The sequence below is a fragment of the Pongo pygmaeus genome, chromosome X (assembly GCF_028885625.2).
Source record: "Pongo pygmaeus isolate AG05252 chromosome X, NHGRI_mPonPyg2-v2.0_pri, whole genome shotgun sequence".
Classification (NCBI taxonomy): domain Eukaryota; kingdom Metazoa; phylum Chordata; class Mammalia; order Primates; family Hominidae; genus Pongo; species Pongo pygmaeus.
In genome coordinates, this window is record NC_072396.2 from 74,689,755 (window position 1) to 74,831,995 (window position 142,241).

At 44.3% G+C, this 142,241-nt stretch overlaps 4 protein-coding genes and 1 pseudogene across 15 annotated transcripts in view; 2 read left to right on the forward strand and 3 right to left on the reverse strand.

The window, feature by feature from the left end:
• Window positions 1-8,572: 8,572 nt before the first annotated feature.
• Window positions 8,573-13,687, reverse strand: LOC129024118 (suppressor of cytokine signaling 6-like; annotated as a pseudogene).
• Window positions 13,688-13,802: 115 nt separating this feature from the next.
• Window positions 13,803-56,909, forward strand: OGT (O-linked N-acetylglucosamine (GlcNAc) transferase). Of its 4 annotated transcripts, none has more exons than XM_054470805.2 (22): window positions 13,803-14,104; window positions 16,925-17,105; window positions 18,572-18,815; window positions 25,283-25,351; window positions 28,628-28,744; window positions 35,248-35,327; window positions 35,896-36,091; window positions 36,657-36,797; window positions 37,383-37,483; window positions 37,655-37,808; window positions 37,898-37,999; window positions 38,197-38,376; window positions 39,976-40,134; window positions 40,297-40,386; window positions 42,468-42,593; window positions 43,540-43,710; window positions 43,822-43,938; window positions 44,022-44,192; window positions 45,302-45,454; window positions 48,218-48,470; window positions 48,711-48,834; window positions 54,626-56,909. In XM_054470805.2, exons 1-22 carry the CDS (start codon window positions 14,068-14,070, stop codon window positions 54,798-54,800), a joined length of 3,141 nt encoding a protein of 1,046 aa, XP_054326780.1. In that variant the 5' UTR covers window positions 13,803-14,067; the 3' UTR covers window positions 54,801-56,909. The 4 variants fall into 4 exon arrangements, with proteins under 4 accessions (XP_054326780.1, XP_063516623.1, XP_063516624.1 ...); XM_054470806.2 differs by having other exon boundaries at window positions 13,844-14,104; window positions 16,955-17,105; XM_063660553.1 differs by lacking the exon at window positions 42,468-42,593.
• A 2,135-nt stretch (window positions 56,910-59,044) lies between these two features.
• Window positions 59,045-94,400, forward strand: GCNA (germ cell nuclear acidic peptidase). Of its 6 annotated transcripts, none has more exons than XM_054470808.2 (13): window positions 59,045-59,538; window positions 61,988-62,048; window positions 73,280-73,326; window positions 73,702-73,735; window positions 75,497-75,543; window positions 75,918-75,951; window positions 79,136-79,224; window positions 84,739-85,659; window positions 86,668-86,734; window positions 89,974-90,118; window positions 91,682-91,820; window positions 93,171-93,375; window positions 93,678-94,400. In XM_054470808.2, exons 2-13 carry the CDS (start codon window positions 61,990-61,992, stop codon window positions 93,796-93,798), a joined length of 1,908 nt encoding a protein of 635 aa, XP_054326783.1. In that variant the 5' UTR covers window positions 59,045-59,538; window positions 61,988-61,989; the 3' UTR covers window positions 93,799-94,400. The 6 variants fall into 6 exon arrangements, with proteins under 6 accessions (XP_054326783.1, XP_054326784.1, XP_054326786.1 ...); XM_054470809.2 differs by having other exon boundaries at window positions 59,051-59,361; XM_054470807.2 differs by lacking the exon at window positions 59,045-59,538 and adding an exon at window positions 60,991-61,165.
• A 2,243-nt stretch (window positions 94,401-96,643) lies between these two features.
• CXCR3 (C-X-C motif chemokine receptor 3) lies at window positions 96,644-100,046 on the reverse strand. Of its 3 annotated transcripts, XM_054470814.1 has the most exons (3): window positions 99,880-100,046; window positions 99,253-99,336; window positions 96,644-98,278 (listed from the first exon to the last, which is right to left on the reverse strand). In XM_054470814.1, exons 2-3 carry the CDS (start codon window positions 99,262-99,264, stop codon window positions 97,184-97,186), a joined length of 1,107 nt encoding a protein of 368 aa, XP_054326789.1. In that variant the 5' UTR covers window positions 99,265-99,336; window positions 99,880-100,046; the 3' UTR covers window positions 96,644-97,183. The 3 variants fall into 3 exon arrangements, with proteins under 3 accessions (XP_054326789.1, XP_054326788.1, XP_054326790.1); XM_054470813.1 differs by lacking the exon at window positions 99,880-100,046 and having other exon boundaries at window positions 99,253-99,853; XM_054470815.1 differs by lacking the exons at window positions 99,253-99,336; window positions 99,880-100,046 and having other exon boundaries at window positions 96,644-97,326; window positions 97,664-98,631.
• Window positions 100,047-142,008: 41,962 nt separating this feature from the next.
• The window catches only part of LOC129023912 (uncharacterized protein CXorf49-like), a 4,470-nt gene continuing 4,237 nt past the window's right edge, over window positions 142,009-142,241 (reverse strand). The window contains exon 6 of one of the 2 annotated variants that reach the window (XM_054470816.1): window positions 142,009-142,189. The gene's annotated coding sequence lies outside the window, so the exon portion shown is untranslated. The remainder of the gene's footprint in view (window positions 142,190-142,241) is intronic. The other variant, XR_008496971.1, reaches the window with a different exon arrangement.

Consider the following 142,241-nt stretch of genomic DNA (forward strand, 5'->3'; position numbering starts at 1 on the left):
AACAAGACAAGGAATATGTGTGGCTTCTAACAGTTGAGAGCACCCACCACCCCAACTGCCAGCAAGAATATGGGAACTTCAGTCCTACAGCCACAAGGAACTAAATTCTGCCACAACTACATGAGTCTGGAAGAGGACCTTTAGCCTCAGATGAGTTTGAAGACTGGCCAACACCTTGACCCTGAGCAGAGGACCCAGTTAACCTGTGCCTGGATTCTTGATCCATGGAAAGTGTAAGAAAATAAATGTGTGTGTGTGGGGGGGAGGGTTTATTGTTTTTTAAATGAATTTTTATTTAGAGATAAAGTATTGCTACATTGCCCAGGCTGGAGTGCAGTGGCTGTTCATAGGTGTGATGATATCGCATTACAGCTCCAAACTCCTGGGCTCAAGCAATCCTCCTTCCTGAGGCTCCCAAGTACCTGGTACCACAAGTGCACACTACTGTACCCTTAAATAAAAATTAAAAAAAAAATTAAGACTGGGCACAGTAGTCCCAGCACTTTGGGAGGCTGAGGCAGGCAGATTGCTTGAGCCCAGAGTTCCAGACCAACCTGGGCAACATGGTGAAACTCCCATCTCCATTTAAAAAATGTATATATATAGACTATATCTAGAAACAGATACATAAATTCTTATACAATTAATTTCCAGAAGTGTACAAGAAATCACTTTGTTTTTGAGACAGAGTCTTGCTCTATTGCCCAGGCTGGAGTGCAGTGGCATGAACTTGGCTCACTGCAACCTCTGCCTTCTGGGCTCAAGCCTCTCCCGCCTCAGCCTCCCAAGTAGCTGGGATTACAGACGAGTGCCACCATGCCCAGCTAATTTTTTTGTACCTTAGTAGAGACGGGGTTTCACCATGTCGCCCAGGGTGGTTTCCAACTCCTGAGGCTCAGGCAATCTGCCCACCTCAGCCTCCCAAAGTGTTGGGATTACAGGAGTCAGCCACCGTGCCAGGCCAAGAAATCACTTTGTTTACAAAACCAAAACATGTTGAAATCAATGGAATTGGGATAATTTTGTGGGATTCTAAATACAAATGGTACACACCTGATTTGAAACAGAGAAAAGGTGTTAATTACAGAAGTCTGATTGCAAGTGTTAATTTCATAACACTCCAACATGACTATAAAATTTCTTTAATCCAATGTATACTTATTACAAAATTCTTTTCTTTTCTTTTTTTTTTTTTTTTTTGAGATGGAGTCTGGCTCTGTCACCTGGGCTGGAGTGCAGTGGCGCAATCTCAGCTCATTGCAACCTTCGCCTCCCGGGTTCAAACAATTCTCCTGCCTCAGTCTCCCGAGTAGCTGGGACTACAGGCGTGTGCCACCATGCCCGGATAATTTTTTGTATTTTAGTAGAGACGGGATTTCACCATGTTGGTCAGGCTGGTCTCGAACTCCTGACCTCGTGATCTGCCCGCCTCAGCCTCCCAAAATGCTGGGATTAAAGACGTGAGCCACTGAACCCGGCTACTTATTATAAAATTCTGTAAGAATTTTTCATTACTCTGGCCGGGTGCGGTGGCTCACGCCTGTAATCCCAGCACTTTGGGAGGCCGAGGTGGATGGATCACGAGGTCAGGAGATCGAGACCATCCTGGCTAGCACGGTGAAACCCCGTCACTACTAAAAATACAAAAAATTAGTTGGGCGTGGTGGCGGGCGCCTGTGGTCCCATCTGCTTGGGAGGCTGAGGAAGGAGAATGGCGTGAATCCGGGAGGCGGAGGTTGCAGTGAGCCGGCCATCAAGCCACTGCACTCTAGCCTGGGCAACAGAGCGAGACTCCATCTCAAAAAAAAAAATAATAATAATAATTTTTCATTACTCCTAAATGTAGAGTTTGGAACACTCTCTTCAGAAACAGCAACTACATATTTTGCCATGTTATAATTGATTAATAAAAAGGATGTTTATCTTGGCTAACATGGTGAAACCCCGTCTCTAATAAAAATACAAAAAATTAGCTGGGCATGGTGGCGGGTGCCTGTAGTCCCAGCTACTCCGGAGGCTGAGGCAGGAGAATGGCGTGAACCCAGGAGGCGGAGCCTGCAGTGAGCCGAGATCGCGCCACTGCACTCCAGCCTGGGCGACAGAGCGAGGCTCCATCTCAAAAAATAAAAAATAAATAAATAAAAAGGATGTTTATAAAAAGGTTAAAAAGTATTATAAAAAACTAAATTTGTGATTGCTAGTGTACCAATACTTTATTTTAGAAATTTATTTATGGAACTGGCAATTGTTCCTTGTTTATTTATTGTTTGTTTGTTTGTTTTTGAGCTAGAGTCTAGCTCTGTCACCCAGGCCGGAGTGCAGTGGCTCGATCTAGGCTCACTACAGCCTCTACCACCCGGGCTCAAGCGATTTTCCTGCCTCAGCCTCCAGAGTAGCTGGGATTACAGGTGCCCACCACCATGCCTGGCTAATTTTTTTGTTGTTGTATTTTTAGTAGAGATGGGGTTTCGCCATGTTGGTCAGGCTGGTCTTGCACTCCTGACCTTAAGTGATCCGCCCACCTTGGCCTCCCAAAGTGTTGGGATTACAGGCGTGAGCCACCGCCCCTGGCCTGAAGGTATTTTATTGATTGATTGATTGATTGATTGATTGAGACGGAGTCTCGCTCTGTCGCCCAGGCTGGAGTGCAGTGGTGTGATCTCGGCTCACTGCAAGCTCTGCTTCCCGGGTTCACGCCATTCTCCTGCCTCAGCCTCCCCAGTAGCTGGAACTACAGGTGCCTGCCACCACGCCCGGCTAATTTTTTGTAACTGAAGGCATTTTAAAGAAAATATTGAGATGTAGCATTAACGGAGAGATTGCTCATAACCCATTTAAGATTTTAGTAACTGGCCGGGCACGGTGGCTCACGCCTGTAATCCCAGCACTTTAGGAGGCCGAGGCGGGCTGATCACTAGGTCAGGAGTTCAAGACCAGCCTGGCCAACATCATGAAACCCCCGTCTCTACTAAAAATACAAAAATTACCTGGGCGTTCGGGGCGGGGGGCACCTGTAATCCCAGCTACTCGGGAGGCTGGGGAGGCAGGAGAATTGCCTGAACCTGGGAGGCAGAGGCTGCAGTGAGCTGAGATTTTGAGACAGAGTGAGACTCAGTCTCAAAAAAAAAAAAGATTTTAGTAACTTTTATCCTGTTTTAATAATACTGACTCAGAAACTATAATGTATACTTTATAATTTACTTCCTAGATGACACTTGATTTTCTTCAAGAGCAAGATAGTTGCCCTGTGCAGTTGGTCTCCTTGAAAACTATTTTATTTCTATCATAATTTCCTGTGATAAATATTTTGACCTTCTAAAATTTCAGAATATTGCACCAAGTAGAAAGAAAATAGGTTTTTTCTCTTTTCTTCTTCTTCTTTTTTTTTTTTTCTGAGAAAGAGGGAATGAGAACTTTAGTGTTCTTTCAATAGCGTTCTTATTTGTAGAAATGTATAATAGTGTCCTAGTAAGACTTGACAATAACTCAGGTCTTCATCATATTTTGTGATAAAACTTTTGATTTAAAAAAACCTCTGATCTATTTATCATGGCAAATGGATAGAGCTTTCCTGCCTGTTTTCTTTCTTTTCTTTTTTCTTTCTTTCCTTTTTTTTCCTTTGAGCTTAGATTTTTAGAAGCACATATTTAAAAATCAGGTATAAGACTGGATGCAGTGGCTCATGCCTGTAATCCCAGCACTTTGGGAGGCCGAGGCAAGCAGATCACCTGAGCTCAGGCGTTCAAGACCAGCCTGGGCAACATAGCGAAGCACTGTCTCTACAAAATATACAAAAATTAGCTGGGCATGGTGATGTGCGCCTGTAGTCCCAACTACTCAGGAGGCTGAGGCAGGAGAATCGCTTGAGCCCGGGAGGCGGAGGTTTCAGTGAGCCGAGATCGCACCACTGCACTCCAGCCTGGAGACAGAGCAAGACTCCCTCTCAAATAAAAAAAAAATCGGTTATAGGTTGTGTCCATATGTCATCTCAGTTACCATCCAAAACTATGATCAAAATGTATTTAGACCAAACTACAGAATGAAGTTTTATTTCTTCTTTTCCCTTCCATTTTTAACCAGACTGTTTTAGTATCATATAAAGTTAATATTTCACATAATGTTGTGCTACCTATGTCAAATGACTATCTTGCCATACAAAAGCAGAAAATATTGCAATACTCCTTTCTTTCTGTTTGTAAATTCAGTTAATTTCTTGGCAAACACTTTTATTTTCATTAATATGCAATCAAAACTTAACAATTTCAAATTGTATTATGAGAGGGTATATTTCTTTAAATATATTATGGCTATACAAAAGCACATCAAATATTTACTTTATGACAGAGAACAGTATTTACATTTGTTCTCCAAAACAACATAAAATACAACTTTAAAAACATTTAGATGAAAATTTGAATAATCTTGACACTAAACAGCTAGATCTTAAACACATAGTATCATAAGGAAAACTCAGGGGACAAGCTATGTTCACATGATACAATGGGATTCAGGGCAATTCAAAGATCTCTGTGCACCATGATTTCACAAATAGCACAAGTAAGTGCTTCTCGAAACAAGAAGAAGCCATTTCAACATTTACTATTAACATACAGTGGCTCTCTGACAATACCTGCCATCCTAATGTAGATGCACAGGAACTTTTAACTCACCCTAGATATATTTTAAATTGTTTACATATAAACAGTTTTGCCAAAAAAGTAGTTTAAATGTCTGCACGAATTTGATAACAAGTTCAAAACTGTAATAGTTCTTTTTTTTTTTTTTTTTTTTTTTTTAGAGATTCTTGCTCTGTCACCCAGGCCGGAGTGCAGTGGCACAAACACGGCTCAGTGTAGCCTCGACCTCCCAGGCTCAAGCAATCCTCCCACCTCAGCCTCCCGAGTAGCTGGGACTACCAGAGCATGCCACCACACCCAGCTGATTTTTGTATTTTTAATTTTTTTTTGTAGAGACAGGGTTTTGCCATGTTGCCCAGGCTGGTCTTGAACTCTTGAGCTCAGGCAATCTGCCCATCTTGGCCTCCCAAAGTGCTGGGATTACAGATGTGAGCCACCTCATCCAGTCTGTAATAGTTCTTACAGTGTTATAGTGAACACATATTACAACACATTCCATATCGTGTCATATTAGGTGAAAATATATCAGAAAATGAGTCTTCATTAACAAGGTACAACCAACGTTTATCCAAAATTAAGTACCTTTTCCCCTTTAAGTCAAAATAGCATAATACCATGATATTATGGCTTTGTGTCTTTTCTGATGATATCTCAGTCTGATTTCAAAAAACAGAGAAAAAGCTGGGTGTGGTGGTGCACACATGTAGTCCCAGCTACTTGGGAGGCTGAGGTGGGAGGGTGCCAGAGCAAGATCCTGTTTCTAAAAAAAAAAAAAAAAAAAAAAGGCCAGGTGTGGTGGCTCACGCCTGTAATCCCAGCACTTTGGGAGGCCAAGGAGGGTGGATCACGAGGTCAGGAATTCGAGACCAGCCTGGCCAACATGGTGAAACCCCATCTCTACCAAAAATACAAAAATTAGTCGGGCGCAGTGGCGGTTGCCTGTAATCCCAACTACTCCGGAGGCTGAGGCAGGTGAATCACTTGAACCCAGGAGGCAGAGTTTGCAGTGAGCTGAGATCGCACCACTGCACTCTAGCCTAGGCGACAGAGTGAGACTCTGTCTCAAAAAAAAAAAAAAAAAAGGAAAATTAATAAGAAAAGAAAAGAAGTGGGGATACAGATATGTTTGAATGACAAAGCCATTAAGTTTGACTTAAGACCTTTACCTCTGTGTTTATTTATTTATTTATTTTTGAGACAGAGTTTCACTCTTGTTGCCCAGGCTGGAGTGCAGTGGTGTGATCTTGGCTCACTGCAACCTCCACCTCCCAGGTTCAAGCAATTCTCCTGCCTCAGCCTCCAGAGTAGCTGGGATTACAGGCACCCGCCACCACACCCGGCTAATTTTTATATTTTTAGTAAAGAGGGGGTTTCACCATGTTGGCCTGGCTGATCTCGAACCCCTGACCTCAGGTGACCCGCCTGCCTTGGCCTCCCAAAGTGCTGGGATTACAGGCGTGAGCCACCACCTCCAGCCCTACCTCTGTGTTTAAATGAGGGTAGAGATAGGAAAACTGTAAAAGACAAAGGAAGAAACACCTTGAATTACATGTTTTATGTGAGATGAAAACATTTTCCTTTAAAGCTGTGTAACTGGAAACATCTTCTGGACAAGGCAATACAAAAACACTACATTACAGCATTGTGCAATGAATACACACACTGCATTTCACAATAACTGAAAACTATTGGGGATAACCACCTCCAATGACTACTGATTCAGAGAATAAAAAGATTAATGGTTCCAAATTACTTGAGACTTAGGTAAAATAAAAATAAACAAACAAAAAACTGTTTTTTTTTTTTTGAGACAGGGTCTTGCTTGGTCGCTCAGGCTGGAATGCAGTGGTGTGATCTTGGCTCACTGCAACCTCCACCTCCCTGGGCTCAGGTGATTCTCCCATTTCAGCCTCCTGAGTAGCTGCGCCCACAGGCAAGCGCCACCACACCCAGCTAATTTTTGTATTTTTTTTTTGTAGAGATGGGGTTTCACCATATTGTCCAGGCTGATGTCAAACTCCTAGGCTCAAGCGATCCTCCCGCTTTGGCCTCCCAAAGTGCCAGGATTACAGGTGTGAGCCACTGTGCTTCCCCCCAAAATAACTATTTTTTAAATGGCAGTATATATGGTATGCAATAAGACTCCCATAAATCTGGCAGAGTCTTTTTTTTGTGCGAAGTGGGGAGGGCAGTGGTCAAATGTAGCATATTTAATAGTGACTACATTAAAGAAAAATATAAATCCAACTTCAATGCTTTTTCTTTTTTAAACAATGTTTTCTTTTTATTCAAACCAATTCAAACTTTATAAAAATTTTAATGTTGCAAGATAATACAATCACTTACGAAGACCAATTGTACAATCAAGTTCTAACCAAGATAATGTTTACTAATCTAACAAGATCAAGATAAAACATTTGCCAAAGGAAAATATAGATAACACAAAAAATACTGTCATAGGAATCTAAGATCATCTAATACTTAAAAAAATAATAGTTCTAGTTGTCTTTATATGTTATGACAATTTATAGCAGAGTTTAATAACAGAAAAAGCAACAATGTCTATATTGGTAGGATAAATTTAAGATTTTTATGTGCAAGGCCACTTAAAAAGAGGACAAACCACAGATGAAAATGAAGGCAACAGAAAAATTCAACTTTTCACAACCAAAAAATTAGTGCAACCTTAAAATAATTTGGAAAAGGATGTTCTAAAAGATATGTTGCAGATCTGTGTTCTATTGTCTAAGATTATATCAATGTATAATTCTAAATCTTTCTAAAGTGTAAGATTAAAAATATGTAATCTAATGTACAAGGTATATGTAAATTCTGTGTTTTATCACATAGGTATGTCTCTTCAACACTAGCTTTTGAAAATGGGCCATTTGAAGAGACAACAATTTTTAGGCCAGTAATTACAGGCATCCATCATGCCTGTAACCTCCAGCACTTTGAGAGGCCAAGGCAGGAGGATCACGTAAGGCCAGGAGTTCAAGACCAGCCTGGGCAACATAGTGAAACCCAGTCTCTAAAAAAAAAAAAAAAAAAAAATTAGCTGGGTGTGGTGGCTCGTGGTGGGAGGATCACTTGAGCCCAGGATCCTCCCACTGTGATCCTCCTACCACACACCACCATGCCCTGTGATCGTGCTACTGCACTCCAGCCTGGGTGACAGGGTAAGACCCTGTCTCGAAAATAAAGACAACAATTTTCATTCGAAAAATTTCATTCAGGCAGGGTGAGGTGGCTCACACCTGTAATCCCAGCACTTTGGGAGGCTGAGGCAGGCAGATCACCTGAGGTTAGGAGTTTGAGACCAGCTTGGCCAACACAGCAAAACCCCATCCCTACTAAAAATACAAAAATTAGCTGGGTGTGGTGGCACGTGCCTGTAATCCCAGCTACTCGGGAGGCTGAGGCAGGAGAATTGCTTGAACCTGGGAGGCGGAGGTTGCAGCGAGGTGAGATCGTGCCACTGCACTCCAACCTGGGCAACAGGAGCCAAACTCCATCTCAAAAAATAAAAAAGAAAAGAAAAATTTCATTCAACTTTACTTGGGACTGAATACATATGAAATGTGCTTTCAATACATAAAAATCATAGTGGACAGCAGCAAAGGAGTGAGGGTAGCAGTGGAGGAGGAGTTGCGGCAGATTAAGGAGACTCTGAGAATTCCTATTGTAATTATTTTGGAAATTGATAAAGATAATTCACATTTCTAAGAACTCAAGACTTTACTTTTTAAAGGACCAAAATAAACTCAAGACACCTTGCCAACACTTCCCCACCTCTCAACAAATTGATTACTCTTTTACACATAAAACTGAAACAGTTATGGCATCAAAATTGATAGCAACGAAAGTTTGTAAAACTGTATTTCAGTCTCTTTTTCTTGATTCCAAAGTGCAAGATGCAGGGTTTTCATAATCCTTTAGCAATGCTTCTCCTGCAAATAAGCCTTCGTTTTGTTTGGCAAAGGCAGTTTTTGAAATAAGTCTATTCTGGTATGCTGACATGAAACAAATGACATGGGTGCTGCAAAGAACAAACCTGTATGAATTGTAATATTGGATTGGTCAGTCTTACAGGGTAAATTGCAGATCCAGGTAACTGAGACCTTGAATAACAAAAAACTCTATTTTCCAGAGTCCCTGGTTGTATGTTCAATTAGATCAACTAATTGTCCTTTCACATCTGGTTGTTCATAAAAGCAAAACCTACCATTTGAGTGTTCAATTCTAGTGTGAAGTGTTTTACCATGGGAGCAAAAGCTCGAGCTTGAACGATAACGGTCATTATGGCTATCTGGGACAAGAAAAAAACCATCTAGCACATTTGCTCACTTTTCTTCTGCCTGTCAGTGTATGATTGGCCCCAGCACCATCCTTATTTTGCAAGTTTTTTCAGCTCCTCTGTAAGGCTTGTCACAACCATAGTGTCACTACTTTGGACAGAATCATCAACTCTTGCAACCCCAGGACAGTCAGAATCAGAATTCAAATGACAGTGGATACTTTCAGACACATAGACAACTGCACCTGTGAGTCCACGGAAGTTCCTTTAGATTTGATTGTTCTGTATTGGAGGTAGTAATGATGAAAGTGTCTTCAGGAATGTCTTCATGGCTTGCTCTTGGGCTCTGCATTGTAACTCCTACAGGTACCAATGAACAAGCCATTCAGAGATGGATCCACAAAGATCTCTGGGGCAACGACCAGGTCCTGCTCTACCTGATTCTCAGCTTTGGGGACAGAATTCCCAGAAACATCTGTGTCCGGAGTTGGTTCCTTCCAGTGGGTTCTTGGTCTTGCTGACTTCAAGAATGAAGCCGTGGACCTTCACGATGAGTGTTACAGCTCTTAAAGGTGGCACAGACCCAAAGAGTGAGCGGCAGCAAGATTTATCATGAAGAGCAAAAGAACAAAGCTTCCACAGCGTGAAAGGGGATCCAAGCAGGTTGCCACTGGGGCTGGGGGTGGCCAGCATTTATTCCCTTATTTGTCCCCGCCCACATCCTGCTGATTGGTCCATTTTACAGAGTGCTGATTGGTCCATTTTACAGAGTGCTCATTGGTGTGTTTACAATTCTTTAGCTAGACACAGAGCGCTAATTGGTGCATTTTACAGAGTGCTGATTGGTGCATTTACAATCCTTTAGCTAGAAACAGAGCGCTGATTGGTGTGTTCTGTTTTTGTTTTTGTTTTTTTTTGAGACGAAGTCTCGCTCTGTCACCCAGGCTGGAGTGCAGTGGCGCAATCTCGGCTCACTGCAACCTCCGCCTCCTGGGTTCATGCCCTTCTTCTGCCTCAGCCTCCTGAGTGCCCGCCACCATGCCTGGCTAATTTTTTGTATTTTTAGTAGAGATGGGGTTTCACCATGTTAGCCAGGATGGTCTCGATCTCCTGACCTCGTGATCTGCCTGCTTCGGCCTCCCAAAGTGCTGGGATTACAGGCGTGAGCCACTGCGCCCAGCTGGTGCGTGTTTACAGAGTGGTGATTGGTGCATTTACAATCCTTTAGCTAGACACAGAGTGCTGATTGGTGCATTTTACAATCCTCTTGTAAGACACAAAAGTTCTCCAAGTCCCCACCCAACCCAGAAGTCTGGCTTCACCTCTCACTTCCATGGGAGAACTGTCCAGACAACAGCATGACACCCTTGCAAAGGATACAGCCTTTCATCTAAAGGCATAGAATACTGAATATAGTCTTGAGGCATAAGTCCAATAAGTACAGGCACATGTTCCTCGAAGTGAAGATGCACGTCTCCATTCTGAAATTCTGAACTCTTTATTTTGTTCTTTGTATGCAGCTTCAGGCCGAAGATAGTGAAAATCCGTGCCAGACTTGGATTGGAAGAATGAACCAAGGCTTTGAGTCTCATCGTCTCATCTCCGTTTTGATACGCGTCTCCTTAAGTTTGTAAGCCAAGGAGAGGACTACAGTGAGGATTGTGGAGGGAAGTGGACCTTATTGGTCTTTGAGCTCTCACATCTTTAAAGACTGTTGGTGCTGAGAGAAAAAGTATCCTCATCTGGCAGAACTCCCACAGGGTGTGCTCCCCTTGCTATTCTGCTTTTGTTTTGCAGAAAGCTGCCTTTTTCAATGTACTCATTAGGCTTTCATTGTTTGTTCCTTTTTTACCTTTTTCATCTTTCACTGTTGATATCACAGGTGGCCATATCTTTACCAGTGCAGCTGCCAAATAAGAAATCATCTTTTCCACATTCACTAGCTAGTGATGGTTGTTGTACTACCATGAAATCAGTTTCTTCTTTACTTTTATTCAGGTTACAAGATTTCTGGAAGGTTTTAAGATCAATTTTAATTAGTCTTTGTGACTGGTTACTTCATCCAGGGGACCAATTTCTCTCTGGAATATTAGCCCCACACCCCTGGAGAGCCTGTGCGGCTGCATCTCCCTCTGGAGGTGGTTCTGGAGTTGGTTCCTTTCGGTGGGTTCCTGGTCTCGCTCACTTCAAGAATGAAGCCACGGACCTTCACAGTGAGTGTTACAGCTCTTAAAGGTGGCACAGACCCAAAGAGTGAGCAGCAGCAAGATTCATTGTGAAGAGGGAAAGAATACAGCTTCCACACTGTGGAAAGAGACCCGAGAGGGTTGCTGCTACTGGCCTGGTGGGTGTGGGGGCAGTGGGGGCGCGGGGTACTAGCCTGGTGGGTGTGGGGGCAGCGGGGGGGGGGGGGGAATGTGGCCAGCTTTTATTCCCTTATTTGTCCCCACCCATGTCCTGCTGATTGGTCCATTTTACAGAGTGCTGATTGGTCCATTTTACAAGGTGCTAATTGGTCCATTTTACAGAGCGCTGATTGGTCCATTTTACAAACCTCTAGCTAGCCACAGAGCACTGATTGGTGTATTTTTACAGAGCACTGATTGGCACATTTTACAAACCTCTAGCTAGCCACAGAGCACTGATTGGTGCGTTTTACAATCCTAGCTACAGAGTGCTAATTGGTGCATTTTACAATCCTCTTGTAAGGCAGAAAATTTCTTTAAGTCCCCACCCGACCCAGGAAATCCAGCTGGCTTCTCCTCTCACATCTGTGTATTTCTTTGGCTTCATTTAACCTTTGGAGCCACTTTTTTTCAGCAGCAGTGCAACAGCAGCCACCAGCCGGGGTCTCATCCAGCGCTGGTGCTACTGCTGTGAAATGTGTGTTGTTTTGTGCAGCTGTATTTTTGATACTTTGTTACACAGCAGCAAAAAAGTAATGTAGTATCAGTGGTGTTATTGGGTGACAAAGTTTGGGATTGGGGTTGAAGACCCAGCTGATTTAATTATAATTGGTTCTAAATTTAAAATTGCACATAAAAAAACCCAGAAACCAATGTGAACAACAATAAAAAACACACAAAAGCACTTCCTTCAATGTCCAGATCAAGGCTTCTTTGTCACCCCCTCCAACCTTACCTGTCTCCTCTCTAGATATTCATATAGAGTAATATATTTTATCATCTAAATAGTCTTCTGTATTGCTCTCTAGTAGCTTTTTGTGTCTACCTAACTAGGCTTCAGGTTCCTTGAAGGCGAAGATTTGTTTTGTTCATTTTTGTGCCCCCCACAGTGCCTTGCACATAGAGACTCTAGTAAATGTTACTTATTGGCTGAAGAATTAGGAACATGACCTGCATTTAACAACAAAAAGAGTTTTTGTTAATTAGCTAGCACCCGCTCATCAGCAAGGCCTAAACATCTGCCAGTGGAATCTGAGAAGTCTCTTCTAAAAGTTGAAAAGCTGAGTTTATTCATCACAGATGGGGAACTTGTAGTAGGTGTGTGTGTGAGGGGGGAGGTTTATACCAGTTAAATCAAATTACAAGAGTTTGGTGCCCAATTTTCAGGATAGTTTGTGTAGTGATCTTTGTCTTTTTCACTGCATGATGTGACTCTTGATTATGGGATGGAAGAAATTAGCATTATGAATTTTCTTTGTGCCATTTCCATAATTAATTGTTTGTTGACTGTTTTGAAGAAATTTAAGCAGAATTTGAGGATTTAGTTTTTTTAAAAATGTAGTGAAGGGGCTAGGTAGCAAAAAGTTTTTGAAGAAATTCATTGACCTGCTTTCTTAGATCAAGGACTTTTTGAAATAAAAAGGCTCTCAGAGATCCAACTTGTAGCCTCCAGTGGCTTGTAATAATTTCTTGCTGATGTGGCAAGCTACCTTAAATCGTTTCTAGAACAAGAGGTGAGGTATAAATGCCAATGTGACAAAATGTCTGAACAGTAGACTTGAAACTGCAAGAAGATCGTAACAACCAATTTGTTCAAGGAAGTGGAGGCAATTCATGACTCAATCTAGACGTGTGGTTTAGGCGGATGGCAAGTGAATTCATTTATCACTGTCGATCTGCTTTGAGCTCAGTGGAATCGCCGACTGTGACAATGTGCAGAGCTAGTTGGTTGAAATGAAGTCACAATTCGGAGGAGAGTCATGGATTTTGACGAACGTGAATCACCTTTAACATTTTTATGGCTGCCTCCAGAGTGCAAACGCCCGGCATGTCCCTGAGTTATTAAGCATTTGCCCTATCACCGTGGGCAGGAGTATTCTGAATACCAAAACGATTTTGAAATTTCAGGTTATACGGCCAACATTGGAGGTGTCTGCATTCAACTGGCCCTGTGAAAGCTTCAGTCTTTTTCATCGAAGTGCTGAAATCGATGGCCGAGTCACAATGAAGACGGGCTCAAATCAGAACCCTCTCCCTCCTCGTTTTGAGCAGCTGTCTTTGAGAGGCAATCTTCTGAATTGACTGGCTCAGAATTGAGCCGTGAGAGTCGTAACCATCCGTTTTTGTACGAATACAGTTGATAAACTTTTTTAGACGCCTTTGGCATTTATGTTTAAAATGACACCACCTGCTAAGTAACAAACACTCTTCTTAATCGCCGTGGCAAAAACGTAGCCGTCCCGTGTGTGTGTTTGTTTTTACCCTTCCGCTACACTCTTAAGAAACCTGGCCGCTTCCGCCCCAGAGAGTGTCCTAACCGCGAGTCGGGTTGACAGGGCTACTCGCATGCGCGGTCTCCACCGTGGTGTTTGTCGCAATGGGCGCTGCGCGGAAGACTACATGGAATCTCACTTTGCAGCTTGAAGTCATTTTGTTGGCGGGGCTGGTTACCGGCTACCTCCGCGCGGGCACTTGATTGTAACAGAAAGTAGTTCCGGCTCATGTTGTTTCGGCCGAGGAGCCGTCGCCGCCATTTCAAGACCGTACTAGGTAGATGGCCAACTAGAGTTCCCAGGGTTCGAAGCCTGTAACTGCTGCCGCCGCTCAAGCCCTCCAGAGCATTGCTACGGCTGCTGCCCTTGTACTACTACCTCCAAATACGTTCTTGCCGGTAGTGGCGGCAGCAGGACCAATTACCTCTTTTTTGCTCTCCCTCGAGAAGCTCCAGATGGCGTCTTCCGTGGGCAACGTGGCCGACAGCACAGGTACCGGTGTCCCGTTCTACCTTGGCAGATGCCCCCTTGGGGTCTCGCGCCGTCCTCTACCTTGTATCACTCCTTCCCTCGAACCATCCCCATTACATCAGTGACATTGCTGAGCTTTTCGTGGTCTACTGGCATCTGATCACATCGGGTTTTCCGCTGTCGTCCGCTTCCCGAACATTTCCTCCTCCTCCCTTGCTTGCTTTTTGCTGCCTTTCTTGCTTTGTTTTTATTTCGTAAATGTTCTAGCATTCCACTGTCTCCGGGCGCTTCTATCACACGTGCGCGCTTGGAATGTCGTGGAATGGACTGCATTGGAATCCCTGCCCTTTCACTCCTTTGCAGCGGTTTTCTCCCCTAATTCCAGCTCATCGCCTCTCCTTTTTCCCCTCCATCTCCCCCTTCATCTCCCCCCTCCAGTCTTTTCCCCTTGGCCAGATTTGGTCCTTCTCTGCCAATCTAGGGCGGGGGTGCCGTTCCGATGTAATCATATCCTCACTTTGCATCACCCGAGGACGAGCAAAAGCTCGTCGATGGTGCCACAAGTCACCTGGAGAAGAGGGGACATTGAGCAGCACCCCGCTGGGTAGTGCCTTTCTGGTGTTCTTTCGGTTGAGCGGTCCCGGTTTAGATTGGAAATTTCCAGGGGTTTCCTTTGCCATCGCCCAATTCCACCGCTGCCCTCAGCCTGGATTTCCCACCCTGTCCGCGGGGAACCACACCCTTCCCTTCGCGAGGTTGCCAGCCCTGTTCACTTCCTATCCTTGGGGGAGAAACCACCCCGATGCTGCTGCTTTGGCGTTGACCACCTTGCCCGCCCAATTCTCGCTTTGTGTTACTTTCTCGATGTATTCCTCCGCCGCCGCCTCTAGGTCTGCCATCCCCATTCTTCAGCCCAGTATCTCTTTATTCACAGGGTGTAATATTTTTTTAAGTTTCCATCCCTGCTTGAAGAGTTTGTAAAGCAACTGGAGTGTAGCTGCACAAGTACAAGGCAGTTGCCCTTTTAGACACTTCAGTCGCGAGCATTTGGTACTAAAAATACGAAAACAACCAAATTGTAGGAGTGTCCTTCAGCTGCCTTTCCATATTGAGGCGATTTGGGCGGAAGGGGGTGGGGAATTGGGCTGCGCTTCTGAGGTTTCCCGCGAGGTTATTTTTTGGTTGTTTCTCAGCTGAGCTGTGTGGAGAGTTTTAGTTACTGTTTCTGGAAGTTGTGCTGTAAGTAGTAGGTGAATCGTCAATAGTATGTTGTCCCTAATTGTAGGGAGTGGGATTAATAATTAGTCCGTGCTCCTCTCCCCACGTCTCCACCGTGATTTTCAAAGGTTTAAGATTCTGTACTGGATTCTGTACTAGCTTGCCCTTTTTAATGTGTTATTTATTTGAGGAAGCTGTCGTTTCAAGTATTAAAATAGCAGATAAGCAGCATTGAAAAGTGACAAAGTAATGTGTGAAAACAAGGAGCTAGGAAGTTCTAGAGACTTAGCTAAAATGTAGTTTTAGTTTCTATTAAAGATATAACCTCTCCCAGATGTGGATGCAAGTCTCAATGCTCTTTGTGTTGGTGGTCAGCTGTGCATTCTGTCAGGAAATTTACTTTGCTTTCCTCAGTATCCGGAACACTCATCAGCTCTAATGATTGGGGAGCTGGGCTCAAATTTGAACTAGTCACCTTAACCTTGGTAGAATTAAATAATTTGTCCATGGTTTCCCATTTCAACCAGCTGGTGAAGTGCTACGGTCGAATTCCCAGTTTAAGTATTTACAGTTGTGACAAGCAGTTTTTTTTCCCCTCTCTGGGCTTTAGCTATATCCTTTAAAGATCTTTATGTATCTGGATTAAGTCACTTGCAGCGAAGTGCTTTTATTTATTCATTATGTTGCGCTTTATCAAATATATTTTAGCGTCCATCCTCCCTCCCTCCCAAAGTTTTGACCATTGCAGTTGGAGGTAACTGCCTGGTTTATATAGGCTTGTTTGCAGTCTCTTAATCCTTTAGTCAATACCGGAGCTGTTTGGAAAATATTAGTGCTAAACCAACGTGGGTGGGATTTAGCCAATTTAGTCTCCTTGTGAGTTTGGGATGGTAGAGAAGCAGTGTAATCTTGGGTCTTTATTTAAAATGTTTGATGACCCCTTTAACTATTTTGGCTGTTGTGAAATGACAAACATCTTGTTTATCAGCTGTTTTAAAAATAGCACTTTGACTTTTTGGTTTTTCCCTTAGGCTCGTTTCTACTTGTCCTTTTAAAGAATTAAATTCTGAAATATACAAACATTGATATAATTTAAAGAGTTAACACATCTGGTGTCCTCACTGAGGTTAAGATTGATAGTTACCAGTACTCCACCTCAAAAAATCCAACCTGAAATATGGCACAAAATATTAAGCTTCCCAATATGTTATTCTGATATTATTAAATCTTTGTGACCTTGCAAATCACACATTTAATATTTTGTTTCTGTATGTTAACTAAGGTATAAGGAATAATGTTCAGTGAATCCTTAGATGCTACCTATGATTTATAATTTAAAAGTACAAAGTATTTTTGGTCATAAAATGTAATCTCATATGGAAGTAAATATTCCTTTCTAGTTTGGGAAAGAAAGTATTAATGGGTGAATTCTAAAAATGCCAATTCTGCACTTGATGTTAACTTGGAGATATAAATAACGTGCAGAACACTCTAGTGCTTTACATAGTTTCAAGCATTTCCATTTTTAAGTTAAATATACCATATTTTTACATTTTTTTGGTTTACATTTCTAACTTTTTGTTTTCCCCCCTCCTTCCCTCAAATGTTTTGATGATTCTCCAGAACCAACGAAACGTATGCTTTCCTTCCAAGGGTTAGCTGAGTTGGCACATCGAGAATATCAGGCAGGAGATTTTGAGGCAGCTGAGAGACACTGCATGCAGCTCTGGAGACAAGAGCCAGACAATACTGGTGTGCTTTTATTACTTTCATCTATACACTTCCAGTGTCGAAGGCTGGACAGGTAGGAGATGTTGGGGTACCTGCTCGTGATTGCTGCCTCTGGGTGCTGAGCTTGAAAAATGATACTTAAATATTTGAACTTGAAATTTTTCCAGTACCGGGTTTCAACTGAGCCGCCAACACACATCTGCTCTCTTGCCCACTTGTGACATGCCCAGCTGCCAGTTTTTCTCCTTCCTTTTGTGGTGGTGGTTATATTATCAGTATGACTAGGGACCTTTTCTAGATTTTTCTATCTGGGTCTGCTGCTTTCTAGACTCTGTTCAGGTAATAAATTATTATCAATGTATATCTGAGCATCCAGTCTCCCTTTCATGAGACCTGTCAGTTTGAGGGACTGAAATGCTCAGAAATGATGGTTATGTATGCTGTGGCAGGAGATGCATACCTGAAGTTTCATTAAGTTGTTATGGTATGTTGCTTTTAGTTAATCAGTTGAATTAATCAAAAGGGAAGAATTTGTGTTCCTGTCCTTTTAATAATTGTCATTCTGGCATATTTAGACACTTAAAGGTGTGCATCATTAAATCTTAAATGGAAAATGAGACTCGTGCACATAGCTTTTCATTTTTCATCTTAATGATCATGATTTCCAATGTGGTGGGTTTTTTTTTTTTTTTTGAGACGGAGTTTCGCTCTTGTTGCCTAGGCTGGAGTACAGCAGCGCCATTTCGGCTCACCGCAACTCTGCCTCCTGGGTTCAAGCGATTCTTCTGCCTCAGCCTCCTGAGTAGCTGGGATTACAGGCATGTGCCACCACGCCCAGCTAATTTTTGTATTTTTAGTGGAAACGGGGTTTCTCCATGTTGGTCAGGCTGGTCTTGAACTCCCGACCTCAGGTGATCTGCTCGCATTGGCCTCCCAAAGTGCTGGGATTACAGACATGAGCCACCGCGCCTGGCCAATGTGGTAGTTTTGTAACAAGACTCTAGTTAGAATTTTTTTTTTTTTTTTTTGAGATGGAGTTTTGCTTTTGTCACCCAGGCTGGAGTGCAGTGGCGCAATCTCAGCTCACTGCAACCTCCGCCTCCCAGGTTCAAGCGATTCTTCTGCCTCAGCCTCCCAAGTAGCTGAGATTACAGGCGCCTGCCATCATGTGTGGCTAATTTTTTGTATTTTTAGTAGAGACGGGGTTTCACCATATTGGCCAGGCTGGTCTCGAACTCCTGACCTCAGGTGATCCTCCCGCCTCAGCCTCCCAAAGTGCTGGGATTTACAGGCGTGAGCCACTGCGCCTGGCCAATAATTTTATTTAATAAGAAAAAGCTTTTCATTTTGAAATCTAGAATACCTCCACTTTTGAAAATCTTTGATTTCCCAAATTTTTCTTGCTATGCACTAGTTAAAAGATAAGGTATTATATAATGAGCAATAGCACAGATCTCAAACTGTTTGAGTTGCATATGGGCCATACCTTCTTTTCTGTAACGTGCATACCCATGCATTAACACTTGTCGCCTTTTCCAGATCTGCTCACTTTAGCACTCTGGCAATTAAACAGAACCCCCTTCTGGCAGAAGCTTATTCGAATTTGGGGAATGTATACAAGGAAAGAGGGCAGTTGCAGGAGGCAATTGAGCATTATCGACATGCATTGCGTCTCAAACCTGATTTCATCGATGGTTATATTAACCTGGCAGCCGCCTTGGTAGCAGCGGGTGACATGGAAGGGGCAGTACAAGCTTACGTCTCTGCTCTTCAGTACAATCCTGTGAGTAAAATTTTAATGGTTACTTTCCCTTCCTAGAAACCCAGAAAGAAACATAGTGTGATATTTCAGACACTAAAGTAGGTTTTCACATGGAATAAAGTCAAAAGTTTAGAAATGCATATGTCCTTAAAATGGTGAAATTGCTTTTAGCTGGTCTGCGTTATGCTAAAATATTTGTTTTATTTAGCAAGTTATATTAAAAAGCATAAAAATTCTTATTGCAAGAAACTACATCAATTTTAAGATAACACCTATAAAGTACAGGGCACATGACTTTTTTTCTGTTGTGATTAACTTTGGATAAATTCTGATAAGTGTTTGCAAGTTAATTGATTTTCAAGGAATGGTGGATAATGGGTCTTAATCTGTAAAATCTGTAATATAAAATAGTTTAAAACAAGATGCCACTATATGGAATGATGTGAAAACTAGGCTACAAAATTTCTTCCTCAATATCCTATTCTCTTTTCTTTCAATGTAATTAGAAGTCATAGAATTTAGATGACACTACTTACACTGGGCTTTTGATTAGTTTAAAAATTTTTTTTGTCTAAGTTGCAGATGTGTTCTGGGAACAAGTAAGGCTCAGCTGGCAGACCTTAAATTCATACTGTGTTTAGGGTCTCCGAAAGATACAAAAACATAAGACTTTCCCTCAGAACTTATGTTGTAGTTAGAGAAAGTAGATGTAAACTTAAGAGGTAAGTGATAGTGGGGTTATAGAAATCTAGAAAAAGTTCCCAAGTTACACTGTCAACATTCAGTTTTGTAACCAACCTGGAAATGGCTAATAGTTTATTTTAGCTACCATTTACTGAAAGTCTGTGTGGTCAGACACTCTACTGACAGCTTCAAATGATTGGTCTTAGTTAATCCTCACAATAATTCTTCAAAATAGATGATATTATTTCTGATTTTTATCAATTAAAAAAAAAAACCATGGACTCAGGGTTATGTGGCTTTCTTGGGGACAAAGCTAGTAGTGAAGTATTAATAGACATTAAAACCTGAGTCTGAATATCGTCAAAGCAAATGTTGAAGTGAGAAGAAATAAAAGTGGGATGATGTGCCCAGAGGGCACTCACCCATCAAAGCAGCTCTTGAGTACAGTTAAAAAACCATTGATCATATCCTGCTGTCCCTTATTTTTTGGTTAGGAAACTGAAACTAAATTTAGTAGTTTGCTCAAAGATCCGAAGTCACTTCTCATGATGACATCTATTAACAATTTTTGTAGTTAATTTTGAGAGTTTAAACGTGTCCTTTTTAAAAAATCCATTGCTTTAAAAAAATTTTTTTTAAGAGATGGAGTCTTGCTATGTTGCCCAGGCTGTCCTCATACTCCTGGGCTCAAGCAATCCTCCTGCCTCAGCCTCCAGAGTATGGGACTATAGGTGTGTGCCACCACACCCAGCTTCTAAATTTATTGGTTTTTGAATGGATACAGTGCATACCTCCAGTTAGCACTCTTGGAGGTAGCAAATGAAACTAATTTCTTGTCTATCTTTTCTGAGAGACTCAGTGTATATATATGTACATTTGAGTGACTTTTTGTAAGTTTTATTGCAATACTAATTTAGCTAGTTACCCACATAAAGTTTTAGGGAGCCCGGTATGTGCTGCCACTGGGCCTTGGACCCCATTTTTCCCGGGGCTCAGGGCTCACCTCTGTACCCAGTTGTCACAGCAAGTTCTTTCCCTTTGTTAATCAGGTCTATCCTACTCTTGTTGATAGTGTACCCTCTTACACAGCTGTGGTTCTTGCCATCTTTAATGCCCTTGGCTCAGATTTCCAGTTGCCTATGTGTATAGCAGAGCAGTCATTGCTACTGATAGTGTACCCAAGCAGTAGGACTATGCTGAGAAGGAAAACTAAAGTGAGAGATAGAACCATGCTATTTAATATCTAACCTGCTGTTAGCAGGAAGGCTATTGTTGTACCCTACCAAGGAAGTGAGATAGTACTAAAATAAATGATGGGATTACCTCTTGAATGCATTGAATGACCATGTGTTGTCATCTGGTTCTGTTTCTTCTAGTGGACGGTGCTGCTTTACTTATTTATTACTGTTTTTACCAATAAGAATGAAAATGGGATTGTGCAAATTCCCTTGATTTCAACTAAACATGCCATAGTGATCATATTTTAATTTATTTCAGGATATCTAAAGTCTTAACTAGATTTCAACTTCCTGTCAAATGCCTGTTGTCAGTTCAGTACTGGTAGAATCTTGCGTCTGTTCCTTATGTTCTTGTTGACAGTGCTTGAATACATCATTAGTACATTGTGTGCCTGAATCATAGATGTAGTTGGCATTCTATGAAAACTGGTTAAAGAAACTCAGGTTATTTTGGTTTTGCAGCAGTGAAAGAGTAGAATGTTAAGGTAGTATCTTTGGTAACCTTGGTAACTTTTTTCAACAGTGTTTATCTTTTTAAGTTAATAGATATGTCAATTTAGAAGTTCTCTGTGACTTGATTATAGAAATTATCTTTGAGACAGCTATCTCATTTTTTTCATTCTGAATTATCTTCTATAATGTTGGGTGTTTTCATAATTTTGGTAAGATTTTAGTCTGTCGTATTTTTTTTTTTTTTTGGAGACGGAGTTTTGCCCTCGTCACCCAGGCTGGAGTGCAGTGGCGCGATCTTGGCTCACTGCAACCTCTGCCTCCTGGGTTCAAACAATTCTTCTGCGTCAGCCTCTGAAGTAGCTGGGATCACAGGTGCCCACCACCATGCCTGGCTAATTTTTTGTATTTTTAGTAGAGACAGGCTTTCACCATGTTGGCCGGGCTCGTCTTGAACTCCTGACCTCAGGTGATCCGCCCGCTTCAGCCTTCCAAAGTACTGGGATTACAGGCGTGAACCACTGTGCCTGGCCAGTCTGTTGTATTTGAAGGTGTTATTGCAGATAGCACCTTGCAGTGACAGCACATGTTCTTTTACATGATGACTCACTAGAGTTGCCTATACCTGGCAATTCCTTTTACAAATTATGTATAAAATTGTCCTTTCTGTAACGGCTATAACCCTGAGTTGTTTTAAACAGGTCTGTTTCTGAATCTATAGGTTGTTGAATTGTTGCTTGTGCTTTGATTGTGGATGCACAGAACGGAGAGCTGCTGGCATCCTGGCCATCATGTGTGTTCCTGTCATGTTATTTGTTACTTGTTACTGCTGAGCCTCTCTTATACAGCTGCACTGTAGAAAACCATACATTTCGATTCTTCTCTGTTCTGCTTTTTGTTAAGGTTGCTGTGCAAATGTCACATTTAAATATGTGAGTGCTTATTGTGCATACAATGCTTTGTTAGGAAATGGGGAGATGTGTTGTGGGGGAAGTTGCGGGTTATAATATAAGACAGGACCTGACCCATAAAGGAAAAAATGGTATGAGTTCTTTGGATGATAATTGTTGGAGAGTATTAATCAGAAGATTTCCTCGAGTGGGTGCTTATGACCTAAGCATTCTGTAGGAAGGTAAATAGCAAGTAGACTTCCTTGGCTGAAGTGGTGAGTCAAGTAGTAACAAGAAGTGAATGTAGTAGAGGAGAGTCAATTGGAAAATTTATAAAGAATAGAGAGGCTGAGGAGTTTGAATTTAATTTGAGAGGCAATTGAGAATTACTGTAGGTTTTTATCGACCTGATTTTACTTCATATGTATGTACGTGTCTAGATGTTGTGGCTGGTGGGGGTGGGAGGCTCTAGGAGGAAAGGCAGGAAACTGATGCAATCTTAGGAGAAATAGTTCTACAGGAAAATCTTGCTCATTTCCATCTCCTTTTATTCTCACGATTTTCCCTTGTATACAGTGCCCTCCTCCTTTGTCTATTAAAACCCTACTCATCCTTCAAGGCCCAGCTTAAACTTCTCTTATGAGCTCATCATCTAGTTCTCTTAAAATTCTTTACTATTGAGTGGGCATTTAGTGTGTGCCTTGTCTTTTCACGTAGATTGTAAGCCCCTTGATGATAAGGATTCTATATCTTTTCCCTACAGTTCCAGGCATGTTATTGAATTGAGTAACAGTTTGCCTGAAATGTATTAACCTGGGATGGATAAAATGGGCTAGTTTTGAGAAATATAATTGTCAAAAACATTTTGATTTGACAGATGAAGCAGAAGTGATGTCTTGGGTTTTGAACTTTTGGGAGAATGGTGGTGCCCTTGCGTTTTCTAGAAACTAGCTGTTCATGCACATAGGTTTGGATCCCCAAACAGGAGAATTGGATTTCACCGTTACATTTAATATGATGTTTTAGCTTTTCCTGAAACTGCCTTATTGATTATCTTACAGTAATCTTGAAGATAATGTATTTTTAACTATGAGCATTGTGTTAACTTGATTTAGTATACTGTAATGGATCTAGATGATAACAAAATATAGATACGCTGTCAGGACTTAAGTGGCATCCATCCAAGAGTTCATAGAAACTAGAGGGTAATAAAATTACGCAACAGTTGGCTACTATGTATGGCCATTACAGTCATTGTTGGAGAATTATTGCAAGACTTTTGATTATTATGACTTAGAAAAGGCATAGGAATTGGTAAAAGTCCAACATGTGTAACCACAATTATCAAGTAGTAGAAGGAGCTTGTATGCATGGATTGGATTATGCAGTCATGGTCTGCCAAAACAGGGGTAAACCCTTTCAGTTTAGAAAAAAACATAACCATACAAAGTAGATAGCAAGATTATATAATTCATTACTTCTGAGAGTATAGTGTTAAAAAGTGCTTAGGCTAGTTAGAGGAGAAGTCAAATAAGATTAATGGTACCTTTGATGTTTTGAAGATTAGTATAGCCTTTTGTGCTTGAAGTGATGGGAGACAACCTTACTCTCTAGAACATCAGTCATTGCTTGAAGGACAGTATTGAGTCAGGGAGATCATGGAACTGACCCAGTATGGCTGAACGTAAGATTGTTGTGTGGCAGCCTGTACTTTATTGGCAGACTTTTTGGTTCACCTGATGGATGATACTATACAACCACAAAAGCTGTTTATCAGTAGAATTAAGTGATTTTGGAAACCATAATATAGTTCCAGAGCAAATCATATATATGATGATTTTTCGGCACAGTTGACAAAATTTCACTTTCTGGGACTTAAGTCTCTTTCACCCATGGAACAGTTTGGAATAATAAGCATACTTCCTGTTGTCATTGTTTCTGCCTGTCGACTGGTAGATGTGACTGACAATGGCAAAATAGGGCAAATAAAAATTTAAGCTCACTGTTGTGATGAGTGTCTCATCCAGATGAACGGACTGATGAGTCAGATGACTAGCAGCACAATTGAGCTGCTAATAAAAAGCAGAGTCAACTGCTTTTCATTATTCACCCACTCAACTCTAATGGCACTTAATTTAATACTAATGAGTAATCTAGTGGCAGGTGCCAGGATTGAGGCTTTGGTTGGATAATTCTTCTGCCCAATAGTGAAATGAAGTCAGAGTTTCTAAATATGCCTGACAGCCTAAGGGTAGGTTTGCTCATAGGTAGTCATTTGCTAAATATGTTTTTTTCCACTCTGGAAAATTTTCGGTCCTTGATACAGAAGTGATTCATCATAACCTTGAGTAATATAGTTGGACAAATATTTGAGATATGTGTGTATGTGTGTGTGTGTATGTGTGTATGTGTGTGTGTGTGTGTATATATATATATATATATATATTTCCTTTTTTTTTTTTTTTTTGAGACAAGAGTCTCTGTCGCCCAGGCTGGAGTGCAGTGGCACGATCTCGGCTAACTGCAGTCACTGCCTCCTGGGTTCAACCGATTCTCCTGCTTAAGCCTCCCAAATAGCTGGGATTACAGGCACACGCCACCATGCCCGGCTAATTTCATATTTTTAGTTGAGATGGGGTTTCACCATGTTGGCCAGGTTGGTCTCTAACTCCTGACCTCAGGTGATCCTCCCACCTCGCCCTCCCAAAATACTGGGATTACAGGCATGAGCCACCACGCCCAGCCTGATATGTATATTTTTAATGTGGCTGACATTTGAAGAGGAGAGAAAGAAGCTCTAGTAAGGTCCCATAGTATTTTATGTGAAGCTAATAGGGCCAAATGCATTTCAACATTCAGAATTTTTAGGATATTAGAAAGATAATACCATATATAAAACACCCAGAAAAGTCTGGAGCAGCACCTTTTAGTAAAACACATTTATATTTCTGAAGCAAAAGATAGTATTCATACTAAGTGAGATAACTAAATTCTATAAATAGTTTCATGTCACCTCAAGTCAGGTTTAACCCTCAAATGAGTTTTTGGAACTTTTTGGGATTTGGAATCGTGGATGAGGGGTTGTGGTCCTGCACTGAAGTTTGTCAGGCAGTATCTTTAGTTGATAGAATAAAATGGCAGGGAGCTAGATGCTTAAAAGTGATTTCAAGATATTTTTAATTGACAAAGCAGAGTATAATTAATGACAGCGTCTCTGGGTTTCTAGGATTTGTACTGTGTTCGCAGTGACCTGGGGAACCTGCTCAAAGCCCTGGGTCGCTTGGAAGAAGCCAAGGTAGGTGTTTGATAGAACACATTTAAACATCAGTATTATGAAAACTTGTACTTTTTGCCAAGTCTTCAACTCTTCATTGAGCTATCTTCACAAAACAGTCCTTTGAAACTGAGGAAAACTGACGGCATGAATCGCCTCAGAATAGAGCAGGGCCAGGCTTTGGCATATCTGTTCTAAATCTGGGGGTAAAGCAAGAACCTGAACATTTTGGAGCCTTTCTGCTGAGCTAGACCATCTTTATAACACTGGGCTCTGTCATGATCTTATGTGGGAATAAATAACATTCCTTCAAATCTGAGGCTTGCCTGCTGGTGACAAGCAGAGCGCCTGTGATTTGGCTCAAGACTCCTATATGATGCAGGTGCCATTGAAAATGCTGCTCTTCTAAGTCCTTTGTGGCTTGTAAGTGGAGAAGAATTTCATCCAAATGTTACCCTGTAATACTGGCATTTAAAATTCTTATTTAACCTTCCTCCCTTCATCTTCCTCACCCTTTTTACAGTGGAAGAAAGGCTGTTAAAATGATTACAAATTAATAATTGGAACATCCTGTCCCTTCTTGTCCCCACTCCCTTCCCAAGTTCCTTTTTCCTCTTTTCCAATCCTAGTTGTCTACCTTCTTTTCTTCCTCATTTCCTTCTTTTATTCCTCCCCACCCCAACCCCTTAAAAAAAAAGGTCAGAAGGACAAAGCTGGTTTGTTTGGGAAATGGACTGATCGAAAGAAAACTTGCCAAAGTGGAAAGGTGGCTTTTAGCATTCTGTGTTTCCAAATAATGAATTTGAACACCAGGTTGGGTTAATTAAAGCTTTTGGTATAATTTAAAATTAAATTTATAAATGCAGTTGTCTTGTTACAAGCCACCTTACGCAACCGCGCTGCAGGGGTGAGGAGTGGGGAGAAACCAGAATGCTTCTGAAACTCCCACCTGTTGCTCTGAGCCCCACGCGCATGCTAATGCGTGGAGTGTATGCGCAGCGTAGCTGTCTGTTTGACTGCTTCATCCAGGGAGGGAGAAGGCTTTTCAGCACCATCTAATGTTAAAAGGCACTAGTTTTAAGTGCACAGCTCATAAATTCTGCTGACATTTTGGATTAACCTTATGTAGGTTGCCAGCTAATGAATTGTAATTGATTTCAATCTTAGCTGATAAATCTAATTGGTAATTTATAGAACAAATATTTGATAAGCTCCTATTAATTGTCACCCCACCAAGCGGACAGCTAACATGAATTGCACTTCACTGCAGCTTTAGAGATCGGTTTAGGCTGAGACATTGCGCCTGCCTTAGGTTGCTGACTTCTTTATTTCAGAGCTCTGGAGACACCTAGTTTGAAAAATGTTATTCTGTTTTTTTGTGAGAACTTAGTAAACAAGAAAATACTCTTGAGTGAAATGCAATGTATTTCTTTTGTAATCAGTGCATTTGAAAATTCAAGCCAGCATATTCCTAGTAGTTGGAAGCAAAATTAAGTTGTCTTTGTAGAAAATGAAGAGCCTTTCTTCCAGCAAAAATCCCTGCTGTATGCAATAGCCCTGATTAACCCTCTCCCTTCTGCATGTTTCCCATATTACAGACTTGAGACTGTCCTCATTCCCATATGTAATAGACATCCAAAGAATTTCAATTGCTTTGTTGAACTTTTACTAATGATCTTGTTTTTATTTTCTCTCTTGTTTTTGGTTTTTCACCATTGATATTGTATTTAGAAGGTTTCAGGTGGGTGAAACCTCCTATTCCATGCGTAAGGTGCCTCGCTGAAGGGAGCTCGAGGCCTGGATCTAGGGCAGACACACAACCTCCTCCTCCTCTTCCAGCAAGGAACGCACCGAAAAGTCACATGATGAGAAATATGGTAACGGGTTTGTAACTGCCACAGCAAAACAATTTGCCTCCATGCCTGAATCTTCTGTCTTGTGGCTTCAGAAACAGCTTAAAATAATTTTATTTACAAGCAAGTTATGTAAGAGAATGTTTTATACTATAGCCACAATTCTGTCAAAGATAAGTAAAAGTTAATTGATATTAAAAATTATTAGAGATAATTTACTTAGTAAAAGCTTCTAACTCTTCTTGTTGTTCATTTTTTTTCCTTTTTTCTTCTTTGTTTGGATTGCAGCATTCTGCTCTTCTGATGATGCGCTGTGACCCTGCAGTAGCGCAAAGGCTGCGCAGCGTTAATGCGCATTGCGTGCGAATGAACCCCTGTGAACGGTTGACTAGATGAGTAATCTGATTGACTGGCTCCCTCAGTCCTATTCTGTAGCCTTTTTGGATAAAATTGGGTTTTAACATACCTCGAGTCCAACTAATCTCATTAAATGAATATTCTCTATGGGCCTGTCTAGTAGATTAATGGATCTGGTTGGCCGTTTGCTGCGTCTAGGGGTGTTCTATGTAGCGCAGCAGTTCGCAGCGATTGCGCAGTGCGATGCTGTTAGGTTGCGCAAGCGATGTTTGCGCTTGCATTACAGGGACCTCAACCTAGGTGCAATCCTGTCATGTGAGGTTTCAGCTTCAGTCCTCCTTGGGAGACAGGGGCATTGTGAGAATGTAACTTAAAGCCTGGCTTTATGATATCCTACTTGGCAGGAAGACATTTTTCTCCTCAGTAGCATAGTTTTGGTGTTAGTGAGGAACATTGTTGAAGAGCAGCATTTCCCAAAATGTGTTTCATAGTATTCTAATAAAATGCCCAATGAAAGAAGAGTTCCATGGTCAACTAAGTTCAGGAAACCCTGTTATACTATTAAAGGCTTAGGGAAGTCCAGTAAAGAAACCTATTTTCCGAATTTATTTGATCATGAACTCCTTTTTTTTTTCAGCCATACCTCTTAACACCTCATAGAACACACTTTGGGAAACAGTGGAGGTAGGAAAACTCGGCCTCAAGTTGCGCCCTCTAGATAGCACTTGAAAACATGACAAGGGCCCGTAGTTGTTTGGATAAGAGAACTCCAGCATAGAGCCTTATAGCAACTGACTTCCCAGTTAAGTCCCCAGTGTAAGGGTTGGTCTTTGGTTGGCAGAACTGAACATGGTGGTTTGCACTTGGGTTCTGGTGGCGCAGGCGCAGGAGCAGCCAGCTGTGGCAGCGCATTAGTTTTGGCGCAAGCGAGCCTATGCTGCAGGGTCACTTTTGGCTGGTCAGAGAAGGAATAATGATATCACCTTCTTCCCCCCCTCCCCCCAATCTTTTTTTTTTCCCTTTACAAATTTTCCCCTTTCCCTTTACCTCCTTTCCCTCCCATCTTCTTTCATTAACCCCTCCTAAGGCATGTTATTTGAAAGCAATTGAGACGCAACCGAACTTTGCAGTAGCTTGGAGTAATCTTGGCTGTGTTTTCAATGCACAAGGGGAAATTTGGCTTGCAATTCATCACTTTGAAAAGGTTAGTCATTAAATTAATAATTGGTATTTTTGAAGTGCTTACGCATGTAGTGTTTTTACTAGAACTAAATAATAGGTCTTAACCAGTGACATTATATCTTTGTTTCTCTGGCAGTATAGGCAGTACGTGACTTACAGAAAACAATGATTTGACTTAAATATTTTTTCAACTTGACAATGGTGCAAAAGAGATACACATTCAATAGAAATCATACTTCGAGTACCCATGTAGCCATTCTGGTTTTCCCTTTCAGTATAAGATTCAGTAAATTACATGAGATGCCCAACACACTATTATAAAATAAGAAGGAGGCTGAGGCAGGAGGATCACTTGAGCCCAGGAGTTTGAGGCTGCAGTGAGCTATGACCATGCCACTGTACTTAGCCTGAGTGACAGAGTGAGACCCTGTCTCTAAGATTAAAAAATAAAAAGGTACCATAAAGACACATGCATGCATATGTTCATCACTTCACAATAGCAAAGACATGGAATCAACCTAGATGCCCATCAACCGTGGGCTAAAGAAAATGTGGTACATATATGCCATGGAATACCATGTAGCCATCAAAAATGAAATCATGTCCTTTGCAGCAACATGGATGCAGCTGGAGGTTATTATCCTAAGTGAATTAATGCAGGAACAGAAAAGCAAATACTGCATGTTCTCACTTACAAGTGGGAGCTAAGCATTGGGTACACATGGACACAAAGGGGAACAATAGACAGTGGGGCTTACTTGAGGGTGGAGGGTGAGAGGAGTGTGAGGGTACAAAAACTACTTACCAGGTACTATGTACACTACCTGAGTGACAAAATCATTTGTATACCAAATTGCTGTGACACAATTTACCCATGTAACAAACCTGCATGTGTACCCCAAACCTAAAATAAATGTTGGAATTAAAATAAAACTCATATTAAAGTTTTAAAAAAGGGCTTTGTATTAGATAATTTTACCTAACTGTAGGCTAATGTGTTCTGAGCATGTTTAAAATGAGGCTAGGCGGGCCAGGTGCGGTAGCTCACATCTGTGATCTCAGTGCTTTGGGAGGCCGAGGTGGGCAGATTGCTTGAGCTTAGGAGTTGAAGACCAGCCTGGACAACATAACGAGACCCTGTCTCTACAAAAATCAACTGGGTGTGGTGGTGTGCTCCTGTAGTCCCTGCCATTTGTAGGGCTGAGGTGGGAGGATTGCTTGGGCCTGAGAGCTGGAGGTTGCAGTGAGCCAGATTGCACCACTGCACTCCAGCCTGGGCGACAAAGTGAGGCCCTGTCTCAAAAAAAAAAAAAAAAAAAAAATTAGGCTAAGCTAGGATGTTCACTAAGTGTTATAAATGCATTTTGACTTAAGATATTTTCAACTTATGATGGGTGTATCGGGATATAACCCCATCCTAAGTTGAGAAACATCTTTATTGCAGCGTTTGCTGGATAGTACATGGTATGGCAGTTTCCAGTTTTGTGTTGAAAATGTACTTTAGGCTGCGTGCAGTGGCTCACACCTGTAATCCAGCACTTTGCAAGGCTGAGGTGGGAGGATTGCTTGAGCCTAGTAGTTTGAGAGCAGCCTGGGCAACATAGTAAGACCCTGTCTCTACAAAAAATACAAAAAGTAGCCATGCGTGGTGGTGCACGCCTGTAGTCACAGCTACTGGGGAGGCTGAGATGGGAGGATTACCTGAGCTTGGGAGTTTGAGTCTGCAGTGAGCTGTGATCATGCCACTGCACTCCAGCCTGGGCGATGGTGTGAGACCCTGTCTCAAAAAAAAATGTACTTTAGTAATTAAAAATGATTTTTATAAATGGGCTTTAAAGAAGCAGGGCTTCTTGGTGAAAAGGCAGATTCCAGGTCTGGGGCAGGAATTTAAAAAAAATTTTTGGAATGTCTTGTCATACCAGAAAGCAAGGAAGCTTTGACATATTACTTTGCCTCAAAAGGACTCAGGAAGCAACTTGAGGAGGCTCCCACTGGCTGAAGATGCAGACTTGAGCATCAATAGGAATAATAACTGAAATATACTAAAACTTATCAAATATGTTTAAATCTATGAGCTCATAATTATGCTGAAAAATTCATTGGTCATCTTTGGAAGACTTATAAGGAACAATTAATTTGGAAAACTGGTTAAAAAGAGAAGAATAAAGTTTTTGAGGAACCTCTATACTAGTTCCCAAAATGGCTGTACCAATTTATGCTTCCCCCATCAGTTACAAGGCTTCCCTTTCTTTACATCGTCACTAACACTTATTATTCGTCCTTTTGATGATAGCTGTACTAACAAGTGTGAGATGCTAACTCATGGTTTTATTTTGCATTTCGTTGATGATTAGTGATGTTGAGCATATTTTTTATATATCTGCTTGCCATTTGTTTTTTTTGTTTTGTTTTGTTTTGTTTTTTTGAGATGAGGTCCTGCTCTGTTGCCCAGGCTGGAGTGCAGTGGCGCCATAATAGCTCACTGCAACCTCGAACTCCTGGCCTCAAGTGATCCTCCCACCTCGGCCTCCCAAAGTGATGGGATTACAGACATGAGCCACTGTGTCTGGCCTGTACCTCTTCTTTTGAGAAATGTCTGTTTAGATCCTTTGCCCGTATTTTAATGGGCGTATTTGCTACTGAGTTGAGTTCCTCATCCCTTTATCAGATGTATAGTTTGCAAATGCTTTCTTTTAACCCGGGGTTGCCTATTCACTCTGTGTAATTGTTTCCTTTACTGTGCAGAAGCTTTTTAGTTTGATGCAATCTCATTGCGTATTTTTGCTTTCGTTATCTGTGCTTTATGCTAAGTGAAATAAACCGGGCACAGAAAGTAGATACTGTATTATGTCACCTATTTGTGGAATCTAAAAAAGTTGATTTCATAGAAACAGAGAGTAGAAGGGTGGTGAGGCTTGGGGGGTGGAGGAGGGATGAGGAAAAGGGAGATATTGATCAAAGTACACAAAGTTTCAGTTAGACTGGAGGAATAAGTTTTAGTGATCTATAGTACTGCATGGTGACCACAGTTGTTAATAATGTATATTTCAAAATTGCAAAAAGAATAGGTTTTTAATGTCCTCAACCACAAAAAAATAAGTTAGTGAGGTGATGGATATGTTAATTAGCTTGGTTGACTCTTTCTAAAATGTATACATGGATCAAACCATCACATTGTATGCCATAAATATACACAATTATATATCAACTTTAAATTTAAAAATTAAAAGAATAAAGCATTTGTCTTCCCTCTCCTGTATGAACTGGACCATAGAGTAACCCAATAGTTGATGGGGGAAGCTTTTCTTTATAAAAGCGTTCTAGCTAATAAGTGAAGAAGGAATGATAGAGTATCACCATTAATAGTGAAAGCATTTAGGCCGGGCGTGGTGGCTCACGCCTGTAATCCCAGCACTTTGGGAGGCCATGGCAGGTGGATCACCTGAGGTCAGGAGTTCGAGACCAGCCTGGCCAACATGGCGAAACCCCATCTCTACTAAAAATACAAAAATTAGCCAGGCATGGTAGCAGGAGCCTGTAATCCCAGCTACTCAGGAGGCGGAGGCAGGAGAATCTCTTGAACCTGGGAGGCGGAGGTTGCAGTGAGCTGAGATTGCGCCATTGCATTCCAGCCTGGGTGACAGAGCAAGACTCCATCTCAAAAAAAAAAAAAAAAAAGTTAAAGCATTTATCAGTGAGAAAAACGAGATACAATCAGGTGTTAAGTACCTTGTGGTAAACAATTTCACCAGTGAAGTAGTCTTGCACAAAGAGAAAAGAACACAAACCTAATTAAGCTTCTGGTTCTACCTACCAATTTACAGGAGATATGCGGGACAGGAAACATGTTAAAGGACACCATAGGGATGCAGTCAGCAAAATTCAAACTTTGGGAAGCTGACCTTCTTACTTCAACAAATTGTAATAAAAATGGAGATTTAAATTAAACTTTTAGGCTGGGTGCGGTAGCTCACCCCTGTAATCTCAGCACTTTGGGAGGCTGAGGTGAGTGGATCACTTGAGGTCAGGAGTTCCAGACCAGCCTGGCCAACATGGTGCAACCCCATCTCTACTCAAAATACAAAAGAAAAAAAAAACAGCCGGGTGCGGTGGCGTGTGCCTGTAATCCCAGCTACTTAGGAGGCTGAGGCAGGAGAATTGCCTGAACCCAGGAGGAGGAGGAGGTTGCAGTGAGCCAAGATCGTGCCACTGCACTCCAGCCTGGGCGACAGAATGAGTGACACTCCGTCTCCAAAAATAAATAATGAGTGACACTCCGTCTCCAAAAATAAACAAACACACAAACTTTTAAAGGATTAAAAGAAACTCAGAGAGGCACATTGACAAATTATATCTGTCTTATTTGGATCCTGACTCAGTTAATGAGAAATTGGAGCACTGAATGGATTTTTTTTTTTTTTTTTTTTTGAGACAGGGTCTCACTCGATCGCCCAGGCTGAAGTGCAGTGGTGTGATCTTGGCTCACTGCAACCTTCACCTCCCGGGCTCAAGGGATTCACTTGCCTCAGCCTCCAGAGTAGGTGGGACTACAGGCGTGCGCCATCACGCCCGGCTAACTTTTTGTATTTTTAGTAGAGACAGGGCTTTGCCATGTTCCCAGGTCTTGAACTCCTGAGCTCAGGCAGTCTGCCTGCCTCGGCCTCCCAAAGTGCTAGGATTACAGGCATGAGCCACCACACCCAGCTGATATTTAATATGAAGGAATTGCTGTCTTTTTTTTTTTTCTGTTAGGTATGATAATGGTATTGTGGTTAGGTTGGGAGGAAAAAGCATGCTTGTGTTGTCCCTGAGATACATATTGAAGTATTTTCTAATGGAATATATCTGGGCTTTGCTTCAAAATGATGTGCGAAGAGGGGGAGTAAGTTGGAGTATAGATTAAATAAGATCAAACATGATATATGAATTGTTGAAAATGGATAATGGAGACTTGGACGTGATGTTCCTCTGCTTTTGTATATGTTTAAACATTTCTATTATAAAGTTTAAAAGTTCTTGAGGTGGACGTCTATCACTATAGACAGTCTAAATTAAATGCATCATGCCGTGTTTACTACAGAGTTGTCATCAAGTGAAGATGAAGTGTTCTTTCTTTCTTTTTTTTGAGACAGAGTCTCGCTCTGTCGCCCAGGCTGGAGTGCAGTGGCACGATCTCAGCTCACTGCAGCTTCCGCCTCCCAGGTTCAAGCAATTCTCCTGCCTCAGCCTCCTGAGTAGCTGGAATTACAGGCGTGAGCCACCATGCTCGGCTAATTTTTTGTATTTTTTAGTAGAGACGGGGTTTCGCCATGTTGGCCAGGGTGGTCTTGAACTCCGGGCCTCAAGTGATCTGCCCGCCTTGGCCTCCCAAAGTGCTGGGATTATAGGCATGAGCCACCGCGCCCAGCAGATAAAGTGTTCTTTATCAGTCTTTTATAAACATACAATTACTCAGTGTCTTAATCAAATACCTTTTCGGTGTGTGTGTTTTTTTTGTGTTTTTTTATGTTTTTGGAGACACAGTCTTGCTCTGTTGCCCAGGCTGGAGTGCAGTGGCGCAATCTTGGCTCACTGTAACCTCTGCCTCTCGGGTTCAAGCCATTCTCATGCCTCAGACTCTCGAGTAGCTGGGACTACAGTTGCACATCACCATGCCCAGGTAATTTTTGTATTTTTAGTAGAGATGGGGTTTCACCATGTTGGCCAGGCTGGTCTTGAACTCCTGACCTCAAGTGGTCCGACCTGGGCCTCCCAAAGTACTGGGATTACACGTGTGAGCCACTGCACCCGGCCGGTGTTTTGATTGAAGTTTGCATTTACCATACTGTAGCAGTATCTTTCTTGATCAGTGTTTCTCTTCCTTGGTTACGCATGAGGAGCTTATAAAAGATCTGGATATCCTGACCCTATCTTCAGAGGGTCTGATTTAATTGGCCTGTGATAGAGCCTAGGTACCTTTTCTAGGAGGTAAATTCTTAATATACTGCCAGGGTTGAGAATCACTGCTCTAGACAACATGACAGCTATTTGGATGACACCGTTTAATGGTTAGTATTTCCTTGAAGTATTGTATCTTACTGTGTATACAGCTGTAATTGCATGTCTTCATAAGGTCTTGCTGAGCATGTAGTTTGTATGCATACAACGGAGGTATATATTTACCTTTTCAGTAAGAGTTTGCTGCCTCTTTTGCCACTATTTTTCAGAAGAGTTAGACTGGTTAATTGTGAATAAAATAGGGCCAATCATTAGAAGTATTCAGTTTAATGAAATTGGAGCAGGCCCAATTTTTAATTTTTCTCTTCAGGACCCATTTTGCTCATGAGAACATGAGGCATGAGAAGTTATTTTGATAATGTTGAGGTTTGTAAAAATAATGAGAAGCCACTAAATAAATAATTGGTTTATTAAAATGAAATGTAATTGAAAGTCTGCAAGGACCTTGGAGTAAAAATTTGTAATTGGGAAGTTGATCTGGTGAAATCCTAACTTGCTCTGAGTAACTAACTGTCTTGAAATTTTTAGGCTGTCACCCTTGACCCAAACTTTCTGGATGCTTATATCAATTTAGGAAATGTCTTGAAAGAGGCACGCATTTTTGACAGGTGAGACAATGTTCTGTTTAATAAATTTTCTTGAATCTTTGTTGTATTGACACTTGACAGTTTGGACCGAAATGATGACAGTAGTCCATTGAAACATATTTGCCTTTTCTAGTACGTTGTTCTCTGCCCATGTCCTGTGTTGCCTTTTATTTATGGATGTTGTTTGTTGCCTGACTTTCTGTTGTTGGCTTTCCTCAAAGCCGTTATCCTTCTTATTGGGAGTTTAGTTGAAATTTTTTTATTGTTAAAATGGTTGAAATGGTTCTTTCTTAGACTAAATTATTCCTTTGACCTGATTTAGAAAGCAAAGTAAATCCTGACTTTTAAATTTTTTGTTGTTGTCAAAGGAAAGTCTATTTTTTATGTGGGAGTAGAAAATTTCCCAGTGTAAAGACACATTTTATAAAGGTGTGATTTTGGTTTGAGGCTAAAATATAATACAGCATGAATTATGTAATTAATTACAATGACTTGATGTGTTTTGATATAGTACAGCTTGAATGAGTTGTAACAAACCATCCATTAAGAATGAGTTACATTTTGTGTGTGTGTGTGTGTTTATTTACAGAGCTGTGGCAGCTTATCTTCGTGCCTTAAGTTTGAGTCCAAATCACGCAGTGGTGCACGGCAACCTGGCTTGTGTATACTATGAGCAAGGCCTGATAGATCTGGCAATAGACACCTACAGGCGGGCTATCGAACTACAACCACATTTCCCTGATGCTTACTGCAACCTAGCCAATGCTCTCAAAGAGAAGGGCAGTGTAAGGATTTTTACTCATTCTATTTGTTATCTGGTAGGATTAAGAGTCTTTTCTGGCCAGGTGTGGTGGCTCACCCTTGTAATGCCAGCACTTCGGGAGGCCGAGATGGGAGGATTGCTTGAGCCTAGGGTTTCGAGACCAGCCTAGGCAACATGACGAAACCCTGTCTCTACAAGAAATACAAAAATTAGCCGGGCATGGTGGTGCACACCTGTAGTCCCAGCTCCTTGGGAGGCCGAGGTGGGAGGATCGATTGAGTCCTGGGAGGTTGAGGCTGCAGTGGGCCATGGTTGTGCCACAGCACTCCAGCCTGGGCAACAGAGCGAGACTCTGTCTCAAAAAATCACAAAAACCAAAAAACAGCAAAAAAGGAAAGTCTTTTGTACAAGTATTGAGATGGTATATTGGTTTACTTTAGAGTTTTGGTTGAGGGTAAGAATACCAAAAAATATCAATTTTCTGTAGCATTACCAGCCATTAGGCTTAATTAAGCAATTATTAGAACAGTATCAGTGGAGGCTTTATGATTCTCTACAGTTTTTGAAGACTTTGTTTTGTTTTCTAGGTTGCTGAAGCAGAAGATTGTTATAATACAGCTCTCCGTCTGTGTCCCACCCATGCAGACTCTCTGAATAACCTAGCCAATATCAAACGAGAACAGGGAAACATTGAAGAGGCAGTTCGCTTGTATCGTAAAGCATTAGAAGTATGTGAGGGTGGTGTAGCTGGGCATTTAGCGTGATAGTAGAGGGAAAGCAGTTAAGTTTACCATCATCCACCTCTTTTGTAAAAATAGTGGTTGAATCATTTACAAGAGGATTATTCATTGAAATAATAATTGAGTACCTAAGGTATGATGTGAGGCCCTATGTGACATTCCAGAAAATCCCTGCATTCAGAATTCATTATTCTGTGGATAAGATCTGTACAAAAAAATTAAACATTAACCCACAGTTCGAGAGAAGTTACTTATAAGTATATAATCTTAGTGCCTGATGGCTGTATGGTAGTGGTTAGTAGATGTGGTAGGAGTTTAGCAGAGAGAGATTTCAGTGGTGTTGGAGTGGTCAGGATAAACTAAGAGGAGAAGACGTGTACCTCATTATGTTTGAAACAAGAAGAGGTATGAAATAGAGGAAGAGGTAGAATTTGAGAATGAATAGACTTGGAAAAGATAGAGACAAGTTTAGGGGTTTAAACATACTTGAGCAAAGTTCTTAAGGTTGTGGTGAGTTATTACTGCTGCTTTAGCAATTTTTTTAACCTCAGTTATGATCTTGACTCTTTATAGGTCTTCCCAGAGTTTGCTGCTGCCCATTCAAATTTAGCAAGTGTACTGCAGCAGCAGGGAAAACTGCAGGAAGCTCTGATGCATTATAAGGAGGCTATTCGGTAAGAGACACTAACAGCCTTATTTTTAAAATTATTTTTAATTTTAAAATGTTTGACATTCGGCACGTTGCAGATGCTAAAATGGCTTTAAATAACAACAGAATAAGTTAGCATTACAGTGGGTTAAAGATTTTTGTATTGGAGGAATAAAACCTTTGGCTTCTCTTTTAGAATCAGTCCTACCTTTGCTGATGCCTACTCTAATATGGGAAACACTCTAAAGGAGATGCAGGATGTTCAGGGAGCCTTGCAGTGTTATACGCGTGCCATCCAAATTAATCCTGCATTTGCAGATGCGCATAGCAATCTGGCTTCCATTCATAAGGTACTACTGTTTATTATAATATGTGCAGTTTAACACCTAAAATTTAATTTTTGGAAACTTTTTACCATCCTGCTTTATTTATTTTCCAGGATTCAGGGAATATTCCAGAAGCTATAGCTTCTTACCGCACAGCTCTGAAACTTAAGCCTGATTTTCCTGATGCTTATTGTAACTTGGCTCATTGCCTGCAGGTAAAGAATAACAGGCCAGTAATTGGCTCTCAGTGTTGTAATAGCTTTTTAATTGTTGTATGCCATAAAGAATCCAAGCCTGACTGGAAATAGTATTTTTAATAGGCTATCTGACATTACTTTAGGCCAAAGACATATCAAATATTAAATCCTGGGATAGGGCTTTCTGGATAATAACTTCTTTTTGCTTTCTCTAGATTGTCTGTGATTGGACAGACTATGATGAGCGAATGAAGAAGTTGGTCAGTATTGTGGCTGACCAGTTAGAGAAGAATAGGTTGCCTTCTGTGCATCCTCATCATAGTATGCTATATCCTCTTTCTCATGGCTTCAGGAAGGCTATTGCTGAGAGGCACGGCAACCTGTGCTTAGATAAGGTGTGATTCTTTTGTTTTAATCTTTTTGTTGTAAACTAAAACACAAATACAGAAAACTGTGCAAATCAAATCTGTGGCTTAATGAACGATTATAAAGTGAACACCACCCAAGTTGAGAAATAAAACTTTTGTGAGCCACTTCAGAACCCCTTCCATTGTGTCCTGAGTATAACCCCCTGCACTTCATAAGATGGAATCCTTAATTCCTTCACTTAAACACTAATGATAGACTGATGGTACTTTTCTTTAAGTTGAAAGCCATAATTTTTTTTTTTCTTTTATCTTTTATCTTTTTTTTCCTTTTTTTTTTTTTGAGACGGGGTCTTGCTCTGTCACCCAGGCTGGAGTGCAGCGGTGTGATCATGGCTCACTGCAGCCTCGACCTCCCCGGGCTTAGGTGATCCTCCCACCTCAGCCTGCCAAGTAGCTGGGACTACAGGCGCATGCCACCGCACCTAATTTTGTATTTTTTGTAGAGATGGGGTTTTGCTATGTTGCCCAAGATGGTCTGCAACCTCTGGGCTCAAGTGATCTGCCCACCTCGCCCTGCCAAAGTGCTGGGATTACGGGTGTGAGCCACTGTGCCTGGCCAGCCATCATGTTTAATGGAGTGCTTGGTATTTTGTATTCACCTTTGAGAATTAGAGCAGTACTTGATCAAGGATTGGATCAAAGGTCGAATAATAGATTGGAGTGCTAGGTGTACTTTTTTTTTTTTTTTTTTTGAGACAGAGTGTCTCTGTCACCCAGACTGCAGTGCAGTGGTGCCATCTCAGCTCACTGCAACCTCTGTCTCCCAGGTTAAAGTGATGCTCGTGCCTCAGCTTCCTGAGTAGCTAGGATTACAGGCATGTGCCACCACGCCCGGCTAATTTTTGTATTTTTAGTAGAGATGGGGCTTTGCCATGCTAGGCTGGTCTCGAAATCCTGACCTCAGGTGATCCGCCTGCCTCAGCCTCCCAAAGTGCTGGGATTACAGGCATGAGCCACTGCCCCCGGCCATAATTTTGTTTTTAGAAAATGTTTCCCTATAGGATTTTCTAAAATGCGGGAGGAAACCATACTCTGTCCATACTGCTTCATACCTACAAGTTTTAGATTTGCTTGCACTTTTTTTTTGAGACAGGGTCTTGCTCTGTTGCCCAGGCTGCAGTGCAGTGGCACAACCTTGGCTTACTGCAACCTCCACCTCCCAGGTTTGGGCGATTCTCCCACCTCAGCCTCCTAGGTAGCTGGGACTACAAGCACACGCCACCACGCCCAGCTAATTTTTTTTTTTTTTTTTTTTTTTTTTTAGTAGTGATTGGATTTCACCGTGTTGGCCAGGCTGGTCTCAAACTCCTGACCTCAAGCGATCCGCCTCCTTGGCTTCCCAGAGTGCTGGGATTTGCTCATGCTTTATAGATCTCAGGAGCAGGTCAAAATATGAAGCATATTACATAAAGTGCTGAGGTTGCATCTCTCTGGCAATATTAAGTAAATGCTCTGGGCAGACCTTTTTCAACAGGTGCCAGGTATAGGTTTGATGTGTTTTTCGTCAGTTTTCCTAGATGAAAATTTATGTAGATTTTACTAACAAGCATTGGATTCTGTTGATAGATTAATGTTCTTCATAAACCACCATATGAACATCCAAAAGACTTGAAGCTCAGTGATGGTCGGCTGCGTGTAGGATATGTGAGTTCCGACTTTGGGAATCATCCTACTTCTCACCTTATGCAGTCTATTCCAGGCATGCACAATCCTGATAAATTTGAGGTAAGACTGGTGTTTCTCTAGAATCACTATTTGTTTAAAAAAGAAAAAACCCACAATGTTGGCTTGTCACCATGAGGCATGCAAACCCAGTGTCTTTTGGAAAGATTTGAGCCAGAAAGATTTGAGCCAATGTTATTAAATATGCCATATGCTGCCTTTCAGGTGTTCTGTTATGCCCTGAGCCCAGATGATGGCACAAACTTCCGAGTGAAGGTGATGGCAGAAGCCAATCATTTCATTGATCTTTCTCAGGTAGATGAAACTCTCGTACTTTAACTTTTTATTTTGAACAAGTTTAAATAAAACTATTAGCATATAGTTTATTTTTGATGATAAGTATTAAATGCTATAGTACCACATATAGGCAATTGTGTTGATCTTATTTCCTTGGTCATTTATGTTAATCAGCATGGCTTTTTCCAAGGTTGCAAATGAAACAGAAATGTGTTATGCTTGTGCTTGGACATACAACTTTTCTGGAGATTGAGCCAGCACTTGTGACAGAAGATACTTAATAAATATTGACAAAATGGTGACTTGGGAGAAGAATAAATAGGTCTTTTAAAGAAAATAGGACCAGGTGTGGTGACTCACGCCTGTAATCCCAGCACTTTGGGAGGTCGAGGCGGGCAGATCATGAGGTCAGGAGATGAGACCATCTTGGCTAACATGATGAAACCCCGTCTCTACTAAAATACAAAAAATTAGCTCGGTGTGGTGGTGCATTCCTGTAATCCCCGCTACTTGGGAGGCTGAGGCAGGGGAATCGCTTGAACCCGGGAGGCGGAGGTTGCAGTGAGCTGAGATCGCACCACTGCACTCCAGCCTGGCAACAGAGCAAGACTCCGTCTCAAAAAAAAAAAAAAAAAAAAGAAAAAATAGATGAACTGTGGTTCATCAGTTTCCATGGGCCTTTGCCTTTGGTTATCTTTATTTCTGTACTTGTTCTATTGTTGTATCCTCTAGGAGCGTAAGTTTTATGATAAATTAAGATTGAAACCTGTGGGGGAATTAATTTGCTGAGTATGTAGGCTACAGTGTTTTCTTTGTAGACTCTATTAGCCACTTTGACTAATAGAGATAATATACTCTTTATATAGTGTGTGTGTGTACACACATGTATGTATGTACATACACATGCAGGTATGGTATGTATGCATAGAGATAAAAATATACATGTGTATATGTGTATATATATGAATCACTGAAGTCCTCGCAGAAAGGTTTTGAGACTTCTCATTTAATAAATAGTATGTACTAACAAATTTTGCAATATAGCTGTTGCTTCAAAAGTATGCCTGGCCATTTTTGATACACAGTTGGACTCTTTGTGACCAAGAAGCATACCTCTTTCTACCTCTGAGACCTTTAGGGACTCACTGCTGATTGATTGCAGTCTAAACTCTTCAGCATAGCTTTTGTAACCTTTCTCTGTTTGCCACAACTTTGTCAATACTTTAACTCACCATTCAACATCTTGTATACCCTATACTAGATAGAAGTGAATTACTCACCCCCTTTATTTTTTTTTTTTTGAGACAGAGTTTTGCTCTTGTTGCCCAGGCTGGAATGCAGTGGCACGATCTCGGCTCACTGCAATCTCTGCCTCCCAGGTTCAAGCGATTCTCTTGCCTCAGCCTCCCAAGTAGCTGGGATTACAGGCGCCTGTCACCACACCCGGCTAATTTTTGTAGTTTTAGTAGAGATGGGGTCTCACCACATTGGCCAGACTGGTCTCGAACTCCTGACATCAGGTGATCCACCCTCCTTGGCCTCCCAAAGGACTGGGATTACAGGTGTGAGCCACCATGCCCGGCCTACTCACCATTTTCTAAACTCCCTCACACTTTACTCTAGTTCTTCATTCATACTGTTCTCTACTGAGATTGTATTCTGTTGAACTTCAAACTCCTATTCGTCTTTGAAGACCTATTTTCAAATACCAATTCTAGGCTGGGTGCAGTGGCTCACGTGTATAATCCTTTGGGAAGCTGAGGTGGAAGGATTGCTTGAGGCCATCATGGGCAACATAGTGAGACCCCGTCCCTACCAAAAAAAAAAAAAAAAGATTACAAATTTCAAATACCAATTTCTCTATGAAATGTTGTTACTCATACATTCAATCCAGAAGTGAACTCTCCTTCCTTTGTATTCTGTTTCTCTAATGCTTTGGGCCCATTTTAATGGCACTCAACCATATTTGTGCCCGAATTAATGTAGTTAATTTGTGTTCTTACCTCTTTTCCATCTGGGAATCTGAATTATGTTAAATGCCATTAAAACTAATGGAATTGATCTGAGATTATACATAGTTCTTATTTTGTATTCTGTAGATTCCATGCAATGGAAAAGCAGCTGATCGCATCCATCAGGATGGAATTCATATCCTTGTAAATATGAATGGCTATACTAAGGGTGCTCGAAATGAGCTTTTTGCTCTCAGGCCAGCTCCTATTCAGGTAAACAAATTAACAGTCATCACTTATAACATGTATTTGGCTAAGAAGACAGTGATGTGCTGCTTTTCCTCCCTCTGGTTAACTGATATTTGAAACTGTAGGGCAGACACACTTTTAATTTTTTTAAGTTGTTGAAATGCACAGAACAAAAAGAGTGTAGAGCACAATGCTTATAGGTACATGTATATAGAGACATGCAATTCATGGTTGGCTATGAACCGTTACTCTGTCTTGCAGATTTGAAGAACATTTTAGCATTTTGAAAGTTAATCTAAAATACAGGCTGAGTATGGTGGCTCACGCCTGTAATCCCAGCACTTTGGGATGCTTAGGCAGAAGGATCTCTTGAAACCAGGAGTTTGAGACCTGCCTGGGCAACAAAACAAAACACCCTGTCTCTACAAAAAATTAAAAAATTAGTCGGAGTGGTGGTGTGCCTCTGTGATCCCAGCTATTCGGGAGGCTAAGGTGGAAGGATTGCTTAAGCCTAGGAGTTTGAGGCTGCAGTGAACTATCACTGTGCCACTGCACTCCAGCCCGGGTGACAGAGTGAGAGTCTCTCTTATAGAACTACTTCATTGCTTTCGGCTAAAGAAGTCAGCCTTGCTGTGCATGTGGCAAGTGCCTGTAATCCTGGCTTCTCTGGAGGCTGAGGCAGAAGGATTGCTCGAGCCCAGGAGTTTGAGGCTGTAGTAATCTACGATTGCACCACTGTATTCTAGCCTAGGGAACAGAGTGAGACCCTGTCTCTAAAAAAGAGTTAGACCTCCTTGTTTATTTACTTATTTAATTTTGGCACCTTTAGGTTCTTTTTTAAAAAACCACTTTATTGAGGTACAGTTGACATACAAAAAGTTGTACATATTTAATGTATATGACTTGATGAATTTAGAGATAAGTGTACTGATTAAAGTTCTTAATCAGTTTTTGATCTGATTTTTTTAAGGCAATGTGGCTGGGATACCCTGGGACAAGTGGTGCGCTTTTCATGGATTATATTATCACTGATCAGGAAACTTCGCCAGCTGAAGTTGCCGAGCAGTATTCTGAGAAATTGGCTTATATGCCCCACACTTTTTTTATTGGTGATCATGCTAATATGTTCCCTCACCTGAAGGTAGGTATGAAACAGTGCTATGGAGGAATTTCAAAGAACTGTAGCTTTTTATTTCCTTGCTGTTGTCTATGTAAATCCTAAAAGACATGTCTGAAACTATTTTTCCATTAGAAAAAAGCAGTCATCGATTTTAAGTCCAATGGGCACATTTATGACAATCGGATAGTTCTGAATGGCATCGACCTCAAAGCATTTCTTGATAGTCTACCAGATGTGAAAATTGTCAAGGTCAGAACCTAGTCAGTATTGTCATTGAAATAAAGTTAACTGCATTCACAATCTTTTCCCTAATGATGCATTTTTTTTTTTAGATGAAGTGTCCTGATGGAGGAGACAATGCAGATAGCAGTAACACAGCTCTTAATATGCCTGTTATTCCTATGAATACTATTGCAGAAGCAGTTATAGAAATGATTAACAGAGGACAGATTCAAATAACAATTAATGGATTCAGTATTAGCAATGGACTGGCAACTACTCAGGTGAGAAGATAATAATACACCATTATATGTCCCGCCAAGTATGCGTTTATTTCCCTTAACCTCATGATAACTCTAGGAGTCAAGTATCATTATCACCATTTTATGGATGAGGAAATGAGTTTAGTGGAAACGTGCATCTTATATAGGTGTGTCTGATTTTAAAAGTCTCCTGGATTCAGCCAGCAGATTTTTACTTACTGAGAAACTGCTGTGTTAATATCTTGTTATTCCCTGCCTGTGGCTTTACTCTCTTATATGATGAACTATGTGTAGATACCATACAGTTTCTTGCTTCTGTAAACCCATCCTTTCCCTAGCTAAATCCTACCCAAACGTTCAGTTCAGACAGCTCTTCCAGGAATCCATTTCCGTACTTACCGCTAACGTCTCCATCCCTACTTCATTAGTACCTGTCTTTTATATCTCTGTAATGTTTGGAATATATCATTACATACAGCACAACAGATGATAATTCCCTGTGTTTGTATCCTCTACTGAATTGAATTACTGAGCCCATGTCTTAATCACAGTAATGTAGTATGTATTCAATAAATAATATATTGCATGCTTAAATAAGTAGCTCTGTCAAGAGAGTGTAAGGCAAAGATCTCTGACCTCTAGAGGTTGTAGATGTCCTTGCACACCTAGAATAGTTATATAACAATGTAAGGCAGTACTCAAATGTGTGAGAATTACAAGATGAAACTAATTAAACTAATTATGTATGTAGACGCTCAGAAACGGTGATGATCAATGTGAAGAGAGACACTCTTGGGAGAAGAGACCATTTGGAGGAGTAATTTAGCCTTGAAGAGTAGATGTGATTTAGAAAAGGACATTTCATTCATGAAGAAAAGAGTGATCAAAAGCTGTTGGATTGTTAATAGGATTTTGAGACCTTTTTTGGTTAGAGCAAGAAGTTTCATAGTGCAGTCTCCCCCAAATTAAGATAATGCTGCAACGGTTTGCCTTTTCTTAAACTTCATATACCATGAATATTTTCTCATGGTTCAGTGACTTTTAATGGTTATACCATTTTGGATCTTATGGATTGAAATATTGGACTCCTTTTGCCTTTAAATATAACTATCATCTTTTTCTTGTTCTAGATCAACAATAAGGCTGCAACTGGAGAGGAGGTTCCCCGTACCATTATTGTAACCACCCGTTCTCAGTACGGGTTACCAGAAGATGCCATTGTATACTGTAACTTTAATCAGTTGTATAAAATTGACCCTTCTACTTTGCAGATGTGGGCAAACGTGAGTATGCATGGACTCATTGTTACCGTGTTAGAGACTAATAAAGATTTTGTATCTAGAGCCTCTTGCCGAAGATGGTACTTTCCACTCCCATTTAGGAGCTGTTTTGCTCATTTCTTTTTAAATTTTTTTTGGCTGGGTGCAGTGGCTCACGCCTGTAATCCCAGCACTTTGGGAGGCTGATGCGGGTGGATCACCTGAGGTCAGGAGCTTGAGACCAGCCTGACCAACATTGTGAAACCCCGTCTCTATTAAAAATACCAAAAAATTAGCCGGACATGGTGGTAGGTGCCTGTAATCCCAGCTACTCAGGAGGCTGAGACAGGAAAATCCCTTGAACCCGGGAGGTGGAGGTTGCAGTGAGCCGAGATCGTGCCATTGTACTCCAGACTGGGCAACAAGAGCAAACCTCCGTCTCAAAAAAATTTTTTAAAAAAATACTTAAAAAAAAATTTATTTATTTACATGTGATTCAACTGGGTTATGCCATTTTTTTTTAAAAAACAGAATCTCACTCTGTTGTTCAGGCTGCAGTGCAGTGGTGTGATCTTGGCTCATGGCAATCTTTGCATCCCAGGTTCGAGTGATTCTTGTGTCTCAGCCTTCCAAGTAGCTGGGATTACAGGCATGTGCCACCATGTCTGGGTAATTTTTTTTTGTATTTTTAGTAGACGGGGTTTTACCATGTTGGCCAGGCTGGCCTCCAACTCCTGGCCTCAAGAGATCTGCCCGCCTTGGCCTCCCAAAGTGCTAGGATTACATGTATGAGCCACCGCGCCTGGCCTTGTGCTCATTTATAATCTTCAAGAGATGTAGATTTTTCAGGCATTTTTGGTTTCTCTTTCCAGTGTCTAAATATGACATTGTGAACCTTTTAAATTTACATATTCAAAGCATTCTTCTGTCTAAAGGGTCAGCAAACTTTTTCTTAAAGGGCCAGATGGTAAATATTTTCAGTTTTGTAGTCCATGCTGTTTCACATCTACTCAGCTTTGCTGTTGTAGCACAAAAATAACCATAGGCATTTTGTAAATGATGAGTGTGGCTGTGTTCCAATAAAATTTTATTTATACGAACTGGCAGTATGCCAGATTTGGCTCACAGGCTGTGTAGTTCGCCAACCCCTGGTCTAAACTGATAGCGTATACTGTCATGTACATCCACCCATTTTTAACATTCTTGTAGTATTGTAGTTATAACCAAGAAGGAGTCGATCTGTACATACGATTATCTCTCAGTTCATCAGACAAGTTTGCATAAGTAGGATATTGGATAGCTGTAACTGGCTCTTAATCCATAGAACTAAAATAAAATGGCATGTTTTACCTTTAGGTAATCTGGAGATTATTCCTTGGTTAATTTTTTCCCCGATATCTGTTTTGTTTTATGTTTAGAGGAGAGGGGAGGATAGAAGAGAAGAGGAAGCAGATGAGTACAGGTCTACTGTCCTTAATCCTTACTTCCTGATGTTCACAAAAACTCTGAAAATCAAAAGCTTTTTCATAAGTGTGTGGCAAATTTGTTTGGCAGCAAAACTACCTGAACTAACATTAGGGTATGTATTAGTCCGTTCTTATGCTGCTATAAAGGACTGCCCGAGACTGGGTAATTTATAAAGGAAAGAGGTTTAATTGACTCACAGTTCCGTGTGGCTATGGAGGCCTCAGGAAACTTACAGTTATGGCGGAAAAGGGAGCAAACATGTCCTTCTTCGCGTGATGGCAGGAAGAAGTGCTGAGCCAAAGCGGGGAAAGCCCCTTATAAAACCAACCGATCTTGTGAGAACTCACTCTCTAGCACGAGAACAGCAGCATTGGGAATAACTGCGCCCATGATTCAGTTTCCTACCACTGGGTCCCTCCCATGACACATGGGGCTTATGGGAACTACAGTTCAAGAAGAGAGATTTGGGTGGGGACATAGTCAAACTATGTCAGGTTATTTGTAGTCTTTTATTTATTCCATTTAGTATGACTATTCCTGCATCTCAGTGCAGAGGTACTAATACGTTTATAGGAAGTTGCTGCTGAGGGTGTTATGTAATACACACACACACACACACAGAGTACTACTTTTTTAAAATCTGAAATATTCTGAATTTGGAAATTCATCTGTTCTCATAGCTTTCAGAGAAAGGGATTTTGAACTTACATGGTACATAGAGTAGATGTAAATCTAAATCAGGAGTTGGCAAACTATGACCTGTGGGTCAAATCCAGCCCACTGCTTGTTTTTATAAATAAAACTTGACGGACATATAGCCATGCCTACTTGTTTACACGTTGTCTGTGGCTGCTTTCAAGCTACAACAGAAGAACTGAGCGGCTATGACAGTCTGTGTGGCCACAGAGCCAAAAATATTTGCTATCTGGCCCTTTACAGAAAAGACTGATTTATATTAGGCAAATAAAGTTAGGCAAGTGTGAGGTAACTTTCTTGGTTGTATCATAGTGGGGGATTTGAAATTTGGAATGCAAAATTCCTCTCTCTTAACAAAACCCACTGCCTGTGTCAATTCCCACAGGAGGTAGCTGCCTCAGATTTTGCCTGTCTTTCTTTGAACTCACTTTGAGGACAGCTAAGCAGAAGAGGGATAATTCAATTGATCTCATTCATCTCTGTGAAGGAAAGACTTAAGTTCACAGCAGGCTTCTATCTGGATGGAAAGAATAGCATGTGATAGAATTATTAGAGACCTCTGGGAGTCTTTGTTGAAAAAGGCAGATCTGCTATTAATAATTATTCTTATTTTCCCTATTTTAGATTCTGAAGCGTGTTCCCAATAGTGTACTCTGGCTGTTGCGTTTTCCAGCAGTAGGAGAACCTAATATTCAACAGTATGCACAAAACATGGGCCTGCCCCAGAACCGTATCATTTTTTCACCTGTTGCTCCTAAAGAGGAACACGTCAGGAGAGGCCAGCTGGCTGATGTCTGCTTGGACACTCCACTCTGTAATGGGCACACCACAGGGATGGATGTCCTCTGGGCAGGGACCCCCATGGTGACTATGCCAGGTAAGTTGCTGATAAATCAGTGGAATCTTCATTGTTCTTTTGAAAATCTCCGTTTGGGGGAGAAACTTCCAGGTGAAATTATATGTACTAGGAGCAACATTAAAGGAAAGGTGATAGAAAGTGAGACTTGTTCTCACTTCATTCTCTTCATCTGCGTTGTGTGGAGGCTTAACATAAATAACATTAACTCTGTGCTGTTTTACGTTCTCAGATGTGCAGTTGTTACCTTTTGTATTACAGGAGAGACTCTTGCTTCTCGAGTTGCAGCTTCCCAGCTCACTTGCTTAGGTTGTCTTGAGCTTATTGCTAAAAACAGACAAGAATATGAAGACATAGCTGTGAAGCTGGGAACTGATCTAGAATAGTAAGTAAACTTTTCCTTGAACAAATTATTTGGTAAAGTAGAGAGAATATAGCTGTTATAAAATGAAACCATAAAATAAGTGTAATATAAAATAGGTGAACTAGTTGTATGCCCTCTGGATGGGAGAAGTACTTCTAAACTCTTAGAAATGAAGTGATCAATAGGTTTTACTATGTAAAAAGTAAATGGCTGAATAAAGTATATTCAAGAAAATTAAAAGGCAAACGAGGGGAAAAAAATCTTTTGTCTCAGATAACAAAGTATTAATTACCTGGCAATGTAAAGACTGCAGAACATTTAAATTTTATAATCCCCTAATAGGAAAGTAAAAATGGAAATGACCAGACACCTCAATGAAGTGGAAATACAAAAGGTTAACAAGAAAGTGTTTCAGGCTCTGTAGTAGAAATGCCAATTAAAATTGAACTGAGGCTGGATGTGGTGGCTTATGCCTGTAATCCCAGCACTTTGGGAGGCTTAGGCGGGTGTATCACTTGAGATCAGGAGTTCGAGACCAGCCTGGCCAACATGGTGAAACCCTGTCTCTACTAAAAATACAAAAATTAGTTGGGTGTGGTGGCATGTGCCTGTAGTCCCAGCTACTCAGGAGGCTGAGGCAGGAGAATCGCTTGAACCCGGGAGGCAGAGGTTGCAGTGAGCCGAGATCGCACCATTGCACTCCAGCCTGGGTGACAGAGAGAGTGAGACTCTATCTCAAAAAAAAAAAAAAAAAAAAAAAAGAACCTGAGGTATATCCATTATTTGCCTATACAATAAAAAGATTTTTTGTATCAGTGAGGTAGCATTGAGAAGTAGCCTTTTCATGCATTGGTGAATAAATTGGTACAGCCCTTCCTCAGAGTTTTTAGAGCCTTAAAAGTTAGATCTTTGGGCCAGGCGCGGTGGCTCACGCCTGTAATCCCAGCACTTTGGGAGGGCAAGGCGGGCAGATCACGAGGTCAGGAATGGAGACCATCCTGGCTAACACTGTGAAACCCCGTCCCTACTAAAAATACAAAAAATTAGCCAGGCATGGTGGTGGGCGTCTGTAGTCCCAGCTGCTCGGGAGGCTGAGGCAGGAGAATGGCATGAGCCCAGGATACGGAGCTTGCAGTGAGCTGAGATTGCACCAGTGCACTCCAGCCTGGGCAACAGAGCGAGACTCTGTCTCAAAAAAAAAGTTAGATCTTTGACCCTAATACTGTCACTTCTTCACTGCAGTCGGTGTAAGAAATAAAAAAAGCATAACTTAAATGCCTGAAAATGAGTAGGAATTAGAGGGGTGATGCTTAGATGAGTGAGGATTTATCCATACAATAAACTAGTATTTCCTTCATTCTTTTATTTTTGTCGAGACAGGATTTTACTCTGTTGCCTAGGCTGGAATGCAGTGGTGTGATCTTGGCTCACTGCAGCCTCCACGTCCTGGGCGCAGGCAATCATCCCACCTCAGCCACCTGAGTAGCAGCGACTATAGGACTATAGGTACATGCCACCGTGCCCCATGCCTGGCTAATTTTTAAATTTTTTTGTAGAGATTAAGTTTCAGTATGTTGCCCAGGCTGGGTATTTCTTTTTTCTTTTCCTTTTTTTTTTTTCTAGATGGAGTCTCGCTCTGTTGCCCAGGCTAGAGTGCAGTGGCACGATCTCGGCTCACTGCAACCTCCGCCTCCCGGGTTCAAGCAATTCTCCTGCCTCAGCCTCCCGAGTAGCTGGGACTACAGGTGTACGCCACCACACCCAGCTAATTTTTTGTATTTTTAGTAGAGACGGGGTTTCACCATGTCGGCCAGGCTGGTCTTGAACTCCTGACCTTGTGATCCAGCCACCTTGGCCTCCCGAAGTGCTGCGATTACAGGAGTGAGCCACTGTGCCTGGCGTTTTTTTTTGTTTGTTTGTTTTGTTTTGTTTTGAGACAGCCTCGCACTGTTGCCCGGGCTGAAATGCAATGGCACAATCTCGGCTCACTGCAACCTCTGCCTCCCGGGTTCAAGCAATTCTCCTGTCTCGGTCTCCTAAGTAGCTGGGATTACAGGCGCCTGCCACCACACCCAGCTAATTTTTTGTATTTTTAGCAGAGGTGGGGTTTCACTATGTTGGTCAGGTTGGTCTCGAATTCCTGACCTCGTGATCCACCCACCTAGGCCTCCCAAAGGCTGGGATTATAGGCGTGAGCCACTGCGCCCAGCTGTTTTTTTTTTTTTTTTTTTTTTTTTTTTTTGAGACAGAGTCTCGCACTGTTGCCTGGGCTGGAGTGCAATGGCACAATCTCGGCTCACTGCATCCTCTGCCTCCCGGGTTCAAGCGATTCTCCTGCCTCAGCCTCCTGAGTAGCTGGGATTACAGGCATCCACCACCACACCCAGCTAATTTTTGTATTTTTAGTAGAGGCTGGATTTCACTATGTTGGCCAGGCTGGTCTCGAACTCCTGACCTCGTGATCCACCCACCTCGGCCTCCCAAAGTGCTGGGATTACAGGCATAAGCCACCGTGCCCGGTGGGTATTTCTTAAATGAGGTTTTTCTTTCGGTATAATGGGTGATGTTTTTTCTTTGTGTTTTTCTGAGAAGTAGTATATTACATAATAATTAAAGAAACATACTTTTTGAGTCAGACTACCTGAGTGAACCCCAAGCTCTCTTACTTATGAGCTTTGAGACTTTGGGCAAGTAAATCTCTGTGTTATGCCTTGGTTTCTTCTTCTGCAAAATGGAGCATAATGCTAGTACCTACTTTGCAGAGATGATGTGAGGATTAAAAAAGGCATTCCATGTAAAGTACTTAGAATAGTTGTTGGTATCTGGTAAACATTCAGCAGATGTTAGCTACTTATTATTTTCAGAATTTCCTCCATAGAACATCACATATGTCTAAGAAAAGTGAGAAATTTGAGCCCAGGCATTAAAAAAAAAATAAGATTCATGTCCATTAGCCCAGAGATAACTATAGTAAAAAATGTAGTGCATTTTATTTTCAGACAGGGTCTCGCTCTGTTACTCAGGCTGGAGTGCAGTGGCATGATCACGGCTCACTGCAACCTCTGCCTCCTGGGATCGAGTGATCCTCCCACCTTAGCCTTCCAGTAGCTGGGACTACAGGCACATGCCACCATGCCTGGCTTTTTTTTTTTTTTTTTTTTTTTTTAAATATTTTGTGGAGACAGGGTCTCACCAATATTGCCCAGGCTGGTAACTCCTGGGCCCAAGCAGTCCACCCACCTCGGCCTCCCAAAGTGGTGGGATTACAGGCGCGTGAGACACTGCACCCAGCCTATGGTGCATTTTAAAATTTTTATTAGACTCTTTGGTACTTAGTTTGGTTCATACAATGCTTTTGCCCAACATTTTTGTTCTCAAGATTTTTAATTTTATAATAAACACATCCATACCTACTGCTTAGAATCTACCATTAGCATTTTACTATTCTTGCTTTATTACATATCTATTCATCCATTTATTCCCTTTATTCATCTGCCAATCCATCTTATTGGACACATTTTGAAATAAATTGCAGACATCAGTACACTTCTCCTTAAATACTTCAGAATGGCTGTCATTAACTGGAGTTCAGTATACATATATTTTTTTGAGATAGGGTCTCCCTCTGTTGCCCAGGCTGGAGTACAGTGATACGATCTCCGCTCACTGCAACCTCCGCCTCCTGGGCTCAAGCAATCTTCCCCTCAACCTCCTGAGTAGCTGGAACTACAGGCGTGAGCCACCACACCTAGCTAATTTTTGTATTTTTAGTAGAGGCAGGGTTTCGGCAGGTTGCCCAGGCTGGTCTCAAACTCCTGACCTCAAGTGATCCACCTGCCTTGGCCTCCCGAAGTGTTGGGATTACAGGCGTGAGCCACTGCGCCTGGCCATTTTTTTCTTTTGAGGCAGAAGGTTATATACAGTGATATACACAAATATTCAGTGAGTTTTGAGAAATAACCCTTTTTTTTTTTTTATTTTGAAACGGAGTCTTGCTCTGTTGCCCAAGTTGGAGTGCAGTGGTGCGATCTTGGCTCACTGCAACCTCTGCCTCCTGGGTTCAAGCGATTCTCCTGCCTCAGCCTCTTGAGTAGCTGGGAGTACAGGCATGTGCCACCACACCCGGGTAATTTTTCGTATTTTTAATAGAGACGAGGTTTCACCATGTTAGCCAGGATGGTCTTGATCTCCTGACCTTGTGATCCACCTGCCTCGGCCTCCCAAAGTGCTGGGATTACAGGTATGAGCCACAGTGCCCAACCGAGAAATACCTTTGTAACCCAAACTCCTATGAAGACAAAAAACATTATCACTCCAGAGAGTTTCTTCATGCTCCTTTTCAGTCAGTCTTTTTCACCAACCCCCAGAGACAGCCACTGTTCTGGAGGGTTTTTTTCCCTTCCATAAATTAGTTTTGCTTTTCTAGAATTTTATCCAAATGGAACTATGTCAATATGCACTCTAAAGGCTTCTTTCATCAAGTTTATTTCTTTTGCTGAGTAGTATTTCACTGTATGTATGTACTACAGTTTATTTTCCTATTGGCATAGAATTTTAAAAAAATAGAGTGCACAGGTCTTTCTCTTTGGAGCGTAGCATTAATATGGACATGGTTGTATTGAGACCAACAGATATGCACAACCATTTTACTACTTCTGTCACAACAAACATTAAAACAGAGTTGGGCGTGGTGGCTCATGCGTATAATCCCAGTGCTTTGAGAGGCTGAGGGAGGAGGATTGCTTGAGCCCAGGAGTTCAAGACCAGCCTGGACAACATGGCGAGACCCATCTCTACAAAAAATACCAAAATAGCGGAGTGTGGTGATGCGTGCCTGTAGTCTCAGCTTCCTGGGAGGCTGGGGCAGGAGGATTGCTTGAGCTAAGGAGGTTCAGTCTGCAGTGAGTCATCATCGTTCCATTGCACTCCAGCCTGGGCAACAGAGTGAGACTCTATTTCAAAAATTAAAAGAAAATAAATAAAAATTATTACTTTTAAAAATGCACAGAAATGTTCTGGCTTCTGGTTCTAAAGTATCCCTTCATCTAAGAATAATCTCATGAAAAATAATATATTCAAAAGGGAAGTAGAAATCTTTTCCCCTGTGTTTCCTGAAGAATCAATTACTTTTTTATTTTTCTGAACAGAACCATACTCTTGGTGATATTAGCAATTTTTAAAAATCTGAACAACTCATTTCAGGTACAAGTGGAAAATTACAAGAGTAGACTTATTGTATTTCTTTTCCCCTTGAGTGGTTTTCTGTTTCATTAAAATGACCATAAATCGAATACTTCATCTTATGTTTATGCTTTAACTTTTGTAAATGATGCTTCAATGAATATCTTTGCATGGTCCTGTATGTTTTTGCATCTGATTATTTCTTTTTAATAGATTTAAAAATGTTACTGTTAGGCCAGAGGGTTATGAACATTTAAGATTAATACATACATTGCTAAATTGCTTACCAAAAAGGTAAGCAACAGTACATAGGAATAGTCATGTGCCGTTGTCAATTCTTGTTATTTTAAAGGTAGAAATAAGACGAAATGGAGAACTTGTGGTATCCCTTGGATATACTTGTCTAGGAAAGAACTAAGTTTTTTCAGAGTATATGGTGTTGAGCTCGTTTCAGTGTTAGCATTATGTAAGATGTGACCCTTCCCTTTTTAACAGGAAGCCAATCAATAAATGAGATAGTGTAGAGTTTGGTCATGCATTTTTTGCCACAAAGGTGACTAGGTATTTATAGGGTGTGTTTCTGAGTTTCTGCTCTGATTTGTGAACTGGGTTCTCGTTTTTTATTACCCAGCCTGAAGAAAATTCGTGGCAAAGTCTGGAAGCAAAGAATATCTAGCCCTCTGTTCAACACCAAACAATACACAATGGAACTAGAGCGGCTCTATCTACAGATGTGGGAGCATTATGCAGCTGGCAACAAACCTGACCACATGATTAAGCCTGTTGAAGTCACTGAGTCAGCGTAAATAAAGACTGCACAGGAGAATTACCCCTATACCTGAGCCTCAACCTTCTGGGGGAAAGGGAACTAGATAACATACTTCTTACTTGTCTGTACAGGACCTTGTTGCAGATGGGTGATATATAATGGTAATAGAATAGCACAGCCAGACTTGCTTCCTGCATGGTAGGGAGAGACACAAGAGATGGGAAACTGCTGTTCCACAAGGAATCTCTGTAGAATTTTGCGGCGACCAGATGGTGCATAGGTCTGGAAGGTCTGATCTCCCTTGGTCTTCCATGGGATGGTTAGTGTGGAGGGGAGATATAGATTGTCCGGCCGCTTTGTGATTCCGTGGATTGATTCAGTCTTCTGGATTAACTTTTTTCTTTCTATTTTGGGTACTGGAGCTTTTAAAAATGTTTGGTTTCAGGTATTTTTATTCATGTGAAGTGTATATGATTCTCTTGAGATAAGGTTTTAAGCTAAAATGTTACTCCCTGTTTTAGTTTCTGAACTCTGACAAATCGACAGGGACTTTGCTGGTGTAGTCTTTTTATAGGTTTTATAAACCACTTGAGCCTATATCAGTCGTTTTAGTGTCTGACCTGATATTTGGAGCTATCAGTGCTTTGTTGATTTAGATGATGACTCAAGATTTTTTCTGGTCCATTTCCCATTTCCTTCTCTTCCTTGACCCCCATACCCCCACCCTTAAAATTCTCCTGTAACTCAACTAACAAAATCAAGCCTGATTCAAAACATCCTAGGGTGTTGCTCTTAAACACACCATCTGGTGCCAAATGAAGATTTTTAGGAGTGATTACTAATTATCAAGGGCACAGTTGTGGTACTGTCATTGATAATAATATAGTTTTTTTTCCCCTAATTTTGACCTGTTTCACCAGTGTTTTACCCTTGACTGCCCCTTCTATGCTGCTTCCAAAAGTGATAGTGTGTGTAAGATTTTTACCTTCCTTTCTAAAGTTTTTTTTTTTTTTTTTTTTAAGTGAGTCCTGTTCTTCCTATTTCTTTCAGCAGAAATGAAATCCCAGGTAAGTATAAGTATTCAAGTATTTGATCAGTAAGTCACAGTTATCTCCAGTGCATTAAATAACCTTCATCAAGAAATAGGTTATAGGTAAAATCTCTGAAGGATCATCTATGTATTCAAGTAATTATTTTTTAGATAATAACTGTCTTCTGGACTTGGTCTTGAAGTCTGTATGGATTCAGCCTCAGTAGTAGCGAACTGCACTGCTGTTTGGTTTGGAGTACAAATTAGACTTATAGTCCTCCTGGAACTTGAGTTATTAAAATCATAGGAATAAAATTATGGGATCTCAACAAAGGGTTGAGGGTTTGAGGCTTAAACAAGCCAACATATGAATATATGTTTTGTCTCGCTATACTGCACTTAATGCTATCCAGTTGCAGGTAATTTTTTGTCTGCTAGTAGTGTTCTAGATGATGTCTTTCCAAAGCGCTGAGGCTGTGCACCTATTCTGTAGTTGCAGCTGATGCCTGAATGTATCCTAGCTGACAAATTATTGATTAATAAGAACTTGAATTTCTGAAAGATTCTTACTGTTAACCAAATTTTGAGCAAGGAGTCTCAAAGGTAATTCTGAACCAGAATTACATGTTAATGAACAGTGTACCTTTTAACAGTGTAAATCACGGAATATCCGTGAAGGGATTTCTTAATTTATTTTTTACCGGTTGATTGAAATATCAGTTAAAGGTTGCCAGCATGGTTGCAGATAAACTGATGTTTGAAATTCGCCGAACTACTTAATGTGGAATAGGATAATATACTTCCAATGCCCTCAAGGCTGTGACCTTACAGCCATTTTACATAGCACATCATTCCTCCTATAGGGATGAACTTTTTCCTGGCACGAAAAGTAGCCGCTCTGGTTGAAGCTTTGCTTATTGTAACAGGCTTTTATTTCCAGGTAACATGTCTGTGGAAGACTTAATTCTGATTAGAGATATAGATATTACTGGAAACTAATTGTTTTTTTTCTATTGTACTCTGCTTTATCAAAGAAGTAAAACATTTAAATCGTGCTACAGAAATTAAGATGTTGTCTTGCGATCCTTAAACAATAAATGAATGATTTCCCCTTAATACGGCTGATGTATTTTGTATCCTGTTATATTGAGTGTTGGACTGAAGAATAGGGTCATCCAATGATGAAACCTGTATTTAAACACCTCCAAACAGCATGAAAGGACCAAATTTCCCTACTGTAGCTATGATATTAGGAATTGTTTTCTCAGCCAGGTCTAGTAGAGAGTGGGGTTAGTTTATGATCCATTAAGAAGGCAAAGTGGCTGGGTGTGGTGGCTCACGCCTGTAACCCCAGCACTTTGGGAGGCGGAGGCAGGTGGATCACTTGAGGTCAGGAGTTCAAGACCAGCCTGGCTAACATGGTGAAACCCTGTCTCTACTAAAAATACAAAAAAAGCTAGCCGGGAGTGGTGGCACACGCTTGTAATCCCAACTACATGCGAGGCTGAGACAGGAGAATCACTTGAACCTGGGAGGCAGAGGTTGCAGTGAGCTAAGATCGTGCCATTGCACTCCAGCCTGGACGACAGAGTGAGATGTCATCTCAAAAAAAGACAAAGCCTGTGATCCCCAACACACCCATTCATGCTTGCTCCTCTTTGTTTGTGACCTCTCTGCTTTCATTTACCCTTGTAGTCTCAGTCTTCATGTGGACCATTCTTTTCTTGGCTCTTGGGGGCAAAATTATTTTCCTTCCTGCTCTGTATAGTGGTCGAACTCTGCCACAAGCATCAGGGAGGAAGATATCAATTCATGATATCAATAATGAATTGATATCATGGCAAATGCTGTTTGCCAGTTTTCTCAGAGATATAAATGAGAGGGAAGATTTTTTTCAGTAAAATTTTGCATAATTTACTTCCCAACGTCTTAAAGCCCTCATGTGGATTGGTGTTTGTTTCCTAAAAGATTATTATGGGAAGAAAGCCTACTCAAAAGTTTTTACTCCCATTCGCTTCTGTTGAAAAAATCTACATTATTTCCAGTCTACTTCAGCTCCTCCTGCCTTCAATCTAAAGGAGTTGCTTGCACACCTTGAGTAAATGTGTGTAATTTCTTAACTGCCCATTTTAAGATATGATTCCAAACCTATGCCATTCTTTTACTTGAAGCATATGCCTCTCAATTATAGCTAACATTTTGGTTCTTTGCCCAAACCTCTGAGGCACAGTTATGTAATCTGCATTCTTATAAAGAGGCTTGTAGAGGTTAATTTGCAACTTCATTGTACAGAGAGAGAGTAATCAGCCCCCTTTATCCAATTTTTTTATCAACTGAGAAAGTATCTGTATTTAGGTAGGCAATCTGGTGCTTAAGAGCAGGTTTTGGAACTAGAGTTGGTGTTTGAATCTCAGCTCTGTCACTTTTTTTTTTTTTTTTTTTTGAGACGGAGTCTCGCCCTGTCCCCATGCTGGAGTGTAATGGCACGATCTCGGCTCACTGCAACCTCCACCTCCCAGGTTCGAGCGATTCTCCTGCCTCAGCCTCCCGAGTAGCTGGGATTACAGGCGCGGGCCACCACACCCGGCTATTTTTTTTTTAATCTTTAGTAGAGACGGGGTTTCACCATGTTGACCAGGCTGGTCTCCAGCTCCTGACTTCCTGATCCACCCGCCTCAGCCTCCCAAAGTGCTGGGGTTACAGGCGTGAGCCACTGTGCCCGGCCAGCTCTGCCACTTTCTAGCTGTGTGATCTTTAAAATGAGAGTGCTAACAGTTGCCTACTTTTTAAAGTGTTGTATGAATTAAGTCGTAAGACACTTGGAATAATGCTTAGCACAAAATAATATCAAACGCAGGGACATTTTATTTGTGTTCTGTTACCCAAAGGCATACATTACGAAATATATAGATGCTTGCTGGAGAAACTGGCACAATCTAGAAAGCGCTGTTTTCCCCGTTTGTTTTTCTTGGTGTATATGGAGTGAGTGCCAAAAAGCCTCAAGTAACTTTTTTTTATCTCCAGGGTTTGGAGGGTTCTGGAAGTAAACATCATAGTTCGACGTTGCCAGGCGCTGTTGAGTTGCTGCCTTGCTCTTATCTAGGGGTCTAGATGGCCTTCCCTGCAACCCCCGCCCCCCTGCGCTCCCGCCTCCCCCCGCGCCCCGCCCTCCCCTCCGTGTTCCCGTCCACGCCCCTACTCCCGCGCCCTCGCCCCAGTTCCCGTGCCGCCACCCCTCCCCCCGCGCCTTTCCCAGTGGTTGCAATAACGGACTTAGAGGTCTGGACAGTTCAAGTAGGGAACAAGTCTCGGTTCTCCAAGTTCTCGCAGGATAAAAGTTTGTTAGGAAGGATTTCACATGGTTTCTCTTTATCAGAAAGTTATTAGGGACTTTTAATCACAGAATTGGCCTCGGGTGCCCACGCTCTAGTATTGAAATGGCGCTTTTGGGACAAATAAGCAACATCCGTGGGAGTGGAAAGCGATAGACCTGATTCCGGAAGCGTTACAGCTAGGCGCCAAGTTCACAGGCGCGAAGTTCAAATTTGCCTTGTGACCGCTGTGATAGGTGGGTACAGGGGAGCGCGGGCGAGCACACGTGAATTCCTACCGCCCCCTAGGTCTGGGCGCTATAAAGGGGCCTGCGCCTGGCGTTGTTCGTCGCAGTTGCTCGGAATCTTTGCACGCACTCCACAGGCAGTTGGAGGTGAGCTGCTGCCGGCCACGCTAGAGGCTGCAACACCAGGTAGGTGACCGGCTGGTCGGACTGAGATGGGTGCTGAAGTGGTCCAGAGGTTAATCCTAATCGAGTGACTTAATGAAAATCAGGACCACCGTATACCTTGGACTCTGGTTGCCCGTGTAGGCCTGAGGTGGGAGTAGAGGAAGTGGCAGTGTGAGGAGAAGTGGAGGCGCCAGTGGTAGCGTTGGGGGAGGTGGGGCCGCCTGTGGTGGTGTAGGACCATGTGGTGGTGCTAGGAGAAGTGGACCGCCAGTGGTGGCATTGGGAGAGGTGGGGGCGCTGGTGGCGGCGTAGGAGCAAGTGGTAGTGCCGGTGGTGGCGTGGGGAGAAGGGGCGCTGGTGGCGTCATTGCAGATAGTGGGGGGCCTGGTGGTGGCGTAGAAGGAGGTGTTGGTGCCAGTGGCGGGTGGAGAGAAGTAGGAGCACCAGTGGCGGCGTTGGGGGAAGTGGGGGTGCCTGTGGTGGCGTCGGGGGAAGTGGGGGTGCTGGTGGTGTAGGAGCATGTGGTAGCCCCAGTGGCGGCGTGGGGAGAAGTAGGGGCACCATTGGAGGCCTTGGGGGAAGTGGGAGCGCTGGTGGCGGCATAGGAGCATGTGGTGGCGCCAGTGGCTACGTAGGAATACGTGGCACCAGTGGCGGCGTGGGGAGAAGTGAGGGCGCTGCTTGCGCCACTGGGGGCAGGTGGGGGCCCCAGTGGTGGTGTAGGAACAGGTGGTATCCCTAGTGGCGGGTGGGGAGAAGTAGGGGTGCCAGTGGCAGCGTTGGGGGAGGTGGGGGCGCCAATGGCGGCCTAGGAGTACTTGGTGGCGTTGGTGGTGGCATAGGAGCACATAGCGCTGGTGGTGTGGGGAGAAGTGGAGGCGCTGGTGGCCGCATTGAAGGTGGAGGTGCCAATGGGGGCGTTGGGGGAAGTGGGGGTTCTGGTGGCAGCGTAGGAGCACTTGGTGGTGGCGGAAGTGGCCTAAGAGCACGTGGTGGTGCTGGTGGGCGTGGGGAGAAGTGGGGAAGCTGATGGCGGCATTAGAGGTGGGGGTGCCAGTGGTGGTGTAGGAGCAGGTGGGGGTGCCAGTGGCAGCATGGGGAGAAGTGGGGACGCCCATGGCAGCGTTGGGGGAGGTGGGGGCACCAGTGGCAGCACCAGTGGCGGCGTAGGACTAGATGGGGGTGCCAGTGGCTGTGGGGAGAAGTGGGGAGAAGTGGGGGTGCCCGTTGCAGCATTGGGGGGAGGTGGGAGCTAGTGGTTGTGGGTAGGGGTGTGCGTGTGGGGGTCGAGGTATCTTTGGCTGAGGACTGAGTGGTGGTGGGAGACAGGAGTGGGGTAGGGCAGAAGTTGGATAGAGGTGTGGGGGAGCGGAAGCCTGCTTGGAAAACCGGTTGGAAGCAGTTGAAGGTGGCTGGAGGTGGTTGGATGTGCGAGTGTGGGGGAGGGGTGGTGGGGTTGAGGCCTGATTGGTGGAAGACTGAGGTGAGAATGGTGAGGGTAGGGTCCATACCTGATAGGAGGAAGGAGTTGGGGAGGGGTCAAGGCCTGTTTGGTCGAAGATTGGCTAGAGGCTGGAGGCAGGAATAGGGAGCGGGGAGGGGGTGGCCGGATTCGTATAAGACCAGTGAGAAGACAGAGTGGCGAGGGGTAAGGGGGCAGTGGAGGTTGGACAGAAGGAAGAAGGTGATGAGGGGGCGGTGGTAGCCTATTCTGGGTAAGATTGACAGAGTGGGGAGTAAGGAGGTAGGGGAAGGGGGAGAGGTTGACACCCGGTAGGTGGGAGACTTCCTTGGGGCAGGAGTAGGGGGACTGAAGGTGTAGGGAGGTGGAGGGCCAGTGGGATGTGGGGGTGGTCGAGCCCTGATACGTGGAAGACTGGCAAATTGAGGTGGAAGTGGAGGGAGTGGGAAGTGGGGGCGGGGCGGGTGCAGGGTGGGAAGGGATTGGGGTGGTAGAGGCCTGAGTGGGAAAAGTTTGCAACAAAACAAATTTAAATCCTTTTCATTTTGCAGAGCAAAGTTTCGGCTTTAAGGTGGGGAAGATACCCAAAGATAAATGCAGAATGTAAATGTAGAGATGTCTCTGGTTTTGAGTTCTGGCTTTCTTTTTTTTTCTTTTTCTTTTCTTTTTTTTTTTTTTTTTTGAGATGGAGTCTAGCTCTGTCGCCCAGGCTGGAGTGCAGTGGCACAATCTCGGCTCACTGCAAGCTCTGCCTCCCGGGTTCACGCCATTCGCCTGCCTCAGCCTCTCGAGTAGCTGAGACTACAGGCGCCTGCCACCACGCCTGGCTAATTTTTTGTATTTTTAGTAGAGACACGGTTTCACCGTGTTAGCCAGGATGGTCTCAATCTCATGACCTCGTGATCTGCCCGCCTCGGCCTCCCAAAGTGCTGGGATTATAGGCGTGAGCCACTGCGCCCGGCCGAGTTCTGGCTTTCTTAAGAAAGTGTATCTTTGTCTTCACTACAGACATGGATGGGCACAAAGAAGAACCGCCCCGCTTGCAAGAGCCGGAGGAGGACGAGGATTGGTGAGATTTGGAAAGTTCTGTTTTCTTTTAGTTTAGTGTTACCGTATTGGCAAAACAGCTTTCTCGAGAAGTATGTTCATTTCCTTTAGTATCTGTAGAGCGTATAACTTGGTTTGTTATAAAATGAGAATTGTAAAGAAGGATTTTACAAACTAGGAGTCCAGCCTCCTATGAAATTCTTGAATCCGCTATATAATTTCTCTGTTAGTGGCCAGGAAATGACGACATTTGAGGCAACAGTGCATCGTTGAATATATGTGGTTTCTAGAAAGTTCTTCATTCTGATGCAATTAGAACCTGTTGTTCCATGCCAGTATCGATAGTGCTGCCTCTAGAGGTACACAAGTATTTTTCTTCTCCATGATAACACAAGGTGTTTTTGTTTTAAAATTTTTTATGGAGATGCACCCTGAACCAATAAAGGTTCAGAGAGCTTCCAACATGAGGTATTTTGTGTGTGTGAGAGACAGGGTCTGCTCTGTCGCCCAGGTTGGAGTGCAGTGATGTGATCAGGAGCTATTTTTAAGATAGCTGCCTGTCTCTAAGTTTTTTCTCTTCTGGAACACTACCCTATTTTCTTCCCTCACAGATATGCATGTAAGGGTATGATATGGGGAAAGGTACAAACCAACAGAAAGTCTGGAAATAGACCTAAGAACATAAGAAAATTTACTAAACAAGAAAAATGACATTTCAACATTTCAAATCAATGGGGAAAAATATGGATTAGTCAACAAACCATTTGAGGATAACTGGCTAACCATTTGGAAAAAAATGAGACTTGGGTTTTTACCTTATTATTGCTTATGCCAAAATAAATTACACATGGATCAAATATTTTAAAATAAAAAATGAAACCATTAAAATGTTAGAAAACAATAGATGGATTTTGTTTCCAATAGTTTTTGGAGTAGAAAGGTCTAAGTTTGATATCAAACAAAACATAAATATGGTAAATAAACTGGAAAAATATTTGTATTACAAATATAAAGGGCTATTTTCCTTAACAAAAAGCTTTTTATAAATCAGTAATTTAGAAAAAGGTGAACAAACGCATGGAACATGACTAAGAATATTAGAAGGTAGCTCTCTGGGAAAAAAAAAAATACAAACAGACCTCAGACATTAAAATTTTCAGCTTTGGCCGGGCACACTTTGGGAGGCAGAGGTGGGCAGATCGCTTGAGTCCTGAGACCAGCCTGGGCAAGATGATGAAACTCCGCCTCTACAAAAAATAAAAAAATTATCTGGGCATGGCGGCTGCACCTGTAGTCCCAGCTACTCGGGAGGTTCAGGTGGGAGAATCACCTGAGCCCGGGAAGTCGAGGCAGCGGTGAGCCAAGATTGCACCACTGCACTCCAGCCTCTGCAACCCGAGACCCTGTCTCCAAAAAAAAAAAAAAAAAAAAATCAGCTTTTAATTATATTGCTTCTCATTAAATAAGTGATAAATTTTAATTATATTGCTTCTCATTAAAGGAATGATAAATCTTATTCATTTATTTTTTTTCTCCCGCTTGGAAAAGTAAAGAAATGATAAATTTTAAAATGAGATATCATTTTTTATATATTTGCAAAAAGTTTGATGATACCCAGTGTTGCCAATTTATAGGAAAACAGAAAATCTCCTACATTCTTTGTGGGAGTATATATTTGGTACAACCTTTTTGGAGGGCAGTCTGGCAGTATCACATTTTAAATGCCCATGTCCTTTGAAGTAGCAGTTCCACTACTGAGACTTTTTCTTTTAAAATCATTTAATTTCTTTATACTTGTACTCCCATATACATGAGTGCATAAATGTGATTATATCATACATGTAATTCAGTAATTGTAATTCAGTCTTATTTTTTCTTGACTTTTTTTTCCCCCTTCTCCCATGGCCTTTCTCCCTGTAACCCATGCTAAATATTTATGTAGCTAGCCTTCCATACTTTTCTCTATGTTCATGTAATCATATATAGACATTTACAGATTATTTTGGTTTTTGTTCACTTTTGTGGAAGAAGGATATATGATTTAATTACCAGTACATAGAGAAATATGTACAAGAACATTCATTGCAGCACTGTTTGTAATAGCACAAATTTGAAAAGAGCTGAAAGGTCCTAAGGGTCTACTTGAATAAATAGGGTTCATTGCAAAAATGTGGTGAGAGCTAAGTGTACTGATAATGAAAAGACTGCTAAGAAATATAAAGTGAAAAATGCAAGCTGCAGAACAATGCATATAGCATAATATTATTTGTAAAAAAAAAAAAAAAAAAAGAAAATGGTGTGTGTACTTGTTCTGATGTGTGCTTACACTTAACTTTCTAGAAGGATAAATAAGATACATTGTCTCTGGGAAGAGCAAGGACAGAGTGTCACTCACTGCTGTTTTCAGAGTTCTTTATCAGTTAGAAAAAAAAACGACCTGGTAAACATTATTTTGCCATAGTCATTAAAAATGTGGGTAGGGGGTGGGGTGGCTCACGCCTATAATCCTAACACTTTGGGAGGTTGAGGCGGGAGGAATGCTGGAACTTACGAGTTTGAGACCAGCCTGGGCAACATAGCAAGACCTCATCTCTATTTTTTTGTTTAAAAAAGCGGGGGGTGTGGAGGGGATTAGCAAAAGAATGACGCCAACATTGGAAAATATACGTCTTAACAAGTAATAAAAAGGAATGCTAATTTAAAAATCATTTACCTATTAGCAAATTTTAAATATTTAATCATATTATAGTAATGCTGCTGACATCATAAACTGACACAACCCTTTGGAAATGATTAAGCAGATGTACCAAGAGCTATAAAATTGGACATACTATTAGATTCTTTTTTTTTTTTTGAGACAGAGCCTTGCTCTGTTGTCAAGGCTGGAGTGCAGTGGCACAATCTTGGCTCACTGCAGCCTCTGCCTCCTGGGTTCAAGCAATTTTCGTGCCTGAGCCTCCTGAGTAGCTGGGATTACAGGCGCATGCCACCACACCCGCCTAATTTTTTTTTTTTTTTTGTATTTTTAGTAGAGATGGGATCACCATGTTGGCCAGGCTGGTCTTGAACTCCTGGCCTCAAGTGATCCATCCGCCTTGGCCTCCCAAAATGCTGGGATTATAGGCATGTGCCACCACTCCTGGCTAATTTTTTTTTTTTTTTTTTTTTTGTATTTTTAGTAGAGATGGGGTTTCACCATGTTGGCCAGGCTGGTCTCAAACTCCTGGCCTCAAGTGATCCACCCGCCTGGGCCTCCCAAAATGCTGGGATTACAGGTGTGAGCCACTGTGCGCAGCTGGACATACTTTTGATTGAGTAATTTGATTTTTGGCAACCAAGCATAGGAAAATCCACTTTATGAAGCCAATTAAATGCCCAAAGGTGCTTTTCGTAGTATTTAATTTTTTTTGTTGTTTGTTTGAGACGGTATTACTCTGTCACCCAGGCTGGAGTGCAGTGGCATGATCATGACTCACTGCAACCTCTGCCTTCTGGTCTCAAGCGATCCTCCCACCTCAGCCTTCAGAGTAGCTGGGACTACAGATGCACCACCATGCCCAGCTAATTTTTGTATGTTATTGTAGAGACGTGGTTTTGCCGCCAAGTTGCCCAGGCTAGTCTCGAACTCCTGGGCTCAAGTGATCTGCCTGCTTTAGCCTCCCAAAGTGCTGGGATTACAGGCGTGACTGCTGCACCCGGCCTCATAGCATTTAATTTAAAAATTAAATTAATAGTCAGGCGCGGTGGCTCACGCCTGTAATCCCAGCACTTTGGGAGGCCGAGGCGGGCAGATCACGAGGTCAGGAGATTGAGACCATCCTGGCTAACACGGTGAAACCCCATCTCTAGTAAAAATACAAAAACAAATTTAGCCGGGTGTGGCGGCAGGCACCTGTAGTCCCAGCTACTGGGGAGGCTGAGGCGGGAGAATGGCGTGAACCTGGGAGGCAGAGCTTGCAGTGGGCTGAGATCGCACCACTGCACTCCAGCCTGGGCGACAGAGCGAGACTCCATATCAAAAAAAAAAAAAGAAGAAAAATGATTGGTGTTAATTCTTCGTTAAATTTTTGGTAGAATTCACCAGTGAATCAATATGATCCTGGGCTTTTCTTTGTTGGGAGGTTTTTTATTATTGATTCAGTCTCCTAAATCGTGTGTGATCAAAAATGCAAAAGGTGGCTGAGCCCAGTGGCTCACACCTGTAATCCTGGCACTTTGGGAGGCTGAGGTAGGCGGATGGCTTGAGTCCAGGAGTTTGAGACCAGCCTGGCCAACATGGTGAAACCCTGTCTCTACAAAAAAAAATACAAAAATTAGCCAGGCACAATGGCACACACCTGTAGTCTCAGCTACTTGGGGGGCTAAGGCGGGAGAATTGCTTGAGCCCGGCAGGTGGAGGTTGCAGTGAGTTGAGATCGTGCCATTGCACTTCTGCCTGGGCGATGGGAGTGAAACCCTGTCTCAAAAAAAAAAAAAAAAAAAAAAAAGCAAAAGGTCAAATTGCAGCTCCATGACCCTCAGTCACTTGCCCTCAAATAGGGAGTGCCTGGGGTGGATCGTTAGTCTCAGTTGTCCTGAGAGGTAAATGGGTTATGTGTTATTATTAGCCCCTTGTGAATTTGGTTGACAGGAGTCATGCCTTTAGCATTTAATGAAGAATTGATAAATCTGAGTTTCTGAAGCTACAGGTCCAAAAAGCAGATCTTGGGCTTCTGGTTGGAGATAGCCCTTGAGGCCAGACACCAACCTGCCAGTCTCTAACCCATCTTAGCTCCAAAGTGGGACTGCTGCTTCCCTTGATCTGGGCATTGTATTTTCATTAACGAAGATAAGATTGTTAGCTTTTTTGTTTTTTACTTTGGGCTGACTCTTTACCTCGAACCTTCACATAGATGGGCATATATGTGTAATTACATTTTTACACACAGAAAATTATTACTTAGTGAGATCTAGTAGGCAGAATTCTTTCACAACTTGAGGTTTTTTTAGGGGGTGGAAAATAACAGAAGGGATCTTTGGAATCACTCTTTGAGATTCATTCATACATTCATTCATTTAAAAAATACTTATTGAATCCTGACTTTGTATGGAACAATGTGAAACGAATACACTTCCAAGTCTTTGCATAGCTTACTGTCTGGGGTGGGGGTTAGAAACATGTAAACAGGTAGTTACAGTAGAGTGTGATAAACGCTGCGATGGGGCAGATGTGCATGATGCCATAGGAGTACAGAGGAGGGCAGATAGGATCTTGTTTACTTTCCACAGTAGCCCTATGAAATAAAATTTTTTTTTTTCAACTGAGGCCCAAGAACTTGGTATTATGAAAGTCTAGAAGTGATGGTGGCTTAGAGTAGGGTGCTACTAGTGGAGTTGGAGAGATTTGGATGAATATGTAATATATTGTAGTTCATAAATTCGCAGATGTCTTTTCACATTTTTGCATTTCTGAAATTGGCATGTATCATACATTTGATGGCAGGTTGTAGTTTGGTAGTGTTTTTTTCTTTCATGGAGGAGGTATATATAATAATGTGTCTTAGATGAAATATATTAGAGAAGTGGAGCCAACAGGTCTTGCAGATGGGTTGGATATGGGAGGTGAGGGAAAGAAAGAAATCAAGGATGACTCCTCAGTTATTTGGCATTACTGGGTAGATGGTGGTGCCATTGACTGAGATGGGTAGGGCTGGGATAGGAACAGGATTGAGGGAGAAAATAGAGTTCTGTGTTGTTGGCCGTGTTACTTTCTTTTCTTTTTTTTTTTTTGAGACTGAGTTTTGCTCTCGTTGCCCAGGCTTGAGTGCAGTGGTGTGATCTCAGCTCACTGCAACCTCCGCCTCCTGGGTTCAAGTGATTTTCCAGCCTCAGCCTCCCAAGTAGCTGGGATTACAGGCACCTGCCACCACACCTGGCTAATTTTTGTATTTTTAGTAGAGATGGGGTTTCACCATGTTGGCTAGGCTGATCTTGAACTCCTGACCTCAGGTGATCCGCCTGCCTCAGCCTCCCAAAATGCTGGGATTACAGGTGTGAGCCACTGCGCCTGGCCCATGTTACCTTTTAAATACTTAATAAATATCCAAGGTGTCAAGCAGACAGTTGGAGTTCAGTGAAGAGCTCAAGGCTATTAATGTAAAGTTGGGGACATGGAGTCTAGCGCTAGTAGCATGAATGATTCAGGAGAGAGGGGAGAATGATGCAGCACAGAGTGCCGGAACTACCGGAGTACAATCCTTGAGAAGGCTAGAGGAGACAGGTCCTAAGTACAAGGGAGGGATTGGTCTTTGATAGTGGTAGGGACACTGTGTTCCGTTGTTAGTGATAGAGAAGGCGGAGAGTCTAGTATGGTTGCAGTTAGTTCTGGAGATTTCTTGGTGGGAGGATGAGTGAGTTCCTAGCTGATTGCTTCCATTATCCTAGTGTCTTATGACACAAGGTCATTAACACAGTGAAGGGGGTGGGGAAGGAGGGATTGGCACTTAAAAGGCAGAAGTTGTACCGAAATGCATAATGCAAGAGGTGGGGGTCTGGTTTTCATTGATAAGCCTAATTAGTACTCTCTGATGCCCACCGACTAGTCTTTTTTAGCCCAAGCAAGATTCTTTGTTTTGTCAATACTATTACAAGATAGCCTTGATGATATGCAGAAATATTATATTTTAAAAATTATCCTGTTAGGCTGAATTTAAAATAATCAGAAAAGCAAATGGGTCACCTAGTGGGTTGGCTATGTTTTAAATTTATTGACAATGCCAAAGTTACTTAATTAGCATTCTATTGATATTTTCAATTCCTGATTTCAAGGAAAAGAAGGCTGTCACACTTAACTGGTGTTCCTGGAAGTGTGGTCTGCCAGCTTCCTGGATCAGAATTGCCTGGGGGTGCTTGTTAAAAATGTAGTTTCTTGGATTTTTTTTTTTTTTTTTAACAGTCTTGCTCTGTCGCCCAGGCTGGAGTGCAGTGGCACAATCTCAGCTCACTGCAAACTCACTGCAACCTCTGTCTCCTGGGTTCAAGTGATTCTTGTTCCTCAGCCTCCCCAGTAGCTGGGGTTACAGGTGTGCGCCACCATGCCTGGCTATTAAAATTTTTGTATTTTCAGTAGAGATGGGATTTCGCCATGTTGGCCAGGCTGGTCTAGAGCTCCTGGGTTCAAGGGATCCACCCACCTTGGCTTCGTAAATTGCTGGGATTACAGGTGTGAGCCACTGCATCCGGCCAAAAATGCAGTTTCTGATTCCTGTTGTTCTAGAGTAAGGCTCATGAATATTGTCTATTTGTTTTTTTGTCTTTGCCACTAGACTGTGAGATCCCTAGAAGTCATTCTTTTTTTCTTTTTTGTAGCCCCAGTACCAAGTATATAGCAGATGCTTGATAAATGTCTAATTAGTGAATGAATGAACCACAGATATCCTAATCATATTATAACATATTTATTGAGTTGTAAAAATTACTAAGGGAATATAGGTCTGTGGTGAAAATGAACAGTACGGAAGCATATAAAGTAAAAAGTGAAAGTGCCTTTACATGCATGCATCCTCCCATTCTTCTGAGGTAATAATTTTGAATAATTTGGCAGTATTTCTTCTAGAGATTTTTCTGTAGTCATATAAAAGCATACATAATCTTTATGATTTATAGTCTTTTAAAGTTTTAAAGGAGAGATCTGACCAGGCGTGGTGGCTCACGTCTGTAATCCCAGTACTTTGGGAGGCCAAGGCGGGCAGATCACCTGAGGTCAGGAGTTCAAGACCAGCCTGGCCAACATGGTGAAACCCCGTCTCTACTAAAAATACAAAAATGAGCTGGGCGTGGTGACACACGCCTGTAATCCCAGCTACTCCACAGGCTGAGGCAGGAGAATCACTTGAACCCAGGAGGTGGAGGTTGCAGTGAGCCAAGATCGCGCCACTGCACTGCAACCTGGGTGACAAAGTGAGACTCTGTCTCATAAATAAATTAAAAAAATAAAATAAAATAAAATAGATCTTTTTTGGATCTTTTATAACTTTTTTTTTTAAGTTGTTTTTTTTTTTTTGTCAGCCAGGTGGGAGTGCAGTGATGCCATCATAGCTCACTGCAGCCTCGAACTCTTGGGCTCAAGGGATCCTCCTGAGTAGCTGGGAGGATCCCACATCTAGCTAATTTAAAAATATTTTTTGTAAAGACAAAGAGTCTCGCTCTGGTGCCCACACTAGTCTTGAACTCCTGCTCCCAAGTGATCCTCCGGCCTCGACCTCCCAAAGTGTTGGGATTATAGGCATGAGCCACTGCTCCCAGCTCTTCTATAGTTTTTGAGGTTTTTTTTTTTTTTTTTTTTTTTTTTTTTAAATGTATCTTTAAAGCCTTCCAATGTTATTTCTTAGTCCTTTCATGATAGAGTTCTGGTTCTTCTTCCTTCAATGTATATATTCTTTTTTTTAACGAGGTATGGTCGGAGGGTTCTCGCTGTATTTCCCAGGCCAGAGTACAGTGGCTATTCACAGGTGTGATCATGGTGCACTGAGGCCTCCAACTCCAGGGCTCATGCAGTCCTCTCCTACCCCCTGCATAGCTGGGACTGCAGCATACCTGGCCTGCATATATTTCCTTTTTTTTTTTTTTTTTGAGACAGAGTCTCGCTCTGTCACCCAGGCTGGAGTGCGGTGGTGCAATCTTGGCTCACTGCAACCTCTGCCTCCGGGTTTCAAGTGATTCTCCTGCCTCAGCCTCCGAAGAACTTGGACTACAGGCATGTGCTACCACACCCAGCTAAGTTTTGTATTTTTTAGTAGAGACGGGATTTTGCTATGTTGGCCCAGCTGGTCTCAAACTCCTGACGTCAGGTGATCACCTACCTCGGCCTCCCAAAGTGCTGGGATTATAGACGTGAGCCACTGCACCCAGCCTCCTTTTTTCCTTTTCCTCAATTCTTAACATGTCAGCTAGCCTGCATATATTTTCTTTTTTTTTTTTAAGACAGGGTCTCACTCCTGTCACCCAGGTGGGAACTGCAGTGGCGCTATCATGGCTCACTGCGGCCCTGACCTCTCGGGCTGAAGCAACCCTCCAGCCTCGTTTTCTGATTTTTTTTTTTTTTTTGTAGAGACAGTTTCACCATATTGCCCAGGCTGGTCTTGAACTCCTGGGCTCAAGTAATCCTCCCGCCTTAGCCTCCCAAAGTGCTGATTACAAGCGTGAGCCACTGCATTCAGCCACCTGCGTATATTTTCTAATAATAGTAACATGAGCCTTGAAATACATTCTAGGGACTTGTTCCCTGGTGGTGAATATTACTTGGAAAAGATACCAAACAAAATCTGCCTTCTTTTTGACCATGTATTTCTTCCTTAGTGCTTTCCTTGGACTACCTCACTTGTTGGTTACTATCCCACCTGGAATTTGATATTTTGCCATTAGGGATTTGGGTGGGGTTCTCTGTCATGTAACTTTTTGCCTCATGTTGATCCTTTGTTCCTGTTGCCTGACCTTTCAAAAAAATAGGTGTGTTTGTAACACAAAAGTATGTAAAAAGATGGATGAAGTCTGAATCAGCTGTTAGTTTATATAATATATAGTGCTGTTTACTGACAACTAACATCACATATTGACCCATGCATGGGAAACCGTACACCCAGCAAAAGATTTCTTTCCTGATTAAAGAAAAAAACTTGAAGTCTACTACTGAGTAAGTCCAATGTACAGTGGTTGAGAAATGCATAGGAAGTTTAATCAAGGAGTTGAGCCATCCTGTATTTTGAAAGACTGGAAAAGTATACAGGCAGCACAGTATCAGCCTCTAGGCCAAATGAAAAGCCCTAAAGAAGTGGCTAAGTCTAATTTTTTTTTTTGACGGGGTCTTGCTCTGTGGCCCAGGCTGGAGTGCAGTGGCGTGGATCTTGGCTCACTGCAACCTCTGCCTCCTGGGTTCAAGTGATGCTCCTGCCTCAACCTCCCGAGCAGCTGGGATTGCAGGCGCCAGCCAACAGGCCTGGCTAATTTTTGTATTTTCAGTAGAGATGGGGTTTCACCATGTTGGTCAGGCTGATCTTGAGCTCCTGACCTCAAGCAATGCAACTGCCTCGGCCTCCCAAAGTGCTGGGATTACAAGCGTGAGCCACCGCGCCCAGCTGAAGTCTAACTTTTAATATGTAGAGCCTGGACTTCCTTATAGCTATTATGTCCCCCTCCTTTAGCATTTTGATATCCTCTGTAGACTATGTGTCACAATAACTAGTAACAACATGACCTATGATGTGGCCAGGCGCCACATTGGAAGAGTGGCAGTGGCAGTGAAGTGATGCTCACTGTGGTGTGACTCCTCTGGGCTGCAGTTTGGATCTGGCTGACAGTGGATGTCCAGCCGGCTGCTGTCTGGTGAGCTGAAGCGTTCCGAGCAGGAAGTGCTTGGCTTCACCTCAGGGGGTGCTGCATAACCCTCTGGTAAGTGATAGCAAGAGGCAAAATAGCCTGCCACAGAGCAGCGGAGAGAGAGTGCTGGGGCCCCTGGCAGATGAGACAGAGAAGCAAGAGTCCCCAGCATCGTGGTTCACTGCAGGAGCAGTGGCAGCTTTGAAACCATCCATTCATTGGCTCTGCATGAAACGGAGTTCAGTAGTTGTCCATTTACTTAGATATCAATCCCAAACAGTAGGCTGTCTCCAAGAAGTACACCCTTAACGGGGACCTCCTTGCCCTTTTGCCCTTTAATTTTTGACTGCAATCTCTTCATCCTCAAGTCCTTTCCCCCGAAGCCCTTTTCTCAAGACTCATTTTCATGTCTTTATTTTTTATTTTACTTTTTTTTAGAGACAGGGTCTTGCTGTGTCACCCACACTGCAGTGCAGTGGCACCATCATAGCTCACTGCAACCTTGAATTCCTGGGCTCAAGCGATCCTCCCTGCTCAGCCTTCCGAGTTGGTGGGATTACAGGCGTGAGCCTCCATGCCTGGTGTTGCTTTTATACCTTTAAATGGAAATAAATTACTTGGCAGAAAACAGGCTTTTCACTGATAGCTAGTGATAACTCAGCTAACATTCTTCACGTGTTTTTGATTCAGCAGTAAGGACTGAGCAGCTCATTGCTTCCAATTTTTGTTCACTTGTGCTGTTGTGATCCTAATTTCCTAAGGGCTTAAAGCCCATAAAACCTTTTTGCATTTCAGGAATTCTGATTGGTTGTTTTCTTCACTTATTTGGGATTTTTGATATGTGGTTGCTTAAGGTGTCGATAGCCCTCCTTTTATAAAGTATCTCTTTTATTTTTGCAGTTACATCCTTAATGTTCAGTCAAGCAGTGGTGACACCAATGGGTCTTGTAAGTAGAGTCCACTCAAAGCAGGAACATTTTGAAGTGTCTTTGTAGAGATGACTCAACTGTGATTTGGGATGTCTGGCCTAAGTTGGTTCTAAGTTCGTCACCTCTAGGGCTCTCTTTAGGTTGGTGAAATGAAATTTCCCTACTGTCAGGAGTGGAGGAGGTTCTCTGCTTCTTTTCCAACTTACTTCCTTTCCTCCTTTTTTTTTTTTGACTCTGGTTTTCCTTACTTTTATTTCCTTTCTATCCTTCATGGGAGATGTAAATTTTAAGCAGCTCTAATTTATAGACTTTGGTTTTAGGGAGTTAAAGACATAGGCAACCAGATTTTTTCATGCTTCAGATGTTTTCTAATGCCCTCTTTCTCTGATTTAGCTGTGGCCAGAGGAGCTCTGAGGAGACAGACGAGGTGAGTAGAATTAATGAAACTTTACTTTTTTTAAATTTATTTAAATTAAGAGGGGAAAAACCCCATGCTCTGTCTAAGGAAATTTAAGAGTGAACTTCACATTTCCTCTGTGGACACTCTGTGGTTCTCAGCAGGATCATGATGGCTGTTTGACATCACAACCAGGTTGAAAACATTAAATTCCTTATCCCTGACCCATTATCTAACTGGTCAGTTTCTTCTTTGAGGTATCTCTTTGAACTATGCCTTAACATCCAGGCTCTACTAGTGTAAGCCCTTATCAGTCTTTACTCCCTTTTAGTTTTATTTTTAGTTTACTTTAGTTTTTATTTGTATTTTTATTTTTTTTGAGACCGAGTCTTGCTCTGTTGGAATGCAGTGACACGATCTCACCTCACTGCAATCTCCACCTCCCGGGTTCAAGTGATTCTTCTGCCTCAGCCTCCAGAGTAGCTGGGATTATAGGCACACGCTACCATGCCTAGCTAATTTTTGTATTTTTAGTAGAGACGGGGTTTCACCATGTTGGTCAGGCTGGTCTTGAACTCCTGACCTCAAGTGATCCACCCGCCTTGGCCTCCCAAAGTGCTGGGATTACAGGTGTGAACCACTGCGCCTGGCCTAAGTCTAACTTTTAGTATGTAGAGCCTGGACTTCCTTATAGCTATTACATCACCCTCCTTTAGCATTTTGATAACCACTGTGGACTATGTGTCACAATAACTAATAACAAGATGACCTATGATGTAGCCAAGCGCCACATTGGAGGAGTGGCAGTGGCGGTGAAGTGATGCTCACTGTGGTGTGACTCCTCTGGGCTGCAGTTTGGATCTGGCTGACAGTGGATGTCCAGCCGGCTGCTGTCTGGCGAGCTGAAGGGTTCCAAGCAGGAAGTGCTTGGCTTCACCTCAGGGGGTGCTGCATAACTCTCTGGTAAGTGATAGCAAGAGGTAAAGTAGCCTGTCTCAGAGCAGCGGAGACAGAGTGCTGGGACCCCTGGCAGATGAGACAGAGAAGCAAGAGGCCCCAGCATCGTGGCTCACTGCAGGGAGCAGGAGCAGCTTTGAAACCATCCATTCATTGGCTCTGCATGAAACGGAGTTCAGTAGTTGTCCATTTACCTAGATATCAATCCCAAACAGTAGGCTGTCTCCAAGAAGTACACCCTTAACGGGGACCTCCTTGCCCTTTTGCCCTTTAATTTTTGACTGCAATCTCTTCATCCTCAAGTCCTTTCCCCCGAAGCCCTTTTCTCAAGACTCATTTTCATGTCTTTATTTTTTATTTTACTTTTTTTTAGAGACAGGGTCTTGCTGTGTCACCCACACTGCAGTGCAGTGGCACCATCATAGCTCACTGCAACCTTGAATTCCTGGGCTCAAGCGATCCTCCCTGCTCAGCCTCCCGAGTTGGTGGGATTACAGGCGTGAGCCTCCATGCCTGGCGTCTCTTTCATACTTTTAAATAGAAATAAATTACTTGGCAGAAAACAGGCTTTTCACTGATAGCTAATGATACTCAGCTAACATTCTTCCCCTCTCTTTGATTCAGCAGTAAAGACTGAGCAGCTCATTGTTTCCAATTTTTGTTCACTTGTGCTGTTGTGATCCTAATTTCCTAAGGGCTTAAAGCCCATAAAACCTTTTTGCATTTCAGGAATTCTGATTGGTTGTTTTCTTCACTTATTTGGGATTTTTGATATGTGGTTGCTTAAGGTGTCGATAGCCCTCCTTTTATAAAGTATCTCTTTTATTTTTGCAGTTGCATCCTTAATGTCCGGTCACGGAGTGGTGGCACCAGTGGGTCTTGTAAGTAGAGTCCACTCAAAGCAGGAACATTTTGAAGTGTCTTTGTAGAGATGACTCAACTGTGATTTGGGATGTCTGGCCTAAGTTGGTTCTAAGTTCGTCACCTCTAGGGCTCTCTTTAGGTTGGTGAAATGAAATTTCCCTACTGTCAGGAGTGGAGGAGGTTCTCTGCTTCTTTTCCAACTTACTTCCTTTCCTCCTTTTTTTTTTTGACTCTGGGTTTCCTTACTTTTATTTCCTTTCTATCCTTCATGGGAGATGTAAATTTTAAGCAGCTCTAATTTATAGACTTTGGTTTTAGGGAGTTAAAGACATAGGCAACCAGATTTTTTCATGCTTCAGATGTTTTCTAATGCCCTCTTTCTCTGATTTAGCTGTGGCCAGAAGAGCTCCGAAGAGACAGGCGAGGTGAGTAGGAGAATTAATGAAACTTTACTTTTTTTTTTTCTTTTTTTCAATTAATTGGGGAAAACTCCATGCTCTGTCTAAGGAAATTTAAGAGTGAACTTCACATTTCCTCTGTGGACACTCTGTGGTTCTCAGCAGGATCATGATGGCTGTTTGACATCACAACCAGGTTGAAAACATTAAATTCCTTATCCCTGACCCATTATCTAACTGGTCAGTTTCTTCTTTGAGGTATCTCTGTGAACTATGCCTTAACATCCAGGCTCTACGAGTCTAAGCCCTTATCGGTGTTTGCTCCTTTTTATTTTTGTTTTTAGATTAGTTTAGTTTAGTTTTTTGTTTTGTTTTGTTTTGTTTTGAGACTGAGTCTTGCTCAACCAGGTTCGAGTGCAGTGGTACAATCTCGGCTCACTGCAGCCTCCGCCTCCTGAGTTCTGGTGATTCTTCTCCTCAGCCTCTCAAGTAGCTGGTATTACAGGCACATGCCACCACGCCCGGCTAATTTTTGTGTTTTTAGTAGAGACGGGGTTTCACCATGTTGTTCAGGCTTGTCTTGAACTCCTGACCTCAAGTGATCCACCTGCTTTGACCTCCCAAAGTTCTGAGATTACAGGTGTGAGCCACCGTGCCCAGCTTGTTTCTTCTTTTTAAGTGGCTTCCTCACCTTGATCTCTTACTTCTGATCCAGTCGGTGTACCACTTGCAGCTGGATCTCCTGAGGCACTGCTTTGATCATATCAATCCCCAATTCAAATAGCTCATAATAGAAAAATCAAGCTGTTTACCCCAATATTTAACGCCTTCTGTGATCTGGCCATAATCTCTCTTTCAGCCTCACCTGCTACTGTTTCTATTAATGAATCCTCTGCTCTAGCCAGAGCTTGATGGAGGGGTGTTTCCCAGGTGCCAAACTGTAGGGGGTGCTGAAAAAAATTGCTGGAGTAAATATGAAGTATGGTGCTACATAACTGTTTTCCACATTGACTCCTTGAATTACTGTACAAATGCAAATTGGTCATTTTTGTTACCCCCATCAAGCCAGATAGTGCTGTGAAGTGGGAAAATTTTTGTTCTGGCTATCTCTGATTTATCTGTATTGAGTATTTTTATAACATGTAAAGCCACCAACTCCTCACACCAATGTGTGAAATGTCATTTAAAATCTGCAGTTGCAGGCCGGGCACAGGCACTTTGAGAGGCCAAGGTGGGCGGATCACTTGAGGTCAGGAGTTTGAGACCAGCCTGGGCAACATGGCGAAATCCCATCTTTAATAAAAATACAAAAATTAGCGGGGTGTGGTGGCATGTGCCTCTAATTCCAGCTACTTAGGAGGCTGAGGCATGAGAATCACTGGAACCTGGGAGGCGGAGGTTGCAGTGAGCCAAGATTGCGCCACTGCATCCCAGCCTGGGTGAGAGTGAGACTCTCTCAATAAATAAATAAATAAATAAATAAAGTCAGCAGTTGCAATCAGCTGAAATTCTAGAGCCAAATAATGTATTGTATAAAGCTATTAATCGTTGATGATCAGTTTCGTTAATTGTATTTCTAAAGTCTGGTTTATTGAGGTATCATTTACATATGGCAAAATTCACCCTTTTTAGGTGTACAGTTTGATGGATTTTGACAAGCATATATGGTAGTGTAAGCATCACCACTATCAAGATGCAGAATATTTCCATTGCTGTTATTTATATTTTAAGTGTTCTATTATGGCTCCTAAAAAGTATTCCAGTATATAATATTATACATAATGAAGTCCTTATTTGATAATTAAAATGTATCTGAGTTTTAAATAGAAAAAATAGTTTCTTCCAGCCTCTGCTAGATAGACGGTGAACAAATGTTTAAAGAAAATCAGTTTTAAGGGACCTGCAAGGAATGCCCACAGGTCTTGGTCCAGTCCCGGGTGCCATCTACATATGGGATACCATAGGAAGAGTAGATTTGGGAGGAAGGTGATGAGTTTGGTTTTGGGCATGCTAGAATCAAGGAGCCTGTAGGCAGGGCTGATAATCAAAATTTTCTAACAACCAGCAGAGCACAGGCAGGAATTAGTCAGGATGATTGCCTGCTGGTCAGGACAGACACCATCAATAAACAAATCGGTAAGGCCGTACCTCTGCATACTGACTAAATATCAGCCCTGCTCACAGGATATCCAGGTAGGAAGTTGGAACTGTGGAGCTAGAAGTCAGAAGAGAAGTTGGGCTCAATATAATGAATTGGGCTGGTGTAATTAATAATTGATTGTATTGGCATGAGAGGGCTGGGGATAAGTCCTGGGACTGAGTCGAGGAAGATGAGTGAGGAGGAGTGAACGGAAAGGTGAGACAAGAACCAAAAGACGACTTTGTCCCAGAAATCAAGAAAAGAGTTTTAAGGATGGAGTAGTCAATAGGATAGCAAAGGCACATCAACTTGGCAGTGTCAAAGTGGTAAACATAGTAGAAGCAGATGAACATGTGTGTCTGTAGCAGGTGCAGACATGTCCTGAAAGAGTGTATTAAGTATTTTTCTTTCATTATGAAAGTATATTATACTTAGTATACACTGTTTGGAGACAGGAAGGTGGCCAATTTCATCCTGCTGGAACTTCTGAGCCAAATACCAGGATCAGCCGAGGATGAGGACCCCAGGGGGTTCTTACCACTGGCACCCTGGGTGGTGCAGGTGCACTGCTGAGTTTGACACCTACCAGAGCAGTCCGTCAGTTCAAGAGGGTGGTGCTGGTTTGGGGCTGCAGAGAGTAGCACTGCAGAGAAACTCCCTACTCTGAGGCTGCCTCTCTCCATCTGTGGCCCTCTACCCTTCTCAGACAACTGGATCTCAAACTTGATAAAGAAAGATGACAACTCCCTGATCAATTTTACCACTGTGCCAAAACTATCTGAATACATAAAATCTGACAGAGCTCATATCACTCTCAGTATGTGACAGACTCCTCCTTTTAGAAGGATGTGAGACAGATGGAAAGATGTAGTAGGAAGATAGAAAAAGAGAAAAAGATAGAAAATCAGGTAGAATGGAAGGATTGAGTAGTTCCAAAGGAGGGGAACAGAGTTACTGTGGGAAACAAAAAATTGACAAGTGGTCAAGATCAGAAAAGGTGAGAAATGCCATGAAAAAGAAGACTGTTGCATTCATACTTCTCTCTTGTTTTTCTCCTGTTTCATCACTCAGCTCCGTGGTAGTGATTGACTCTGATTCTGATGAGGAATGTCACACCCATGAGGAGAAGAAAGCTAAGTTATTGGAAATAAACAGCGACGGCAAGTATATATTACTTTGTTAGATAAGTAGCTGAGCTCCGAAGCCTCATCACATGTGGTAGTTTCAGGATCAGAGTCCGCAGACTTTCTATTTAGAATCCCTCAGTAGTGAGTGCCACCGTTTCTTTCCTCGTATTTGCTGGCTGTGGATATGGCCGGGTTCCCTATACCCCCTGGTCAATTTCCCAGCAGCAGCAACTGTTGTTGCTGCCTCAGACCTTGGGAGCCCCCTCAGTAGAGTTCTTACCTGCCTAGAGCTATATCAGTGAAGCGGGGTAGGGGTGGTGGGTCAAGAACTGAGGCTGGTAAGTATGGAGGCTGCTCTCTGACTCCCTCTTCCTCTCTTCCCCCCTCTATGTGTGGGAATGACGAGGAAGAGGAAAGGAGTAAGAGGCCTGGCTCATTCTTCCTTCCAGCTTGAAGGGTGGTGGTTATGGGCCAGCTGGCAGTGTCGTGTTGAGAAAATTCTTTTTCCATTGAGCTGCTGGTCTTTGCTGTTTGCCGGTCCTTCTGTATTTTCTAGAGATTTTTGTGTTTCTTTAGAGCGTGTGTTCCCATGGCAGATCCTTACCTCTTTGGATCAGAAGCCCCTTTAACCTTCTGGGTGGCTTGGAGCTTAACTCAATTCAGAACCTACCTGCTCAGTGGGGGATGAAACACAGGAAGACTAGAAACTTTTTAAGCATTAGGGACAGTATTTCACTGACCTTTGTTCTGTCAGTACAGGTATAGGGCATGATACGTGGGGCACTTAGTTAATGTTTGCTGAGCTGAACTCAACTGAAAATGGGACACCCTTAAAGCACCAACTACTACTTTTTTTTTTTTTGGAGACAGAGTCTCGGTCTGTTGCCCAGGCTGGAGTGCAGTGGTGTGATCTCTCAGCTCTCTGCAACCTCTGCCTCCTGGGCTCAAGTGATTCTCCTGCCTCAGCCTCCTGAATAGCTGGGATTACAGGCGCCCGCCACCATGCCCAGCTAATTTTTTTTTTTAGTAGAGATGGGGTTTCACCATGTTGGCCAGGCTGGTCTTGAACTCCTGGCCTCAAGCAATCTACTTGCCTTGGCCTCCCAAAGTGCTAGGATACAGGTGTGAGCCACTGGGCCTGACCAGCACCAGCTACTTCTTAGATAACTACCCAAGAGCTATTGTTGGTCAGAGTTGCTTAGCTAACCTGGGGATATCAGAGCAGGGAAGGGAGAGGTGGTTTGAAATGCTAGTCTCCTATTGTTCTACCACCCATCCTTTTGGATTTCTTTCCCTGCTTCCTCTCTCTAGCTCTGGGTGGCTGTGCCTGAGCAGGGCAGTGGTCTGGGTGCAGAGTAGAGGGTCTGACATGACAAGCTGTTCAAATGTGAAAGGAACTCCAAGGAGGCAGCTTGAGGGCAGGCAGGAGTAACAGAGCCAGAAACTAGTTCGCAACAGGAGGCCACCAGGTGCTTGACTCCTTAAATCAGAAGAGAGATTCTTTTGAGGGTGAACTTTTAGCTAAGGCTGCTCTTACCTTGCTGGCCTGTGGACTGTAACTTTGGGCATCCATCGCAGCGATGGAGGGATGAAGAATGCTCCTATAGGACTGGCTTTGTACGTTTCTTTGCTGTTCTCTACGTGGCATTTCTTTTTGTTATAATGAATTTAGGCAATTCTACAGAAAACAAGGCCCAGTGAACTCTAAAACATACCTCCAACCTTTGTCGCTGTACATAGTCATTTTTAAATATATTGTAAGCAGTGTGTCCCTACTTTTTCTAATTTTTAATTTCAACTGCAGGTGGCAAATCTTTTAAGTTTTCTAGGAAGGAGGCAGGGCTTTTTACCATAGGAACATCTACTCCTTTTCTCTTCCCTTACTGCATATTTGAAGTTTTTTCATAATTAATTCAAATAACAGATAAGACTCTCAAAATATCTCAAATCTGCAGTTTTAGGATAAAGAGTTTTTGCACCATAAATATATCTTTCACATCTTGCCTATGCCATGGTTTAGATTTTTAGATTTTTGTTTACATCCAGAATCACAGAAAGCTAGAACTTGAGCTCCAAACAGACTTCAAAGAGTGTGTGGCGTCAGACACATTGGCCTTCATTTCAGTGCAGGCAGTGATGTTCCAAATGTTCCTGAGGCCTCTCAGAGAGTGCTGACATCAGGACCTACTCCTGACTCATATCAGTGGTTCTGAGAGCTTTGCACTTATGAACTAATTTAAAGAATGAAATTTTGGTGACCAACACAGAGTTGTCAATTTTTAATTTGTCTAATGAAGGAAATTAAAAAAAAAAAAACTTCAGCTACCATTTACTATCTTTGTAATTTTGTAAAGAACACCAAAAGTTTAACCAAGACATAATCACAAAATAAAGGACAGTCCTTTAAATTATAGAAATTTAACTTGATGGGAGAAAAATACCACTTTATTATTCTAATTTGTCTTATTTTGCTGTGGACCAGTGAAAATATACAAGTCTGCAGACCTGTGTTTGGGAAGCCCGAAGCAACTACTATATCTTGCTACTTAGAGACTATGATTTGAAAATTGCCACGAGTTTGGTTGCTATTTGATCTGTCACTGCTCTCAGTGAAATAAAAAATAGGGGAAAAACAATCTAAAATAACTTTCTTTTTTAAAAAATAATTTTTCATTTTTGTGAGTAGATAGTAGGTGTATATATTTATGGGGTACATGAGATGTTTTGATACAAGCATGCAATATGTAATAATCACATCATAGAGAATGCAGTATCTGTCTCCTCAAGCATTTATCCTTTGTATTACAAGCAATCCAGTTATACTCTTAATTATTTTAAAATGTACAGTTAAGTTATTGACTTACAGTCTTCCTGTTGCGCTATTAAATAGTAGATCTTATTCTTTCTATTTTTTTGTACCCGTTAACCATCCCCACCTTTCCACACCCCTCCACTATCCTTCCGTGCCTCTGATAACCATTTTTCTATTCTCTATCTCCATTAGTTCAATTGTTTTCATTTTTAGACCCCACATATAAATGAGAACATGCGTGTGGTGGCTCACGCCTGTAATCCCAGCACTTTGGCAGTTCGAGGCAGGCGGATCACGAGGTCAAGAGATCGAGACCATCCTGGCCAACATGGTGAAACCCCGTCTCAACTAAAAATACAAAAATTAGCTGGGTGTGCTGGTGCATGCCTGTAGTCCCCGCTACTTGGGAGGCTGAGGCAGCATTGCTGGAACCCGGGAGGCGGAGGTTGCAGTGAGCTGAGATTGCGCCACTGCATTCCAGCCTGGTGGCAGAGCAAGACTCCGTCTCAAACAACAACAACAACGAAAAAAAACGTGAAATTTGTCTTTCTGTGCCTGGCTTATTTCCCTTAACATAATGACCTCCAGTTCCATCCATGTTGTTGCAAATGACAGGATCTCATTCTTTTTTATGGTTGAGCAGTACTCCATTGCTCCATTGTGCATACGTACCACATTTTCTTTATGCATTCATCTGTTTTTTTTTTTTTTTGTGATGGAGTCTTGCTCTGCTGCCCAGGCTGGAGTGCAGTGGCGCGTGCAATCTCGGCTCACTGCAGCCTCTGCCTACTGGGTTCAAGCGATTCTCCTTCTTCAGCCTCCTGAGTAGCTGGGACTACAGGCACCCTCCACCATGCCTGGCTAATTTTTGTAGTTTTAGTAGAGATAGGGTTTCACCATTTTGGCCAGGCTGGTCTCAAACTCCTGGCCTCAAGTGATCCATGTGCCCTGGCCTCCCAATGTGCTGGGATTACAGGCGCGAGCCACCGTGCCCGACCTCCATTCATCTGTTGATGGACACATAGGTTGCTTCAAATCTTGGCTATTGTGAACAGTGCTACAACAAACATAGGAGTGCAGATATCTGTTTGATATACTGATTTTCTTTCTTTTGGGTATATATGCAGCGGTGGGTTTGCTGAATTGTATGGTAGGTCTGTTTTTAGTTTTTTGAGGAACCACCAAACTGTTCTCCAGGGTGGTTGTACTAATTTACATTCCTACCAGCAGTGTACAAGGGTTCCCTTTTCTCCTCATTCTCACCAGCATTTATTATTGCCTGTCTTTTGGCTAAAAGCCATTTTAACTGGGGTGAGATGATACCTCATTGTAGGTTTTGTTTTTTGTTTTGTTTGAGACAGTCTCACTCTCACCCAGGCTGGAGTACAGTGGTGTGATCTTGGCTCAGTATAACCCCCACCTCCCAGGTTCAAGCGATTCTCCTGCCTCAGCCTCCCAAGTAGCTGGGACCACAGGCACACACCACCATACCTGGCTAATATTTGTATTTTTAGTAGAGATGGGGTTTCGCCATGTTGGCCAGGCTAGTCTCAAACTCCTTACCTCAGATAATCCACCCGCCTTGGCCTCCCAAACTGCTGGGGTTACAGGTGTGAGCCACTGTGTCCGGTCATTCATTGTAGTTTTGATTTGCATTTCTCTGATGATCAATGATGTTGAACATCTTTTCATATGCCTGTTTGCCATTTGTATGTCTTCTTTTTGAGAAATGTTTATTCAGATCTTTCTTCCCATTTTTTCATTGGATTATTAGATTTTTTTTTTCCTATAGAGTTGTTTGACCTCCGTATATACTCTAGTTATTAATCCCTTGTCAGATGGGTAGTTTGCAGATATTTTGTCCCATTCTGTGGGTTGTCTCTTCACTTTGTTGATTGTTTCCTTTGCTGTGCAGAAGCTTTTTAACTTAATGTGATCCCATTTGTCCATTTTTGCTTTGGTTGCCAGTGCTCGTGGGGTATTGCTCAAGAAATTTTTGCCCAGACTGATGTCCTGGAGATTTTCCTCAATGTTTTCTTGTAGTAGTTTCATAGTTTGAGGTCTTAGATTTATGTCTTTAATCCATTTTGATTTGATTTTTGTATAGCAAGAGATAGGAGTCTAGATTCATTCTTTTGCATATGGATATCCAGGTTTCCCAGCACCATTTATTGAGGAGACTTCCTTTTCGCCAGTGTATGTTCTTGGCACCTTTTTCTAAAATGAGTTTGCTGTAGGTGTGTGGATTTGTTTCTGGGTTCTCTATTCTATTCCATTGGCCTATGTTGTCTGTTTTTATGCCAGTACCATGCTGTCTTGGTTACTATAGCTCTGTAGTGTAATTTGAAGTCAGGTTATGTGATTCCTCCACTTTGTTCTTTTTGCTCAGGATAACTTTGGCTATTCTGGGCCTTTCATGGTTCCATATAAATTTTAGGATAGTTTTTTCTAGTTCTGTGAAGAATGTCATTGGTATTTTGATAGGGATTGCATTGAATCTGTACATTTCTTTAGGCAATATGGACATTTTAACAATATTGATTCTTCCAATCCATGAACATGGAATCTTTCCATTTGTTGGTGTCTCCTTTAAAATAACCGATTCTTAACTGCTATTGAAAATGTCACAGTTCCTGTCTTGTTTAATTTGTGCTAAATAATCTGCTGAAATTTAGACTATAAAGGAGGTGGTGGAGGGAGTATATTTACATATGATTGTGTCTCTTGAATTTCAGATGAGAGTCTGGAGTGTTGTCATGTGAAGCCTGCCATCCAGGAACCTCCAATAGTTATTAGTGATGATGACAATGACGACGACAACGGTAATGATTTGGAAGTTCCCGATGACAACCGTGATGATTCAGAAGCTCCCGACGACAACAGTGATGATTCGGAAGCTCCCGGCGACAACGGCGATGATTCGGAAGCTCCCGACGACAACGGCGATGATTCGGAAGCTCCCGACGACAACGGCGATGATTCGGAAGCTCCCGACGACAGCAGTGATGATTCAGATGTTCCTGACGACAACAGTGATGATTCGGATGTTTCCGAAGACAACAGTGATGATTCGGATGTTTCCGAAGACAACAGTGATGATTCGGATGTTCCCGACGACAAGAGTGATGATTCGGATGTTCCCGACGACAACAGTGATGATTCGGAAGCTCCCGACGACAACAGTGATGATTCGGAAGCTCCCGACGACAACAGTGATGATTCGGATGTTCCCGACGACAACAGTGATGATTTGGAAGTTCCTGTGCCGGCAGAAGATTTGTGTAATGAAGGCCAAATTGCCTCAGATGAAGAAGAGCTGGATGAGGCTGCTGCTGCTGCCTCCCAGCACGATTCATCTGATGATGCTGGTGAGCAGGATCTTGGTGAGAATCTCAGCGAACCACCAAGTGATCCTGAGGCTAACCTTGAAGTTTCAGAGAGAAAGCTGCCAACTGAGGAAGAGCCTGCACCTGTGGTGGAACAATCAGGGAAAAGGAAGTCAAAAACCAAAACTATTGTGGAGCCGCTAAAACAACAGAAGGCAAAAACCAAAACTATTGTGGAGCCACTGAGGAAAAGGCAGACAAAGACCGAAAATATAGTGGAGCCACTGAGGAAGAGGAAGGCAAAAACCAGAAATGTATCTGTGACACTTGGTAAGCCAGTCATGCCAAGTATGCCTGTCCCACTGAATGTGCCTTGCCTGCCAAATGTGCCTGTGTTATCCAGTCTGCCTGTCCTCCCTTTCAACCCTGTGCCATTTCAGCAACTTCCCTGTGGCCCAAGGAGGCATCCATCCCAGTGCAAGGATGGTTCTGGGAACAGGGGAGGAATGCCCACATCTTTCTCATGCTCCTGTATCTTAGTATTTGCTGTTCAGTAGCCTAGAGTGCTGTCTCCCTGAACCTTCTGTTCTGAGGATATCTTATTTTTCTTAGGAAATTATCCCTTTCTCTATGAAGCCGTGAGTCAGGGTGGCTCCTGTCTCCTGGGTTACCAAAATTCTAGAGCCCATCTCTACCAAAGCACTAGTCACATTGTTAGAATACGTTCCTGAGTCTGTCCCCTTCCCTACCCCGTCCCGGTAGACTGTGAGCCTCTTCGTGGGAGGACTCGTCCTCATCTTTTAGTCTCTCTCAGGATTTGGCCTGGTGCTTGGCACGTGATAGAGGTTCAATAAATTTTTTAGATATATGAATGACACTGACTATTGATACATAAGCCTTTAGCTAGAGCAGCTGGCAGGATGGGTCCTAGGCCAAGGCACAAAGATCTGCCTTGCCCTGCACACTGAGTGAAGGTGCTGCCTAGAATATGAGCCACTCATCGGAGCAGGTGTGTGAGCTGTACCATACCACCCCTTCAACTGTGCACGCTTCAGTTGCCCACACCACCTAGCTTCTAAGGGCACACTCCTGGACCCTCATAGTCCTTGGTGCCTGTGACAGAATCCTGCCCAGCTCATGCTGCTGGCAGCTCTGTGATTCACGTGGGTGAGATCGTTGGTGATGAAGGCAGCAGTATGCCACTTCAGACAGTTTTGTTTAGAGATGTTGCACTGGGCTTGGCTGTGAGGGCTCCTTTTGGGTTTACCTTTCTGTTGGTCTCTTGATGGTACCAATTGTCGGGGTACAAGTAACCTATTATTTTTTCATCTGGTAAAGGACATAAGAAGCGTGGGCCTTCAAAGAAGAAACCTGGTGCGGCAAAAGTTGAAAAACGCAAGACTAGGTATGTACTGCTCGCGTTCAGTTGAACAGGAATCTATTGCACAGCTGTCACACTGGGCAGTCCACTGGGCACTTGGGTGGGGGTGGTCTGCAAGGGGATGGAGTCTGGCTGGGATGGGACTGGGGGACAAGGTTTCTGTCCTTGAGGAGGAGGGCCCAAGCAAGGGAGAATACCACCCACTGGCTCCTTCCTCCCTTCTTTCCCCACTCTCTCAGGCTGGGCATGGGCTCTCCGCCAAGGTGCCTGCAGTTACCTGGGTGGAGGGGGCCTTTCTGCACCCACAGCAGCTCTGGCCTCTGAGATTGCCTATGTCCTTCAACTCAGATCAAAGAACAATGTGTAGCCAAACAAGACACTTTTTTTCAGGCTGGATACAGCCTCATGGCCACCAGTTTGCGCTAAACCAAGGCAAAGGCACTGGAAGTGGTGAGAAGGTGGAAGCAACACATTGATCTGTTGGAATTGGAGGGAGAGTGGTCAAGATTGTCTTCCAGGTTTTTCTAGTGCTTTGGCTGAACCCAGTTACTCTTACTACTATGTATATCTGTATGAATTTTTAAGCTTAAATGTTAGGATGAAATGGATTGCTTATCATTCCTTTATTTTTATTAAGCTATATATAGTTGATACTGAAAACAACCACTGATCCTGTAGACCAAAGACATGTTAATACTTAAGGCAAAAAATTAATATATTTTCTTATTTAGATTCCAGGAATGGGTTAGTTCTTCCCTTAAAAATTTGATATAGTAAGCATAATTTTCTTTGTTTTTACTTTCATTGAAGAGTAATGTATACTCACATCTGAATTGTCTCACAAGACAAGGAATGTATTTGAAGGACTATATGTTATTTTTTAACGAGTATTTGGGGACAATAAGTATATCTTAAGGGAGGGGAAAAAGACTGATGTGTCAGGCATAGGGGCACCAGGTTACCCCGGACCTGAGCAGAAGGGCTCTCTGTTTCTGCACTGGCTGAGGCAGCCGGTAGCAGCTTGCCAAGTGCTCTATTAGCTGGATCCCCTTTCAGCAAGGTTTCTGCTCCAGACTCGTAACTACATATTTAAGCTGCTTTGCCTCCAGGGACGTGTGTCTTGGGTAACTCCCAGGTTGCTTTGCTACAGCGTGACAAAAGAAGGGAAAAGCTGTCCCTTGGTGTCATTGTCAGTCTGCATTATCCAAAGGAGGCTAGCCTGTTTGGCCTCTTAACTGTTGTTTAGCACTTCCTGTGTCAGTCTGGAGGCTTCCTGTTATGCTTAGCATTGTTCCTGTGTAGGCTGCTTGCTGGTCATGGTGTCTGATGTACCCAGTTTGGGGTCTTGTCGGTTCCTCTGATGTGAAGGTGCTCAGCCTGCAGTAAAGAGCCACAGGCCTTGAGGTGAAAGTATGCTAAGCCACAAGGCCAGCGTTCTGTGAGCACAAACACACAGGGGTCCGGGCTCTGCCAAAGTCTGCAGAGGGTTCAGGTTTGCATCTGCCACCTTAAATACTGATGTAAATTTTCTTTCAGACCTAAGTAACTGGAGGCAGAAATGTTTGAGTCCGCCATTTCAGGCTTGGGATGAAGAACCTTCTGTAACCTCTGTCTTGTCTGGTACATCCCCCCTCTGCAGTCCAACTTCCTCACGTAGGGTTTAGTTTGTGACTTAAGGGTTAATAAGTGTTCTGGCAAAATCTTAGTCTTAGGAGTTCTATTAAGTCAGAAACTTGCTGCATTTGCTCCCATTTTGTCTTTCCAGCTCTTTGGGCTCATCTCTGGACTTAGTGGACTGTTCCAGCTAAGATAAAAATGCTTCTGTTTAAATGGTAGTTATTACGGCGTGAGTCCTTTATGTGTTCAGCATTATTCTTTGTGCCATTTGAATTAGGCCTTGAAAGATGGAGTAGCGATTGTGGTTTAATCAAAAGACCATGAGATTTGGATCAGGAGAGTCACTGTCTCTGTGACCTTTGGGCAGGTCACTTTACCCCTGAGCCCAGTGGAGATCGTAAAAATAGTAACAGCTTCTTTGAAGGGCGGTTGTGAGGATTAAATATGACAATGCAAAAAGAAGTTCTTTGCAAATGATAAAGTGCTACACAGAAAGTTATTCTCAGTAGAGGTGGAGATGTAGTCCTTGTAAGCCATGGGAAAATAGACTGTACCAAGGCACAAATGCGGGAAATTGCAATTTGTGTCCAGGGAACATTTAAATTGCCCACTTTGGCTAGAGTGGCAGTGGTAGCTGGGAATAGAGCTTTCAACAGGGTTGACCCTGGCCATGAATGTCAGGCCAGGCAGTCAGTGAAAAACCAGAGGGGGACATTAATTGGAGCATGGCCTGTGAAAATGAATCTGGAGGGGTGTGTGTGACTGGATGAGAAGAGAAAAGAGCCTGGAGGTAAGGAACACTGGAGTGTTCTCATATCTAGGCATAAAGGGTAGGACAAGAACTTGAACTAAAGTAGGAACCAGGGGGATGGAAAGGAGAGGCTGGCTGGAAGAGACAGTGTGAAGAAGATAGTCTGTCTCTGTGCCCAATAAAGAGAGAAAAGGAATTTTATTTTATTTTTTAAGATGGAGTCTTGCACTGTCGCCAAGGCTGGAGTGCAGTGGCGCGATCTCGGCTCACTGCAAGCTCCGCCTGCTGGATTCACACCGTTCTCCTGCCTCAGCCTCCCGAGTAGCTGGGACTACAGGCACCCACCATCACGCCCAGCTAATTTTTTGTATTTTTAATAGAGACGGGGTTTCACCGTGTTAGCCAGGATGGTCTCGATCTCCTGACCTTGTGATCCGCCTGCCTCGGCCTCCCAAAGTGCCAGGATTACAGGAGTGAGCCACCGCACCCAGCCAAGAAGAGGAATTTTAAAATGTCTTTGAGGTTTTTCAGCCAATTGTAACACAAGTTTGATAACTGAACACACGTTTAGCTGGAGATACATTCATGTTAATCAGTTGGAAGTTTGCACTGGGCAATTGTAAATTCAGAACTAGGTCTCAGGAGAGAGCTCCAGAGTGCAGATACAGATGTGGGGATAAGTCTCGTTGAGGTTGAAACCATGGGCTTTACACCTCTGAGGGTTGCAAAGAGAGAAGAGAAAAGGCTACAAATGAAGGCTTGGGAAATGCCCTCATCTAAGGAGCTGGATGGAAGAGGGAGCGACAGGTTTTCAGGGTCTCTTGACAAGATGCTTACGTGTGCATTCCTTCTCTCTCTTTAGCTACATAAACCTCAGTTGAATTTATCTTTGCAGGACTCCTAAGTGCAAAGTCCCTGGATGTTTCTTGCAAGACCTTGAAAAGTCAAAGAAATACTCTGGAAAAAATTTACAGCGAAATAAGGATGAATTGGTTCAGAGAATCTACGACCTGTTTAACAGATCCGTCTGTGATAAAAAGGTAGGATCAATGAATGAGCACTGATTGAGCACCTGCTATACACCAGTACTCTTGGTGCTGTGAGGTGTGCTAACCATGTATGCTTCCTGCCCTTGAGCAGAGGCAGTTGAGGTCGGGAGATGAGCCCTGGTACAGGTGAAAGCAATAGAGAATGTGTATGAGTTATAATGTACAGGACAGATGGCTGTTACCACAGGAAATCAGCAGAGGGAGAAATCACTGAGAGCCTCAACAGCCAGGAAGTAAGATTACCTGGAGGAAGTGAGACTCTGCTTCTTAAAGGATGGTAAGTGGCAAACAGGATGGGGGAGAGGGAGAGTTGAGGCTCGACAATCAGGAAGAGAGGATTCTTGTGGAAGGATAATGGAAAAGAGCTGTATGACCTTGAACAAGTTACTTGACTTCAGTTTGCCTCAGTTTCTTCATCTGTAAAATGGGGACAACACGGTACGTATTACCTCATAGGATTATTGTTACGCTTACATAAGTTAATACACATGCAGTGCCTAGAACAGGGCCTAGGACATAGTAAGCTCTTATTTTTTGATAGTGTAGGACTGGATACTGGAGGGCCTTGGGAATCAGGTTGGAGGAGGTGAAATTTACATCAGTAGGCACCACTGCACAGGGATGGGGTGCATCAGGGAGTGAATGAAATTAACCTGCTGAAAGAAATTAACCTGACACTAACCTGTGGGTATGGACTGGATTGGAGAAAATCTGGAGGCAGAGAGACCTATTGGTCATTAGATTTTTCAGACTTTATCATCTCTGGTGACAAGACTTTATGGAGGGAAGTTCTTACATATTCCTAAAGGTTCCCCAGCCTTTGATGCCCTTCTGGATGACAGTGGTGTCACATCAGATGGGTGGAAACTGAAGTGTTCTGAGTTGCATTTTCAGTCCAGCCTCGCCCACCTCAGCAGGGTTGTCCTTCTCTCCTTGGCTGCCCTAAGGACAAGAGACCCAAGTCCTGCACTCACGTGTTCTATCAGTCTCCCTTGTGTCCTGATTGCCTGTTTGTTGTCTTTACCCAGACGTCAATGTGGCTTTTATTCTCCTCAGAATGTTTTGATTTGTGTGTTCTTTGAATAAACTTCTTCTCAAACTTGCTCTGAGCCAAGAACCTGGGGGAGAAGGTTCCTTTTCCTTTTTATTAGAGGGTAAAAAACTCTGGAGTTAATATTTTCTGGTCTGCTTAAAACTGCTTTCTGGGCCCGGCGTGGTGGCTCACTCTTGTAATCCCAGCACTTTGGGAGACCAAGGCAGGTGGATCACCTGAGGTCAGGAGTTCGAGACCAGCCTGACCAACATGGTGAAACCCTGTGTCTACTAAATACGAAAAATTAGCTGGGTGTGGTGGCGCATGCCTGTAATCCCAGCTACTTGGGAGGCGGAGGCAGGAGAATCACTTGAACCTGGGAAGCAGAGGTTGCAGTGGGCTGAGTTTGCGCCATTGCACTCCAGCCTGGGCAACAAGAGCTAAAACTCCTTCTCAAAAACAAAAAAACAAAAAAAACCAAAACAGCTTTCTGATTCCTTTCATTTGCGTTTCATTCTCAGCTGCCAGAGAAACTACCCATAGGCTGGAATAACAAGATGGTGAAAACTGCTGGCTTATGCAGCACTGGTGAGATGTGGTACCCAAAGAGGCAGCGCTTTGCCAAGATCCAGATTAGCTTGAAAGTCTGCGACTCTGCAGGTGATGGCAGGAGTGTGGCAGCTTCACCACCATGCTCTTTCTTTCTGACACCGTGCCTGTGAAATTACTCCTAGTTGGTAGCCTGTGTCACAGCTCGAACTGTCATTCTTGGGTGGGCAGGCATGCTGTGTGTTGCTTAGAGGACATAGTTATTGGATGTCTCACCATCCCTGTGAATCAAACCTATCGATCTTTATACCAGGCCTGCCTTTCTCTCTGCATTTCCCCTTTGCCAGCAGTGGCATCTTCCTTCTCTCAGGAGCTGAGGTTCAAGGTCCCCTCTGTCTAGCCAATCACCAAATCTTCCTTCACGGTAGCTCACCATTCCTTCTCTATCTGTGCCTCCATCCAAGGACAGCCCCTCATCCCTGCTCCATTTGATCTCCCATATGCCACTACATTGCTTTCCTGCTGAGAAACCAGGGCTTTTCAAGGCCTGGAGCCTGGCTTTTGAGGCCATTGTAATCTGCTCCTGTTTGGCTTGGCCAATCTTGTCTCTCAGTATTCTACCACTAGCCCATGCCCCAGACAGGCTCTCTTCACACTGGCCTTCAAAACATACCACAGGCTGGGTGTGGTGGCACACATCTGTAGTCCCAGCTATTTGGGAGGCTGAGGTGAGAGGCTCGCTTGAGCCCAGGAGTTTGAGGCCGTAGTACACTATGATCACACCTGTGAATAGCAGTTTCACTCCAGCCTGGGCAACATAGCGAGACTCAGTCTCTAAAATGTTTTTAAAAATGTGCCACATACTCATGTTTTGCCACACCCAGAATGGCCTTTCTAACTTTGCAAATTCAATCAATTAGTAAGAAACCCTGAGATCTCAATTTCACCATGGAGCTTCTCCTAACCAAATCCCACGGCCATAGCGATTGCTCCCCACCCTGTCCACCTCTGTTCCTGGAGGGCAGAAACTAGATCTTGTCCTGATGTTTTTCTAGTAGTGCCTCACAAAAAAATGAGCATGTTGGAGCTGCTCTGAAAAGACCTGCTCACTGAAGGCTCTTTGCCATAAACAATGTCGGGTTGAAGTAGGTTCACTATTAACTTTGAGAATCCTGGGAAGGTAACACTCGTGCTTGCCTGCATGTGCTTCTTTAAGATAGCCTTGTGTCTGGTGGCGCTGAAAGTCGAGGGGTTGTTGGGTAGCAGATAAGAAGAGGATTGGGGCTGGGTGTGGTGGCTCACGCCTGTAATCCCAGCACTTAGGGAGGCCGAGGTGGGTGGATCACCTGAGGTCAGGAGTTTGGGACCAGCCTGGCCAACATGGCGAAACCCCATCTCTACTTAAAAAAAAAAAAAGGATTGGTTTTAGTGCTCACAATTTCTTTTCATTCTTCTTTCAAGACCGAATCCGGGATACCTTGATCCATGAAATGTGCCATGCTGCCTCCTGGCTGATTGATGGTATCCATGATTCTCATGGTGACACATGGAAGTATTATGCCAGGAAATCCAACAGGATACACCCGGAGCTGCCCAGGGTCACCCGTTGCCATAACTATAAGATTAACTACAAGGTCCATTATGAATGTACTGGGTGCAAAACGAGGTAAGACTCTTCTCAGACTTTTCCCAGTTACGTTTTGCTGGGGCCTCCAAGTGGCTCTTCAGTGATTTTTTAAGTAGATGGCTGTCTGAACTGAGGAGGAGAACCTCTCTCCTCCTTTCCACGTTCTCTTTCTCCTTTCTCTTCCATAATTTGAGCCGGCCTGACCACTGCTGCCACTTGGTGCCCGGGTCTCTGACAACCCAGAGAAAATTATTGCTTTGGGCCCAAGGCCAACATCTCAGAGCTGATGCTGAGGTGCAGTGACTGATTATTTTGTTGTGTGTTGTTCCATTCCTTCCCAGGATTGGCCGCTACACCAAATCGTTGGACACCAGCCGCTTCACCTGTGCCAAATGCAAGGGGTCTCTGGTCATGGTGCCATCAACTCAGAAAGATGGGACCCGTCTTGTGCCCCACGTGTGACCATTTGCTGTGTATGTGCAGAAGTATTATAGAAAAGTTATGCAGGAGATGGCTAGGATTAGCCTTGGGGATGTGATAAAAACACTTGGCAGGAATTACAAGGCAATGAAGAATTCTTAAGGTTATCTGAGAGTATATTCATGTGAGCTATATCCTTTACTGGTAAGAAGTTTTAGAAAAGTTTGTTTAGTGAAGTTAGGAATATTAGAATTTAGGTACTGTTAAGTAATAATATTAGAATTTAAGATTCATGTTATTAACGATGATTGACCTTAACCAGGGACTCTATTGCTAACCATTCTGTGCCCTTAACAGGGTATTTCTGAAGCCCTTGGGATCTACCTTGGGTCTTACTTGAGTTCCATATTTTTCACATGTAGGACAAAATGCAAAAGAAAAGTGAGTTTTCAAGAGTGGCAGGTTGAGAGAGAGGAGAATGCTAGAAAGAGGACAAGTTTGAGAGGCAACACTTAAACACCAGGGCTACTGTGACATCTATGTAGACAGGAAAGTCAAACGTGTTTCATAAAATTCGTTGCTGATGGTATTGATTGAAACTATCTGAGCCATGTAATCAAAAAATAAAAGTTTTCTGCATCTCGCTTGTTAGCAAAGTCTGTTCATTGAATCCCTGCACCTAGAGCAGAACAGACCCTCTGGTCTTTTGTCCAAAACTCCGAACATCTGAAGCCCTCCAGGACTCATCTAGAGGAGCGTGCCGCACTCCGTGTTTCTCTCTGGATTTCTGTGACTGCCCATAAGGACTTAGCAGCCTCCCTACTTCTTGGAGTGATTCAGGATGCGGTTTGGGATCCACGTTGTATTCATTTCCTATGGTTGCCACAACAAATTACCACAAGCATAGTGGCTTAAAACAACACACATTTACAGTTCTGGAGGTCAGATAGTTCATCACCGGTGTCACTGGGCTAAAATCAGGGTGTTGACAGGGCTGTGTACCTTCCTGGAGGCTCTGGGGGAGAATCTGTTGCCTTGTATTTTCCTTTCTGGTTTTTTTGAGACAGAGTCTTGCTCTGTCACCCAGGCTGGAGTGCAGTGGCACGATCTTGGCTCACTGCAACCTCTGCCTCCTGCTTTCAAGTGATTCTCCTGCCTCAGCCTCCCGAGTAGCTGCGATTACAGGCACCTGCCACCATGCCCGGCTAATTTTTGTAGTTTTAGTAGAGACAGGGTTTCACCGTGTTGGCCAGGCTGGTCTGGAATTCCTGACCTCGAGTGATCCACACGCCTTGGCTTCCCAAAGTGCTAGCATTATAGTCGCGAGCCACTTCACCCAGCCTTTTCTGCCTTTTAGAGGCTGCTCACATTTCCTGGGTTCATGGTCCCGTCCTCCAGAGGCAGCAACAGCTCCCTCTCTGACTCCCCTGCTGCCTCTCTCTTTCACTTTTATTTTTATTTATTTATTTATTTTCATGAGATGGAGTCTCACTGTCGCCCAGGCTGGAGTGCAGTAGTGCGATCTCGGTTCACTTTAACCTCCGCCTCCTGGGTTCAAGTGATTCTCCTGCCTCAGCCTCCTGAGTAGCTGGGATTACAGGCATGCACCACTGTGCTCAGCTAATTTTTGTGTTTTTATTAGAGACGGGGTTTAGCCATGCTGGCTAGGCTGGTCTCGAACTCCCGACCTCAAGTGATCCGCCTGCCTCAGTCTCCCAAAGTGCTGGGATTTAAGGTGTGAGCCACTGCTCCCGGCGCCTCTTTCACTTTTAAAGGACCCCTGTGGTTACTTTGGGCCCACCTGGATAATCCAGGAGCCTCTTCTTCAAGTCAGCTGATTGGCAACCTCAATTCCCTTTTGCCATCTAAGGTAACATAGTCACAAGCTCTGGGGGTTAGCCCGGGGACATCTTGGGCGCCACGTTTTCAGCCGGCCACAAGCATCTTGACTACCCTGATACTTTTTCTAGGCAGGGTGCGTTCTGTCATTTCCCTTCCTTTCTTCATTTTGTAAAAGCTTGGAGTGTCTAGTGGCCACAAAGCGGGATGGTGTGTTTATGTGGTGGGATGAGCTTCCCCAGGTAACTCTTCAGATTCTTCCTCCCCATTCCCACCTCTGGCCGTTTCTGCAGTTTCAGCAGGGGCGCAGCTGGCCTGTGAAACGATCCTAGCACATTAGTGACTTAATTAGGGGACACTGACAGTGTAGTAGACCCACCTTGTCACCTTCTGTTTTAACTCAGCCCTGTCACTTGCCTTTCTGGGAAACCCCAGTTATTTCTTTCCCTCACTTCAGCCTCATTGATAGCCCTGGAAAAATGCTCCCCACAGCCCGCCTCCAGGTGGCTGTGTGCTAATGACTGTTGACAAGTCATCCGGCCTTGCTTTTCTTCAAGCCCACAGCCATTTCCCTAGTAAGCGCTTGTATCACTCACCTGAAAAACCAGTAGGGCCTTCTGACTGGTCTCCAATACCATCGCCTGATCCCAAATTACCTTTCAGTCTTACTTTCAGCCTTCCCACCGTTGCTACTGCCCTCCCTTATGCCTGGAAATACTATTTGCCCTTTAAGTCTTCAAGAAGCCTTCCCAAATGGCTCCAGCCTTCAGTGCCCTGAGCTCTGGGTTCACTGTGCCACTTATTTGCCCCATGGCCCAGGCTGCTGGGTTTCGCTAGTTTCGCACACATCTTGCCTCCTGTCCTGAGCTGCCGGAGTGCAGAGCTCTCATGTTCATGTCTGATGGCCCCTTCCCCAATTATGCCAACCAGCTGCCTAACTGCTCACTCTGCACCCATGTACTTGGGTGTTTCCCTGTGAGTAGAACAGGAGTGCCCACGAGGGCAGAGACAAAGCTGCAGACAGACATTGATGAAGGCAGGATGGGCTGGCACAGACCCAGGGCCAGGCAGGGAGAACCAGGAAGTGCCCCTGGAGCCCAGGTGGGCTGACTGTAACGATGCACGAACATGCCCTGGTCCTGACGATCTTGTTTATTGAAAAGTTTTAAGCAGGATTTTAGACATAAAAATAAAAGAGCAAATACAGAGGTCTTGGGCACCATGGCCACAGTCACTGCTGGGCTGGAGGCCTGGGCTGTGGCTTCATGGGGCAGCGCCCTCTATGCCATGCCTTGTACTCCCCGCACTTGGGGAAGGTGAAGTTTTAGTTTCCAAATGAGAAGGGCAGTGGGGCTCCAGGCAGCCACCTCGGGCGGCAGGATGGGGCTTGGCAGCTAAGGAGCAGCAATGGTGCAGTCCTCAGAGCTGGGAGGATGGCTTCCCCGGAGACCTGGTGGTGCTGGGGCTGCCAGTGAGTCCCGGGAGCGAGGATATGGGGAGAGCCAGAGCCAGAGCCGGCAGAGGGAGGGAGGAGCCTGGAATGCGGGGAAGTCAGACTGTGGGCGAAAGAGGAGCCTGGATTCCGGCCTCACAAGCCCGAGTAGGAGGCCTCTGAGGTCTCAGACCAGGATGAATCCCGGCGGGAAGACGATGGCTGCCTCTGGAGCCCTCTCTGGTTGGGGCAGCCCAGGCGCAAGAGCAGCATCCACATCCGCTCCCGGAACTTGACCCCTACAAAGGCATAGAGCAGCGGGTTGAGGCAGCAGTGCATGTAGCCCAGGCCTGAGGTGACCGACTTGGCCACGTCTACCCTGCTTTCTCGGCCACAGTTGCGGGCCAAAGCGCCCAGGTCCATGAGGATGTCCACCAGCACCACCAGGTGATAGGGGGTCCAGCAGAGGGCAAAGGCCACCACGACCACCACCACCAGCCGCATGGCCCGCAGGCGCCGCTGGCCCCTGGAGACCAGCAGCACGGCCAGGATGTGGGCATAGCAGTAGGCCATGACCAGCAGGGGCAGCAGAAAGCCAGCCACCAGCTGCAGCACCCGCAGAGCCGTGCGGCCCACCTGTGGGAAGTTGTATTGGCAGTGGGTGGCTTTGAGGCGCTCGTCGTGGTGGGCCGACAGGAAGATGAAGTCTGGGAGGGCGAAAAGCAGGCAGAGCCCCCAGACAGCCAGGCAGGTGAGGGTCACGCGGGCCGGGGGCCCCCGGCGGTAGAGCTGGGTGGCATGCACTATGTTCAGGTAGCGGTCAAAGCTGATGCAGGCCAGCAGGAGGGCCCCTGCGTAGAAGTTGATGTTGAAGAGGGCACCTGCCACTTTGCAGAGGCCAGAGCCAAAGACCCACTGGACAGCAGCGTCCACTGCCCAGAGCGGGAGTGTCAGCACCAGCAGCGTGTCTGCTACAGCTAGGTGGAGCAGGAAGGTGTCGGTGCTGCTCAGGGCTGCCCGCCGGCTCAGCAGCACGGCTGCCACTGCGCCATTGCCCAGCAGCCCCAGCAGAAAGAGGAGGCTGTAGAGGGCCGGCAGGAAGGCCCGGTCGAAGTTCAGGCTGAAGTCCTGTGGGCAGGGCGGAGAGGTACAGCACAAGTCGCTCTCGTTTCCTCCGTAGTCATAGGAAGAGCTGAAGTTCTCCAGGAGGGCGGCAACCTCGGCGTCATTTAGCACTTGGTGGTCACTCACCTGTGAGGGAGGGAACGGGGAGGAAGGGGCTGTGTAAAGGCCTGGCAGGAACTCTTTTGTGATTGAGTCTGATTTAGTCTGTGTTTTACTCCTAGCAGCTCCTCCTGTAACTGTCCTCGCCAGTCTTCCAGGGCCATACTTCCTCAACTCCATCCGCTCAGCCTGGGCTCTGGGATAGTGACTTCCCTTCTCAAAGGCTGCTTCTCTCGCACTCTTCTGCGTGATCCCATTGGCCCAGGGACCCCTGGGCAGGAAGAAGAGCGTCCCTCCAGTGCCCAGAGCCCTCTCTGCCCACTGTCCTCTCTCTCCCTGCTCTCCCTTCACGGCTTGCCTTGCGTCCTCAGTGCCCCACCCCCAACACATAGTTCAACCACCTTCCTCCCCAGCGCCTCTCCACAATCCCCTTTTCCAGTCACTGACCCTCCTCTTCCCTCCTCGGCCCTTGTCCGGGGACCCCAACTTCCTGCCCCCCCCCCCGTGTGGCCTCTCTACAAGTCACCACGCCCCCCAAATGCATGCGGTCTGCCCAGTCCTTCCCCCTCCCTACACTGATGCTTGCACGGCCATTTAGCTGTCCACGAGGGGAATCCCCCACTGAGTTTGAGAAGGAATCTTCTTTATCCCCTCACCCCCAGCACTACGGACCTGCAGGTCTCCCCAGTGCCAATTCAATCCAGCACGCAAGAGTTAAAGTTCCAAGTCTCCTGAAGGGAACCTTCGAGTCTACTTGCCCCCCGCCCCCCATTTTGCAGACGAGACACCAAAGCCAGAGAGGAGAGGAGAGGCACCCAGGGTCAGTGGCCAAGCTGGGTTCCCAATTCCCCAGTGCTGTTTCTGCCACAACCCATGTGGCCTCCACCTACTCACCCAACCCTGTGGTGACCCTGGGCTGTGGGCCAGCCCTGGCATTCCCCTAGTGCCCCGGGTTTTCCACTTCGAACTCTGTCCTGGCCTGGCTGGCCAGCAGCACTTACCTCAAGGACCATGGCTGGGCTGGTGCTCTGGCTGCTGGGTGGTGTGCTGCCTGCCCCTCTGCTTTGGTGCTTGTGGTTGGAAACCTGCAGTCACAGAGGAAGTGGGAGTTTCAGGCAGTTCTCAGCAGCAGCCTCTTCCAGGGAGTTACCTCTACCAGACCTCCCTAAACCTTAGACCGCAGAGTTTCCGTGACTGGGTGAAATCTCTCTGGAGGAGCTGGCTACAAGCTTGGGACCAGAAAAGCTGGGCAGAGGATGACTGGCTGGGGGCAGGTCCTTTGAGAAGAGAGGTCTGAAGAGGAAGCAATGCAGCTGAGAAGTGAAGGGCAACCCTGCTGCCTGCACTGGTAGGGCCAGTGCTCCATAGATTGGAACTCATCTGTCCTGGCCTTGAGTTGATCTTTGCATGACTGTAAAGGCTGGGTAGAGCAATAAGTCTGCAGAGGAGATCCACCTTCTTAAAAATTTCAGCCAGGTGCAGTGGCTCATTCCTGTAATCCCAGCTACTGGGGAGGCTGAGGCAAGAGGATCACTTAAGGCCAAGAGTTTGAGACCAGCCTGGGCAACATAGCGAGGCTCCATCTCTTCCAAAAATAAAAAAAGCCAGCCGGGCATGGTGCCATGTACCTGTAGTCCTAACTACTTGGAAGCCTGAGACAGGAGGATTGCTTGAGCCCGGGAGTTCAAGTCTGCCTTGACCTATAATTGTACCATTGTACTCCAGCCTGGTGACAGAGTGAGACCCTGTCTCTTAAAAAAGGAATTAAAATATTTTTTAAAAAGCCGTTACACTAAATCTAGCTTTTTACCACCACCCCTCCCTGCTAATCAGTGGGGAAAAGGAAAGGGAACTACCAGTAATGAACTTGCTATGTGCTAGACATTGCTTTAGGTGCTTTCTCCGACACTGCCTTATTTCAACCACACCACTCACTTGTGAAGTGCGGGGTTATCTGCATGGATGATTCAGAAAGGGGACAGGCCTTCCCCAGACACGGCAATTAAAGGTGGGCGTGAGGATTGATCCCACAGCTGTCTGATTCTCCTTTTCCTACTCATGAACACTGTCTTCAGTTTCTTTTAAGTGAATAAGCTATGATATATTCATGCAGTTAAAAACAAATGAACGAAAGCTACACATTTTAACATGGATGCATCTAGAAAAGCCAACGATCACATGGTAGAAGAAGCAAGTTACAGAATGCCATGTATAGTTTGATGCCACTTACATAAACTCTAAAAACCACTGCAAAATCAATACCATGTTGTTTTGGATAACACTGTTTGTTCTCAAGGTTTAAAACAGGGACGGGAGATACCACAAATTCATAAAAGCAGTTGCTTCTGGGGCAAGAAGGAGGATGGGGTTGGGAAGGAGGCCATAGGAACCTCTTGATCTTAAGGAAAAGCTGTAAGGCAGCCTTGGTACAGCACATCAGTCACTTTATGGTGGAGAGTGGTGAACAGTTCCTCTCCCCACCTGCCCTCAGCTCTCCCCTTTGCCCTCTTCTCCCCTCCCTGTCACCCTCTTCTCATTACCAGTGGGCAAGGCTGCCCGTAATTTGCTTCTCCCAAGCAATTTCCTCTTTCTCTCTCTCCCCTAGTTGGAAAGCAGGGGTAGAGGGACAGAGAGAAAGAAGAGAGAAGAGAGAAGAGAAAAGAGAGAGAGAGAGAGAGAGAAGCAAGTGCTAGCCCATGGTCTTGGGGCCAGTTTTCAGCCAGACTGCCCTACCAAAGCCTCCAGGCTAGGGCCTGGAATTCAATTTACACCTACTCACATGATGCATACTTGCAAGGCATCAAGGCCCTTCCCCTCCTGTGGACAGATGTGACTCTCCTTGCTCTAAACAGCTTGTCACTTGCAGGGTTCAGGCCAGAGGGAACTGAGGGCCTGGCAGCGGTCAGGAGCAGTACCAGTGGAGGGAGCAGGAAGGATTCCAGAAACCAGGCCAGTTAGGATGAGCAGGACTTGGCCAGTAGCTACCTATGGTGGTGGAAAAGGGATGGGAGCTGGGACCACAGTTTCCCAGTGCTGACCTGTGAAGAGGTTTGAGTTCCATGGGCTTCTGCAAATGAGAAAATTGACCACGGAAAACCACATTTGTTCCATTTAAAGGTCTGTCTTACATTCAGCAATCATGTTATTTGTCCCCTTTTTTTGGTATCAAAAGGGCCTTTTCTTTATGAAATGATGGGGAAAATAGATGGTAGTTTTGGAAATATCTTGTGATGGCAGAAGTTGACAACCCAATGTGAGTCCTCTAAATCAGCAGTCCCCAACCTTTTTGGCACCAGGGACCGGTTTCGTGGAAGACAATTTTTCCACGGACTGGAGTGGGGATGGTTTCGGGATGAAACTGTTCCACCTCAGATCATCAGGCATTAGATTCTCATAAACAATGCACAACCTAGATCCCTCCCATGCGCAGTTCACAACAGGATTTGTGCTCTGCTGATCTGACAGGAGGCAGAGCTCAGGCAGTAATGCTCCCTCCCCCTGCAGTTTACCTCCTGCTGTCCAGCCTGGTTCCTAACAGGCCACAGACCAGTGTACTGGTCCATGGCCCACGGGCTGGGGAGCCCTGCTCTAAATAGATGTTGAAATGTTACTGGTGCATGTGAAAGATAAAAGTCCAGGCCGGGCACGGTGGCTCGTGCCTGTAATCCCAGCACTTTGGGAGGCCAAGGTGGGCGGATCACCTGAGGTCAGGAGTTCAAGACCAGCCTGACCAACATGGAGAAACCCTGTCTCTACTAAAAATACAAAAATTAGCCGGGTGTGGTGGCGCATGCCTGTAATCCTAGCTACTCGGGAGGCTGAGACAGGAGAATTGCTTGAACCCAGGAGGCGGAGGTTGCAGTAAGCCGAGATCATGCCACTGCACTCCAGCCTGGGCAACAAGAGTGAAACTCCGTCTCAAAAAACAAAATAAAACAAGACAAAAAATTAGCCAGGCTGGCACACGCCTGTAGTCCCAGCTACTCAGGAGGCTGAGGCAGGAGAATTGCTTGAACTCAGGAGGTGGAGGTTGCAGTGAGCTGAGATCGTGCTACTGTACTCCAGGTTGCTGGGAAGGACACATGAGAGAAAGGCAGGGCAAGAGCTTTGGAAAGGAGCAGAGAGCTTTCCTTTCTGAGCTCGGACACCCTGATAGCCCAAGCTGGGCTATGGGGCTGAGCTGTTCCCGGTGAGGCCACGATGTTGTGGAAAGAATGCTAAACTTGTCTGAATTCCAGCCCTGACTCCACCCTGTTTGAGCTGTGTGACTTTGGACAAATTACATAGCTGAGTCGAGCCAGTTTCCTCAGCAGGGTTGTTAAAAAGATGAACAGGAATAACCAAGGCTGTAGGCTTCTAGCACAGGGCCCATAGCTTAGTAGGGGTGCAATCGAGAATGTTGAGTGAGAGAGATGTTGGCTACAAACCCGGAGCAACCAGGAGCCTTTCATATCAAGGGAGCCAGTGATAGAGGATGGCACTTGTGGGGCGTACAGGTGTGGACTTGACCGGAGGTCTGGTTTTTCAGAGAGGCCACCCCCTGCCTTAACTGGGGGTGGAGGGGGACGGTGAGTTTGCCAGTCCTAGGCGAATCCTCTGGCTGCCCAGCTGTGTAATCTCAGGCAAATTATTTAATCTCTGTACCTTGGTTTCCTCATCTGAAAAATGGGTCTAAGGATAGTATACATTTGATAGGGTTGCTCTGGAGACTGCAAATGATATGTGTAGAAAGTGTCTGGGGCAGGGTAGGTGCCTAGTGAGCAGCAGTCTCCTCCCGCTCTAGGAACTTTCCAAACCGACCCCTCCTAACCTCTCAATTGCAAGTCTGTGGTGGGCTTCTGCCGTCGTGCACAGCTAATATGTCTTAGAAGGTTCCTGTGATACGGGGCCGAGCCAAACCCTTGACCAGCTGTCTAATTTGGTTCTTTCTGGTCCCAAACAGTTCCCAGACCAGGACAGAATCAGGCCCAGCTTAGGGGACAGCTGCCTGGCCAAGGGCCTGCAATCAGAGTTCTGGCCAGTGAGCCTCCTGCCTCCGCCCTCCAGAGCAGCTGGCGGGGAAGCCTGAGGAGGAAGTTAGTCAGAGTGAAGCTGCTCCGGGCCCCACCTGTGGTCAAGGTGTGAAATGTGCACCTGGCTCTTCTCTGCCACCCCTCCCCCTGTTTTTTTCTTTTTTTCACACCTCTGGGCTGTGGTTTGAGGAGATGGGAGGCTCAAAGGTTGAGGCCTGGGCCCAGTGCCTCACAGGAAGGAGGGCCCCTACTGCTGTCTGCCAGGCCGGCCAGCCCGGGAAAAGAGCCATTTCCTCCTCCTCTCTGTCAGAGTCGGCTGCTTCACAACCTCTCTCGCAGCTCCTCCAAATGCCTCTTGGAGTACTACTCCAAAAGCTACTGGACTCGGCCGCCAGCCCCAGGCTGTTAGGGGAGCAGGCTCAGTCAGGCCTGAGGTTCCCGTGTAGCCCAGGCTGGGGCTGAGACTCTCTTACGTGAAATCAAGAAGAGTCCAAGCCCTGGGCAGGGGTGTGTATCTGCTCCAGACAGTGCCGGGACCCTGGGCTTCCTTCTCCTGGCCCTGAATTTCCCTTGAAAGAGAGCTGAAGTCACAGGGAGACCTGGGGCCTGGGGACTGCCTCTTCCTCTGCCCATGTCCTGCAGCTCTGAGCCCTCCTGGGAGGCAAGTCCATTTTAAGTGCTGGTGGCTGTGGGCTGGGGCCTTGGGAGCCCAGGAGGTGGGACAGACAGCCCCAGCCCATGAGGGTGAGTTCCCAGACCTGTGGGGACACTGCTTTTTTGGGGAATGGAGAAGGCCTCACAGGGGAGATGAAGTTTGAGCTGGGTCTTGGAGGACGTTGCTGCTGTTTGTCACATGGCAAAGGGAGACGAGGCTGTTCTCAGGCTGGGGGAACACCAGGTGCCAAGACAAGGAAGTAAGGAGGAGCTCCTCACACCAGGGGTGGTCAGACTGGTTAGAACGGAACGTTCTTGTGACGGCAGGAGGGTAGAGGGGGCTGGAAAGCAGTTCAGGACCCAAGCCCCACCACCAAGCACAATGACCTTCCTGTCATCCTATCTCTGGCAGTTCCCTGGGAACTATTAAATAAAACGACTTCCGTTCTGCAAGGCTTTACTTTCATACATGCGATCTCCTTTAAACCGTTCAGCCACCCAGAGAGGGAGAGGCTACTGCGCCCATTTTGCAGAATGGAGGTTCAGAGAGGTGAAGTGATCTGTCCAAGCTTAGTCAGCCAGGAGGGCTGTGTGACACTGCCCGCCCTCCAAACATCCTGCTGCTCAAGGACTCATCAGGAGCCACACCTTTCTCATCACACAGCCCTAATCAGGCATCTTGTGTGGTGAGGGTGGACACCCACTTGGCTGGGCTGGAGCCATAGAGGGGAGTGTTGATAAAGTTTGCTTCTTGCATTTCCTTGGGTTTCCCCACTGGGTGAGGTCAAACAGGGTCATAAGAACTGAGGACATTTATTTGTTTTGGGGCTTTTTTTGGTTCTTTTTTTTTTTTGCTTGTTTTTGTTTTTTTGTTTTTTAGAGACATGGTCGCACTCTGTTGCCCAGTAGGGTGTGTGATCATAGTTCACTGGAGCTTTGACTCCCTTGGCTCAAGCGATCCTCCTGCCTCAGCCTCCTGAGTAGCCGGGACTATCGACATGTGCCACCACGCCCAACTTATTATTATTATTATTTTTAAACTCTTTGTAGAGACAGAGGTCTCGCTACGTTGCCCAGGTTGGTCTCCAACTCCTGTACTCAAGCCATCTGCCCGCCTCGGTCTCTCAAAGTGCTGGGATTATAAGCGTGAGCCACCTCGCCTGATGGACATTTATTGATTACCTACGTGCTAGGCACTGTTCTCAGGGTTTTATTGGGATGAATTCATTTAATACCTACAACTATGTAGTAACTGTGTGGCCGTTACTATCATCATCATCCTCATTTTACAGATGACAGAAACACAGAAAGTTCAAGGAACTTGCTCAAAGTCACACAGCTAGTTAGTGGCACAGGCTCCTCACCTTCCCCCATTACACTCTACAGGGACGCTGTGTAAGGTGAGAGGGGCTGGGAGCGAGAGTACTGTTCAAAGAGGACTACTTTTGCCTTGTCTGTATTGTTTTATTCAGAGACTGCATTCATGTATTAGCTGTGTGATTAAACAGTCATCAAAAAGGAGAATAAGGCCGGGCACGGTGGCTCACACCTGTAATCCCAGCACTTTGGGAGGCCGAGGTGGGTGGATCACAAGGTCAGAAGTTCAAGACCAGCCTGGTCAATATGGTGAAACCCCATCTCTACTAAAAATACAAAAATTAGCCAGGTGTGGTGGCAGGTGCCTGTAGTCCCAGCTACTCAGGAGGCTGAGGCAAGAGAATCACTTTAACCTGGGAGGTGGAGGTTGCAGTGAGCCGAGATCGCGCCATTGCACTCCAGCCTGGGTGACAGAGCAAGACTCTGTCTCAAAAAAAAAAAAAAAAGAGGAGAATAAGCTGGGCATTGTGGCTCACGCCTGTAATCCCAACACTTTGGGATGCCAAGGTGGGCAGATAGCTTCAGCCCAGGAGTTTGAGACCAGCCTGGGCAACACAGTGAAACCCTGTCTCTACAAAAAAAAAAATACAAAGATTAGCTGGGCATGGTGGTGCGCACCTTTGGTCCCAGCTACTCGGGAGACTGAGGTGGGAGGATCACCTGAGCCCGGGAATTTGGGGCTGCAGTGAGCCAAGATCGCACAACTGCACTCCAGCCTGGGTGACAGAGCAAGACCCTGTCTCAAAATAATAATAATAATAATGATAAAAGAATAAAATTAAGCTAAAAGATTGGGACAATTGGTAAAATTTGAATATGGCCTGGAGATTAGATTGTATTCCTGCTATTTAGCTAATTTGGATAATGTAAGAGAATGTCCTTGTTTGTAGGAAATACACATCGAGGTATTTAGAAGTTAAGGGTCATGATGTCTGCAATTTACTTTTGTGTGGCTTGGAAACCAAATATGCAGAGCAAGAGAGAATGCACAAAGGATAAAGCAAATGGGGCGGCATGCTAATAACTGGTGATACGGAGGAAGTGCATAAAGGAGATCTTTGTACTATTCTTGCAACTTGTTTGTATTAGGTTGGTGCAAAAGTAATTGCAGTTTTTGCAATTAAAAGTATTGCAGAAACCGCATTTAATTGCAAAAACCACAATTACTTTTGCACCAACTTAATCAGTTTTATGTTATATCAAAATAAAAGTTAGGTTGGGCGTGGTGGCTCACGCCTGTAATCCAGCATTTTGGGAGGCCGAGGTGGGCGGATCACGAGGTCAGGAGTTTGAGACCAGCTTGGCCAACATAGTGAAAGCCCGTCTCTACTAAAAATACAAAAATTAGCCGGGCATGGTGGCACGTGCCTGTAGTCCCAGCTACTCGGGAGGCTGAGGCAGGAAAATCGTTTGAACCCGGGAGGCGGAGCTTGCAGTGAGCTGAGACTGCACCATTGTATTCCAGCCTGGGTGACAGAGTAAGACTCCGTCTCAAAAAAAAAAAAAAAAAAAAAATATATCAAAAGAATCTCAGGCAGGATGGGTTTTATATCGGATGCTATTCCCTGAATCAGCTTAGAGGCCGTGTGAGAAGAAGGTGGGGTCAAGCCTGCCTGGGAACACATCTTTTCTGGCAGTGGCCTCTGGCCTCATCCCAGTCCCAGGAAAGCACCTCTCCCTCATTCAGTTGGTCCCCACCTTTCCTGCTTGTGGCCTCACTTTGTGCTTCTAGAGTCCTGGGCTTCTTCCCTTTTCTCACTGTCTGGCTACCTCCAACCTCTCAGCCAAGTTCCTCCTGACTTCCCCTGCAGCCTTTTGAACCAGGGAGGGAAGCCTGCCTGCCCTCCAGCTGCAAGGTATCAGCAGCCTGAGGGCTTCTTCTCCAAGCCACTCAGGGCCCCTCAAGGAATACAGGCCACACCAGAGGCTCCCGGAGTGACCCCATCCTTGGCTCAGACTGGCTGAATAGAAGGGATTTGGGGTTGTGTTATTCAGAAGGTGTCACCAACTGAGAGCCTGAAGTTCTTTTTCCCAAACTGAAGAGGGCCTGCACAGCTGGCTAAGGCCCCTTCCTGAGGAGCAGGTAGTCTGGACTGGGCATGGCCTGGGGCTCTTGGCTGCTGCTGGGCTTCCAGGAACAGGGAAAGGCACACCCTGGAAACCGTTGTGCCCAACCCAAAGACACTCCACTGAGCAAAGCTGCCAAGTAACGTTCCTCCCTGGGTCCGTACCTTCTGAGACTCCCAATACTGCTTGAAGCTGCCCTCCCAGGACCTGCCCGAGGCCTCTTAATGGTGGGCCCGACTCTGGGCTGGACTTTACCTGCTTGGACTCTCAGGCCTTCTGGAAAATTCCTCAACCAGCCAAAAATCGTTTTCTACAATCCCAACGTCAACACGTCGGCCTTGGGGACTTTGTCCACATGCCCTGTGCCGAGGTGCCATGGCCCAGGCCCTGCCTCCTCTTAGAGTGGAGCCCGTATTTCTCCAACTAGGCAGCCAGCCATCTGTACAGGCATAGGCATCAGTGGCAGTCTGGCCAGAGCATGGCTAGTCCCATGCAAGGCAGGGCAGCAGAGTGGGTAAGCACACGGACCCTGGAGCAGGCTGTCTGGATTGGGTTCCTGGTCCTGGCTTTGCCATTTACTAGCTATGTGACCTCGGACAGGTTATTTCACCTCTCTGTCTCCTGGATTAAGAGTCAATCTAGGGCTGGGTGTAGTGGCTCATGCCTGGGTGCTCCCAGTACTTTGGGAGGCCGAGGCGGGTGGCTCATGTGAGATCAGGAGTTTGAGACGAGCTTTACCAACATGGTGAAACCCTGTCTCTACTAAAAATACAAAAAATTAGCCGGGTGTGATGATGGGCGCCTGTAATCCCAGCTACTGGGGAGGCTGAGGCAGGAGAATCGCTTGAAGCGGGAGGTGGAGGTTGCAGTGTACTGAGATCGCACCACTGCACTCCAGCCTGGACGACACAGCCAGACTGTCTCAAAAAAAAAAAAAAAAAAAAAAAAAAAAAAAGCTTGAGGAGACACCAAATTAAAAACATGCTCTCGCTTGTGGCACTCAGGAATTCCTCACTCACAAAATCCCAGACTAACTGCTGACTAAGCCAAAACATCTGAAGATGAGCGGACAGATGGATGGCCACAACAATAATATTGACCAGGAACACTCCCCAAGTGCCAGGTGCTGCTTAAAGCACTTTTACACATATCTATTCTCATGAAAACTCTTTCAGAAAGGTTCTATTTTTATTTCTCTTTTAAGGATGATAAAACAGACTCAAAGAGGCTAAGTCACTTGCCCAAGGTCAAACGGCTAGTAAGTGACAAATCCTGGCTTTCAAACCAAGCCTTCTGGCTTCAAAGTCCACACTCCTAACCAGCCCGCCCTTCTGTCTCTGGGAATACGTTTTATCTTGTGAATACCCTTCCTGCCCCCAACTGGATTTGAAAAGACCATGATGTGAATTTAGGGGCTGAGGACACCCAGTCCGGGACCTGGTGATGAGCTCTGGAGTGGAGCACTGAGATAGCGCAGGGACTGGGGTGAGAACCACGGCAGGGTATCTTCCTGGAGCCAGGGAGTGTGGGAGCGCCTCAGACAGTCTGCAGTTAGGGACTGAGGACAGGAGGTCTAGGGGTCAGGAACTAGAGGTGGTTACCAAGGAAACTAACAGTGCGGTAAAGCTCTGTCTAGTTCCAAAAAAAAAAAAAGCAAACGATATTTTTAAAAAGTTAAGGCTGGGTATGGTGTCTCACGCCTGTAATCCCACCACTTTGGGAGGGCAAGGCGGGCGGATCATCAGAGTTCGGGAGTTCGAGACTAGCCTGACCAACATGGAGAAACCGCATCTGTACTAAAAATACAAAATTAGCCAGGCCTGGTGGCACATGCCTGTAATCCCAGCTACTCAGGAGGCTGAGGCAGGAGAATCACAGGCGGGAGGTGGAGGTTGCGGTGAGCCAAGATGGTGCCATTGCACTCTAGCCTGGGCAGCAAGAGTGAAACTCCGTCTCAAAATAAATACATAAATAAATAAAAATAAAAAGTCAATTTTTTTTCAAGGATGGCTGAGGACAAACCCTCCGTGAGACTCCAGATGAATTTTTAGCATATTTGCTAGTGAGTAGTGATCTTTCACATAACTAATTACCTGGAGTATTTAGCCATTACCATAGCTTATAAAATAGCTAGGGAAGTGCTTTCGTGTGAAGAGGCGTAGGGTAATGGGATGGTCTCAGAGGATGGCTGTGGTGCGGGCAGGGAAAGGCAAGTCTGGGAGAGGGGAGATGGTATGGGGGCAGGTAGGTGCAGGGAGACCACTTAGAGGGTAGGAGGATGTTAGTTGAAGTGGAGGTAGCAGGGTGGCAGAGAGCGGAAAGAGGAGGCGATAAAGAGCCGAATCCACAGGATTGACTGGCCACCCCCAGGCCAGTCTGCCTCTAGCGGGGTTCCATCCATCTTCGCCGTGAGGATGGCACTCACCGTGACCCATTGGCTTGCCCTCTGACCCTCATGCCAGGTCGGAGAAACCCTGCACAAAAGGAATCTGTTCACTTTCACTGAGCCTCAACTTATTTAACAAGGAACCTTCACCTTCTCACAAAAGACCCCCTCCTGTTACTGCTATCACTATCCCCAAACACGAGTGGTCTGCAGGACACGCTTTGGCAAACACCAGCCAAGAGAATGGAGGCTGTTCTCCTGGCCTGGCCATTAAGGTCTTCCATGATCTGGCCCCAGCCTCCAGGCCAACCTGATTCTCCAGTCTGTCTTGAGCATCCTATATTCCAGCTGAACTGGGCCACATGCTGTTGTAGACCTGCTCCAAGCTTCCACTGCTTGGCTGGTCTGTCTGCCTGAGTCCCACCCACCATCCAGGACTCAGAGATGCAGCTCAGAGCCACAAAGGCATAAAAAGTCTCTTTAGCTGGACTCTGTGGCTCTGCCTGAGGGCCCCAGGTGACGGGGCAGGACACAAAGGAGAGATGAGGAGACCCAGGGGAGGAAGCAGGAAGTTTCAGTACCCTATGACTGCTTTCCAAATATAGAACTAAGTTGAAGCGATTCTGCAGGGCAAGTCTCTGACTAGAAGTATCCTTTGCCATCTGATCCCCTGCCTCCAGCTTTCTTACCCTCAGAATCATTAGTCAATGATTTCCCAAACTCCAATGGGAATCAGTGAACAATTGTAGTAGAAAGGCCGAGGCAGGCTCTAGAGGATTCCAATGGGAGTCCAATCGGGTACAGGAACCGTGTAGCATGGTAGTAGTAAATGGGCTTTGTTTGGTGTCAGACCCGCCTAGGTCTCAATCCCAATCCCATATCGACCAATTCATAGCTGTGTGATTTGGACAAATCACTTCACTTCTCTGAACCTCAGTTTCCTTGTGTACAAAGTAGAGATTACACCTACTTTGTATGATAATGATGAAATGGTTGTTGAGAGCATTACATGAGATTAATTTGGGTAAATAACCTGGTGAAATGCCTTGCCTTCTCTGATCACCCACTGTAAAATACACCCTGCATCCCTCTCTATCCTTTTGGCCCATTATATATATGTGTGTGTGTTGTGTGTGTGTGTGTATATATATATATATATATTTTTTTTTTTTTTTTTTTTTTTGAGACAGTCTCACTCTGTCACCTAGGCTGGACTGCAGTGGTGCAATCTTGGCTCACTGCAACCTCTGCCTCCTGGGTTCAAGCGATTCTCCTGCCTCAGCCTCCCAAGTAGCTGGCACTACAGGTGCACACCACCACGCCCAGCTAATTTTTTTTTTTTTTTTGCATTTTTAGTAGAGATGAGGTTTCACCATGTTGGCCAGGCTGGTCTCAAACTCTTGACCTCAGGTGCTCCAACCATCTTGGCCTCCCAAAATGCTGGGATTACAGGTGTGAGCCACCATGCCTGGCCCATTTTATATTCTTTATAGCATTCATCACCACCTGCTACTTACTTGCTTATTTGCTTATTGATCGATTATTCCACTAGAATATACTTTTCACAAGATATATAATTTGGGTTTTTTAAATCACTATGTCACCAGGGCCTTGAATCATTTCTGACACATAGTAGGTGCTCATTCAATGAATACATTTTTATTTATTTAAATATTCAATAAATAGGCTGGGTGCAGTGGCTCATGCCTGTAATCCCAGCACTTTGGGAGGCCGAGGCGGGCAGATCACTTGAGGTCAGGAGTTTGAGACCAGCCTGGATGACATGGTGAAACTGTCAGAGGTATTTAAACCAGACAACTCCATCTTGAATAGGGGCTGGGTAAAATAAGGCTAAGACCTGCTGGGCTGCATTCCCAGGAGGTTAAGGCATTCTTAGTCAGAGGTTAAGAGGTAAGCATAAGATACAGGTCATAAAGACCTTGCTGATAAAACAGGTTGCAGTAAAGAAGCCGGCTAAAACCCATGAATACTGAGATGGCAACAAGAGTGACCTCTGGTTGTCCTCACTGTTACTCTCCCACCAGCGCCGTGACAGTTTGCAAATGCCATGGCAATGTCAGGAAGTTACCTTATATGGTCTAAAATGGGGAGCCATGAATAATCCACACCCCTTGTTTAGCATATCATCAAGAAATAGGGCCAGGCTTGGTGGCTCACACCTATAATCCCAGCACTTTAGGACGCTGAGGAGGGCGGATCACCTGAGGTCAGGAGTTCGAGACCAGCCTGGCCGACATGGTGAAATGCAGTCTCTACTAAAAATACAAAAATTAGCTGGGCATGGTGGTGGGCACCTGTAATCCCAGCTACTCGGGAAGCTGAGGCAGGAGAATCGCTTGAACCCGGGAGGCAGAGGTCATAGTGAGCCGAGATCCTGCCACTGCACTGTAGCCTGGGGGACAAAGGGAGACTCCGTCTCAAAATAAATAAATAAATAAATAAAAATAAAATAAATAAAAATAAAAATGGGCAACCAGCAGCCCTTGGGGCTGCTCTGCTTATGGAGTAGCCATTCTTTTATTCCTTTACTTTCCTAATATGCTTTCACTCTACTCTATGGACTCACCTTGAATTCTTTCTTGCATAAGATCCAAGAACCCTCTCTTGGGGTCTGGATCGGGACCCCTTTCTGGTAACAAAACTTCATCTCTACAGAAAATTAGCCAGATGTGGTGATGTGAGCCTGTAGTCCCAGCTACTCAGGAAGCTGAAGTGGGAGGATCACCTGAGCCTGGGAGGCAGAGGTTGCAAAGAGCCGTGATGGCACCACTGCACCCCAGCCTAGGCAACAGAGTGAGATTGCCTCAAAATAAATAAATAAATATTCAACAAATAATTCTTTATTTGAATGAGTTAGAAAATGAATAAATAGTCTCATGCATAAAGGTCTTGCATACATACAAGCTGCGATGCTGGGAGCTTGGTTCGTGGCGCCTGGCTAAGGTGTGACCTATTGCAGGGTGTGTTCTGTGGAGCACTTGTCTGGGGCCTGTATTTGGAAAACAATGCCCATCAGCATAGGAAAGTTTTCAGGACATTCTGCTATAGACAGAGTCACCAAACTCATTTGGTCACTGTATTAGCTTCCTGAGGCTGCCGTAACAAATCACCCCAAACTGGGTGGCTTAAAATAACAGAAATTTATTGTCTCAAAGTTCTGAAGGCTGGAAATCCAAAATCAAGGTGTCAGCAGGGCCATGCTCCCTCCAGAAGCTCTAGGGGATAATCCATTTTTCACCTCTTGTAGCATCTGGCAGCTGCTGGCTGGCATTCCTGGGTTTGTGAGATCATCACTCCAGGTTCTGCCTTCATCTTCATGGGAGCTCTCCTTCTTCCGGGTGTCTGCTCTCTCTTTGTCTCTCTTTTATAAGGACACGCTTGTGAGGGCATTTAAGTCCCATCCAGATAATCCAGGATAGTCTCCTCATGGCCAAGTATTTAACTTCATTACATCTGTAAAGACCCTTTTCCCTAAATAAAGCAGCATTCACAGGTTTCAGGGGTTAGGACCAGACTTATCTTTGGGAGCCGTTATCAGCCAACCACAGTCACTAACTACTGTGTTTTTCCCAGCTCCCCTGCTCTCTCTACAGAATATATTCTGAGAAATGTTGGCTTGAGGAAAATGGGCTTTTAGAAAGAATGGGGTGGAGATGGGAATAGAGTACAGGAAGAAACAATTTCTCGGAAATTTCAAAGAATGCTACACTTGTCAGACCCTCCTCAAGATGGGAGAGATGAGGCTGGATATTGACCAAGTGCTGCTGCTGATTCTTTTTGTGTGTCAAGGACTAGGACCCACAGCGCACAAAGACATGGAGAGGTAATTATGCCTGATAGAGAGCAATGAGGATGCTGTGCTTCTCGTTTAATTAGGCCGGGGAAAGTGTCTGGCTCTGGGTGGTTTTCAAGAGCTCTCCAGGTAATTGTAATGCACATCAAGAGTGGAAAGCCACTAGACCATAGTGCTGAGGCAATGAGAATTTCAAAACAGCTGTTAATATCATCTTTAAGAGTAGTAACAAGTTTCATAACGTTGACATCAATAATTAACCCTCTTGACCTTCTCAGTGAGATAATAATGAATGTGAAAGATCCAGGAGCACTGGCTGTGCTGGGGAGAAAGTCTCAGCAAGCATGAGGGGCAGTGAAAATCACAAGAGAAAAAGGGTCCCTGGAGCCACTGATGTTCCACAGCCTTAGCCCCTACATGGAAACTACAGGACCAGGGGCGGCGGAGACGTAGGGGACTAGCAAGAGCTGCCAGGAGTTGCCTGGAAGAAAGAGATGTTTTCCATTGTTGTTGTTTGTTAGTTTCTGTTTTTGTTTTTTTAAAAGGGAAGCCCCTGGTTTAGGCCCAGTGGTCGGTGTCTACTCCCTTCTGCCCCAGGGGGATTGGGATAACCCTGTCATGACTGCTGAGGCTGGAGGCGAGGGACTGCAGTATCTCTCCTCTGGCTCTCTGCAAGAGAAGTTGACCTTTAGAATGGGCCAGTGCTTTTGGTGCCAAAGTATTAAATGTACATGTGAGAGTCAGGCTAACTGGTATGAGCCCTCACGAAGGATTTACTTCCACCCTTTTGAGGCTGGCACTTCCGTAAAGGAATGCTCCTTCATTTCTCTACTGGGTCCTGTGCAGGGCCTACCTCCCTCAGCCTCCCAGCTCCCTGGGGAGAGAAACCGGGCAGATTTTTTTTTCTCACTTTTTATTGTGAGGCTGGGGCCAGAGTTTGTGTTGCACATGTTTGTGTCTGAAATGAGGAAAGCTCAAGCCCTGCCTCTCGTGGCCACATGAGTGAAGAGGCTGACTAGGAGACAGAGAATCTGGTAAGACCCAGAGCCCGGTGTGGTGGCACACGCCTGTAGTCCCAGGTACTTGGGAGGCTGAGGCGGGAGGATCGCTTGAGCCCAGGAATTTGAGACCAGCCAGGGCAACATAGTGGGAGCCCGTCTCTATAAGAAAAAAAAATTTAAATTAGCCAGGTGTGGTGGTGTGTGCTTGTAGTCTCAGCTACTTGGGAGGCTGAGGCAGGAGAATCACTTGAGCCCAGGAGTTTGAAGCTGTAGTGAGCCATGACTGTGCCGCTGTACTCTAGCCTGGGTGACAGACTGAGACCCTGGCTCTTAAAAAAAAAAAAAGACCCAGATTTGTCAGGCCAAGCCAGACTAGGCTATGCTGTGAAACAGAAAGTACCAAACCTCAGAGTGTTAATCAAACAGAACTTTATTTTTTATTCACATTAAATGTACAACACAGGTTAGTGAAGGCTTGGCTTACTGTAGTCACCTGGGGACCCAGGCACTGAAAGTGGCCCCATCTTGGCACATTCTCTCATGCTCACTGCAGCAGTGGCATGAGAATGAGATGAATTGTACACTGTGTCTTAAAGCTTCATTACCAAAGGCAAGCCGCATGTCCACACCTAACTCTAAAGAGATTCCCTGGGATGTGCAATCCCGCCACAGGCCTGGAAGGAGGACCTATTTGTAGATCCAGCAGCTGTCAACGCTCATCTCTAGTCAAGACTTGGCTTTTACATGGCTTAGAGGGAAAGGGGAGACATGGATTTCTACAAGCCCACGAGGCCAGGGCCAGAGGCAGACCATGTGTCCTAACCCCATCCTCCACCACCCTAAGGTGTGGGAGAAAACAGGATACCAGCCATGCTCAGGGCTACCTTCAAGCCCCAGAATGGAAACAGTTACACTGAAAATCATAAGAAGAAATTAAAAACCATGATTTCCTTTTGTAGCTTGTATTCATTTCCTACTGCTGCCGTAAAAAATTATGACAAATTTAGTGGCTTCAAACAATACAAATTTATTATCTTATAGTTCTAGAAGTCAGAAGTTTGAGATGCGGGCTGGGTGCGGTGGCTCAAGCCTGTAATCCCAGCACTTTGGGAGGCTGAGGCAGGTGGATCACCTGAGGTCAGGAGTTCGAGACCAGCCTGGCCAACATGGTGAAACTAAAATAATATTTTTAGTCTCTACTAAAAATAAAAATAAAAAATTAGCCAGTTGTGGTGGCATGCACCTGTAGTCCCAGTTACTGGGGAGGCTGAGGCAGGAGAATTGCTTGAACCCAGGATGCGGAGGTTGCAGTGAGCCAAGATCCTGCCATTGCACTCTAGCCTGGGCAACAAGAATGAAAATCTGACTCAAAAAAAAAAAAAAAAAAAAAAAGCCTGAGATGCATCTCACTGGACTAAAATCAAAGTGTTGGCAGGCTTGGTGTTTCTTCTAGAGGCTCTAGGGAAGAGTCTATTTCCTTGCCTTTTCCAACTTCTGGATGCCTTGGCCCATGGCCCCTTCCCCCATCTTAAAACCTGGTAACGTCAGGCCAAGTCCTTCTCACACTGCCATCTCTCTGGTTTGTTCATTCTGCCTCCCTCTTCTACTTATAGGGACACTGAGATTATACTGGGCCTACCTGGGTAATCCAAGGGAAGGGATACCTGTCACAAGTGTGCTGATTGGCAACCTTAATTTTATCTGCAACCTTCATTCCCCTTCGACATGTAATCTCACACACACACAGGTTCTGGGTTAGGATGTGGATGTGGATATCTTTGGTAGTTGGGGAATTATTCTGCCTACCATACAGGCCTAGGAAGAAAAGGGTCGTTATCCTAGGAGGAAAAGTGGCAACGTCCCCTGGGAGATTTCCCGTGAAAACATGATGTTGGGCTACACCCCCACTTTAGTATTTTAAGCTTGGTTTTTTTCTTTTTGTGGAGACCGGGTTTCACTATGTTGCCCAGGCTGGTGTCGATCCTCCAACCTTGGCCTCCCAAAGTGCTGGGACTACATGCATGAGCCTCTGTGCCTGGCCTAAGTATTTTAACATTAGATTGGATGTTGGCATGTTATTTTATTTTATTTTTCTTTTTTTTTTTCGAGACAGAGTCTCGCTCCGTCACCCAAGCTGGAGTGCAGTGGTGCGATTTTGGCTCACTGCAACCTCCGCCTCCTGGCTTCAAGCGATTCTCCTGCCTCAGCCTCCCAAGTAACTGGGACTATAGGCACGTGCCACCACATCTGGCTAATTTTTTTGTATTTTTAGTAGACAATCAGTTTGTCCCTTTAGGTGCCATAGGCTGAAGCCTGTATCTTCCCTCCTTGTGTTTCCCTCTTTCTCCCGACACCTTATCAAAATGAAGCCAGCTATGTGCCTTATTGCCTCAGGAGAGGTATATAGCCTGGGTAGAAGGAGAAGAGGGAGGAGAGAGAGAGAGCTGTGGGTTCCTGGGCCCTGCTTCCTAGTAACACTCTGAGGAGCTGATAATTCCCCAAAGAGGAGTGGTCCCTTGGTGTGTGCAGGGAGATGCACTGGAAACTGCAGGCCTTCCAGCTGCCTGGCAGATTTCCTCAGCCACAAAAGCAGCAATGAACAGGGTAGAATGAATGGCTTAGCAGAGACTTACAGACAACAAGACCCTCTACCCCTCTGCCCCTAGATGTCTGATACTGTGAAAGGTCCCAAGACCTCTTCTTGACATCAGGGAAACAAGAAATGTGAGGATGACTCAGGGTGAATTTCCCAGACTCTGCCAAGACGGAGTGCAGAATTGAAATTAGATTGATGTAGAAAAACAATAAAGAGAGGCAATGTTTCTTGTATACCTAGATTTATAGTCTGGGATGACTAACAATAAAGAAAGATACACCTTTCAATGTACTGAGGAGCCTGGGCATAGTAGAAGAGAAAGCAGGGGGGAGCTGTGCATGATACACGGGGAATCACAAGTTTAACATGAAGCTTTTGATTTTCTTTATCCACATCAGATAATATGATTCTCCTTCACAGGGCAGTTGATATGCAATAGCATTATGGGAGGACTGAGAGAGAATGAAAAATAGCTGGGGTGCTCTAAAGAACATTTCCTACGTAAATTGGTGCAGCCTTTTTGGAGAGCAGCTGGGTAGTATCTAGGCAACAGGTGCATCTGCGATGATTCAGCAACCCTACCAGCACAAGTGCTCAGAAATGTATGTTCTTAAATAGGTTCCCTCCTCTCTGCCCTTCCTCCCGAGGCTCAAGCTGGCATCTCTCTATCAGCCCGCTGCGACAGCCCCTCTTACCTGATTCCCCTGTGCCCAGTCTTGCCTTGATATGGAAAGATTGCTCAGGATACAAATCTAATCATATCATTTCCCTGTTCAAAACTCGACAGTGCTCTTCCCCATGGCCCTGTGTATATAGGTCGATGCCCTGAGCCTGACACACAAGGCCCCAGTGGCCTGGCTCTTTAACAAGAGTCCCGCTTACTAAGCATACTGCCAAGTTTGTTCACCAAATGAGTCAACAGACTCCTCTCCATGCCTCTGTGCGTGTGTTCCCATGTGCTCTGTCCTAACTCAGTTGCCTTATCCATTGGGAATCTCTTCCTTTCAGAAGTTGGCCTCAAACCTCCAATACAGTAGTGACTGCTTCTTTTTGGGCTCCCACAGGACAGTCTTCACCAGCATAGAATAGAATTTTGGATACTGGATTTTAATTTTTTTTTTTTTTTTGAGACAGGGTCTTGCTCTGTCGCCTAAGCTGGAGTGCGATGGCACGATCTCGGCTCATTGCAACCTCTGCCTCCCAGGCTCCAGCGATCCTCCCACCTCAGCCTTCTGGATTGTAATTTTTAAAACAATTCTTTCTCCTCCACTTAAAGAATTCTTTGAAGATACAGGCTATGCCTGGTAGCTCTACATTCCCACCGTCTTGTAAGATTCTCAGTGATTCTCTCCAAGGACCTGGTTTCAGGCCCTGGGGCTCCGCTCCTCATTCTCCCAGATCACCTCCTTCTGGTCTCAGTTACCTCAGGCTAAGGGACTGGACTTAGAGATGACTTCAACACCAGAGGGGTCGCGCAGGCAGTAAGTCCCGCTTTCACTCAGATGGATCAACAAAAGAACATGATATCTGGACTGCATGCCTGTATCTGTCACTTCCTGTATGATCATGGACAGATCACAGTCTTTAAGGCTGTTTCTTCCTCAGTAAAGTGAGCAAAATAATAATAGCTACCCTCAGAGACTGTTGTGCAGATACCGAGAGATGAAGTGAAAGTGCTGCACACTAATAACCTCCAAAGAACCATGTTAGTTAAATGTGGCACAGAAAAAGAGATGAAAAAAATTAAGTTCCTAATTTAGGAACTTGTTTATACATATTAAATCCTCTCTATTCCTTTCCCAGTCTTTAAACTAACTTCGTGCTTAATTCTGCCTCGACCTGCCTTCGTCTGCAGTACATCGTCCTCCCCTCTCCATGTCATCTTTTTTTTACCCCCTTCCCAGATCTTATCTCCAGTGAGGGCAAAGCACCATCTTCCTTTCATGACACGATCAACTCGACCTGAGAGTTACAGATCTGGTCAAAGCTCACCTCCTCCATTTCCTAGCTGCGTGACTTTGGACTGGTTACTTAAATTCTCAGTGCCTCAGTTTTTTCATTTCTATGGCCTATGTATGAGATGAGGATTAAATGAGACCCTATAACTGTTCCTTTCAATTTCACTCATCTCCATCTTGACTCTCATTCAGCCTCCCACACATTTAATCACACTTAGGATGCCTTCTTCACTCAATCATTGTTTCGTTTCAAGATTTTAAACTTGGAAATCCTCTTATTTGAGTATAACCTCTGGTTCTTCTTCTTTTTTTTCTTTGAGACAGAGTTTTGCTCTTGTTGCCCAGGCTGGAGTGCAATGGCCTGATCTTGACTCAGTGCAACCTCTGCCTCCCAGTTTCAAGCGATTCTCGTGCCTCAGCCTCCAGAGTAGCTGGGATTACAAGCATGCACTACCATGCTGGACTAATTTTTTGTATTTTTAGTAGAAACAGGGTTTCACCATGTTGGCTAGGCTGGTCTCAAACTCCCGACCTCAGGTGATCCACCTGCCTTGGCCTCCCAAAGTGCTGGGATTACAGGCGTGAGCCACCTTGCCCGGCCAACCTCTGGTTCTTTCAATTATCTTCCTTCCACCAAACTCACTCTGTCTCTAGCTTGGGTTCCAGCCCCTTGAACCATTCTCATTCTCCCAGACCATCTTTTTCTGGTCTCAGTCACCTCTCTGCCAAGACAGAACTTCGTGGCCAGACGTTTCACTGTGCGCTCACTGCTACTTTGCATTTCTGCACTCCCTGTCTCTGGGTGGTCTCCAGGCCCAGATAACCCCCTGCTTACTGTTTTAACTTTCAAATGTCCAAGTTTGCAGGAGAAAAAGTCCTTCCCTCTTATGCTGTGGAACCACTCTCATTACCAGAAAGCCTCTCTGCCTCTCCTTGGCCTCCTCCTGTCATGGCTGAGGAAGAATGATCCCGTTCCTTGCCAACAGTGTCCTCTGACTCTCACCTCAGAGCGCTACCTCCAGGCTTTGCCCCAACTATGATCTTACATTTCATTTGCCTCTTCAGTTGTTCTTTCTACATCTCCTTCCCCTCTGCTTATAATACACTCAGATCTCCTTCATTCTATAGACACCTCAGCTCCACGCCAGCTACCACCCTATGCTGACCTATTCCTTCATTAAACTCTTTTTTTTTTTTTTTCAAGACAGAGTCTCACTCTGTCGCCCAGGCTGGAGTACAGTGGCACGATCTTGGCTCATTGCAACCTCCACCTCCTGGGTTCAAGTGATTCTCCTGCCTCAGCCTCCCGTGTAGCTGGGATTACAGGAGCACGCCACCATGCCCAGCTAATTTTTGTCTTTTTAGTAGAGACGGGGTTTCACCATGTTGGGCAGTCTGGTCTCAAACTCCTGGGCTCGTGATCCGCCCTCCTCAGCCTCCCAAAGTGCTGGGATTACAGGTATGAGCCACCGTGCTGGCCCATTAAACTCTTTCAAAGGATAATCTATACACGCTCCTCAACCTGCTCACAGACTATTCACTTGTGAATCCCTTGCAATCTGACTTCTACTCCCACCACTCTATTTGATCACCAACGTAACGATCACTAACATGATGACCTCTCTTGGCTCCCAAATTCAGGCGGCAGTCTTCATCCTCTGTGTAGCCCTTGCCACCCTGGCCCACCTGTCTTTTTTGAGACACTCTCCTTCCTTGATCTCCGCTGCTGCTTTATTGTGGTTTTACCTGTGTCTATTCTCTTCCTCAAGCATGATGCTCCTCCCTCGACACCACTCACTTGGTGAGCACCTGTACTCTCATGGTTTTGAAGGGGCCTTGGCAGACTTTTCCTAAATGTCAGAGAGTAAATCTCTTTGGCTTTGAGTGCCAACAGGCAAAATCAAGGCAATTCTGTAGGTCTTCATATAAACATTTAAAATGTAAAAACTGGCTGGGCACGGTGGCTCAAGCCTGTAATCCCAGCACTTTGGGAGACCGAGGTAGGCGGATCACCTGAGGCCAGGAGTTCGAGACCAGCTTGGCCAACATGGAGAAACCCCGTCTCTACTAAAATACAAAAAATTAGCTGGGTTTGATGGTGTGTGTCTGTAGTCTCAGCTTCTTGGGAGGCTGAGGCACAAGAGTCACTTGAACTTGGGAGGCAGAGGTTGCAGTGAGCTGAGGTGGCACCACTGCATTCCAGCCTGGGTGATAGAGTGAGACTCTGACTCAAGAAAAACAAAATTATATATATCTATCTATCTCCTGTTTTCAGCTTGCAAGCCATCTAAAAACAGGTAGTTGGTTTGATTTATCCTATGGGCTGTAGTTTGTTGACCCCTAGTTTATTTATTTATTTATTTTATTTATTTATTTTGAGACGGAGTCTCACTCTGTTGCCCAGGCTGGAGTGCAGTGGCATGATCTCGGCTCACTGCACTCTCCACTTCCCAGGTTCAAGCGATTCTCCTGCCTCAGCCTCCTGAGCAGCTGGGATTACAGGCTCGTGCCACCACGTCCGGCTAATTTTTGTATTTTTAGTAGAGGGGGGGGTTTCACCATGTTGGTCAGGCTGGTCTCGAGCTCCTGACCTTGTGATCCGCCCACCTCGGCCTCCCAAAGTGCTGGGATTAGAGGCATGAGCCACTGCACCTGGCTTGTCGACCCCTAGTTTCAACCACCACCTCTAAAGAGAAAACTCCCCAATTGGTACCTTCTCACCTCTTTCTAGAATTCCTGACCTGTGCTTCTAATTGCCTATAGGGCAGCTAGACTTGCTCTCCTACACTCACCTCAAATTTAATGTATTCGAGGCAAAAATTTCTCTCTCTGCAAATCACTTCCTTTTCCTGAATTCCCTATTTTTGCTAGTGGTGCCATAATTCTCTCAGTCGCTCAGGTCTAAAATCTGTCACGTCTACCTTCTTCTTTCTCTCTAAACTATTGGTGGTGTTACTTCCTAAATATCTCTTGAAAACTTCACCTCTCCTCCAGTCCATAGTCTATTGTGGTCCAAGCCCCCAGCATCTCTTGCCTGGACAACTGTCACAGGCAAGGAGACTTCCCTTTTTCCAGAGTGTAGATAGGGAGAATTCACTGGTCTCCTTATCTCCACTCTGTGCTCCCATCTAATAAGACGGGGTTTCACCATGTTGGCCAGGCTGATTTCGAACTCCTGAGCTCAAGGGATCCACCAGCCTTGGCCTCCCAAACTGCTGGGATTACAGGTGTGAGCCACTGCATCAGGCCCTTTAGGAGGTTTTTGATTATTGATTCAATCTCCTTACTATCAGTCTGTTCAAATCTTCTGTTTCTTCATGATTCAGTTTTGGTGGGCTGTGCATTTCTGGGAATTTACCAATTTCTTCTTGGTTATCTAATTTGCTGGCATACAATTGTTCATAATATTCTCTTAAAATCCTCTTATTTCGGCCGGGCACAGTGGCTCACGACTGTAATCCCAGCACTTTGGGAGGCCGAGGTGGGTGGATCACGAGGTCAGGAGATCGAGACCATCCTGGCCAACATGGTGAAATCCCATCTCTACTAAAAATACAAAAATTAGTTGGGCGTGGCGGCACGTGCCTGTAATCCCAGCTACTCAGGAGGCTGAGGCAGGAGAATAGCTTGAACCCGGGAGGCATAGGTTGCAGTGAGCGGCGATTGCACCACTGCACTCTAGCCTGGTGACAAAGCTAGACTCCATCTCAAAAAAAAAAAAAAAAAAAAAAACCTCTTATTTCTGTGACATTTGTTATAATGTCTCTTTCTTTTCTTCTCTTCTCTTCTTTCTCTTCTCTTTTTTTTTTTGAGACAAAGTCTCTGTTACCCAGGCTGGAGTGCAGTGGCATGATCTTGGCTCATTGCAGCCTCCGCCTCCCGGATTCTCTCTCCTCAGCCTCCGGAGTAGCTGGGATTACAGGCACCCGCCACCACGCCCAGCTAATCTTTGTATTTTTAGTAGAGATGGGATTTCACCATGTTGGCCAGGCTGGTCTTGAACTCCTGGCCTCGTGATCCGCCCGACTTGGCCTCCCAAAGTGCTGGAATTGCAGGTGTGAGCCACTGCTCCCAGGCTTCCTCTTTCATTTCTGATTTTAGTTAGAATCTTTCCTCTTTTTTTCTTAATCTAGCTAAGCATTTGTCAATTTTGTAGATCTTTTCAAAAAACAAACTCAGTTTTATTGATTTTTTCTATTGTTTTTCTATTTCATTTATCTCTGCTCTAATCTTTAATATTTCATTCCTTTTGATAGCTTTAGGTTTAGTTTGTTCTCTTTTTTCTAGTTTTATGAGGTGTAAAGTTAGGCTGTTTATTTGAGATCTTTCTTTAATGTACGCATTTACAGCTATAAACTTTTCTGTTGGTACTGCTTTCGCTGCATCCCATAAGTTTTGGTGTGTTGTGTTTTTATTTTTGTTTGCTTCAACGTATCTTCTAATTTCCCTTGTGACTTCTTTTTAAAAAAACGTCAGTACCTTTAGGGGCACAAATGGTTTTTGGTAACATGAATGAATTATATAGTGGTGAAGTCTGAGATTTTAGTGCACCCATTAGCCGAGTAGTGTACATTGTACCCAATATGCATATTTTTATCCCTCACCCCTCCCACCATCCCCCTTTCCGAGTCTCCAATGTCCCTTATACCACTCTGTACGTTTTTGTGTACCTATAGCTTAGCTTTCACTTAATGGCCTCCAGCTCCATCCAAGTTACTGCAAAAGACATTATTGTGTTCGTTTTTTATGGCTGAGTATTCCATGGTGTATGCCACATTTTCTTTATCCACTCATTGGTTGATGGGCACTTAGGTTGGTTCCATATCCTTCCAATTGTGAATTGTGCTGTGATAAACATATGTGTGCAGGTGTCTTTTTTGATGTAATGACTTCTTTTCCTCTGGGTAGATACCCAGTAGTGGGATTGCTTGGATTGAATGGTAGATTCTTTTAGTTCTTTGAGAAATCTCCATACTGTTTTCCATAGAAATTGTACTATTTTACATTCCTACCAGCAATGTATAAATGTTCCCTTTTCACCACATCCATGCCAACATCTATGGGATTACAGGCGCACTCTACCATGCCCGGCTCGCAAGCTGTCCAGAAACAGGTGGTGGGTTTGATTTGGCCTGTGGGCTGTAATTTGTCGATCCTTTGTTTTTCGGTTTTTAAATAATGGCAATTCTGGGCCAGGTATGGTGGCTTACGCCTGTAATCCTAGCGCTCTGGGAGGCTGAGGCAGGTGGATCACCTGGGGTCAGGAGTTCGAGACCAGCCTGGCCAACATGGTGAAACCCCGTCTCTACTAAAAATACAAAAATTAGCCGGGCATGGTGGCGAGCGCCTGTAATTCCAGCTATTGGGAGGCTGAGACAGGAGAATTACTTGAACCCCAGAGGTGGAGGCTGCAGTGAGCTGAGACTGTGCCACTGCACTCCAGCCTGGGAGACAAGAGTGAAGCTCCATCTCAACAAACAAACAAACAAACAAAAAAAAAACAAAAAAAAAGAAAAGAAAAGAAAAAAATGACAGTTCTGGCTGGAGTTAGGTAGTATCTCATTGTGGTTTTAATTTGCATTTCCCTGATGATTAGTGATGTTGAACGTTTTTTCATATGTTTCTTGGCCATTTGTATATCTTCGTTTGAGAAACATCTATTCATGTCATTTGCCCACTTTTTGATATGATTATTTGTTTTTTTTTTTCTTGCTGATTTATTTGAGTTCCTTGCAGATTTCTGGATATTAGTCCTTTGTCGGATGTATAGTTTGCAAATATTTTCTCCCATTCTGAGGGTTGTCTGTTTATTCTGATGATTTCTTTTGCTGTAGCACAAGTTTTTTAGTTTAATTAGGTCTCATTTATTTATTTTTGCTTTTGTTGCATTTGCTTTTGAGGTCTTAGTCATAAATTCTTTACCAAGGCCTATGTCCAGAAGAGTTTCTCCTAGGTTTTCTTCTAGAATTTTTTTTTTTTTTTTTTTTTGAGATGGAGTTTTGCTCTTGTTGCCCAGGCTGGAGTGCAATGGTGCAATCCCCGGCTCACCGCAAACTCCGCCTCCTGGGTTCAAGCTGTTCTCCTGCCTCAGCCTCCCGAGTAGCTGGGAATACAGGCATATGCCACCACACCCGGCTAATTTTGTATTTTTAGTAGAGATGAGGTTTCTCCATGTCGGTCAGGGTAATCTCAAACTCCCAACCTCAGGTGATCCAACCACGTCAGCCTCCCAAAGTGCTGGGATTACAGACGTGAGCCACCATGCCTGGCGGTTTTCTTCTAGAATTTTTATGGTGTCAGGTCTTAGATTTATGTCTTTAATTCATCTCAAGTTGACTTTTGTGTATGGTGAGAAACAGAGGCCCAGTTTCATTCTTGTACATGTGGCTATCCAGTTTTCCCAGCACCATTTATTGAATAGGGTATCCTTTCCCCAGTTTATGTTCTTGTATGCTTTGTTGAAGATCCACTGGTTGTATGTAAATATTTGGCTTTATTTCTGGGTTCTCTATTTTGTTCCATTGGTCTATGTATCTAGTTTTATACCAGTACCATGCCGTTTTGGTTACTATAGCCTTGTAATATAATTTGAATTCAGGTAATGTGATGCCTCCAGATTTATTATTTTTGCTTAGAATTGCTTTGTCTATTCAGGCTCTTTTTTGGCTCCATATAAATTTCGGGATTTTTTTTTCTTTTCTTTTTCTTTTTTTTTTTTTTTGAGACAGAGTCTCACTCTGTTACCCAAGCCGGGGTGCAGTGGTATGCCCATGGTTCACTGCAGCCTCAACCTTCCGGGCTCAAGCCAGCTTCCCACCTCAGCCTCCTGAGTAGCTGGGACACCAGGCGCATGCCACCATGCCCAGCTAATTTTTAAATTTTTTGTAGCGATGGGGTCTTGTTTTGTTGCCCAGGCTGGTCTTGAACTCCTGGGCTCAAGGGACTCTCCTGCCTCAGCCTTCCAAAATGCTGGGATTGCAGGCATGAGCTACTGCACCTGGCCTCTTTTTCTAATTTTCTGAAAAATGATTTTGGTATTTTGATAGGAGTTGCATTGAACTTGTAGATTGCTTTGGACAGTATGGTCACTTTCACAATATCGATTTTTTTTTTTTTTTTTTTTTTTTGAGACAGAGTCTCACTCTGTAGCTCAGGCTGGAATGCAATGGTGCGATCTTGGCTCACTGCAACCTCTGCCTCCTGGGCTTAAGCGATCCTCCCACCTCAGTCTCCTGAATAGCTGGGATCACAGGCACATGCGTCCACACTCAGCTAATTTTTGTATTTTTTGTAGAGACAGGGTTTCACCATGTTGCCTAGGCTGGTCTCGAACTCCAGGGCTCAAGAAATCCACCTGCCTTGGCCTCCCAAAGTGCTGGGATTACAGGCGTGAGCCACTGCACCCAGCCTCGATTCTTCCAATCCATGAGCATGGGATGTATTTCCATTTGTTTTTGTCATCTTTGATTTCTTTCAGCAGTGTTTTGTAGTTCTTCTTCTAGAGATCTTTCACCTCCTTCCCAAAGAAAATGAAATCACCACTTCATAAAGATATCTTCACTCCCATGTCCATTGCAGCATTATTCACAATAGCCAAGATATGGAAACAACCTAAGTTGATTTTCTTTATTTTCACACACACACACACACACACACACACGCACACACGAATATTATTCAGCCTTAAAAAGGGAGATCCTGCCATTTGCCACATCATGGATAGACCTGGAGTACATTATACTAAGTGAAGTAAGTCAGACACAGAAATAAAAATACAGCATGAGCTCACTTACATGTAGAATCTTAAAAAAGGTCAAATATATATATATGTATATAGAGAGAATACAATAGTAGTTACCAGGGGTAGGGTAGGGGGAAGGGGAAGAAATGGAGGAATATAGGCAAAAGATTTTAAAGTAGCAGTTACATAGGATGAACAAGTCTAGAGACCTAAGGTACAACATGAGGACTAGAGTTAATAAAATTGTATATATTAGGGATTTTTATTAAATAAGTAGATTTTTAGCTGCTCTTGTCACAAAAAAGTAACTGTGTGAAGCGATAATGTTCATTTGCTTCACTATAGTAACCATCTTATTATCTATATGTATTCCATAACATCATGTTGTAAACCTCAAATATACACAATAAAATTTATTTAAAAATATTCTATCTGAAGAAGGTGGGATTCACAATAGTGGTGAGTTAGCATACTTCATTGATCCTAATATACACTTTAAAAAAAATTTTCATGTCTCTGAAATCAGAATGCTTCTGACAGTCAGTGATGACGGTTGGCCATTTGATATTTTAGTGATCAGGTTGTCATTACCTGTGCATGAAATACCCTTAAAAGATCAAGAAAGCATCTTCACTGAAAGGGTGCAGATGGGATCTCAGCAGCTTGGAAGGAAATCCTGGAACCAACAGTGAAACAGTCTTTCAATAAATGATGTACCACCAAAGGATAGCATAGGGTGCAGATCCAGCAACACAGACAACGCTAATGTAAAAAAGGATTCAGAAGAGTTCTACGCTAAATATAAAGAACTTCTAGAAATAAATTCACTGATTTATTTTGCTTATGTGGACTAATACATTTAAAATATGTATGCACAGAAGAGATTTACAGTTAAGTAAATATAAATGAGATATTTCAATAAAAACAAAATAAAAATTCTCCAAATTATAAGAAAAAATAATCTAACTATTGACCCAGTTACACTACTCTAGGGAATTTAGCCTCAGGAAATTGTTTAAAAGAAAAAAATTCTCTACGTACAAAAAAATTTGTTCACAGCAGTATAATTTATAAAAGCAAAAACCTGGTAACAACTTCAGTATTCAACAATGATAAGAGCTACTAATATCTGTTGAAACTTTAATATATCCCTGGTCCTCTACATACATTATGTCATTTGATAATCATCATGGCCACATGAGATAGATACTGATAGGGTTTGGCTCCGTGTCCCCACCCAAATCTCATCTTGAATAGTAATCTCCATAATCCCCATATGTCAAGGACAAAGCCTGGTGGGAGGTGATTGGATCATGGGGGCGGTTTCCCCCATGCTGTTCTCCTGGTAGTGAGTGAGTTCTCACGAGATCTGATGGTTTTATGTGTCTGACAGTTCCTCCTTCACACACTTGCTCTTTCTCACCTGCCACCATGTAAGACATGCCTCTTCCCCTTTCACCATAATTGTAAGTTTCCTGAGGCTTACCCAGCCATGCAGAACTGTGAGTCAGCTAAGCATCTTTTCTTTAAAAATTATCCAGTCTTGCAGTTCTTTATAGCCGTGTGAGAATGGACTAATACAGATACTAATCTTATCCCTATTTTATTTTTATTTTTATTTTTATTTTTTGAGATGGAGTCTTGCTCTGTCGCCCAGGCTGGAGTGCAGTGGCGTGATCTCAGCTCACTGCAACCTCTGCCTCCTGAGTTCAAGTGATTCTCATGCCTCAGCCTCCTGAGTAGCTGAGATTACAGATGTGTGCCACCACACCCGGCTAATTTTTGTATTTTTAGTAGAGATGGAGTTTCACCATGTTGGCCAGGCTGGTCTTGAACATCCGACCTCAGGTGATCCTCTCGCCTCAGCCTCCCAAAGTGCTGGGATAACAGGTGTGAGCCACTGCACCCAACCCTTATCCCCATTTTATATACGAGGCACAGATACGTTATAACTTGCTCAAGGTCACAGAGATAATAAGTAGGTTGTAGAATCAGGACTTAAACTGATATGGGTTTATATAGATCCAAACTTGTGCTATGCAACTAATAGAAAACACAGTGTGTTGCAATAATAAATATGCTGCCCAATTCTGAGCAGAAAAAAGGTAGAATAGATTTGTACATACGCTATAATCACAATTATGTAAAATATGTGTATGAAAGGTTCAAAACTTAACTTAAGAAGTCTACAAAATATCTAGAGACACATTGCTGCAGAACATGAATGCCCAAGCTTGGTATCTGGGGACCAGTGGATCTAGTGACTCTGAACCTTTTCTGGATTATAGGACCGGTATTAGTCAGCTCAGGCTGCCATAATAAAATACCACGGGTTGGGTGGCTTGAACGAAGGAAATTTTTCTCACAATTCTGGAGGCTGGAAGCCCAAGATCAAGGTGCCAGCAATTAGGTTCCTGGTGAAGGTCTTCTTTCTGGCTTGCAGACAGTCACCTTCTCACCATGTCCTTAAAGGGGTGGTGGGGAGAGAGATAGAGAGACAGAGAGACAGAGAGACAGAGAGAGAGAGAGAGAGAGAGAGAGATAGCACTCTGGTGTCTCTTCTACTTCTAAGGGCACCAGTCATATTGGGTTAGGCCTCACGCTCATTTAACCTTAGTTACCTCCCTAAGGGCCCTGTCTCCAAATACTGTCACATCGGAGGTTAATATTTAGACATATGAATTTTGGGGAAACACAATTCAGTCCATAACAGGAACTCTTTGAGAATGAGATGAAAGCTCTATACCCTCTCCCTAGGAGACTGCAAACACCACCTCCCACAACTCTGCACACAATTTCAGAAAGTTCATGGACCTCAGGTTGAGAAGCACTGTTTCAGGCCACCTTTCTGTTTTCACAGATGGAGAAATGGAGATTCTGTAAGGGGAAGTGCTTTTCAGTAGGTTAGGAGAGAGCCAAGTCTTTTGATTCCTCGTCTAGCGCTTGTCCTACCTTACTCTGCCATCTGTTGTGCCTGTACAGAACTGTACAATAGCCAGAGACAACCATCCTGGGTGACCCCAGCACACCACAGGTCCTCTGGATGGAGTAAAGGCAATAGCTGCTTCTTCACTCAAGATGCTGTCATGGGTTAATCTGGCTCTAGCTGTAACTGACAGCAAACGGGATATATTGTAGTGCTTAGAACGAGTCAGGAGGTTGGGAAGAAGCTGCACCAACTTTGATATCAATCCACATGAGGCCTGCATATGAGGAGATAGAGTGGCTTCTGCCCTGCTGAAGGACAAAATGGAGACTGAGGTGGTGCAGCCTTGAACTATCTGGTGGCCTTGACATGACATTGCCCCTCCAGCTGTTAGATTCCTCACTTGCACACTGACCATGAGTTGGCCTGTTACATTTCTCCAAGAGTTCTTCTAGTTCTAATATTCTGCACTTCTATGATCTTAGAGCAGGAACCATGGAGAAAAAAAATCAGTTGAAGTGTTTGGGTCCTAGAATTATGGGCAAAATAATTTTTTCCCTCAAATTTCTTCTAACGGTATGATAGAATTAGCAATAAAGAAATGTAGTCTAAAGGGATGAAAAAGGCTGGGTGTGCTGCCTCGCACCTGGAATTTCCAGCACTTTGGAAGGCTGAGGTAGGAGGATGGCTTGAGCCCAGGAGTTCGAGGCTGGAGTGAGCTATGAGCATGCCACTGCACTCCAGCCTAGGTGATAGGGTGGGACCCTGTTTCAAAAAAAAAAAATATATAGTTGGAAAAGATGAAAAATCCCTAATGAGAATTTGAGAAGACCTTTTACTTAAGTAGTAAAGTTTCAACATAAGTAGTTCCTTGATTTCTGCTTCTCACTCAACCTTAAGTAAGTCCTTACAGTTGCTGGACTTCTAAATAATGGAATCAGGGAATGGAGTGGTACTTATCATGGAAATTGCTATTTATCTCTAGGCAGAGGGGTGGCTCCCAGAGAACCAGTAATAGTTTTGTGTGTGTGTGTTGTTGTTGTTGTTTTTTTTTTTTGGAGACAAGGTCTCACTTTGTCATCCAGTCTAGAGTGCAGTGGTGATCTCGGCTCACTGCCAGGCTCTACCTTCCAGGCTCAAGCGATCCTCCCACCTCAGCCCCACAAGTGGCTGGGACTACAGGCATGTGGCACCACACTTGTCTAATTTTTTTGTATTTTTCATAGAAACAGGGTTTTGCCATGTTGGCCAGGCTGGTCTTGAACTCCTGAGCTCAAGCGATCTGCCTGCCTTGGCCTCCCAGAGAGGCATAAGCCACTGAGCCTGGCCCCAGAGAATAGCTTTTATTTCATTTCATCAATTGATGAAATAAATAATCCCAACATTCGTCCTACTTGACCCTATTAATGCCATAAACCAGTGTGGAGCCTTCACTCAAGCCACCCTGGGGGAGTACAAGGCTAGAAACAAAAGCAGGGGAAACTCATCCTGGGATGGAGGTTCACTTTTTAGGAAAATGCCTCTGGCTTTATTCACAACAAACAGTAAGGCCCCAAAGGGCTGCACACTCCAGCCTGCTATCTCTCTGTTTGTCAGGGCCCCGTGCTTTGTCTAGCACATCAGTGGTCTTAGTTGGGCCTGAGGAGAAGAAACAGGAAGAAAAGAATTGCTGGGGAAAGCAGCTGGCAAGGTTGGCGTTAAGATGGAAGTGCCAAACAGGCGAAGGAGATGCAGCCCATCAGAAGGATTGCCAACACTGCTTCCACTTTAATTGGCACAAATGGCCCTTTCACTCCCAGCAGCTAACAGTAGAGAAGAGGAGAAACTCAAAAGGCATGAAATCACTAGCTGCCTCCACTTGCATCCCAGCAAACAGCTTAAAACGGCACTGCCCTCACCTGGTCAAATTCATGTATTACATTGAAGGCACATCTTTTTAGATTTTTTTTTGGTCATTTCTTTTTCTCCAGTTCTTGGTCTTCCATCTCTGAGAATAAGTGGATGGGGAGGTAACAAATCTCCCCTGAGAAAATGTACCAAGTGCATGGGATTCCAGCACAAAGTCACAAACTGTGAATGAAAACTTACCACCCAAATATAAAATACTTACCAAAACATTGAAATTAATATCCCAATTATGTAAGCATCATTCCTATGATGTTTAGTGAAATCTATGAGAATTTGAATATAAAACTATTATTATCAATAAACTGATATTACTACTCTCAAAGAGATCTGCTATAAATAGAGAAAATAATTTTGGTTATCCTTCTGGTTATAAAATACTTGACTGTTTAATGCAATGTTACTTCCCTTAGCACTATTTTTTCTCTGCTTATGGTGGTAAGCAACATACAGAAAGAAAACATCACAATCTATGTGCATAGTTTAATAAATAATTATCAAGTGCACCTGTATGGGAACTCCACTAGGCAGTCCCCCAGTAGGGACTCTGTGTGGTGGCTCCGACCCCACATTTCCCTTCTGCACTGCCCTAGCAGAAGTTCTCCACAATGCCCCCCACTCTGCAGCAAACTTTTGCCTGAGCATCCAGGCATTTCCACACATCTTCTGAAATCTAGGCAGAGGTTCCCAAACCTCAATTCTTGACTTCTGTGCAGCCGCAGGCTCAATACCTCATGGAAGCTGCCAAGACTTGGGGCTTCCACCTTCTAAAGCCACAGCTCGAGCTCTGCATTGGCCTTTTTCAGCCATGGCTTGAGTGGCTGGGCACCAAGTTCCTAGGCTGCACACTGCACGGGGACCCTGGGCCCAGCCCACAAAACCACTTTTTCCTCTTGGGCCTCTGGGCCTGTGATGGGAGGGGCTGCCTTGAAGTTCTCTGACATGGCCTGGAGACATTTTCCCCAGGGTCTTGGGGAATAACATTAGTCTCCTTGCTCTTTATGCAAATTTCTGCAGCTGGCTTGAATTTCTCCTAAAAAAAAAATGGGTTTTTCTTTTCTACTTCACTGTCAGGTTGCAAATTTTCTGAACTTTTATGCTGTTTCTCTTTTATTTATTTATTTATTTTTATTATACTTTAAGTTCTAGGGTACATGTGCACAACATGCAGGTTTGTTACATATATATACATGTGCCATGTTGGTGTGCTACACACATTAACTCATCATTTACATTAGTTATATCTCCTAATGCTATGCCTCTCCTGTCCCCCCACCCCAAGACAGGCCCTGGTGTGTGATGTTCCCCACCCTGTGTTCAAGTGTTCTCATTGTTCAATTCCCACCTATGAGTGAGAACATGTGGTGTTTGGTTTTCTGTCCTTGCTATAGTTTGCTCAGAATGATGGTTTCCAGCTTCATCCATGTCCCTACAAAGGACATGAACTCATCCTTTTTTATGGCTGCATAGTATTCCATGGTGTATATGTGCCACATTTTCTTAATCCAGTCTATCATTGATGGACATTTGGGTTGGTTCCAAGTCTTTGCTATTGTGAATAGTGCCATAATAAACATATGTCAGCATGTGTCTTTATAGAAGCATGATTAATAATCCTTTGGTTGTATACCCAGTAATGGGATGGCTGGGTCAAATGGTATTTCTAGTTCTAGATCCCTGAGGAATCGCCACACTGTCTTCCACAATGGTTGAACCAGTTTACAGTCTCACCAACAGTGTAAAAGTTTTCCTATTTCTCCACATCCTCTCCAGCACCTGTTGTTTCTTGACTTTTTAATGATCGCCATTCTGATTGGTGTGAGATGGTATCTCATTGTGGTTTTGATTTGCATTTCTCTGATGGCCAGTGATGATGAGCATTTTTTCATGTGTCTGTTAGCTGCATAAATGTCTTCTTTTGAGAAGTGTCTGTTCATATCCTTCACCCAGTTTTTGATGGGGTTGTTTGATTTTTTCTTGTAAATTTGTTTAAGTTCTTTGTAGATTCTGGATATTAGCCCTTTATCAGATGGGTAGATTGTAAAAATTTTCTCCCATTCTGTAGGTTGCCTGTTCACTCTGATGGTAGTTTCTTTTGCTGTGCAGAAGCTCTTTAGTTTAATTAGATCCCATTTGTCAATTTTGGCTTTTGTTGCCATTGCTTTTGGTGTTTTAGTCATGAAGTCCTTGCCCATGCCTATGTCCTGAATGGTATTACCTAGGTTTTCTTCTAGGGTTTTTATGGTTTTTGGTCTAATATTTAAGTCTTTAATCCATCTTGAATTAATTTTTGTATAAGGTGTAAGGAAGAGATCCAGTTTCAGCTTTCTCCACATGGCTAGCCAGTTTTCCCAGCACTATTTATTAAATAGGGAATCCTTTCCCCATTTCTTGTTTTTGTCAGGCTTGTCAAAGATCAAATGGTTGTAGATGTGTGGTATTATTTCTGAAGGCTCTGTTCTGTTCCATTTGTCTGTATCTCTGTTTTGGTACCAGTACCATGCTGTTTTGGTTACTGTAGCCTTGTAGTATAGTTTGAAGTCAGGTAGTGTGATGCCTCCAGCTTTGTTCTTTTGGCTTAGGATTGTCTTGGCAATGTGGGCTCTTTTTTGGTTCCATATGAATTTTAAAGTAGTTTTTTCCAATTCTGTGAAGAAAGTCATTGGTAGCTTGATGGGGATGGCATTGAATCTATAAATTACCTTGGGCAGTATGGCCATTTTCACAATATTGATTCTTCCTATCCATGAGCATGGAATGCTCTTCCATTTGTTTGTGTCCTCTTTTGTTTCATTGAGCAGTGGTTTGTAGTTCTCCTTGAAGAGGTCCTTCACATCCCTTGTAAGTTGGATTCTTAGGTATTTTATTCTCTTTGAAGCAATTGTGAATGGGAGTTCATTCATGTTTTGGCTCTCTGTTTGTGTGTTCTTGGTGTATAGGAATGCTTGTAATTTTTCCACATTGATTTTGTATCCTGAGACTTTGCTGAAGTTGCTTATCAGCATAAGGAGATTTTGGGCTGAGATGACGGGGTTTTCTAAATATACAATCATGTCATCTGCAAACAGGGACAATTTGACTTCCTCTTTTCCTAATTGAATACCCTTTATTTCTTTCTCCTGCCTGATTGCCCTGGCCAGAACTTCCAACACTATGTTGAATAGGTGTGGTGAGAGAGGGCATCCCTGTCTTGTGCCAGTTTTCAAAGGGAATGCTTCAAGTTGCTGTTTCCCTTTTAAAACTGAATGCTTTTAACAGCACGCAAGTCACCTTTTGAGTCCTTTGCTGCTTAGAAATTTCTTCCACCAGATACCCTAAATTATCTCTCTCAAGTTCAAAGTTCCACAAATCTTTAGGGCAGGGGCAAAATGCTGCCAGTCTCTTTGCTACAACAAAACAAGAGTCACCTTTACTCCAATTTCCAACAAGTTCCTCATCTCCATCTGAGACCACCTCAGCCTGGACCTTATTATCCATATCACTATCAGCATTTCAGGCAAAGCCATTCAACAAGTCTCCAGGAAGTTCCAAATGTTCCCACATTTTCCTCTCTTCTTCTGAGGCCTTAAAACTGTTCCAACCTCTGGCTGTTAGCCAGTTCCAAAGTTGCTCCGATGTTTTCAGGTATCTTTTCAACAGCGCCCCACTCTACTGGTACCAATTTACTGTATTAGTCCATTTTTATACTGCTGATAAAGACGTACCCAAGACTGGGAAGAAAAAGGTTTAATTGGAGTTACAGTTCCACGTGGCTGGGGAGGCCTCAGAATCATGGCAGGAGGCGAAAGGTGCTCCTTATGTGGTGGTGGCAAGAGAAAATGAGGAAGAAGCAAAAGCAGAAACTCCTGATAAGCCCATCAGATCTTGTGAGACTTATTCATTATCATGAGAATAGCACTGGAAAGGCCGGCCCCCATGATTCAATTACCTTCCCCTGGGTCCCTCCCACAACAGGTAGGAATTCTGGGAGATACAATTCAACTTGAGATTTGAGTGGGGGCACAGCCAAACCATACAAAATAGAATAGCAGACAATTAATGAGAAAAAGTTTGAAAAACAAGAACAACATTAAGACCAAGGAAAGTAGAAGGAAATAAGGTAAATTCAGAAATCAGTGAAAGTGGAAACAAGCGTAAGGATCACAAAACCAGAAGTTGGGTGTTTGGAAGAGGAATGAAATTGGTAAAACTCTTGTGAGACTGGTCAAGAAAACAAGGGAGAAGGGCATCGCTATCAGGAAAGAAAAGGGAGAAATAAGCACAAATGATGTTACATCCGTTCTTGTGTTGCTATAAAGAAATACCCAAGACCGAGTCATTTATAAAGAGAAGAGCTCATGGTTCTGCAGGCTGTACAGGAAGCGTAGTGGCTACTGCTTCTGGGAGGACTCAGAAAGCTTGCAATCATGGCAGAAGGTGAAACAGGAGCAGGTACATTTTACATGGTAGGAGCAAGAGCAAGAGAGAGCAGGGGGAGGTGTCACATACTTTTAAATGACCAGACTCATGAAAACTCACTCACGACCGTGAGGAGAGTACCAAGTGGATGCTGCTAAACCATTCCTGAAAAATCCAGCCCCATGATCCAGTCACCTCTCACCAGGCCCCACCTCTAACATTAGAAGTCACAGTTTGACACGAGACTTGCTGGGGACACAGATCCAAATCATATGATATGCAGACATCCAAAAGATAGAAAGAGGATATTGTGGGGGAACTGGATATTCACACGGAGTGCCCATGCAGTAACAGCACATAGCTAATTAAATACAAAGAGGATATGGTACCTTCACAATGGAGTAATCTGGAACAACGCCCTGGCCACATGGTCAAGATGAACATCAGCAGTCATAAGAGAAGCCTACATGGAGAATCTGCTGATGTCATGCACCAAGAAGGACAGCACGTTTGCTATGCAGTAGTCTTGTCAAAAATGTTAAACTTACCTGAGTTTAATCACAAGGAAGCCATTAGACAAACCCAAGTTCAAGGGCTTCCTGAAAACAACTGCACTGGTTTAAAGCACATTTTAAACATTGCTTTAAAGCACATTTTAAAGGCCTCTGAAGAGACTTGATGGACCGGGAAACATGGCTCACGCCCATAATCCCAATATTTTGGGAGACCTAGGCGGGCGGATGGCTTGAGCTCAGGAGTTCCAGATGAGCCTGGGCAACATGGTGAAACCCCATCTCTACAGAAAGTATTTTAAAAATTAGCTGGGCATGGTGGCACGTGCCTGTAGTCCAAGCTACTCAGGAGGCTGAGGCAGGAGGATGGCTTGAGCCTGGAGGTCAAGGCTGCAGTGAGCCGGGTTTGCGACACTGCCCACTAGCCTGGGAGACAGAGGGAGACCCTGTCTCAAAGGAGACTTGACAACTAAATGCAAAGTCTGATGTTTGTCTGGAAAGAGAATTTTGTTAGAAAGCAGCTATGAGGGATACTATGGGACCATGGGGACAATCGGAAAATGTTTCATGTGATCATACAGTAGAAAATTGTGTGGTCTCAATGTTACATTTCCTGAGTGTCATGATGGCATTAAGGTTTTGTGGGAGCCCATGCCTCCTTGTAGGTGATACATGCTGCAGTATTTACGGATGATGGATCTAAATGATTCCAATGGATCTCAAATGATTCCACAAAACAATAGAAAAAAATACACGCACACGCTCAGAAAAAATGGGGGCGCGGCATGGAGGGAGGGATGAAGCAAATGTGAGAAAATGGTAACAACTGGAGGATGCAGTTGAAGAATATACGTACGGGTGCTCCTTGTGCTTTCCCTGCAACTCTCCTTTGGCTCCAAAATTTAAATAAATGCAATCTGAGATGAAGGGGGTATTATGGACCATTTTATTCCAGTCAGTTTGAAAACAATGAAAAAGTCACCAATTGCTAGGAAACCAAACCCGCCAAGACTGACACAAGAAGGAACAGCCAACCTGAACCGTTCCAGAATCATTACAGAAAGATATGAGTAGTCAAACGCTTTCCACTAATAAACTCCAGGATTCCCCACCACATTCTGAAAAACATCCTAGGAATACATATCTTCATTTGACACAAACTTGTGCAGAAAATTGAAAGGGAGGAACAATCCTCCACTCACTGTATGAGCTTGGCATAACCTCGATACGAAATCCTGCAAGGACACTTAGAGAAACATTGCAAGTCAATCACAGGCTCATGACATAGAAGCAAAAATCAGAACCAGAATCTTAGCACACAGAAGCCTATAGGATATAAAAGGAAAACGCCTAATATGGTATGACTAAAATTGGCTTCATCCCAGAAATACGAACTTAATTTCCCTTCAGAAAATACAGTGCTATAATTCTCCACATTAACAGATTCGGGGAGAAAGACACACTCTTTGTAGTCACGAAAAGTATTGACTAAATGTCAATATCCATTCAAGATGTATTGCTGACAATTCTTTTTTTTTTTTCTAAAAAGTCAGGACTATTGGACTATAACTACACACAAGTGTATGGGATTTTGTAAATTCATACTGCTGTGGAAACACCAGCACAGTATATATAGATATAGAGCATCGGCATCCCCCCCAGGTTCCCTCATGCCCTCTGGTAGTGAACTTCTGGTCTTAACCCTCAGACCTTGGCAACCACCAATCTGTTTTCTGTTGCTACAGATTTGCCTTTTCCAGAATGTCATATAAATGGAATCACACGGTATATGCATGTGCATTTGGCTTCCTTCAGAGAAAGACATTCTGATTACAATTCTCTGAAGGTGCAATGTACAGTTTCATGACCTCAGTAGTAGTTACCGGGCTTGATCACCTTACAAGTGTTTGTCAGAGGGCCGGCTTCTGAGTTCTGTCTGTAAGTGTGTGTGTATGCGTGGGTGTGTGTGAGAGAGAGTATGTGTGGGTGTGTGTGAGAGAGAGTATGTGTGTGTGTGTGTGTGTGTGTATTATGTTTCAAACATATAATTTTACATTTAGCTGCCTCTTTTATATCTTGGTGAGGGTTATTAACTGGGAATTATTAGCCCTGTAAAAGAAAGTGAGTGATTATTGGAAAAGTCAGCAGAGTGATTACCTCTGGGGTGTGCAAAGGGGGAGGTAGTGATTGGGTTGGGGCAAACAGGAGGGTTCCAAAATCCTGCCAACCTTCTGTTCCTTCCTCTGCATGGTAGTGACCCAGACTTCAATATTGCACAACCACATGGTCGCCGTTTACGCTGGATCACAAGAACGGGGCACCCTGGAATCCCACATATAGAGTTTGCATGGCCACCCTGGTGGCCACAGCCTACGTGGCTATACCTGGCAAACACAGGTGTTGGCCTCATCCTTCGAGGAAAGGGATGATGAGAAAATGTGTGGGGGAAAAGAGGAGTTCTTGGGGTGGAGGTTGAGGACAGATGTGCATGAGGTTGTCCAAGTTCATCCAGGAGTGTGTTCCAGGCGGGCTAAAGTTCATGGCTGTTACTCACCATGACCACTATGATCCTATGATTGCCATCTCACATCCCTGTGTGCGGTGCCCTGGGCCTCGGCCACAGCCTGGAAGGCCAGTCTTGGGGACTCTGGCTGGTGGGCGTGTGAGGAGACTCACACATGTTTGGCCCTAGCTGGAGTCTGAAGAGGAGATGGTCTTTTCTGCCCACAGAGTAAGACGTCTCATCTGGAAATGTACCTGTGGCAGCCCTGGCACCGGGTGTAGGTGGGATTCTGCTCAGGGCTCCGCCACTGTGGCTGCATCAAGGGCAGGCACGCAGTTCGCCAGACCTCCGGAGCCCGTCTGAGCTGAGTGGCAGGACAAGGCAGGAGGGGGTCTAAGGCTCTCCAGGCCAGACCCCACAATCCTCTTGGTGGGAGAGCAGGCTTGAGGGAAAAGCAAAAGGGGGTCACTGAATAAGGGGAGGTGCTCAACCTCTTCCTCTCCACTGGGGCTCAGATGGATTGTGCTAATCCGAGGAACTTCGGATTCTGCACTTATATCCCCTAGAACTGGAAGGCTCCGCCCGATCATGGCCTGGGGTGTACATGTTACAGCCTCATTATTGTGTGGGAGGTGGTCTGAATATGAAACCGAGGTGGTGTGCTGAGAGGCAGGGCTTGCAAATCCAGCCACCGGGGGATGGGTTCACGCCTTCCATGACTTTGTCCACGGGCTTCTCCCCTTCTACACTCTATTGACCATGACCCATGCCCCCTGGGGCAGTGATAGGGGTGGAGTTCTCACCCCACCAGAACCTGCCTAGATGTCTCCAGTGGCAAAAACCCAAGCTGGAGAGTACCTGACACATGTCTTCCCCCAGACACCAGCCCACTGAAACAACCACCTGTGTCAGGGTCAAAGCCTTGGCCCGAGGAATCAAGCCAACCCTCTCAGGCGAGGGGTTCGATGCGTATGGGGTAGGTCCCCACCACCATTTGTTTACATCTCTGAGGCCTGTGACTGGCCCTCCACTTGTGTGATGGTCCCACCCCGTCCCGGCAGTGAGACACAGTGAGAGTATGTGGGAAGGCGGGTACCGAGCCTGACTAGCTGTCCCAGGGCAGTCCTTCTTTCTGGCTTTCCACCTGCACTGTTCCCACCCTGCCCGTGTCTCCGTTACCTCAACTCACGGCACCGTCCCATGGGAGCTCCCCGCTTCTTAGATGAAGCACCAACCAGCGACTCTGAGGCATTATCACTGCACCCACACACGGGAGTGCTGAGACATCCCATCCATCCTGCGGAGGATCAGGAGCCTACTGTGGTGCCTCCAGCATTCTGAGAGCCCGACACCCATCCCTGGGTTTGGGGACGTCCCATTTGTTCCAATCTATGCCCTCCTAGGTGTTAGAATTGAACAACACCTCTTGTCAAAGTTAGATCCCAGCCCTGCTTTTGCGCATTTGATCCTTCACGGATCCTTCACCACTGCCTCCACTCCGTGAATCATCCCTTTCTTGCTCAAGGGAGACCACCCCCAATTAATTTGATTCCCAAGCAGGTGCATACAGGGGCATGCTCATGCAGGTGCGCACACACACGCACACACACACACACACTAACCTTGAATGGTATCTGCATTTCTATTGTCTTTGTCTATTCAACACCCAGTCTCTTGGCGATGGGAGCAGGGAGAACCTACACACACCTCCTCATTGGAATCTGAATCTGTGCCCAAATCTGGGGCCCACCCAGTCGAGGATTCCAGCTGAAGGTAGCGGGCGATCCCAACTGTCGGGGAGGGTGAAGGCAGAACAGGGAGCTCGAGGAAATCTCATGTGACCTCGAGAGGCAATCTGGAAGACTGAGCAGGGACACGGAAATATCACATCCACAAAAACCTGCGGCCTTGGGGGTGGTGAAATGATATTTCATGGGGACCATCCAAGAACAGCCAGGCCTAGCATTGACACTTGCCCTGGAAAGTAGCTGGCCATTTTCAAATCAAGGGTATGGAGCCGACCAGCTGCAGAAGGGGCTGTTGGCTGCCTATAGGACGCCAAGGATGTGGAAGCCGCCTTCCGTGTAGCTCCCAGCCCGCAGTTTCTACCAGGTTGGCCCGCAGGCACCAGAACAGACTCAGTACCCCCGCCTCCAACCAAGAGACGAACCTGCCCTTTTCTTCAGCGCTCCCTGTACCTTCCCTTTGGCTCTGCCACCCACCAGGACGTGGCTTCTGCCTCCACCTGGCTACTAAAACTAAGGAGGAGACCTGACCAGATTTGGTAACTGAGGTTCAAAGGTGAGGGCTAAGAGGAACTGAGGATGCCACGCAGGTTACTGGCCCAGATGACCTGACCGTGTGCATGGTGGCACCGGAGGCACATAACAGCTCCAGAAAGAGGACTGGGCTCCACTGTGTTCCTCAACAGCACGGAAATAATCATGCAAGAAAGGCCACCCACAGGAAGCCACTGGGAGGGCAAAGATGCTCACAATGGAAAGGACGGTGACAGGGCAGAACTGGGACAGTGAACCGCAAAAGGAAAGGTGAGAGAGACAGGGGTTCTAGGAGTCCATCAGTTCCTGCTGAAGGAGGGAGAATAGCACTGAAGAAGGGGACCTGTGATACCCCAAAGTAAGAGGAGAAGAGGAGGGACCATGAGCAGGGCGTGTAGGAGAAAGGCAGGAAATGCTGCTGTGGCCGGGCAGGGCCCCCAAAGCATCTAGACCCAGGGCACTATGGTGAGCCTGAGTGCAGGGCTGCTGCTCAGAGGTGGGCCCAGGCGCCCTGCAGGGAGAGGGCCCACCACAGAGCGCCAGGGGAACTGTTCTTCCAGTGCCAGGGAACAGAGCAACACCCGGCACACCCCAACACTCCCAACAATTGCAGAGAGGGCAGACCACAGACCACAGAATATGAGAACGACTTTATTTCAAACTGCTTTAAACTGCGTTGGGAAGGGGGCAAATGCAGCAGAAGAGAAGAAGCCCTGGCTGAAGAGGATATGGAGGGAACCCGCTTGGCTGCAGCTCCGGAGCTCCAAAGGTGGCAGCTGCTCATCTTGTAGGAACATGCTGGTTCCAACCTGTGAAACAGAGCAGCTCAGGGACGGGTCCCCAGCCAGGGCCAGCCCACAG

Coding starts and splice junctions, on each gene's coding strand:
- OGT (XM_054470805.2), top strand. CDS start 14,068: ATGGCGTCTTCCGTGGGCAACGTGGCCGACAGCACAG. Junction 40,387..42,467: donor ATTTCATTGATCTTTCTCAG/GTAGATGAAACT, acceptor TGTATTCTGTAG/ATTCCATGCAATGGAAAAGC. Junction 43,711..43,821: donor ATATGTTCCCTCACCTGAAG/GTAGGTATGAAA, acceptor TTTTTCCATTAG/AAAAAAGCAGTCATCGATTT.
- GCNA (XM_054470808.2), top strand. CDS start 61,990: ATGGATGGGCACAAAGAAGAACCGCCCCGCTTGCAAGAGCCGGAGGAG. Junction 73,736..75,496: donor GCTCTGAGGAGACAGACGAG/GTGAGTAGAATT, acceptor TTATTTTTGCAG/TTGCATCCTTAATGTCCGGT. Junction 90,119..91,681: donor GATCCGTCTGTGATAAAAAG/GTAGGATCAATG, acceptor TTTCATTCTCAG/CTGCCAGAGAAACTACCCAT.